This window comes from Brassica napus, chromosome C1, assembly GCF_020379485.1.
Source record: "Brassica napus cultivar Da-Ae chromosome C1, Da-Ae, whole genome shotgun sequence".
Lineage (NCBI taxonomy): Eukaryota > Viridiplantae > Streptophyta > Magnoliopsida > Brassicales > Brassicaceae > Brassica > Brassica napus.
Window position 1 is genome coordinate 6,014,896 of NC_063444.1, and position 138,987 is coordinate 6,153,882.

At 35.5% G+C, this 138,987-nt stretch overlaps 17 protein-coding genes and 6 long non-coding RNA genes across 34 annotated transcripts; 8 read left to right on the top strand and 15 right to left on the bottom strand.

Moving 5' to 3' along the window:
* Positions 1-5,503: 5,503 nt before the first annotated feature.
* LOC106375552 (glycine-rich cell wall structural protein 1) lies at positions 5,504-6,237 on the bottom strand. Its single transcript, XM_013815496.3, has one exon. The coding sequence runs from the start codon at positions 6,156-6,158 to the stop codon at positions 5,721-5,723; it is 438 nt and encodes a 145-aa protein (XP_013670950.1). The 5' UTR covers positions 6,159-6,237; the 3' UTR covers positions 5,504-5,720.
* A 997-nt stretch (positions 6,238-7,234) lies between these two features.
* Positions 7,235-10,194, top strand: LOC106374297. Of its 2 annotated transcripts, none has more exons than XR_007318361.1 (4): positions 7,235-9,010; positions 9,085-9,213; positions 9,302-9,400; positions 9,520-10,194. It is a non-coding gene; the product is annotated as an uncharacterized LOC106374297 (long non-coding RNA). The 2 variants fall into 2 exon arrangements; XR_007318360.1 differs by having other exon boundaries at positions 7,241-8,746.
* Positions 10,195-21,358: 11,164 nt separating this feature from the next.
* Positions 21,359-26,018, top strand: LOC106375554 (peroxisomal fatty acid beta-oxidation multifunctional protein AIM1). 2 transcript variants are annotated; one of them, XR_007318362.1, is made up of 19 exons: positions 21,359-21,615; positions 21,692-21,763; positions 21,900-21,962; positions 22,051-22,107; positions 22,207-22,274; positions 22,343-22,424; positions 22,544-22,599; positions 22,684-22,986; positions 23,072-23,158; positions 23,285-23,459; positions 23,671-23,792; positions 23,905-24,068; positions 24,150-24,404; positions 24,497-24,618; positions 24,685-24,806; positions 24,901-25,049; positions 25,251-25,389; positions 25,754-25,873; positions 25,909-26,018. XR_007318362.1 is itself a non-coding variant. In XM_013815499.3 (18 exons), exons 1-18 carry the CDS (start codon positions 21,519-21,521, stop codon positions 25,787-25,789), a joined length of 2,169 nt encoding a protein of 722 aa, XP_013670953.1. In that variant the 5' UTR covers positions 21,359-21,518; the 3' UTR covers positions 25,790-26,018. The 2 variants fall into 2 exon arrangements, 1 of the variants encoding a protein (XP_013670953.1); XM_013815499.3 differs by having other exon boundaries at positions 25,754-26,018.
* A 65-nt stretch (positions 26,019-26,083) lies between these two features.
* Positions 26,084-29,447, bottom strand: LOC106398334 (protein tesmin/TSO1-like CXC 5). The gene is made up of 8 exons (XM_048745412.1): positions 28,778-29,447; positions 28,398-28,505; positions 27,980-28,157; positions 27,531-27,890; positions 27,345-27,448; positions 27,166-27,260; positions 26,713-27,072; positions 26,084-26,623 (listed from the first exon to the last, which is right to left on the bottom strand). The coding sequence occupies exons 1-8, from the start codon at positions 29,080-29,082 to the stop codon at positions 26,397-26,399; spliced, it is 1,737 nt and encodes a 578-aa protein (XP_048601369.1). The 5' UTR covers positions 29,083-29,447; the 3' UTR covers positions 26,084-26,396.
* A 300-nt stretch (positions 29,448-29,747) lies between these two features.
* Positions 29,748-31,410, bottom strand: LOC106375556. The gene is made up of 3 exons (XM_013815501.3): positions 31,150-31,410; positions 30,530-30,833; positions 29,748-30,406 (listed from the first exon to the last, which is right to left on the bottom strand). Exons 1-3 carry the CDS (start codon positions 31,325-31,327, stop codon positions 29,905-29,907), a joined length of 984 nt encoding a protein of 327 aa, XP_013670955.1. The 5' UTR covers positions 31,328-31,410; the 3' UTR covers positions 29,748-29,904.
* Positions 31,411-31,633: 223 nt separating this feature from the next.
* Positions 31,634-33,712, bottom strand: LOC106375557 (cyclin-dependent kinase F-1). Of its 2 annotated transcripts, none has more exons than XM_013815503.3 (3): positions 33,147-33,712; positions 32,084-33,028; positions 31,634-31,930 (listed from the first exon to the last, which is right to left on the bottom strand). In XM_013815503.3, the coding sequence occupies exons 1-2, from the start codon at positions 33,651-33,653 to the stop codon at positions 32,102-32,104; spliced, it is 1,434 nt and encodes a 477-aa protein (XP_013670957.1). In that variant the 5' UTR covers positions 33,654-33,712; the 3' UTR covers positions 31,634-31,930; positions 32,084-32,101. The 2 variants fall into 2 exon arrangements, with proteins under 2 accessions (XP_013670957.1, XP_013670956.1); XM_013815502.3 differs by having other exon boundaries at positions 31,634-31,912; positions 33,147-33,711.
* Positions 33,713-34,339: 627 nt separating this feature from the next.
* On the bottom strand, positions 34,340-36,228 carry LOC106374298 (rac-like GTP-binding protein ARAC7). Its single transcript, XM_013814359.3, has 8 exons — positions 35,849-36,228; positions 35,577-35,664; positions 35,326-35,435; positions 35,182-35,245; positions 35,037-35,095; positions 34,897-34,962; positions 34,694-34,803; positions 34,340-34,586 (listed from the first exon to the last, which is right to left on the bottom strand). Exons 1-8 carry the CDS (start codon positions 35,945-35,947, stop codon positions 34,553-34,555), a joined length of 630 nt encoding a protein of 209 aa, XP_013669813.1. The 5' UTR covers positions 35,948-36,228; the 3' UTR covers positions 34,340-34,552.
* Positions 36,229-36,832: 604 nt separating this feature from the next.
* LOC106375558 (DNA topoisomerase 2) lies at positions 36,833-42,936 on the bottom strand. Its single transcript, XM_013815504.3, has 18 exons — positions 42,202-42,936; positions 41,801-42,093; positions 41,645-41,711; positions 41,288-41,558; positions 40,997-41,193; positions 40,711-40,920; positions 40,497-40,610; positions 40,307-40,414; positions 40,056-40,220; positions 39,632-39,973; positions 39,427-39,560; positions 38,983-39,331; positions 38,723-38,909; positions 38,597-38,646; positions 38,069-38,506; positions 37,813-37,978; positions 37,549-37,704; positions 36,833-37,461 (listed from the first exon to the last, which is right to left on the bottom strand). Exons 1-18 carry the CDS (start codon positions 42,766-42,768, stop codon positions 37,037-37,039), a joined length of 4,239 nt encoding a protein of 1,412 aa, XP_013670958.1. The 5' UTR covers positions 42,769-42,936; the 3' UTR covers positions 36,833-37,036.
* A 2,047-nt stretch (positions 42,937-44,983) lies between these two features.
* Positions 44,984-47,876, bottom strand: LOC106374299. The gene is made up of 2 exons (XR_001274894.3): positions 45,851-47,876; positions 44,984-45,355 (listed from the first exon to the last, which is right to left on the bottom strand). It is a non-coding gene; the product is annotated as an uncharacterized LOC106374299 (long non-coding RNA).
* Positions 47,877-48,070: 194 nt separating this feature from the next.
* Positions 48,071-50,875, bottom strand: LOC106375559 (bark storage protein A). The gene is made up of 5 exons (XM_013815505.3): positions 50,502-50,875; positions 50,061-50,128; positions 49,802-49,957; positions 49,091-49,324; positions 48,071-48,615 (listed from the first exon to the last, which is right to left on the bottom strand). The coding sequence occupies exons 1-5, from the start codon at positions 50,725-50,727 to the stop codon at positions 48,256-48,258; spliced, it is 1,044 nt and encodes a 347-aa protein (XP_013670959.1). The 5' UTR covers positions 50,728-50,875; the 3' UTR covers positions 48,071-48,255.
* A 7,548-nt stretch (positions 50,876-58,423) lies between these two features.
* Positions 58,424-61,772, top strand: LOC111201857. The gene is made up of 3 exons (XR_002654802.2): positions 58,424-59,519; positions 59,605-59,700; positions 59,807-61,772. It is a non-coding gene; the product is annotated as an uncharacterized LOC111201857 (long non-coding RNA).
* Positions 61,773-63,494: 1,722 nt separating this feature from the next.
* On the bottom strand, positions 63,495-64,517 carry LOC125580628. Its single transcript, XR_007318364.1, has 2 exons — positions 64,347-64,517; positions 63,495-64,251 (listed from the first exon to the last, which is right to left on the bottom strand). It is a non-coding gene; the product is annotated as an uncharacterized LOC125580628 (long non-coding RNA).
* Positions 64,518-64,761: 244 nt separating this feature from the next.
* Positions 64,762-67,187, top strand: LOC106375560 (AFP homolog 2). 4 transcript variants are annotated; one of them, XM_013815510.3, is made up of 4 exons: positions 64,762-64,955; positions 65,378-65,425; positions 65,563-66,486; positions 66,553-67,187. In XM_013815510.3, the coding sequence occupies exons 3-4, from the start codon at positions 65,628-65,630 to the stop codon at positions 66,942-66,944; spliced, it is 1,251 nt and encodes a 416-aa protein (XP_013670964.1). In that variant the 5' UTR covers positions 64,762-64,955; positions 65,378-65,425; positions 65,563-65,627; the 3' UTR covers positions 66,945-67,187. The 4 variants fall into 4 exon arrangements, with proteins under 4 accessions (XP_013670964.1, XP_013670962.1, XP_013670963.1 ...); XM_013815508.3 differs by having other exon boundaries at positions 64,769-64,955; positions 66,550-67,187; XM_013815509.3 differs by having other exon boundaries at positions 64,818-64,955; positions 65,065-65,425; positions 66,550-67,187.
* A 1,927-nt stretch (positions 67,188-69,114) lies between these two features.
* On the top strand, positions 69,115-70,693 carry LOC125580629 (E3 ubiquitin-protein ligase ATL42-like). Its single transcript, XM_048745417.1, has one exon. It carries the CDS (start codon positions 69,266-69,268, stop codon positions 70,517-70,519), a length of 1,254 nt encoding a protein of 417 aa, XP_048601374.1. The 5' UTR covers positions 69,115-69,265; the 3' UTR covers positions 70,520-70,693.
* A 1,225-nt stretch (positions 70,694-71,918) lies between these two features.
* Positions 71,919-75,469, bottom strand: LOC125575578 (casein kinase 1-like protein 3). Of its 2 annotated transcripts, none has more exons than XM_048745414.1 (13): positions 75,276-75,469; positions 75,155-75,195; positions 74,960-75,029; positions 74,621-74,769; positions 74,381-74,547; positions 74,219-74,280; positions 74,084-74,147; positions 73,909-73,993; positions 73,708-73,834; positions 73,538-73,614; positions 73,403-73,460; positions 73,178-73,302; positions 71,919-73,052 (listed from the first exon to the last, which is right to left on the bottom strand). In XM_048745414.1, exons 1-13 carry the CDS (start codon positions 75,349-75,351, stop codon positions 72,900-72,902), a joined length of 1,254 nt encoding a protein of 417 aa, XP_048601371.1. In that variant the 5' UTR covers positions 75,352-75,469; the 3' UTR covers positions 71,919-72,899. The 2 variants fall into 2 exon arrangements, with proteins under 2 accessions (XP_048601371.1, XP_048601373.1); XM_048745416.1 differs by having other exon boundaries at positions 74,956-75,029; positions 75,276-75,443.
* A 407-nt stretch (positions 75,470-75,876) lies between these two features.
* LOC106374301 (probable xyloglucan endotransglucosylase/hydrolase protein 26) lies at positions 75,877-77,581 on the bottom strand. The gene is made up of 4 exons (XM_013814361.3): positions 77,341-77,581; positions 77,148-77,248; positions 76,853-77,046; positions 75,877-76,431 (listed from the first exon to the last, which is right to left on the bottom strand). The coding sequence occupies exons 1-4, from the start codon at positions 77,510-77,512 to the stop codon at positions 76,020-76,022; spliced, it is 879 nt and encodes a 292-aa protein (XP_013669815.1). The 5' UTR covers positions 77,513-77,581; the 3' UTR covers positions 75,877-76,019.
* A 1,668-nt stretch (positions 77,582-79,249) lies between these two features.
* Positions 79,250-81,314, bottom strand: LOC125580630 (protein SPEAR3-like). The gene is made up of 5 exons (XM_048745418.1): positions 80,827-81,314; positions 80,413-80,487; positions 79,879-79,952; positions 79,666-79,741; positions 79,250-79,530 (listed from the first exon to the last, which is right to left on the bottom strand). The coding sequence occupies exons 1-5, from the start codon at positions 81,052-81,054 to the stop codon at positions 79,438-79,440; spliced, it is 546 nt and encodes a 181-aa protein (XP_048601375.1). The 5' UTR covers positions 81,055-81,314; the 3' UTR covers positions 79,250-79,437.
* Positions 81,315-102,038: 20,724 nt separating this feature from the next.
* On the bottom strand, positions 102,039-103,560 carry LOC106375562 (rRNA N6-adenosine-methyltransferase METTL5). Its single transcript, XM_013815512.3, has 8 exons — positions 103,439-103,560; positions 103,307-103,363; positions 103,024-103,121; positions 102,848-102,917; positions 102,722-102,770; positions 102,497-102,633; positions 102,349-102,408; positions 102,039-102,266 (listed from the first exon to the last, which is right to left on the bottom strand). Exons 1-8 carry the CDS (start codon positions 103,496-103,498, stop codon positions 102,171-102,173), a joined length of 627 nt encoding a protein of 208 aa, XP_013670966.2. The 5' UTR covers positions 103,499-103,560; the 3' UTR covers positions 102,039-102,170.
* A 25-nt stretch (positions 103,561-103,585) lies between these two features.
* Positions 103,586-105,238, top strand: LOC106375563 (zinc finger HIT domain-containing protein 3). Of its 2 annotated transcripts, none has more exons than XM_013815514.3 (8): positions 103,586-103,829; positions 103,923-103,954; positions 104,135-104,176; positions 104,311-104,385; positions 104,508-104,600; positions 104,711-104,799; positions 104,885-104,935; positions 105,026-105,238. In XM_013815514.3, the coding sequence occupies exons 1-8, from the start codon at positions 103,747-103,749 to the stop codon at positions 105,068-105,070; spliced, it is 510 nt and encodes a 169-aa protein (XP_013670968.1). In that variant the 5' UTR covers positions 103,586-103,746; the 3' UTR covers positions 105,071-105,238. The 2 variants fall into 2 exon arrangements, with proteins under 2 accessions (XP_013670968.1, XP_013670970.1); XM_013815516.3 differs by having other exon boundaries at positions 103,593-103,829; positions 104,314-104,385.
* Positions 105,084-108,076, bottom strand: LOC106372902 (transcription factor bHLH119-like). Of its 2 annotated transcripts, XM_048745420.1 has the most exons (8): positions 107,387-108,066; positions 106,546-107,314; positions 106,361-106,438; positions 106,195-106,260; positions 106,053-106,118; positions 105,539-105,841; positions 105,390-105,462; positions 105,084-105,302 (listed from the first exon to the last, which is right to left on the bottom strand). In XM_048745420.1, coding segments are annotated over exons 1-8 (1,362 nt in total). In that variant the 5' UTR covers positions 107,389-108,066; the 3' UTR covers positions 105,084-105,297. The 2 variants fall into 2 exon arrangements, with proteins under 2 accessions (XP_048601377.1, XP_048601376.1); XM_048745419.1 differs by lacking the exon at positions 105,084-105,302 and having other exon boundaries at positions 105,346-105,462; positions 107,387-108,076.
* A 3,869-nt stretch (positions 108,077-111,945) lies between these two features.
* Positions 111,946-116,002, bottom strand: LOC106372904 (transcription factor bHLH119-like). 2 transcript variants are annotated; one of them, XR_002655019.2, is made up of 9 exons: positions 115,681-116,002; positions 114,765-115,527; positions 114,600-114,665; positions 114,410-114,475; positions 114,271-114,336; positions 113,554-113,883; positions 113,381-113,459; positions 113,219-113,299; positions 111,946-112,810 (listed from the first exon to the last, which is right to left on the bottom strand). XR_002655019.2 is itself a non-coding variant. In XM_022694564.2 (8 exons), coding segments are annotated over exons 1-8 (1,377 nt in total). In that variant the 5' UTR covers positions 115,683-116,001; the 3' UTR covers positions 112,829-113,294. The 2 variants fall into 2 exon arrangements, 1 of the variants encoding a protein (XP_022550285.1); XM_022694564.2 differs by lacking the exon at positions 111,946-112,810 and having other exon boundaries at positions 112,829-113,299; positions 115,681-116,001.
* A 168-nt stretch (positions 116,003-116,170) lies between these two features.
* On the top strand, positions 116,171-117,901 carry LOC106374303. The gene is made up of 3 exons (XR_001274895.3): positions 116,171-116,863; positions 117,012-117,341; positions 117,553-117,901. It is a non-coding gene; the product is annotated as an uncharacterized LOC106374303 (long non-coding RNA).
* Positions 117,902-127,888: 9,987 nt separating this feature from the next.
* Positions 127,889-134,550, top strand: LOC125580631. 2 transcript variants are annotated; one of them, XR_007318366.1, is made up of 5 exons: positions 127,889-128,044; positions 128,233-128,671; positions 128,778-128,883; positions 134,064-134,175; positions 134,302-134,550. It is a non-coding gene; the product is annotated as an uncharacterized LOC125580631 (long non-coding RNA). The 2 variants fall into 2 exon arrangements; XR_007318365.1 differs by having other exon boundaries at positions 127,971-128,112.
* Positions 134,551-138,987: the final 4,437 nt, after the last annotated feature.

Below are 138,987 nucleotides of genomic sequence, written 5' to 3' on the forward strand. Positions count from 1 at the left end.
TCCAGACGTTGGAGGATCTGCTTCAAGTGCACAAACTGGTGAGGACCGTAAGCAAATGTGTAAGTGGTCAACAGCTGAAGACCTGGTCCTCATCAGTGCATGGTTGAACACCTCCAAGGATCCACTCGTTGGAAATGAGCAAAAGGCAGGAACCTTTTGGAAGAGGATTACGGCTTACTATAACGCAAGTCCCAAGGTGGTTGGTTTGGCTCCAAGAGAGCAGACCCACTGCAAGCAAAGGTGGGGGAAGATAAATGAAGGTGTCTGCAAGTTTGTGGGGTCATTTGAAACTGCAACAAAACAGAGGACCAATGGCCAGAATGAAGATGACGTTTTGAAGGCTGCACATGAGATATTCTTCAACGATTACAAGGTGAAGTTCTCATTGGAACATGCGTGGAGGGAGCTTAGGAATGATCAGAAATGGTGTGGGACTCAAGGAAGTAGTCAACATAGCTCAGGTTCGAAAAGAAAGAGGGTGGGGGAAGAACAATCTTTTCAGTCATCAGCATCTATGCCCAGTGTTAATGGGGAAGATGAAGCAATGGATAGGCCTATTGGTGTTAAGGATGCAAAGGCGAAGGCTAAAAGGCCAGTGGGAGAAGAAGTGAAGATTCCGGAAGGGTTTAAGGATATGTGGGAGATGAGGACCAAGGACTTAGCTTTCAAGGATAAGCTTAGAAACAAGAAGCTGCTTGACAGTTTGATTGCAAAAAAAAAGTCACTTACTGAATTAGAAGTGGCGCTTAAGAACAAACTGATAACTGAAATGTTGTCACTGTAATCTTCTTTGTCTTGATGTGTTATATAAGTAGTTGATGTGTAATATAAGTAGTTCATGTGTGTTATAAGTAGTATTTCTGATCAATGTTATCAATCTTGCGTTTCTGTTATCAGTCTTTGTGATCAATGTTCTAATGCGTTTCTGTTTTGTTTTTATTTTTATTTTTCAGGGGAACAAGTCACACACCACCAGCAATGGAAGCAAGAAAGCCGATTGTTTGTGGCCTCTCAGCGAGAGGTATGATACCACCACCTCTCCCACAAGAGAACACGGATGATGATGTTGCGGATGTCACACCAAGTGAAGTAGAAGTAGTGGAGATATCAGATGAAGAAGAATCTGATATGGTGGAGTTATCAAGCGAAGAATACAGGAGAAATATGGGCTATTTGATTAGGGTGGAGGAATCGGAAGATGACCTTGAACCTGAGTTCAGAAGGCTGCTGCAAAGGATGCATGAGGAAGAGAAGAAGCTGAGAGAGGAGAAGTTCAAAGCCATGAAGTCGGGAATCTAGCTAGAAGAAGGACAATCCTCTAAGGTTGATGGTAAGAAGAGGAAGAGAAAAAGCTGAGAGAGGAGGTCACGGACTGTGGTATTGTGTCACGGATCATGTGTGTTTGCGTTTTGTCTTTGTGTTCTAGTGTCACAAATGCTTATAGTCAGGTCACAAGACATGTATGTTTGTATGTTTTATCTTTGTGTTATTGTGTCACTGATGCTATGTCAGGTCACAAGACTTATGTAGACATGTTTAATAATTTGTCTTCTATGTTTGTATTATTGGTTTTCTTCTATAAATTAAGGTAAAATTTTCATTCTTGATCACACAACTCTTCATCTCTTCTTCCTCTCTCAACAAACACAACTCTTTATTCTGTTTGGATTCGAGAAACATTTGATCAAATAAAACATTAGATCAATTAAAACATTCCCCACAATTCTCTCCTCTATTCTCTTGTTCCAAACATTTAAAAAAAAATTGTTTTTCCTTTTCATATGGCATCTTCTTCTCAAAATTCGTTTGATGGATTGGATGATCAAAGTTTTGATGATGCATTTGATCAATATGTTGACCAAAAATTTGATCAATATTTGGATCAACAATTTGATCAAACTTTCGAGAATCTTACCATAAATTATGGTCATCAAGAAAAAGCAAAGAAATAAAGAAAAAAACGAGCTTATATCGAAAGAAATCGTGAAGAAGGGCATATTCATTTATGGAATGATTATTTCAGTGAAACTCCAACGTATCCCGCAAATATGTTCCGGCGACGATTTAGAATGAACATGTCGTTGTTCATGCATATTGTTGAACGAATCTCCAATGAAGTTGAATTCTTTCAACAAAAGACAGATGCTCTCGGAAGACTTAGTCTCTCTCCACTTCAGAAGTGTACAGCGGCCATTCGTGTCTTGGCATATGGGACTGCGGCTGATGCTGTTGACGAATACCTCTGACTCGGTGAAACTACTACATGGTCATGTGTGGAACATTTTATGGAAAGCATAATATATTTATTCGGCGAGGAGTACCTAAGAAGACCAACATCGGCTGATCTTCAACGTCTCCTTGATATTGGTGAGCATCGTGGATTCCCTGGGATGATAGGAAGCATCGATTGTATGCATTGGGAGTGGAAGAATTGTCCCACCTCTTGGAAATGTCAATATACACGTGGTTCGGGAAAACCCACAATCGTTTTAGAGGCGGTTGCATCGTATGATCTATGGATATGACATGCGGTTTTTGGACCTCCAGGTACCTTAAATGATATCAATGTTCTTGATCGATCACCTGTTTTTGATGACATAATAAAAGGTCAAGCTCCGCAAGTCACCTTCTCTGTCAATGGAAGAGAGTATCTTATGGCTTATTATCTCACCGACGGTATTTATCCGAAATGGGAAACTTTTATCCAATCAATTTCAATACCACAAGGGCCGAAAGCGGTTTATTTGCTCAACACCAAGAAGCTGTCCGAAAAGATGTCGAGCGTGCTTTTGGAGTCTTGCAAGCTCGCTTTGCCATTGTTAAAAATCCAGCATTTTTTTGGGATAAATGCAAAATTGGGAAGATAATTAGAGCATGTATCATACTCCATAACATGATAGTAGAAGACGAACGAGATGGATACACTCAATATGATGTTTCAGAGTTCCAACAAGGAAAAGACATGATGTGTCGAGTTTTAACCCGATTATCTAACTGCAAGTGCACAGTAAAGTACGCAGTAGTAATGCGGGATCGAATCCACAGGGACCGATGATCACACGTAGAGTTGCAGACAAGTTAATAGCTACAGCGAACGAATATATATTTTTGATGGTTTTTATTTAATTTTCTTTAGTGTCACAAAACATAAACAAGCTGTAAAAAGATGATTTAAACGATTTGAAAACTATTTTAAAGCAAACGTTGGGAATTCTCAGGGATTTCTTTTTAATCAAAATACAATTATTGGCAGACACAGGGATATATTAAGAACCGTCTAGAACTCAAACACGATATTAGAATTAACCTACTTCCGTAGCGCTAATTCTCTATGTTATAGAAATCTCCACACTAACTTCCGCTGAGTTTCAATTTCTAAACAAGCATTAAGAACAGGTTCAATATGTTCACAAAGCGCAATAACATCAACTTCTGAGGGTTAAGGACACTTTGCTCATCTAAAGCATTTTCGGAAGTTCAAACAATCACTTTCGGTGCATCAAACAATCTGATATCATGAACTAAGTGATCAATTCAGTTCAAGCAGTAAGAAATCCATTAGATGAAGAACCAAAACATAATCCCTTAGTCTACACACGTTTTATGAATCAAAACATCAAGAAATCCCCTATGAGAACCCTTAAACCCAACTAGATGACTACTCACACATAACTAAGTAAGAACAACACGATTTTGATGAAGAAAACATGATAAGATTGTATTAAAACATAGTAAAGGTTCAGAAGATCTTCTCCAAATGGTTTTGAGATGAACTCCTTTACAAATCTTCACAAATCACACAAAACAAGTTACAAAACTCTCAAATCTCTCTCAAGAACTTGTAAATCTCCTTCTTGGTCGTCTCCAATCTTTTCTGAGTCCCAAAAGTCCTCTCCTCCCGTCCATTATTGAAGGGAGTGGGTAAAAAGGAGTGAAAAGCTCATTGGTGCGTGTGGAGCCCGTAGAGCGTGAGATCGGTCGATCCTCAGTGGTAGGATCGGTCGATCTAGTGCATGAAACCGTAGCGACAAGTTCTGGTCGCTACGCATGTCGCTACAATTCACGGCTTTTCTTCTTAGCTCTGGATCGGTCGATCTATGTCCTGTGCGATCAACACTTCTCATTCGGTCCATTGTTCGGTCCATCTTGCTTCTGAATAAATCCCGAATGCGTTCTTTTCTTGCAAGCTATCTAGTAACCTGAATATTACACTTAAGAACACCAAAACGCATCAAATAGACCAAAACATTAATTAAAACCGACCATTTAATTGCTCCAAAACGAGTTTAAAACCGTTAAAAACACGGAATATCAAGACACCAGAAGTTCACATGTCGATCTCACATTCTCTACTGATATCCCTACAAATATCGGCAATATGATGGGTGTTCAAACTAGAATTCGTGATAAACACATGCATGAACAACTCAAAGCTGATTTGGTTGAACATGTATGGCGTAAATTCGGATGTGGTCAGGACAACAACTAAGCTCACATGTTTCTTTCAAATTATTCTCGTTTATTTTACTAATCTTAGTTTTAATGTTCTTTTTAATAATTAATGTCTAAAATGTTTTATTTTAATATGTTATATTTAATATATAAATTTTATCTTTAAAAATATTTTAGTTTAATATTTTTTTTTCTTAAGAACCCAAAAATAAGAACCCCATTGGATCTAACAAATTAAGTGTCTCTTAAGTACAACATCTTAACTATTATTAATTACTAAAAAATCATTAAGAACCCAAATTAACCTCTTAGGGTTAATGGTGCTCTAAAATCATTTTTTTGAATTATTTAAACCATTATAATCATAGTAAATGTATTTAGTTTGTTTAGAGAGCTGTAGCTAACTTCAGCTTCAAAAGAGGCTTCTGTTTCGGAACTACACATTTACTCTTCAGCTTATTGGTGGTTGTAACTAATTTGTTATCCTTTTTTTTGACATCATTTGTTATCCCTTATTGGAACTAAATCGGTAAATATGTGTATATATTTGTAATAATTGAAACACATGATTCATTCACGAATAGTTTGAGCTCCCACCATATAGATCCTACTGCAAAAACATCTCAAGCAATGCATTATACTGCATTCATAACATAGTAAGATACTCCACCGACGATATTCGAGTCTCTCAGACTCTTAATCTCTTGATTTTTAAACAGGTACATACAAACTCTTTTAGAAACTGTTAAATTGATTGAGATCCAGTTAGATTTAGTTCAAAACAAAAACAAAGTTTAACAATATTTGATGTCCATTGTTTTTTGGGGATTCAAATCTGTAGGCTCTTGGAAATATGTAAATAACTGCTAGCACTTTGACGCATAAGCTTAGTTTTGTAAACTTAATCTCGTTCATAATGAGAAATTGCACGGTGAGACAGAGATTTGTTTTCATTTGTTAACTTTTACAAACGAGATTAAGTTTGATATTCTAGCATGCTAATTGCAGTTATATGAATATCTTGGATCACAAGAAAGCAACACTGTTGTGCTACAACAAAAGCACTCTATTTATTGATAGCAAGGTTTCTCACAACATAACAAACAGCATGAAAAGTAAACATATATATAAACTATACAAAGACATAAACATAACATCCGGGGGAAAACTTACAACATGATAAAACTGATACAAATATTAATAATTGTGAACCCTTCAATCGATCTAATTTTGTTTACATAGAGAGAAGAAAAAAAACGCTTTTATCATCAAGGGTGAGTGAGACCACCGCAATCGCTTCCACCGCCAATTCCTCCCAAGCCACCAACTCCGCCTAGACCGCCTACACCGCCGAGTCCACCTACACCACCACCAAGACCTGAACCACCACCAATTCCACCTATTCCACCACCGAGACCTGAACCACCGCCGAGACCACCTACACCTCCTAAACCACCAATTCCTCCTCCTGCTCCGCCTACAGGCAAAACTCCGGCGACACCACCGACTCCACCGGCTCCGACACCACCAACACCACCAACTCCAGCAGCTCCACCGATCCCAGCAAACGCAACAAAGTTCTTCTGGTCGTCAAGGCCAGCTCCGACATTCTTGGCCGGGGACGGTCTTGGGGCCGGTCTTGTGGCAGTGACGGACTGAGCCACAGTGAGAGCAACGAGGAAAACGGCTAAACACTTTATTGCCATCTCTTGTTAATCTTTTTGTTACTTAACTTTATTGTGTGTTTTGTAAGTAGAGAGTATGTAGTGAAGAATGCATGATACATTGGGAGGTTTATATAGGAGAATGAACGGTTAAAACTAGGGCTATGGAATGACACATGGAGATAAGTTGTAAATGAATGTTGGACCATCTCATCTCTTATATGTTCGATGCAGATCCCTCCACGTACGTCTACAGTTACTTTCTACTACTCTATCTATACAATTTGTAATTAGGGTTATAAGTTATAACTTTTAATCGACAAACGGAGCAAATTTTTTTTTTTCAAGTGGAGCAGATATATATGGTACAAAGTTATTTAGAAAAAGTAACTAAGTTATAGAAATTCGTATTGGTTTTCCTTTGTTTCAAAATCTAGAGTTAGGTCATATATATGGGCACTACTAGGATTTTACCACCAGTATTTTTCCTAGCTCGCATTTGTTTATATTGATATACCAATGTACTTTTGCATCATTATGTACGCAGATTAGACTTGACATTAAAGTGTTTTAATCAATCTCATATAAACGGCCGTAGTTATAAGAAACTCTGGATTAAAAATGTAGATATACTCAATGAAATTTACATGCATACAAAAATGTAGATATAAAACGAAAATGTATATAAAAATAGTAGTTTATAATGTACTACATATATACAATACAAGTGAAATAAATGTGAGCATGCAGGGCATGTGGCTGCACCCAAGCCCAAAGTTAGTAGAGAGCATGTAAATGCATTGACCTTACAGTTGGAAGACAAAAAATATTAATATGGAAATTAACAACAACAAAAAATCCGTAAATACGCATTTCTCGAAAAGATTGATAAATTTAGTTAAACTAGTATATGAGAAGAAGCAATATATGACTAGTTAATTGAGTGAAAACGAAAACAAAGAAATAAACGAAACGAAACGAAACCCTTGGTTTTGTACATTTAGAGGGTTTGAAACGAAAACGTTAAAGAGTCTCATGTTTTAAGCACACACAGACTTGATACGATCCATTATCCATATGGTCAAAATCTTGTTGAAAGAGTGAGATATCTAAGTAATAACTCATAACTGAACTACAGGTAATCTACACACCCAAACAAGTGGAATATATAAATGGCCAGTGGAAAATAAATGATCACGAGATTTCGGTCAGTAGCAATAACTCTACAAGCCAACGCATAATATTAACAACGACAGCTTGAAGCCAGTAAAATAGTTGTTCCTTGGGCCTTACTTATATAGTTAACTTACTTCACCTCTATAATGTTCTTTTGTCCTCACATGATAAGAGCATGATTAATGGAGAGTTTTTACGGTGGAGATTTTTAGCAGAATATAATAAATCGTTTCTTAATTTTTAACTAAAAAAAGCTAAGAACCGGCTCTTAAATAAGAGATTTAAGACAATGATTAACCAGTCTCTTAATTGGGGTTCTTAGCTTTTCTTAGATTTTAAAATCTAAGAAAAGCTAAGAACCGTCTCTTAAATAAGAGATATAAGAACCGTCTCTTAACCAAAAAATGTAAAAAAAAATAAAAATAATAATAATAATATCAAATCATGAGTTAAGAACCCCGACTAAGAGACTGAGGTTAATCATATTTTTTAGTTAAAAGTTAGGAAACCGATTTTTATATTCCGCTAAGAATCTCGTTCTACTAACCCCTAGTAATCATGTTCTAAGAGTTTCATATACAATAGTTGCTTTCTTCTCTTGGGATTATATATCTTATATATATAAAGTAGACTTGTGCTCTACCCACAGCCTTCTACGTCACCAAAGACCATAGGGCAAAAACCGCCACATGGCATATATAGTTAAACGCTAATTTCACTTGCGTTGTTTTATTTGAGCTGTACCGTGTTTTCCAACTGAATAAAACGATGAGCTTTGTTTTGGTCTTTCTTAGGAAGCCCATATATTCTAGGGTTAGATGTATTATCACTACGTAAGCTAGAGAATAAGTCGCGTAGCTCTTCAATTCTCACGAGTCACGACCTCCGCCATTCATCTATGTAACAGCTACCATTAACGTAATTCTGATACTTTAAGCCATGCATTAATGTCTCTTGCACCACTTCTCCCACTCTCTCTCGAATTAAATCAGCCATGGCATCCTCCAAGTAACCAACTGAAGCTTCACCTATAAATGTCTTTGTTGCTTAAGATGAACAGACACACCTAAACGAAATCCCGAAGGTCTCTCTCTATTAAATGCCTTCTTTCTAACTCACGATTTCAAACCCATGAAACAACACTGGAACCATCGCCGCTCCAGCTTCGTGATTTGATGACTGGCCACTGTAGACATATTGTTGTTACGCGTGGAGAGATCTAAAACTTCCAAGTAACTAAGCTTCAGCCCACCTAAAACTTTCCCAGGAAAATATAGGGTCTTGGAAGAGAAGTGAAGAAATTTCAGGCCGATGCAAGAACCAAGTCTTGAGAAAGTAGATATATGACATGAATAGGGTTCTTCGATAGATCCAAGCTGGTGAATAGAAAAAAAAAGTAATTGAAACCAGAAACGGTGAGGAACAAGAGAGACAATGTCATACCATTAAATCAGGTACACATGTTTTTTGTTGGAGACCGATCTGGTGAGAGATTCTTGTCAGGAAGAATTTTTGGATCTTATAACTAATGAATTTCTCTGTACAAATACTGATATGGTGATGTGTTTATTATGTGTTGCTGATGTACTTTCTACTGAACCCATCGCAATGACAGTATCGGATAAGTGTTTTAATGGGAAGACTGTTTAGGTTAATACTCGTGTCAAGTAGACAAAGCCTAAACTCACCTATACAAAGCCTTTCCGACTATGACCGATGTATGATGTGCAGTAATATGCAATTTTTGATTGATTTTTTTTTCTTTGATGGAAGAATAATAACATGTTTCTAGGAAAAAAAACCTCAAAAAGACGCAAACGTGGAGAAGAAACCACAACTTTCTCTTGTCAAAGAAGAAGAATATGAAAACATCATTGGCTTCCATGGTGAAAACTTGGGTCCTAAACATCAGTAAGCTCGAGTAAGTTCTTAAACCGAAGCATAACCATGATCGTTAATCAAGTTCATTTTTTTATTTTCTTTTTGTGACATACTAATTTCAACTGCAGCTGGAGAAGAACACAACTTCCAGGTCAAAAGATTTTAGAGGAACATCCACAACACTTTGATAGACAGGATGCATATGAATATATGGTGAATTGCAAGAGGTAGATAACTGTTTTTTCTGGAAAAAAAAGTTCTCTCTCCAACGTGAGAGGACCATTTTTCACATGTCAATAACAGTTACATCAGCATGTAATCTGAAAATTTTGTGTATTTCCTCAAGGTTGCATCAGGTACAAAGAAGCAAGTGGCAAGCAAAAAAGTTATAACAATGGAGGACACCTCAAAGATGAATGGTGAATCTCAGGAAGCTACACAGCCTACACTAATCAACAAACCTTTAGTTTGTGTTGTTTCTTCAGGGGAGAAAAGACCTTTAACTGTCCCAAAGGGACCAAACTTCATGTACCTAAGAGCTGTTGTACAAATAGAGTGGCATTACTTGTCTAAAATCTCTGGTTTACTCCACACGGGAGTTTTGTAATTTGGTTTGATCTTTGAGAAGTAACAGAAGTGAGTTTTTTTTAGTGTGTATAAAAAACACATGCTCATCGTTAGTATTAGTGAGCTCAGAGGAGAACTTGTAGTGTTGAAAGCTAAGGAAAACTTGAGAGATTCTAAGTCTGACACTACAAGAAAACATAAGCTTAACGAGGGTGGTTTTCGTCGTGAGTTTGTCGTAAAATAGGCTTTACGAGGAATTAGCGAGGAAACACGTTTTCTCGTTACTCATCCGTCGTAACACATATTTCCTCGCCAATTCATCGTAACTTAGCGAGGAAAATATTTCGTCGTAAAGACGAATTACATCATTTCGTCGTAAAGACCACGTAAATATTCCACGTAAGGAGGTCGCTATATTTCCTCGTAAATCCCTCGAAACGTGTTCCTCGTAAACTACACGTAAATACCTCGAAAGTGTTTCCTCGCAAAATACACGTAACTACCACGAAAGTATTTCCTCGTAAAATACTCATTTATCTTTCCTCGTTATTTTCTCGTAAATGTTTCTTCGTAAAATACTCGTTTATTTTTTCTCGTCATTTCCTCACAAAGTTTCCACGTAAATAGGTCGTACATTAGCTACGAATTTACTTCATTTTTATTATTCTCCAGAATTTAAAAATATAATTAAAAAAAAAATTATTTAATTTATTAATAATATTATAATTTAAAATAAAAATCAAATCAATACAAAAATATTTTATATATAAATACGTTTTGAATTTATAATACAACAACCGGAAAAAAAGAACTTAGGGTCGTTCATTGCCTGGTAGAATTCATCACTCCTCCTCGCAACATCCGCCTCGTTATGTGTGTCGGATGACTCGCCTGGAATGGGATGTTGTTGTCGCATGTTCCTCAACATGGACTCCCATTCCGGATTTGTAGCCGCTATAACGTCCAAGAAGCCCTCGACTCCACCCATACGAGCTTTTGTCGCGGCCAACTCGTTACGCAGCTCAGTGACTTCATCATCCCGTCGCTGACCATAAGACGATGTCGCTCTCAAAACATCGTTGACGGAACCAATCCCCAACGTCTGTCCCTTTTATTTAGGGACAACCTTAAAAACAAAAAATAAATGTTGTTAGTAAAAATTTAAAGTTAAATTAAATGAATAATAAAAAATTAAACTTTTAGAAAATATACCTCCTCGTAAATCTTATCCACTTCAAGTGTGGATAAGGTGACGGGTAATCCGTCGGTAGACTGCTGGGTCAGCTGGGTCTGGCGGTCTTCAACCCGAGCAACCACGTCGTTGTGGATTTGCTCGGACTTGCCATCTACAAATACGCCCGCCTTGTTCTTGTGGGTCCTCTCGTAAAGTTCCATAAGAGACGGGAGATGTCCCGTCTCTTTCGCCTAAAAAAACATTTAAGAAAGTTAGAATAAAAATATATATATTAAAAAAATTATTTAATAAAATATTTAATTACCATTTCCAAACGGACACCGGCGTGGGGTTTTTGGCCCGTAGTGTGAAGCATCGGTCCGTTTCCGTGCTCATCGACCGTGTTACGGGAGTTAGAGCAAGACTGGGCGATTCTAATGGAATCAGGAAGACGCCAATAACGGATGAGGCCATCCCACACATCCGTGGTGAGCTCAGCGGGTTTGCCACGCTCATACCCCTTCACGATCCAGTCATCCTTCCAGTTGGAGACCGTGTCCAACAAGCGAACTTTCGCCTTCGCGTTAAACTTCTTCCTCACCCTCTCAGTGATCCCAAGGCCCAATTATATTTTTGCTGTTGGAAAAAATAAATTAACAATTAGTTTTTTAGAAAGTATATATATAAATCATGGAAAAATTAAAGTATATATAATTAATTAATAGAAACTTACAGCGTAAATTTTGAACCACGTCTTTCTGACGTAGTGAGGCGTCTTACTCCAGTTCGGATGTGCCATGGAGAAGTAACCTTTGATCGTGTCGGTTACGTCCGATGCAAGACATCCGTCAACCCCCCACCTGGAAAATACAAATTTAAAATATAAATTATTTTTTAATGTTATAAAAGAATTTTAAACAAATTAAAAAAAAATTAATGCAACATACCACAAAGTTCCGTCGGTCGGTCGGGGTCGATGACGGGTAAACCTTCTCTGCCTGGCAGACGGAGAATGTCCTCTACATTGTACTGCGAGTAAAGAGCACCTGGAGGCACCATCAAATCGGGATGAATATCGGCGGGCATCAGAGGTGCCATCGGAGGAGGCACAGGAGGAGGCATCGTCGGATGAGCCATCGTGGAAGGCACATGAGGAGTCAATGGTGCACTAGAAGAAGTAGACCCAGAGACTCTCTGAGTGTACTGAGTCTCGGGGACAGTCTCCTAACCCGAAGAACCGGGAGCTAAAGAAGACTGGTCTAAACGACTACCCGGCTCACCAAACATCTCTCTGTAATGAGCAGTAAGTCTGCCTTTTCGAACCTGGGAAAAAAAATTAATTTTTAAATTTAACATCAACATTATATTTCCTAACATTATCCACCTAATCAATACTAAATAACATAAAATTCGTAAACCTATCTAAATTCCCTATACTAACCACCTAATATATCCTAAACTAACCAAATTAGAGAGGAATTAGAGAGGCTTACTATTGCCACGAAATGGAGAGGAAGCGGAGAGGAAGTGGAGAGGAAGTAGAGAGGAAAGAAAGAGTGAGCGCTCGGGGTATATATAAGATTACATATCGTCGCAATTTCCTCGTAAGGTTACGACAAAATAGCGAGCAATTACAAAGGCCCGCGTTTTATTCTACGAGGAAATAGCGAGGAATTACAAAGGCCCGCGTTTTTATGTACGAGGTATTAACGAGCCGCGCTTTCCTATAAATATACCCACAACTCTCTTTCTCAAACCACACACAAACTCCCAAATCACACTCCTCAGCAAAATCCTATTCAAATTATAAATATTTGAAAAAAAAGGAAGAGAAGAAGATATTAGAATTCATGTGGGCGAGACTTACGTATTATAATTGCTGGAAGTCTTGCCACATGTGAATCTGGTAATTTTCTTCTTTTTCTTTTATTTCTAGTTTTTACACTACGAGGTATTTACGACGATTTCGTCCTACGTGGAATTAACGAGGCCCGTGTTCTTTATTTATTTTACGAGGTGTTTACGACGATTTCGTCGTACGTGGATTTAACGGGGGTCGCTTTCTTAAAAAAAATTTTCATCGTTATTTCCTCGTCTTCTTACGAGTCCTTTACGACGATTCTCTCTTACGTGGAATTAACGAGGCCTGAGTCGTAAGTTCGACGTCGCTTTACGAGGAATTAACGAGTGTTATGTTTAAATCCCTAAAATCCGAAACCCCAAACCCCATATTCTTTATTTTCTACTTCATATATTCCAAACCCCATCTTTATTTCCATTCCAAACCACAATTCTCACATTTGCTTATTCATAAAACAAACTCTCACATTACCGTATTCATAAAACACCCTACACAAAATCAAATACATCAATCGGATACATCGACATTCTCGTCATCACTAGAAACATCATCATTTTCATTAACTCGTCTTCAACAGCTTCGTCTGTGGCATCATCGGTAAGATCTTCATACTCGTGATTATGCGGATCAATGAGAAAGATGTCATCAATTTCTTGTTCAGGTTCCTCGACTTCATTTATCTGTTCTTCTTGCAATGGTGGTTCTTCTCCACTGATGATTCATCCTTGAGGTGTAACTTTGATCACTGCTAACCAATTTATACCTGAATCTCTCATCCGAGGGTATGGAAGGAAGCTAACTTGGTCTGCTTGTGAAGCTAAGATGAAAGGCTCGAATTTGTTGTACCTTCGTCCACCGTTGACATCAACTAACCTGAATTTGTTAGACCGAACACCTCTGTTGACGACGGGGTCGAACCATTCACATTTGAAGAGGACGCATTTCAGCTTCAGTATCCCTGGAAATTCGACTTCAATAATCTCCGTCAAGATCCCGTAGAAATCTGTTTCCCCTTTCACACATATTCCATAGTTACTGGTCGCCCGCTGTCTACCATACTCATATGTGTGAAAAGTATAGTCTCGTGTGAAATACATATGTGATGTGGGGACCTTTACAAGTGGAGATTGAATTATTTCGTGTAACCACTTAGGATAATTTGCATCGTTATCATAATCAACCTGCAAAAATAAAGAGAATGTTGAAATACAGATCATGTATGAAAAAAGAGTTTGAGTTAATACCTGATTCAGCAACCACTTAATGAATTGTTGATCTTTCCTTTTGTCTACGTGATGTGTTGTGATTTTGCATAGTTTTAGCTTTGTTATTTCATATATATTCATGCATTAACCTTACATTTATTTGCATTTAGAGTCTATTGCATGTACATTTGCATCTTGTAGGTGTTGGATGAATTGTTTGGAGTTTTGGAGCTGATTAAAGCACAAAAGGAGCTTCTTAGCGGCCAGGCGTAGCGGCAAAAGATGGTCGCTACAGAAGATAGAGCTGAGGCGTCTAAGTATCCTAGCGGCTACACGTAGCGGCATCATGAGGTCGCTATTCGTTCAGGACTTCAAGCGCCTTCTACAGCGGCCAGCCATAGCGACTTCATGAGGTCGCTACGAGTTCAAGAAGGCGAAAAAATCGTCTAAGTATCCTAGCGGCCACACGTAGCGGGCATGACAAGTCGCTACAGAGCGTAGTGACCTCTGGTAGCGACCTTTTCTGGTCACTACGGAGAAAAATATCTATGTTTTTGTGGGTTAACCCAGGTTTGTTGGGTTAACCCAGCTCGTTTTTAGACATCTATAAACACCTTTAAGACCTAATCTGAGGAAGAATCTCATTTTTCTCTCAAGAACATTGCCTCCTTTGTAAAAAAGCTTGAATCTTTATATCATAATCTAAGGAAGTTCTTCATATTATATCTTGTTTCTCTTTCTCATAAACATGATGAGCCTTGAATCCATCATGGGTTTGAGGTTTCTCATGGAGTTTAGAGAGTAGACTCTCCTTGGATTCATGGGTTAAGGTAGATTAGGGTGATTAAGTATAGATTTAGGGTGTTTTATTGTAGATCTTTCTTATTCCTTGCTTGTTGAGTGATCTTAATGACATTTTAGAGTTGGCCTCTCTAAAATTGAGCTCTAGACATTTCATACCCGAAAGGTGCTTGATGAAATGTCTGAACCAACTCTCCTAAGCTTTTAACACTCTTTACCAAAGAGATTTGTTGTTAAAGGTGTTAAGATGGCTAATAGACTTGATTTTAATGATTGCTTAGATAATATTCAACCAAAGAGATTTGATGTTTGAGTTATCGTAGTGAATGAACATCCATCTAGAGATAGAGTTTGTTTAGGATTGTGTCTAGGTCCAAGGTTGATAGATTGAGTGAATGTTGCCACCTTTAGATTGAACCTTGATCACTTTATATCAATTATCCTTACCATGGATCCATCCTTAGTATTTGATTGAATTCTTGCACTTATTTCTTGATTGGATTTGAGATCACCTTGTCTATATTTCTAGGATATTAGTTTGTTACAAATCATCTATCTTCTTGTTTGCTTAGATTAGGAAGGTTTGTGTATTCTTGGTGTTATAGATCATTAGTTCCCTGTGGATTCGATCCTAAAATGCTACAATGACATACCATTCGATTGTGGTATTGTTGGCACATTAGGTTAATTGGTGTGTGCTTAAACGCGTAATCACTACGTCACTTTTGGATATACCTGGAAATGTTTCTTCGACTTGAGAAACAAATAGGCAGTAAAATCACATTTTATAGGAATGAATCTCTCGCAATTATATAATTAATTATACTTATATGTGTTTCGAAGTGTCCATATATGTTACCTTTCAAAATAACGCATCAATGGATCCTCGCAATTGAGTAGAATATAGGTGTGTGCACTATGAGCGTCTTGTTCACTCGACCACCAAACCTCTTTAGACTTCCCACCGAGTAGCCCAATCTGGCTAAAGATGTCTGGAACACCAGCAACTGCATATGTTGGCGCAACACCACCACCATCATATCTTCTTGGAGCTCTTCTCCGGGTACGTACTTTTGACGCAAAGTAGTACGATGTGAAGTGAGAAACTTCTTCCGTCAAACTTCCAGCAATTATAGAACCTTCAACTTTGGCGAGGTTCTTTGCTTTTCCCTTCAAATATTTTATGGCTCGCTCATACTGATACATCCATCCGTAATGTACAGGTCCACGAAGCAATGCCTCATATGGGAGGTGGACAGCTAGATGCTCCATGAAGTCAAAAAATCCGGGAGGAAATATCTTCTCCAAGTTGCACAACAAGATGGGAATGTTCTCCTGAAGCTGTTCCACAACTTCTTCTTTAGGAGTGTGTGTGCTTAGATCCCTGAAAAATGCTCCAATGCCTTTTATATTCCAAAAACAATTAAACACATTGTTAGTCATATATTATTTTGCAAATTAGACCGTTATAAAATTATTATGATATAATACACTACGTACCTGCAAGTGCTTCATGTACGTTTGTTGGAAGTAACTCCGCAAATGTAAAGGGTAGTTGTCATTGCATAAAGACATGACAATCATGACTCTTCATCCCGGAGAACTTTTGACCATTTTCAACACATCTAGAGAGATTCGAAACATACTCATCGGGGAACTTCACTTCTGATGCCACCCAGTTGAACAACACCGACTTTTTTCTGAAGACAATCTGAATATCGGTACGGGAACTTGTCCATTGCTTTTAATATGTAACTCGCTTCTTGAGAAAATATCCGACATGTCCAACCTCGATTTTATGTTGTCTTTTGTCTTCCCTTGGACATTCAATATTGTATTCATGATGTTCTTAAAGAAATTCTTCTCTATATGCATCACATCGAGGTTGTGGCGCAGAAGAAGATCCTTCCAATATGGCAACTCCCAAAATATACCCTTCTTGTGTCAGTTGTGATGAACACCGTAAGAATCAGGCATATATTACGAGGGACATGCCAATTACCACCCCAACAAACCGTTTCGTTAGCTCCGTAGTAGTCGATTTGCGCTTCAATTTGTTCTCCAGTTAGATATGGAGGAGGAGTGTCTCTCACAACCCTTTTGTGCCTAAACAAATTCTTGTTTCTTCGGTAAGGATGGCAAATGGGAAGAAATCAACGGTGACAATCAAACCAACTTGTCTTCCTACCATTCTTCAGTTGAAACGCATCTGTCGTTCCATTACAATATGGACAAGCTAATCTCGCATGTGTAGTCCATCCAGACAACATCCCATAGGCAGGAAAATCACTTATGGTCCACAAAAGCATCGTTCGCATCGTAAAATTCGTCTTGGTTGAACAGTCATACGTCCTCACCCCTGTTGACCACAAATCCTTCAATTCTTTTATCAGTGGTTGTAGGAAAACATTCAGGGACCTTTTTGGATGGTTCGGACCAGGTATTAATATGGTCAAGAATAGCAACTCCCGTTGCATGCACATCTCCGGTGGCAGGTTGTATGGTGTAAGAAAGACTGACCACAATGAATATTGTCTCCCTGACATTCCGAACGGATTAAATCCATCTGTGCATAGTCCGAGATATACACATTCCGGCTATTGCTAGCGAAATCCGGATGTACTTTGTTGAAATGTTTCCAGGCTCTTGCATCTGATGGATGAGTCATCTCACCATCCGTCTGAGTATGCTCGGCATGCCATCTCATCTTTCCAGCAGTCTGCTCTGATTGATACAATCTTTTCAATCTGTCTGTAATTGGTAGGTACCACATCCTTTGGTACGGTACCCTATTACATCCCCGTCCTTGCGGCTTGAATCGTGGCTTCTTGCAGAATCGACAATTTATTGTTATCGATAATTTATTAATGATAATTTGGTGCTATTGTTATCGATAATTTATTAATGATATTTTACTTTGGGTTTATTTTAGATTTGAAGTTTAATTTTATTATTCACATTAGACATTTAAATATTTATGAATTTTAAAGTCTTGATTTAGTTAAATGTCATAACTCTTAATTTGTTACAAAAAAAAAATTAGATAGTCTAAATTATTTTTTAATATTTTGTATGTCAAATATAATATAATATAAAACTGAAGTTATGTATTTTTAAATATCCAAACTATTGTTTTATGTTTTATAAAACATTTATAAAATACTTAAATTTAGTTTCTATATATCTACTTACATACCTAATATATTATTATATAATAAAATTAATTCATTTTTTAACCCGTGGTTCACCTTGAACCGCAGTCGACCTGATGACTGATAATCCGGAACATCATCCAGTTCAGTGTCCGGATTGGTTTAAAAACATTGCTAATAACTAACTCTAGACACTAACCAACCCTATAAACCTAAGTTTTTTTACAAGAAAACGCTAAAAACATTAATGTTAAATCAATTCATTACAAATTTACGATCTCAAATATAAACAAATAAGAAACCACTAGGTATACTAATATCAACCTAAACAATCCGTGTGCCTTTCACTCTTCCATTTATCAACATTACAGACCACGGAAAACAGTTTTTTTTTAATAATAAATCTGGTACACAAAATTACCCGATGCATCAACAATGTACCCGGCCCAGCGCTTGCCGGAATGACTCAATCTGTGCATCAAAATATTAATAATATATATATATTTATATAAATGTAATTATATTTTTTATTTACATAATAGTTTGTAAAAAAATATTTAGTATAAATAATATCATAATTTTATAAAATGCTAAAATAAATTGGGTTGGTTTTCAACTTTCACAAATAAAAAGTATTATTTGTTAACTTAGAAAATAATATATCAAGAATATTCTTTTTCAAGAGAGAAAATGAAAAAATACATCGGAAACTAATCCATCTCTATTATGAAATTCCTCTATTTTAGAGAAAAAAATAGAGGAATACATTGGAGATGGTCTAAGGCATGACCGACGTAAATGATTGACGTTGAGATTCCAGCTTTTCTGATTCTTACTATTCTAATGTTTCAATATAATTTGAATATTTCCTTTGCTTTATAATATAATGGTTTAAAAGTATTTTTTGTTTCACTATATAAATTATTTTTATATTTCAATGTAACTTTATATTTATTGAATATTGTGTGGTCAATTAAATTATGTAAATAACTGTGTAATTGATTAAATTTATATATTAAATTAATGATGGTTTTCTAAAGTAATAACTTTTAAATATTACATATTTTAATTAAAACTGAAGGATATAAACCTCAGATAGAGTGTTCACGTAGGCGAAAATAATCGGCCAATGAGAAACTATATTTTTGCCACGTCACCTCCTCTATTTGTTTTTACAAAATGATCATTTAATTTTTTACTTAAACAATTATAATCGAAAATATTTTTTTAGTGAAATATATTATTTATATAATATAATTATATGTTTTATTTACATAATAGTTTGTAAAGAAATATATAGTGTAAATAATATCATAATTTTATAAAATACTAAATAAATTGGGCTGGTTTTCAACTTTCACAAATAAAAAATATTATTTGTAACCTTAGAAAAGAATATATCAAGAATATTCTTTTTATGAGAGAAAATAGAAAAATACATTGGAGACAAATCCATCTCTATTATGAAATTCCTCTATTTTAGAGAAAAAAATAGAAAAATACATTGGAGATGGTCTAAGGGATGGCCGACGTAAATGATCGACGTTGAGATTTCAGCTTTTCTGATTCTTACTATTCTAATGTTTCAATATAATTTGAATATTATATTTGTTTTATAATATAATGGTTTAAAAGTATTTTTTGTTTCACTATATAAATTATTTTTATATTTCAATGTAACTTTATATTTATTGGATACTGTGTGGCCAATTAAATTATGTAAATTACTGTGTAATTGATTAAATTTATATATTAAATGACAGTTTTCTAAAATAATAACTTTTAAATATTACAGATTTTAATTAAAACTGATTACATAAAGATGTATTTCCAGTAAGACATAAGGAAGACATAACGATGTATTTCCACTTATCACAAATATAGAATCAATTGACAACAACTTAATTATGTCTAGCGTAGGACAACAGAGAAGAGTTTTCATACTTTCAAATATTATAATATCTCACTATATTAGTGGCTAACTCAGTTTTTTCTAGCACAAATACTCACTTCATTCTTGGAGTTTAAGCTTTTCTATCTGATGATATTAGTAGTTTGATCCAAAAAAAAAAAATGGTCGAACTGTACATTGTAATAGGAGAAAGAAAACAAACAAAAATCAACCGAAGACTTTTAAGGTATATGAAATAAAAATTGGAAATAACAATTCTCTGCAATTAAAGAATAATGCAATAAAATTGTAGAAATACAAAATAAAACAAAAAATATACACAGAAAGAAAGATTTAGTAAAATAAAATCATAATATAATTTCCATAATTGAAAGTGCTCAGTTACACTAAAAAGTCTAAATTTACAACGTACACATTTTTATTTACATCTTTAAACCTATTATCTAATTAAAATGATTCTAAAAAAGTGTCAGCATGAAGAGCTAGAAAATATACGATAAAATATAATACATAACGTTAAAAATATATTATCACTGATCACTAAAAAATCATGTTAGTAGTAATAAAAATGAAATGACAACACATTTATTAAAACCATAGAACTTATTAAATATACAAACTACAAATTAAATATGCTCAACGCAAACACACATAAAAATGAGACATCATATTTGAATATATTTAAATAAATACTTTTAAATATATTATATTCTTGATAATTTTAAAATTACTTAAAAAGAAACTAAATTATTAAAAAATTTATATACAAATAAAACTAAAGTAATATTTTGTAACATCAAAATAATAAATTAATAAAAAATATATTATGTTAATAAAATATATTTTAGATTTTAATGACTTATAATTCATGTAATATTACAAAATTCAAAATTTGTTTATTACAATTAATATTTTACCATTAGATATATTAAAATAATATTCTAGATCGACATTCAATTGTCAGTTTTCAACTATTACACGTGAAAAAATATTATTAAGTACATTTTTTTTTTGGAAATGGGTTTTATATTTTAAGTAGGTTATTGGAGTACTTTTTCTTTTCGTGAATTTATTCGAGATGAGATTCCAATCTTTTAGACTAGGATAATTTATTTTCTATACATAATTATATATTTTTTACAGAACTCTAAAATCTCGGACTTGATTCTTCATATTTTATTAGTTAATTGTGTTACATATAATAGAAATACTTACTTCAAACTAAAAATATAAAAAACAAATCAGATTTAAAAATTAGTTATATATAATTTAATATACAAAAATTTACATATAAATAAAAATGATAAATGTGACAAATTTAAATATATTATCCTAGTGCGGAGAAATGGTATAGTGATAGTGATGTTCTAATAGCTTAATATTAGTGTTTAAATATATTGGCGGCAATTTTTTTTGTTTGGTTTAAACTTTTAAGAAAACTAAAGGTCCAATATTAGTTAGTTAGGTGAACAAGGGCCCAAATAAAACATCGATTCGGCCTTGTAAACTAGGAGATTTGGTTGCTGCTTATGACAAAAACGACGAAACAAACAAACAATGTTAGGAAAGACAATCCACTCACGTTACTAATCTAATGTACGCTTTGATCTTATCTCTTACAAATAAAAAGCACAGATCTTCATCTGATTTCGGGAGAAACTTTGTTAAAAGCTATGGCGAAGAAGATTGGAGTGACGATGGAAGTCGGAAACGATGGTGTTGCTGTGATCACCATTTCGAATCCTCCTGTTAACTCTCTGGCCAGCCCAAGTATTAAAAAGCTCCTTACTTTTGATCTCATTCACTGTGTTTCTTTGTTAGCTGATTTTTGTGGGATCTTTTTCAGTTATTTCTGGGTTGAAGGAGAAGTTTCAAGACGCGAATCAGAGGAGCGATATCAAGGCCATCGTCTTGACAGGTAGATTTCTTTTTTGTTCGAATCATGTATCGATCTTAGCGTTGGTAAAAATTGTGAATTGTGTAAGAAGAGTTTGAAAGTTCAATCCTTTTTTTGGTTTGGTTAAGGTCCTTGAATGTATTCTGGATCATTTCAGGCAACGGTGGAAGGTTCTCGGGTGGTTTCGACATCAATGTTTTCCAGCAAGTTCATAAGACTGGTAACAAAATGTTTCTTCTGTTGTTAAGTTTTTTTATAGTGAAAGCATATTGTGTCCTGTGTTGTTGACGATATTGTTTCTTGGGCAGGGGATATATCACTTATGCCTGAAGTATCCATTGATCTTGTGTGCAACCTTATGGAAGGTATCTAGCTTAGCCTTCTTTTTGTTTTGAAGGATCTCAATATGATAGCTTGCAATTGTTACACGATGTGATATTGATACTGTTTTCTTGTTATCAAAGACTCTAGGAAGCCGCTTGTTGCTGCAGTTGAAGGATTAGCTCTTGGTGGTGGTTTAGAACTGGCTATGGTAAGACTTTTCAAGTTTAAAGTATCTTTTTGTTGTTGTTGATTATTGTATCACTCGTAATTCTTTAGGCGTGTCATGCTCGAGTTGCTGCCCCGAAAGCTCAGCTAGGCTTACCAGAGCTGACACTTGGAGTTATTCCAGGTTTTGGAGGTATGGATTTGTTTGTTCAGCTTGACTCTTCTTTTAAAGCTGACAAAGACAGTTTTGTTTATCAATGGATACCTTTCAATAGTGTTTGGTGAATAACCAAGCTAATTGTGTCTATGAAGGAACACAACGTCTTCCAAGATTAGTAGGCCTTGCAAAAGCAACTGATATGATCCTGGTATAAATGGCATTTTTTGCAGTTACCAACAGTTTAATTACCAAAATCTGATTTGTTTGGCTGATAAGTTTGTTACTTTTGCAGCTTTCCAAGTCGATATCATCAGAGGAGGGGCAGAAGTTCGGTCTCGTTGATGCTCTGGTGCCGTCTGGAGAATTGTTGAGCACTTCCAGAAAGTGGGCTCTTGACATTGCACTTGGACGTAAACCCTTTTTACGTTCACTGCACAGGACCGACAAGATTGGTTCTTTATCTGAAGCTCGTGCTATACTGAAGGATACTAGACAGCTAGCCAAGAAGATAGCTCCGAATATGCCTCAGCACCATGCTTGCATTGATGTCATTGAAGAAGGAATCGTCCATGGAGGATATAGTGGCGTTCTCAAGGTGACATTGACACTGTCTTCTGGTTTCCTTAATTTGTTTAATAGCTTTTTGTTTTGTTAATAACTCTCCTTGATTCACTATGCAGGAAGCAGAAGTTTTCAAGCAGTTAGTAATGTCAGACACTGCAAAGGCTCTTGTTCATGTTTTCTTCGCACAGCGTGCAACATCAAAGGTGAGATTGGCCAAACCCTTTTAATCCTCCTAAAGCTATAGTTTCATTAGGATTAAACTGCACTGCGTTTGTTGCTCCTAGTACTTCTTGTTTCCACGCCTGAGCATATTTTAAAACACTTTTCAGGTGCCTAATGTAACTGACGTTGGATTGAAACCGAGACCGATGAAGAAAGTTGCAGTTATTGGTGGAGGTCTGATGGGTTCTGGCATCGCCACCGCTCTACTTCTAAGCAATACAAGAGTTGTGCTCAAAGAAATTAATCCAGATTACCTCCAGAAAGGACTAAAATCAGTTGAAGGTTCTTATCTTATCCAGAACATATCCAGTTATTATATAATAAAAGTATATATCTTGGTATTATAAGAAGTTAGAAAGGTGTATAAACACCTCAGTGAGTTGTTTTGAGCCAAAAGAAGCATACATAGCATATGATGGAGTAATAGACTATATGGTTATCACTGTTCCTGTTTACAGTAGATGCAATAAAGTTAATTTTTTTCTTGTGACAGCAAATCTCAAAAGCTTGGTATCTAGGGGAAAACTGACACAAGACAAAGCAGGAAAGGCCCTCTCGTTGCTCAAGGGGGTACTCGATTACTCAGAATTCAAAGATGTGGACATGGTTATAGAGGTATGCCTTACTCTTTATCTCCCTTCTCTTTGGTTTCAAGTATAATCAAATCTAGTTAGTGAATAAAATTTTCCTCTGACTATAAGGTGTTGCTTCTGGTGTCATTTTTCAGGCAGTGATTGAAAACATTCAGTTGAAACAAAAGATATTCAAAGAAATCGAAGAGGTCTGTCCACCACATTGCATCTTGGCGAGCAACACATCTACTATCGACCTCAACGTAATTGGAGAAAAAACTAACTCAAAAGATCGCATAGTTGGTGCACATTTCTTCAGGTGCATATTCAATGTCACAAAGATTTTTCTACTTTTTTGTATTTTTAATGTAACTAACAGAGGTTTATCTGTTTTATACAGCCCGGCACATATCATGACTCTTCTTGAGATTGTTCGTACAGAGAATACTTCTGCTCAGGTGATCCTGGATCTCATGTCGCTTGGAAAGGCCATAAAGAAAGTTCCAGTGGTGGTTGGAAACTGCATAGGCTTTGCAGTGAACAGGACATTCTTTCCGTATACACAAGGTGCTCATATGTTGGTCAATCTAGGTGTTGACTTGTTCAGAGTCGACAGGGTTATCACCTCTTTTGGCTTGCCACTGGGTCCTTTCCAGTAAATCTCTCCCTCCTTCCTTATTTCGTTACCTACCGCTTTTTGAATGTGTGTAGAGAGCTTTACTCTTTATGGGATGACTTACTTCTCAGGCTAGGTGATCTGGCTGGACATGGGATTGGAATGGCAGTTAAGGAGATATATGCCAAGGCCTATGGTGACCGCATGTTCAGATCTCCACTGACCGAGCTTCTGGTTAAGAGCGGGCGAAATGGTATGTCATTTGCTCTTGTCTTTGCAAATTTATCATCTGCCCACTTTTAATATTTTGCTGCTTCAGGCAAAATCAACGGGAGAGGATACTATATTTATGAGAAGGGAAGCAAACCAAAACCTGATTCATCAGTGCTTTCAGTTGTTGAGGAATCGAGGAAACTTACCAATATCATGCCCGGTGAGAAGGTATGAACAAAAATTATGTTTTACGAAATATAAGTAGTATTATTATTTGGTAGTTTTCAAAAGTTAATAAAGCCTCCTTGTCTTTCTTTTGCAGCCTATATCAGTAACTGATAAAGAGATTGTTGAGATGATCTTGTTCCCTGTGGTTAACGAGGCGTGCCGTGTCCTGGATGAAGGAGTTGTGATCCGAGCCTCAGACTTGGACGTTGCCTCTGTCCTTGGAATGAGTTTTCCTTCTTACCGGTAAGAATTTTAATGTAATTCAGAAAAGAAAAATTCTGCTCTGTTTGCACTTAAAGTTGAAGTATCCATCTTTATCATCTCGTTGAGTCTCTTTGGTCATTTGTTAACAAGTCAATAAGCAAGGTTTTTTCTTTGTTTTTGTCTGTCACTAAAAAGTTGGTGATGATCATTTCTCTTTTGTTTTTTGGTTCCTTGTTGCAGCGGAGGAATTATTTTCTGGGCAGACACGGTTGGACCTAAGTACATATATGAAAGGCTCAAGAGATTGTCCGAGACTTATGGAGGCTTTTTCAAACCTTCGAGGTATCTGGAGGAAAGGGCAATGAATGGAATGCGTCTGGTAAAGTCTCTCTCAACTTTCTTTTACATTTTATGATATCACAAGAGAACACAGTTCCCCAACTAAGTTGCCTATTAACAAATAGCTTGACAAGGTGAACATGGATTAAACCCCCCCAAGCAGAGTTATAGATATAATATCTTGAGACTAAGTTTAGCATTGACCCATGTAGATTTGTTTTTGTAATTTGGTTCGCTAAGGCTGCAAAGACGATCGTGTAGTATGGTTATAGCCTACTTATAGCTATGAAATAAATGTTTCCAAGCTTATGAATGCAGTACTAGTCCGGCTATCATCAGTTTATTCATTTTTTCCCCATTCTTTTTTCCCTGATTCATGATGGAACTCTGGTTTTTTACTGCAGAGTGAACCTAAGGCGTCATCGAGGTCTCGAATGTGAATGCACAAGAAGGGAGCTTAAAAGTAATCGTCAAATAAACGTTTGAAATAAGTTTATGGAGAGGTTGAAAGTGTTAATCACTAAATGAGAGAATAAATCAGTTTAGTGTTAATCACTAAATGAGAGAATAAATCAGTTTCTCTCTTTACTTCAAAGCAACGGTTACTAAGCTGTTTTGTTTTAAACACACACTTATTATGTTCTTAATAAAATGCTTGTAGCGACTCCATTCTCATGTATGTGTTCCAATGGTTAAATAATTTTCGTCAAACAGAATAATATATCATTTACATCTTTTGTAAAATTGGGGATTTTATTATATGTTACTCTCTAATGTTACATAAGTTGAAAAGAGAACATCATAACCAGACATGAGAAACAAAGGATGCCTCAGCAACTAAAACAATCAATGGAAAAAAAAGTTACAGAAAACTAACAAGTAATAATAATAAATAACTCGTGTAGTAAAGAAACAAAGCTCTCTCCAAAATCTGGAAGAGGCTTTTAAAGAGGAGACAAGAAAAACTATGGTAACATTACCTCGTAAAGTGAGGCAGGTGGTGAGGAAGCTTGTTGTTTATGTTCTCTCTGGTAAGTTATTTTTGTCCTAAGCAGAGTCTTTCTTCTCCGGCAAAGCTGGAGGTTTATGAGGATGCTGAGTGGTTGATGTATTTGTTGTGGTCGTTGGCTGCAATGGCTGTGGTTTGGTGAGTGTAGGTTGAGCAGTGGTTGGTGGCTGTGGTATTTGCTGAATCCCGTTCTCGGTTTTCACCGTTGCGCTTGCGGTTGGGGGTGGCTGTATATGTCTTCTTGCTAAATATGAACACTTTGATTCTGCAAACCAACAAACTTAACTAAACATTAGAGAAGAAACTTTCTCGCTGAGTTGTGTGTGAAGGACTAGAAACAAGTAACAACAGTACCTTTTATTTCTGCGTAAGAGATAAGTCGACTAAGGCAATCTCTGAACTTGGTTAACACCACCCTCTCCTTCTCTGCGTAAATCTCTGACTTCTCCTGTGAGTTTGTTCCGCAGCCACCAGGGTCCACTGAACCATTAGGTTCAGCTGCTGCTACCATGAAGATAGTGTCTTGCTCATCACACATCAAAGCCAGAGTTGCTGGAGATAGTGGCTTTCCTTTAGAGGCATCTGAATTGGAACCCTCTGGTTCAGACTTATCAGCTTGGTTTCCATCAGCTGCAACCATCTCAACATCTTTATTCCCTTGGGAGTTATCTTGAGCAGAAGAAGCTAAACAAGTTTCTGTTTCATTTCTTTTATCTAAGAACAAAAATAAAGGAAGGTCAATGAATAATACACAGAGAGAGAGAGGTGAAACGTCAGCAATAAAGAGTCTTTCACTCAAAGTTAAACCTGTTAATGTCTTTGCTGCTTCTCCAGCTACAGCCACCAACACAGAGCAAAGCGCTTTCACATCCTGAGGTTGGATTATATCTGCTAAGAGAGACCTTCAAAAAAATATACAGCATAAACTTCAGTTCTATGCAGCTCTTTGGATCAAATAGATAACTTGAGAACAGCAGAAATTTCACCTATATACAAACTTTGATGGAGCTGCCGATGAAGTGCCACCAGGCCTAGAAACAGTTGCTGGAGATGTACCTGAGGTTGGGCCACTACTTCTTCCATTATTTGCCTAAACACCAGTAACAAGATTGCACTTCATTAAGCAAGGGATATAAAAAACATATATAGACGAAATTGGGAACTTGCAAAACCTGTTGAAACTGGCCAAGTCGATGAGAAGATGAATCTTTGGTTGCTTGGTTGAAAGAGATATCATGACCTTTCCTTCTCTTAGGTGCTGGGGAAGGAGCAAAGCCAGAGGAGCCAACAGCTCCAGTAATGGCTGCGTTTGCCGCTTGTTGGAGATAAGCCATGTTGTTGGCATGTTCACCGTGAAACAGAGCTTGTCTCTCTTCACTTCCGTCAAAGTTTTTGCAATCCAAGCATCTGCAGTTCTCGGAGCAAAGAATGTTGGCTTGAAAGCACTCGCAATACTTCTTAAGGCATCCTGATTTCTTGCAGTGGCATCCTTTGTTATGTTTCCCTAACAACACAACTTCACCAATCTCCTCCTGCAAAAGACACATCAACAGTCTAAGCATCTCACAATGTAAGTGCTTTTATATTTATCAGTAACGTTGTTAATCCTCAAAGAACGTACCCTTTTATCCCTAACACCATGTGGACTGCTAGCAATTTTCGGCCTGAAAGCATTTGGATTCCGCTCCAGAGTTGCTTCAACAGCATCTCGTCTTGCAGGTTCGTTATCAACGTTGTTGAAACAATTGACACAGTTACAACCATCACAATATGTTCCGGACGCAAAGCATTCACAGTACCTGAAAAGGTACATGTAAGTTTATGGAAGCACAAAAGTTAAAGCCTAACCAGAATCTATAATTTGTAACTCAACAATTAACGGTAGATAAAAGGGAAAGATATGAACGAGTAAAAACAATTTAATCACACTAACATGTCTCCCCGAACTTGAAAAGAAGAGGTTACTCACACAGCTCACAAATAAACAACAAACATAACAAGTTTGTCAATCTCTAAAGATGAATGGGAAGAAGACATACAGTTTCAAGCAGCGGGAGTGTTTACAGTTACACTGCTTCTTCTTTTGAGGGGTTCCATCTCTACCTTCCACAATAGGCCTCGGTCTAGATATCGGAGATTCCGGCTTTCTGCCAAAAAAAAAAAAAGAAGAAAAGGTTGAAAATTTCGAAAATCATTGAAAGGTGAATAAGAGTGTACTAAGAAAGCTTTAATCATTGGATATGTTAAAGATTCCAAAGGTTGAAGATTTAAATCAAATTTCTGCAAATTCAATCACTAAAAGTTTGGATTTTTCACAAAAATCAAACTTCTGCAAATCCAATCGTATGAATTTTTCTTCACAAAATTTTCAAAAAATTCTAGAAGGAGGAAGCAAATAGCTCAATTAGATAAAACTTACGGATGCCTAATTGGCGCGTTAAGGATTGGTGACTGTGACGGCGGGTTAGTCACCGTCGGTCGTACCACCGGATGAAGCCGCGACGCCATCGTCGTAATCGGTGAAGAAGAAACGGAGGAAGTGACGATTGTCTTAACCGCCGTAGCAACGACAGTAGGAGACAGTGAATGTTCAGCGGAGCCACCAGTGAAGTCGAGTTGCCTCGCTGGCGTCTTCGCCGGGAAACCAGACTCATCAGTTACACCTTCCTTTTTTGGCGGGAATCCTCCTCCTCCTCCTCCTCCTCCGCCGCCTTCTTCACCCATCTCCAAAATTTTCGAATCTCCAAAGGAACCCAGAAAGTTTCCTTTTCTAAAATTGACACAGATCAGCTCAAAGTAACACGCGGAGAAAACCCAGATCCGTATCCCCCCACGACGGAGCGCGAAAAAAAGAATCAGAACCGATTCGCGGCGGCTGTTGGGACTTTGAATTTGATCCGCGTATAGAGAGGGAGAAAGTGATAAGCTTCGACAGAGAGAGAGATGGGGGAGAATTAGGGTTTTTAGCTCACGAAGACGATGACGACGAAGCAGAAGAAGGAAAAGCCCTCAAGGAAGGATACTTTCGGTTTTGTGTACTTCCTTCTTCTTCTTCTTCTTCCACACAGCATCTCTCCTCCCTCTTTCTAACATGTTTTGAAATTTCAATTTTTCTTAAATTATATTCGACGGTTAGATTTGCGCGGCGTTTTGATCGTACGGTTTGTGTTATATTCAGTGATCCAACGGTTTGAATTCATAAAAGCTTTATGTTTCGCCCTCTTTCCACCGTTCGATCGCCTCTGAATTAAAAAAAAACTATCTAAAAGACCTTTAAAATGTGCGTGTTTTAGATACCTACCAGTTGTGAACCGACACGTAGGCAGACTAGTCGTCACTCTTACCGTCGAGTTGTGGAAGTACGAAAAGAAGAGTAGTATTTTAATTTCTTTCCGGAACTTTTTTTTTTTTTTTTTTTTGCATAAAGAGCACAAAAATTCGCTAAACATTCAAAATTTAGCACAAAAGAATCTAAGGTGTAATTTTCAGGGGAATTTTTCGATTGTCTAAACGATGTTCCCCAAGACATACACTGTTCTGATATCACTAAGCGTTTCTCATCCTGTCTCTGTCGCCACCACGCTGATCGTCTCTCCCTCCTCTCTCTAAGTAACTATCACGGCGGTAATCTCTCATTGGCGGTGGTGGAGGGTTGTCTCTCATTGGCGGCGACCTGCTCCTCTCTCTTGAATGTCGTCCCCATCCGCCACCACGAGGTGGACTGAGAGGTGGTCGTCTCTCATAGTGAGGTTCCGGGACCCAGTCAGATGCTAATCTTCTGTTTGGAGGATACTCGAGGTTTGAGTAACGCAGACGGTCTCCTCCTTCTCTGTCTCTGTCTCTCCATGTGGGATGGTCAAGTCTTGGCGGCGGGTAGTCTCTAGGATAGCCACGTGGAGGAGACCTGTAGCCATTGAAGTCTCTTCTTGGGGAGAGATTCACGGGAGGAGGAAGAAGACGAGGCGGTGGAGGAGTATTGGCAGGTGCATAGCGACGCCTCTTGCACTTGAAACACACTTCTCGTCTGGCAAAGTTCAAGTTACTGCATCTGTATCCATAACAAAAACAAAAATAAACATACAAATGAAATCTATAAACTTCGGTAGATTAAAGATAAATAAACAAACAAATCAAGAGTTCTTATTCATAGCCAAGGAGTAAGGATACTTACAGTGGATCAAGACAGTACCAATCTCCATCTCTTGGTTGCACCTTTGGATGATTATTGTTTCTGCCAAAGCCATCGCTTTTAAAAGGGCGGCCATGAGTAGGTTCAGGCCCATCAAAGCGACGACCAACTCTAGCATGGGGTGGTGAATAGTCTCTGTATCTCCCAGATGATTCTCTTCTGCTGCTGAAATCTCGGCCACCACGAAGTGGAACTCCTGAATAATTCAGATCCGAGCCGTGTCGGTGGTGATCTTCAAATGGACGACGGGGTGGTGGTGAGCTAGAACTTGCACGAGTTCTATGCCCTACACACACACACAAAAAGAAGAAGCCAGGGTAAGCACAATAGAAAACAGTGAAGTGCTGACAAGGCCGTTGGTGGCTCAATACCAGTCTTTGACCGCCAAACATTAAGTGTTTACACCGAACAAACCATACGAGAGAAAAGGGAATTGTTGTTATTCATCTGAAGCAGTGTTAAGAAATCTCAAGAACACGTCAAGTGTAACTGAACTCTTAGCTATTACACAGCCAATAAAGAACTCGCAATTCATAAATCGAAACCATAACCGAGAAAGAGAACTGGACTGGGATGTAATTAACTGTGGAAGAGATACGAACCATTGTCACTCTTATGACGATCGGAGCGGGCAAATGAGGGACGGTCACGAGAGTCATCTCCGGCGACGGCGTGGCGGTCGCCCTCTCCGTCGTTGCTACCGGAAGGACGCACGACGAGACTGCTTATGTGAGGCGGGTGATGCTGCGGCGTCCGATCCTCTCTTACACTCGACCCCATTTTCTCTCCGATTCACAAGGCCTGCTGAAATCTCGATGTCCGTTTCCCCACCCCCCCAAGAAAAAACCCTAAGGGAGTGTAATAAGCTGTGTGGAAGGAAACTGTCGTTTATTTATCTTTTGGCCTCTCAGCTTTTGTCTAATTTCTAAAACAACCCCTTAAGTTTATTATTTAACATGATAGTCCAATAGACTGATAAGCGGATTCTTTACGTGTTATTTTCACATGATGAATACGCAGAAACTAGTTTTGGTACGACGACTGAACCTGTAACTAAGAGTTTGATCATGTAATTTGGTCAACAGATAAGCAAAAAAACTGGATGACAACGAGGATTCGTAGCCTTATTATATCACTCATTGAACCATCATGAAAACTTATGGTGAACAAGAAAAGAGGAAGTTATTAGTACAAAATGGATAAACAGATAATACAACGCTTTTATAGCACTTTAGAGAGCTCAATGCTGGATTGTAAATGTAACCGTTTTCTATTCCAGAGACAACACAATCTTGACACAGCAGACGGATTCAGGATGATCAAGATTCTCAATCATGGCGCCAAGGCAAGTGCAATCCAATCCATCTGAGATAACACACAAAACTGAGAATCAATGAAGAAACAGAGTTATGAGAGAAGAAAGCAGCAAACGATTCCAAAAGCAACTTCAAAATACTGCAACCATTAAAGTTAGCAAGTTTCTTAGCTAGGCCTAGTAGTATGAAGAAGAAAGAGGCAAAGCTTTTGACTGCGTACCTTATATGCCATTCAGGTTCAGGGGAACTCTATTGTAAATCCACTACTTGTAGGCTTCACATTCACAGGTCCAAAGCCATCTGAATCTGAATCCATTTCTCTGTAATCATTCCACTTCCTAGGAGAATCCTCCTCATCTGGTCCACTCATTGCCGGAGGCACATAGAGCTCTGAGACAGGTACCGGAAGAGGCTCTTCCTTAAAATATTTATCACTCAACATCTCCACAGCAGTAGCTCTCCTAGCTGGATCATAACAGATAAGCTTCTTGAGCAGCGCTATCACTTCCCCCGAATGGTTAGGAAGACATCCTTCTACACCAAGAGGAGACTCTACTTCAGCAAACGAGATCGACTTATAGTCAGGAAGATCAACACAGCCTGGCCAAACCTCTTCGTTTAAGTTCCCCAGCACGTTGGTCACTCTGCTGATCTGATCAATATCCGAAACTCCAGGGAACAAAGGCTCCAGAGACAAGAGCTCCGCAAACACGCAACCAAGCGACCACAGATCGATCTCCAACCCATACATTGTAGATCCGTAGAGAAGCTCCGGTGGTCTAAACCATCTGGTCCCCACGCAAGATGTCATCAAACCTTCTCCACCACCATCCAATCCCTCATCATAAGTAAAAGAGTTCGTCCCGAAATCATCATCCATTTCGCTAACAGTACACGTGGCAAGACAAGACGCTCCGTCTCCATCAGGCACGTTGGAGTCCTTATCAGTATCGTCTCTCAAAACTTGCTTAGCCTTGAGCTCTTCCACCTGCCGAAAGTACTCGTCTCTACTCAGTACTTCCTGTTCCTGGCCTTCTGACCCTTTCTGAGAGGAGTTCACATAATCAGGAATCACTTCTGGTGGTTCCCTGCTGGCTTCTCCTTCTCTCTCTTCCTGTTGGTTTTCATCTGTAGCGAGGTTATCAGACTCCATGAGTATCCTAGCCTGTAAACAAACCAAGCAGCCAAACACACACATTATTACAAACTTGATTCAAAGATCTAAACTTTACAATAAGGGTAAACTAAATTTGATTAAAAGATCGAAACTTTTTACAAATCACCTGACCAAAATCAGCAAGCTTGAGCACTCCATCATCACCAATCAACATATTCCCAGGCTTTAAATCTCTGTGAACGATCATATTCCGATGACAAGCATCGACGCCATTGAGAATCTGAACCATCCATCTCTTGATCTCCCCAACGGAGAATCCATCCCCTCCTCCTTCCCCTTTCTTCTTCCTCCTCTTGGCGTCTCGGATCACTGCGGCGAGATCAGACCTGAGGAACTCGAGGACGATCACTGCGTTCTCGTCCTCACGCCAGAAGTACTCGTGCATAAGGACGACGTTGGGAGATCCGTGGAGGATCGAGAGGGCGTCGATCTCCCGGAAGGCTGATTGGTAGTCGAAGATCTCCTTGAGAGCGACGGTGAGGCCGTCGGAGATGCGGCGAGCTCGGTACACGTCGGCGTAGGCTCCGGATCCGACTCGCTCGAAGATCTCGTACTTGGCGATTATCTCCGGCCGGGTGTGGATACTCCAGCTGCTCGCCGGCTGTTTATCCATTACGGCGTCGTTTTTGAACAGATCCTTCCCCCCCTTGTTTCCCGGTTTTTGACGATGATGATAACATATAACGCTAACGAATTTACCCAGAGTTGTAAATTACGAAAATACCCTCTGTAATTTTATTCCTTTGGTACTGATTTTTAACTAATTTACCATCTGCTTATGCTCTACTGTAATTACCTGTATTTATGAGCATTAGTTTATGGAGATAAAGCATGACATTTCAATTTTTGGATGGTAAAACCGTGGGGTTCGATTCGATGTTGGCTTAGTCCGGTTTGATGTCTACTCTTATTTGAGGGTGCTACAATCTATACATATATATATACATAAACATGGCCTTCAAATGATGCAAACATTGTTAACAACAACACAAGAATATTTGTTGGATGCTATCTGCTATGCTACTATGTGCTGCTTATAACATGCTTTTCATCTGTATTTGCTTAACTATGTCACCTGCTATGCTACTATGTGATTTAGTTAGATATATTAATGAGCATGTATAAGAACATTAGTTTATGGAGATGGACATTTCAATTTTTTGGATTGAGAAAGGAGTTGTGATTGGTTCGATATTGTTTTAGTCCGGTTTTAGTGTGCATCATTATTTTTGTGGTGTCATAGAGTAGTGTATCACCACAAATGATGACTCTACATGGCCTTCAAAATGATGCAAACAATGTTAACAACAACACATGAATATTACTGGAATCCAGCAAAGTCTACACAACAAAACATCAAGAGAGAGAGAGAAAAAGCAGAGAAAGGAACTTCACATACAAATTAAGAGAACCAACAATTCCCTTATCTTCCATAGTACCAATAAACCGACCAGAGAGAGAGAGAGAGAGAGACAATGTTGCTGGGACTTGTCACTTCACTTGTGTTATGTCCTAAGCTGTGGCGCAGCCTCCACAGACAATGCTCCTGCATATTTATAACTCTTGTTTGTAAGCTTTTTTTTTACTTTAACCTCTTCACATAGTGAAAATCATAAGAAGAAGATACAAAATAATTAAAAAAAAAGGGCTTACGCAAAGGAGCAACCGGATCTTCTGTGTTTCTTCTTATTCCCAGTGACCTCTTTCCTCCACGGTGGCTGGAGAACCACTTTGATCGCTGTGTCAAACACTGCTTTCACATTCTACAACAAAAGACCAAGGCAAAGTTCAACAAAAAAAAAGACTCTGATATTGTTTTTATTCACCAAAACATTCGCTTTCCGAGGAGAGCTTACCTGTTGAGTCTTGGAACTGCACTCGATGTAAGCAGCTGCACCGATTTGCTTCCTCAATTCCTCTCCCTGTCTCCACAAACAAAGTCCATAAGCTTGAGAAAACAAAAATCAATAAAGAGAGATTACGCAAATATACATACCTGAGTAGAGGTAATGACATTGGTATGATCAGCGAGGTATCCCTTATCATCACGAAGATCTTAAGGAACACCACAATGTAAAGGTATCAGCAAAGAAAAAAAAACTCAAAAACAAAAAATAAAATTTGCATACAAAATTACTTACCTAGCTTTGTACCAACAAGAACTATGGGAACATTTGGAGCAAACCTACGAAGTTCAGGCATCCACTGTCCAAAAACAAAACAATCAGATTCAACATTCACCAGAACTCACAATCAAACATCTATTTTCAATAAAAGACAAATACCTTCTTAAGTACATTCTCGTAACTGGCCTTGCTGATAAGAGAAAAGGCTAAGACGAAGATATCAGCTCCTCTGTAACTCAACGGCCTCAACCTACTGTAATCTTCTTGACCTAAACAACAACAGTTTCTGTGAGATTATTAAAGGGGAGAGAGACTTATGCAATGTCATCAACTTGAATTCTTTGGCTCAATGGATTTTTTTAGGATTAAAATTATGAAACTTTGTTGGTTTTTTGTTTTGTTTTTTTTACCAGCAGTGTCCCATAGCCCCAGATTCACGATCTGTCCATCCACGGAGACATTGGCACTGAAGTTGTCGAACACAGTCGGTATATAATCCTGAACAAAACATCAAGAATCATGAGGAGACGTGACGATATAAACCCACAAATACACTAGATCTCTACCTAAAGAGTTCAAAGCTTAAACCTTTGAGAGACCCAAATGAAATCTTTGAAACCCAGCAAGAAAAATTTAAAGCTTTACAATTGAAAATGAAAAAAAAAAGGAAAGGAACTCTCACAGTGGGAAACTTGTTGCTGGTGTAACAGATAAGCATACATGTCTTCCCGACAGCTCCGTCTCCGACAGTTACACATTTAATGAACTTTGAAGCACTCATTGTCTTACAAAGAACCAGAATTAAGACCCCAGAAGAAAATTAAAGAAGAAGAGTGCTGGAGAAGTGTGGAGATAAGCTTTACAAGAGTGTGTGAATTTCGATATGTTATTAGGGAGAAATGAATGTTTGTAGAGAGAGAGAAGAGGAGAGTTAAATGTGTCGGATTCTCAGGTTTCGTCCAAGTCAATAGTCTCTCTAAAAAGGGTCAAACTTTTATTGTCCCTCTCATTAAATTTCAAAAACTAAGCACAATTGAAAACTTATACTATTATATAAAAAAAAGAAAATGATTTGAAATTAGTCCTTCGGTTTCTATAACCTTTCTGTCAAAAAAGTTTGGTATTATTATCAACGGTTGAGTTGAAACACGTATCGACCGTTGCGAGATACGACACAGTTTCGACCTTTTGTCCTCTTGTTGGTATACAGCTAAGTGTGTCTGTTTTTTTTTTCTCTTGGGAGTTTCACGTTTCTTCTCATGCACGAGTTTCTCTTGAGCCCTTCCATGGATTTTTCTTTTATATTTTAATCCTAACTCTTTTATTATTTATTTCTTTTATACAAGTGGAGTTTCAACTTTTTGTAAACCTCAGAATACTTCTTTTGTTCCCCCAACATTCAAATTCGAATATTCCTCATATGTATGTGGGCCAATTTTGAATGGAATCGTTGGGTTATACTTAGAAGTAGATTCATCAGGTTTAGTTATGTTGGTGGTCATGACTCATGTCCATAGATCAAAACAACAAGCCCATTCATTTACATGTTGCTTGATTATGTTTTTCTTCATAATCTACTATAGTTAAATTTGATGCATAGGATGATGAAGTTCTCAAAATATAGTTAATGGTCATTATGCTTTGCAATCTTTGGTGATAGCAGCGGTTAACACATAACCAATATTTTGTTTTTCCATTTCGTTCGGGACAAGCAACTCCAATGTTGAACACAATTTTTGACAATAGTTTAGAGAGCACAACACGAGCTACGGCATTGTCAAATAAAAGCATACACGAGAAACTAAAGTTATAGCATTTGCAAACAAGTTTTGGAAAATAGCAAAAGAACCGAGTTGGTTTCCTCTTCACTCTACTCATCATCATCCTCGACGTCTTCAATATCATCAAACTCAGAATCATTCCCAGACTCACTCTCTGAATCACTCAGCACATACTTCATCTGCTTCCTGTTAGCTCTTTTTGGCCTCGATGAGGTTCCAACCGCCACAGTCTCGGTACTCTCCTCCTCTCCTTCCTTGTTAGCCAACCTCCCCAACACCGAACTACTCTTCTTGTTGAACGGGGAAGATCTCATCTTCCTCACTTTCTTCTCCGGTGACACAGTAACAACCTCCGCAGCTGGCTGCTTCTTGCTCGCCGCTGGTCCACGCTTCCTCGGAGCTGCCGGTGGTTTCACGGCTTTACTCGCAGCCGCTGGTTTCCTTCCTCCTTTTGCTGGTGCAGCAACCTCAACCACCACGTCGTCTTCATCGTCATCCAAAGAGATTGCCGCTTCTGTTGATAAACCAGCATAAAAAACGTATTTAACTTCATGATCATTCAATTGTGGTCTGTTTCTCAAAAATGTTATTATGAACTTACTGCTTGGATTCTCAGAGGTGGAGCCGAAATTGTATTGAGCAAGCCTTTGTGCTAGATCCATCATCTCATCATCATCAGCCTTTACATCGGCAGCAGGCGCCTTCTTTTTGGCTCCTTGTCTACCTTTCGGCTTGGCCACTTCCACTACGCTGTCACCTTCACCAATCAATAAAAAGGTTTCCAAATATATACGTCAATCAGATCCATACAAGAAAATGTTTCCAAATACTATGATGATTCACTGAGTTTTAGTACAGGACATACCTATCTCCATTGCAGAACTGGAAGCCGCCTTTGTTGTTTTCTTTGGTGCCTGTTTCCTTGGCGCTGCTGTTTTACCACCCTTTAGTGGTACTCCAGCCTTGTTCCTGAGCTTCTGTTGTGCTTTCTCTATCTCTTTTTCGGCTTCAACATCTTTCTGATCAAGTTTCTGAAAAAAAAATGGAATAAAATATTGCATAAACGACTAAGTGGCAATTTTGTAAAAGCAAATATAGGGTTTAGGGTTGTGAATGCTTACATCAAGTTCTGCATCAAGAGACTCTAGGTCTCTGAACCAGAGAGATCTTGGTGTGGCCTTCTTCATCTCTTCGACTGCTTTCTCCATTTTATCTCTCTCCCCACATAACTCCTGCACTTTCTCTAGAGTCAACGTAGCTATAGCTAGTGACAACAGGTAGTCATACTCTGAACCAGATATAAACGTTGAGCGTGAACCAGGAACGGCCAAGGTTTCTTCAGATTCTTCTTCAGCTGAATCCGTTGCTCCAGCAACCGCGGCTTCAACAGGCTTGGCCTTCTTGGGGAATGGTGTGAACCCTTTCTGTCTCAACTCCTGGACAAGATCAGACTTCTTCCTGTTGTTCACTATGATTTCTCCACTGACAACTCCATGAATAAACTTCACTTTGTTCTCTAGTTTCAAGAGCTCAAGTTCCAGATTCTCCAGGATAACTCTCTGCATACATAACAGACAGTTAACGTGTTAAGCCACTACCTCAATTGCTGAAAACCTTTAAAGACTGATCGAATTATAAGATGTACAAACCTTTCTCTTCTCATAATATTGGAGCCTGAGTTGGAAGAACTCTTCAAGGACTGCAAGGTTGTATTAAACGTTAGTGTCTCTTATGAAGACCAAAAACAGACTGAACAATTTGGATCTGATTCTTACTTTGTTCTGGAGTCGCGTATTTCTTAATCAAATTGTTTTCATCAAATAGATGCATATTTGTTGTAGCGATTGTCGTGGTAAGTTTGAGCATCTTCAAAATGCCCTCTTGCCGAGCCATCATCATGTTCTCCTCGCTAAGATGAAGCTCAAAATCCACAGACCTATCATCATTGTACGCCTTAACGCTCTGCAGAAATAAGAAGAATGAGTAAATAAGAAGCATCTAAGAATATGATCGTTTTCTGATCTTAGGCTTTTACCTGAAAATAGGGGGTGTTATTATTTGTCTTCAAAGCCTCCAGGAACTGCTTATAATCTTCGCTCCACCTTCTGATTGGTAGCTCCGTAACACGGATAGTTGTTTCGCCAATCTCCTCATATACACCAGTGATAGTGTAGGTAGACCCGCCTTCCTTGGACGCAGTTTTCTCAATTGTTCCTTTAAAATTCCTATACCAAGGATCCATAGCCACCATACTTTCACCATTAAGTAGCCGCCTTATGTTGGCAACAATATCTCTTGGGTTGTAGTTAGGTATGAATGTACTCCACCCGGTTCCAATTCCTTCACAACCATTGACAAGCACAGTTGGAATGATGGGCATGTACCTAACAAGGAATAACATATCAAGTTAGTCTCTGCAAAAAAAAAAAACGTGTGTACTGAAGAGAGTAAGGAGGACTTTGTCATCCCAACGAATTACCAAGTTGGCTCTATCTTCTGCCCATCTTCATTCAAGTAATTAAGGAGGACATCATCATCCTTGGGAAACAACACCCTTGTTGCTGAAGAGAGCTTAGTGAAAATGTATCTTGGGCTTGCTGCATCTTTTCCACCCTACCACAATCAATGTACAAGATGAGTATGGACATCGAGATAAAAAGAACAGTTTCAATGTCTATACTTACCATGTTCCGTGTGCCATATTGACCAATTGGTTGAAGCAGGTTTATGTTGTTGCTGCCAACATAATCCTGCGCCATGCCAATGATCGTACTGGCAAGACTCTGCTCGCCGTGATGATATGCCGAGTGCTCAGATACATAACCAGAGAACTGGGCAACCTTGGCCTCCTTTGTGAAATTCCTTTTAAACGAACAAAAAAGTATCTTTCTCTGGCCTGGTTTGAGCCCATCCACCATGGAAGGAATTGACCTTTGAAGATCCGCCATGGAGAATAAGATAAGTTCTTTGTTTACGAAATCACTGAAGGAAATTTTCTGTTGCTTCTGATCAAGATGAGTGCCAGGCTGAAAAAATAAACCGACATCAGAACATGCAGAAATAATGAGCAAAGAACAAATATTTAAGGTACTTAATTGTCCTGCATACCTCAAAATGTGAAAGCCAGTTCTTTCGAGCTTCAATTTTTTTTTTACTAAATGCAAGTTCAATCGCTTCTCCATCTTGTTCATCCTCCCAAACAAAATCCTTTTGGTGAACATCAAGGTTTCCAAAGTACTCTTTGCCCTCCTTAGACGTACTTGTTCCCAACCCCTAGAAAAACACAGTGACAGTTCATAAACAAAGAACATGAGACGTTTACAAGAGTACTAACTTAATAGTTATAACAGAACGCAAACCTTGTAGTATTTAATAGTCCAACCGGTTGCATTACCACTCAGACTTTCTTTCCAGCTTTCATACTCAGGCATGGAGTAAAATGACAGAACTTCATTCTTGCGCGTTGCCTGAGTACAATGTATTAATTTGCAGTTGTTAAAATTCATTCCCAAGCACTAAGATATTATACAAGGAAGAATTTATATTTACCTTCACAATGGGGGTGATAAACTCAACTAGGAACGATGGAACCTTCAGTAATGTTGGCCAAAAAGAGTGGATGAAGTTGATTAAGAGACCCTTTATATGGGAACCATCGTGATCCTGAACAAGGTGGACAGAGAAAAGTTCGTTAAATGAGCATATAAAGAGACGCACACATATATGTAGCATATGCGCTGAATGCAGAGACAGATAAGAATACCTGATCTGTCATGATCATCATATGCCCATATCTCAGTGAGTTAACGTTTTCATACACCATATTTTGCTTAAGTCCAAGGATCTTCTTGATATTCTCAATTTCCTTATTGTTAGTGATCTGAGTGGTGGTGGCTTCCCTGACATTCAACAACTTTCCTCGGAGAGGGAACACTCCGTAATAGTCACGTCCCACAACAGCCATCCCCGCCATCTAAACATAATGAGTGTTAGGTGTCTGTTGGGGTAAAACAATATAAGTAGCTGACAAGAGATCAAAAACCACTTACCGCTAAAGCCTTAGCTGAGTCTCCTTCGGTCAGAATCAACGTACAGCGTTGGGATTCCTTTCCCCCAGCTTTGTTAGCGTCCTCCAACTTCTCAACCTGAACCCTGTCAGTCTTAGTTCCATCGCTTTTCTTAAGATCTTTACTCTGCTTAAAAGTTGCCCATGAAAGCAGATTTTCCACTACTCCAGATTTAGCCACTGGACATAAAATGAAACAGAAGCAAATTTTAAGCACTCTTCAAGAAACCGAATACATTAGTGACCCAACAAGAAAAAAAGAAGCACAACAAACCTTTCTTCAAAATATCTTCTGAAAGCTCGCATTTAGACCCGAAACTGCTCTGACGAAGGGTCAATGTTTCTTTGGTTTGCGAATCAAAAGCAGGATTGTCAATCAAGGAGTTGACAAACACCCACAGATGGCTCTTAACATTGTGAGCCTTGACGTTAGCGGTTTTGTTCTTCTTGTTCACAATACCAACAATGTAGTTCGTGATCTGACTGGTCACATAGTCCACATGCGTCCCACCCTTGATCGTAGCAATAGAGTTCACAAAACTGACCTGAAAGAACACAAGAAAACATTGTTAAAACTTCTACTCAGTCTTCGCGAGATGAGAGTGAGGGTAGTATCCAGCCAAATCCATACCTGTTGAAACTGTCCTTCACTAATGCTCACACAAACCTCCCATCTGTCATTAACTTTCTCGACCATCCTAATGACAACACAAAAACCAAATGACAAAATTCAATTCCGAGACACAATCTCCCAATCACTTGCATAGTACAAAGAAAGAACACAAACCTTGGGAGAGGCTCAGTCGTTGACTTGTTGGCTGCAGTCAGGTACAGATCAACATAATCAGTGAACGATTTGATTGGAATCCGTTTACCATTCAGCTCCACCTTCACAGTCTTTCCCAAACACCCAGCAATATCAAAGACCCTTTTACTCATCAAAGCAACCACATCGTCTTCTAAATGAGTCATCCCGAACTTCCCCAAGTCGGGTTTGAACGAGACTTTGGTCCAGTTATCGCTCTTGTTGCACTTGGTTATAACCGGTTCAGACTTCTTCCCCATGTTGTTCTCAAACACCTACACATCACCACAAAATGTTAATCTAAAATGTATCAATCGATCACAGAATCATAAACCTAAATCAAGCAATGTCAAATCACATATGCAAATGAATCAGAATCGTACCTGCTTGTACTGCTTCTGCCTTTTGCCATCGGCTGTTTCGATCGTGAACTCCGTGGAGAAGATGTTCGTAAGCTTCGCTCCGTAACCGTTTCTCCCACCAGTAGTCTTCTTCTCGTTATCATTGTAGTTACTGCTAGTCAACAGATGACCAAAGATCATCTCGGGAACATACACGCCTTCCTCCTGATGGATCTCGACGGGGACTCCATCTCCACTGTTACAGACGCTGATCAGATTCCGCTCGACGTCGATCACCACTTTGACGGAATCCATCTTCGGATCTCGCTGCTTGTTGTCAGCCGCGTTCACCAGAATCTCGTCGAAGATCTTGTACAGGCCAGGGACGTAGGTGACGGGGCGATTGACCATCTCCTCGTTCTCGTACACCCAGAGAGTTTGCGTGTGCTTCTCGATGGATCCGATGTAGGTATCGGGACGGAGCAAGATGTGCTCGAGCTGAGATTTCTTCTGGTACATCTCCTCGATCGTCTTCCCGCCGCGAGAAGCCGCCTTCGCCTTCGCGACATTGACGTTGTTGCTGGATTGCAGGGGGAGTTTGGTAGCCATGGGGTGGGGTGAGGGGGGGATCGCGAGTTTCTGAGAGGGAAACTGTGTAGATCTGGAGGAATCGAGTGAGGATTGAAGAAGTCTTACGAGATTGGGCTCAGAGTTAGGGTTTTTTTCTGGAGAGCAGAGAGTGAAGTGAGAAGACGACCGATGGAAATATAGGAGAGTGTGAGATGATAAATAAATATTAGATGAAAGAGAGAGAGAGACAACGGTTGGGCAGATCAGAATTCGAAATTTGAATTTGCGATGGGAGCGGGATAATTAGGGTTTTTCAAAAAGTATTCAACATCGTACGATGAAATCTGACGGCTGCAGAAGATTTCGAGATGAAAGAACCAAAAAAAAAAAAAAGGTAAAAAGATATTTTATGATAATTATTAATAGGGCCCAATTAAAGCCCATTGTTTTCAGAATACAACCATGACTCAGTTTAGCCCATATTGTGAAACAAAGCTAATATGTGTCATATATGGCCTTATTATGAGTCATATATTAGCTTAATATGTGTTATATTAACTTATATTTATACTAGAGAAAATTGGCTGGATATATATGAAATGGGTCAAAATAAATACCCTAAACAGTAAAAAATAAAATCGTTGTAGCTAATTGTGTTCAAACGGACGAGTTTACGCTTTGTCAGTGCATACGTTGCATTGAAAGGATTAAAATAATGTTTTCCATAGATTTTATAGGATATGCTAGGTGACCGTATATTATAGGTCTGCACATGGGGGAAATTATAGCCACATATTTTTTTTTTTGTTAAAGATATTACCGATGTAAAAATAGCAGGGGTTAAGTCAAATCAAAGGGAAGATAACAAATTAACAAGAAACAATAATCAAATATCAAACTTATCATATACTGCTCTGAATAAATGAATCATGGTTTTTGGAGTGTGTATAGGTATATGGATCAAATTTTAGGGAAACGACAAATCCCCTATATATTATTTGTGAATCACTAGGATGATTCTTAAAATTATTTAAAAAATATGTTGGTCTATCTAATTATATAATAAGTTTTTTATTAAACTAACCATAAATTCATTATTAATGTCATTTATTATTTCCTTAAATAAAGATTACGGAATTGTCTAATGTGGCTAAAGGATATATGACAATTAATGATTTTGAATAATAAAGATTTGATAAAAAAAATAATGTATCTTCTATCAAATTTGTTTAATTTTAAACTATTAAAATAATTTAAAAAAATCACAATAACCATATTATAAAAATTTAAATTTTTCTGTATATGTTATATTTTGAATTTTAAAAAACGACTATCAATTACTAAAACTGTTAAAAGTCTCACATTCAAATTTTTGTGATCCATGGCTTAAAATTTTTATTATGACAAAATACAAATGATTAAAAAATCATATAAATAAAAGTCTAATTTAATTAATCATTAATATATAAAATATATATATGTATATATATCATTCTAAATTAAACTATAAACCATATTGAATAAATAAATATTTTAATTTCAAAATTTACTTTGAATAAATTTTTTTGATAAAAGTTTTGAACTAACATTGATAAATTTTTTTAAATTATAAATTACTAAAATTATTAATCTCACAATAAAAATTTTGTTATCGGTAATTTAAAGTTTTTGCTATTAAAGATACACATGATCAAAAAAACATATGAGTAGAAAACATCATTTAATAGACATTAATATTAAAAATATATTATATATGTTAATATCATTTAAATTTAATTACATATCTTATCAAATTTTTAAAAAAATTATTTGGATTAATAAAATTGATTTTTACGTTCGCACCAATTTAATTATATATGTAATAGTTACTGACTTTTAGTTATTCAACATATATTTACTACTTCATAGTATAATATGTAAGAACATATAATACATAAAATCATTTATATATATAATGTTTATTCCGCGCAAGGCGCAGATCTTAATCTAGTGGTTAAATATTTGTAATGTTTCTTGATGTAAGTATCATTGAATAGTACCAGTAACATTCTATATGTTATCAAACATTACTCGGTAACATTATATATATCATCTAACATTATAGAGTTAGTCATATATTCATGTTATTATATGTTAAGTTATATATTAGACGCATTGCTTATTTTTTATCCCCTATACATGTGATTCACTTATAAAACATAATCGCTAATACATATCTTCGCGACTAATATAACGCTTACTAGACACCACAAAATGTTAACCATAAAATATATCATTTGTCACAATTGCTATAAAACAAGTTAGCATCTAAGATGATACAGTTACATTACAAATTAAAGTAATCATTTAACAAAGATTAATGTCACACTACTCAAATGGTTAGCGATTTATCAATTTTGTGATTCACAAGGCTACCAACAAGGTTATCCATCTAGTTAGGGTTGGGTGCATAAGATAATTCATCATCGGCTTGATCAGCAATGTCGTCTCTTTCCTTCTTCTCTTTGACTTTTTGTTTTCTTTTGTTTCTCCTCAATCATCATTTGAGTCAATCTCTTTGACTTGCTGGTTCAAGAGATGCGCGAGGAATCAAACGATGTCTAACAACATAGGCTTGTCGTTGTGACTGCAAAACACAATGTATAACATTGAGAGTTAACGGTAACACATTATGTTAGTTGAAACTAATATGTATTTCTTATCGAAGTTAGAGATCGTATGTACCATCTAACAAACTATGTACCAGCTAACCTCATTAAATTAATATATGTTAGGCTCTAATTTAAAAATTATCACTGTCCATAGTAGGTGACATTCTCTACTAAGTTACTAGATTATCTGCTAAATCAAATAATTGCTAAAATATTAGTAAACGATACAAAAAATACTAACATCAGAAGCAGATATGTCAGTTCTACACCCAAATTAAGGCTTAAAAAATCAAAAATCAATTTTTTTGTTAAAACAAAAAGTAAATCATTCTTCCATGTTTTCAGGTTGTGGTCAGGTGAGAACAACATAATCTAGAGCAAGTTCTTTAGATAAAATTGCTTTTTTAGATTCAAAGACAAATAGATCAAACTCATATATTGAAAAATCAAAGAAAAAAAAGAGTTGGTACCATATGAAGTTCTTGATATTCTTGCATAAAGCTATGGGGCCTAAATGTGATTTTCGGATCCTCAAAATGATTACAGTTGGAGGGAATATTCTCCATGATCTCGATTCATGAGATACACCAGATGTGTATTTCCAAAATCACAAAAAAAAAAAGTGAGGAAAAAAAGCAAACAGGTGAAAGGAAAACTTCTGAGAAAAGAAATGAGAAGAAAGAGAGAGAGAAAGGCTATGGATTTTGATGAGATAACGTATCTTAGCTAAGATAACATAGATGTATAGGTTGGTAGGGGCAGTGTTGGGTTATTGAAAAATCAATAGTGTTATGAATAGGGAACGGGTAGTTACTTAGATTCCGAATGGTAAAAGGAGTTCAAACAGTGCAGATCAAACGAATCATGCAAATCAAGCCGAAGAAGTACAGATCAAACGGATCATGCAGGAGAGATGCAAATCAAGCAGATCATGCAGGAGAGATGCATATCAAACGGATCATGCAGGAGAAATACAGATAAAATGGATCATGCAGGAGAGATGCAGATCAAGCAGATCACGCAGGTAAATCAAATAACTATTATAATTTTGAATGATAAAAATAGTTCAAATAAAACAAATTATTGTTTAAATACATAAAATTATAATAAAATATATCAAAATACATAAATATTGAAATATAATACATACACAACAATAAATCTTGCACTGAAACCATGTTACCACAGTTTTGAAATCAATATATAAATAAAATAATTTTAACTAACCTACATATTTAAATTATATTACTATATTTTGCATAATAGACATTATAATTAAACACATCTTGTAAATATAATAATAGATATTTAACTAACCCACATAATCAATTTTCTTGAAAAACCCTCTTTGCTAATTTATATTCATATATATATTAAATTAGAAGTTAAATAAATCAATTATACCTAAATCAGATAAACGAGAGTATTTTTTTAAATTACGAATTTATTTAACTATAAATATAGAAATTTTTAAATAAAGTGTGTGATTAGTTAACATAACCAACATGAAGCCTCTTCTAAAATATTTTTAGAATTAATTTATTTTAGAGAAAATTATCTATTGGTTAAATGAAAAGTAGAACAACTGAACATCATCAAAAATGGGATGGGTCAAATTGCCTGTAGATATCCTGCTTTTATGCAGAAAAGGACAAAAAAAAAGCAGTTCTTCTGCGTAATATTTTTACAACTAAAAAAAACATGAATGGCGATATAAAAGCAGTTCTCTTGCCCAAGTGGATGAACTGTCTTTGTCTCACTCTTCCATTCAAACACTTAATTCAAGATTTTTGCAGGTATATGCCACCTAATTCTCTTTATACTACTTATTGAGATTCCAGAAATTCTCTACAATAGTCTTTTTTAAGTTTTTGTCACAAAAATATCATTCAATGAAGAAAATGACCAAAATAAATTTTATTAAAAGATAAAAATATATTTTACCGTAGGGTTAACTATTCTGGACTTAGAGTTTAGAGTTAAGGGGTAACGTTTTGGGGTAACGTTTTGGGGATATGTTTCAAATTTTTAAAAATAAAAAAGAGTTATTTTGGTCATTTTCTTTTTTGAATGCTTTTTGTGACAAAAACTTAAAAAGGTTTATTTGAGAAAATTGCTCTATTGATTTTAGACTTTAAAAAACTAAATTTTAAAATAAAATAAGAGAAATTTCCTAGGATAGTCTTTTTAGTTTATTTTCACAAAAATAACATTCAAAGAAGAAAATGACTAAAATAAATTTTATTAAAGTTAATTGATTGAGTTTTTGGGATAGAGTTTCAAATTTAAAAAAATAAAAAATAAATGTTAAAAATTTCAAAATAAAAAGTAAGCTGTTTTGGTCATTTTTTTAGGAATATTTTTGTGACAAAAAATTAAAAATGACTATTTGAGAGAATTTCCTAGGATAGCCCTCTTTAATTCATATAGTTTCTATATTTTGTTATAATATTACATATAGCCCTTTTTTTTCACATATTATTTTATTTTATACAAAATATTACATATTATTTTATTTTTTTTTTATTTTTTTTTTTTTTTACATATTATTTTATTTTATACAAATTTTATAGACTTCTCGATAAAACTTATTTCAGTATGGCCAATGCATGCAGTATTCAGTTTTGTTTTTGATTTTTTTTAACGCCTTGTAAATATACGAAACAATCTTATTATGCAATCAAAACTCATTCTAAACAACTCAAAATAAATAAAATAAAAGTGTATGAATGTGTTTGAGCAAATGAGCAAAACACAGTTTTATTTTGGAATACAAACATAGCTATTATTATTGAAAAAGACAGATACATCATACATCTTTTTTGTTGGTGGAAATGTTAATATTACATCATACATCTTGTTTTTACACTTATTATTATGAATGAGTCTTGCTTTTGTGTGTAGGTAACAAACCAACGAACTTCACAAGCACATCGACGGAGTTTTGCGCGGCTAAGCTGCCAAACAAGTCAGCCTCGTTGGAAACGTCGGAGCCGCCCCCGGCGAGATCGGATAGGGCACGGATAACGACGAAAGGGAGGGCTTGCTGGTGGCAGATTAGAGCAACGGCGGCGCTTTCCATGTCGATCGCGGTGGCGTTGAATTTGGAGCGTAGGAAAGTCCGGTAAGCGGCGTTGTCGACGAAGACACTTGCACTCACCCCACGGTCAACGATGGTTACCTTCGGTGGTCGAGGGAGACACGTGGTATTCACGCATTGTGGTAGTCTCATGTCCTGTTGTTTGTTTGAATATATCATTTCAGTTCACGTAACGTAGACAAAATAATTTCATACAATGAATTATATAATAGTCGAGCTTACGTCATTTTTATATTGATGTAAATTTGACAAATCTTTGACCAAGAGAAAAAGAACATATGTACATTTAATGACTAATATGTACATTTTCAAATTTAGTAATTTATGCTCATATGACTAATATGTACATTTTCAAATTTATTAATTTATGCTCGTGTAGTACTACTACTAACGTTCAGTGGACGACATTGATATATTTATTTTCCGAATTATATAGTTGGATAGTGAATGGTTTTACAGGGTGTCCATGAAATGTTGAAATTTAAATTTGTAGTCAATGATATCTAATCTAGGTAACGTGTGGTACATGTTTGCCGAGAATGCAACTTGATTATAAAATCAGTTAATGAGTATTAACGAAACGAATCTAAATATGTGAGTTTAGTCAAACCTTGAGTTGGCGTGAAAGATCCAAGTAGGACTTGTCAACGGGAACCCAAAAGACGTGTTCCCGGACTTCCGGAGTTCCGGTGACCGGAAAGATTTCTTCCGGTTGGTACCAAACTCGATTGAGCAAATTGTCGCTTTGGTTATTGTACTTAGAAAACTGGAGATAACCAATGTCCCGAGTATAGTCTCCACCAGCTTCCAAAGCTAGCTCGTCGTCAATCCCATCTCCATACCTCTGTATATTTAGATACCACGTAAAATATATACGTAATATATTCTCAACATTGCATCATCAATATGAAATCGTTATTGATAGTTGCAAAGTAGAATATTCTTATTGATATATGATAACAGATTCTGAACATGTGCAAATGATACTAATTAATGCGTACAGAGAATCCAACCCATGATAAACTATAGTAAAAACTTTTCATATACGTCTCTTAGCATCCACGACCACAAGTTTCAATATTTAATATTTATGAAACCATATAAACTAAAGGCCACGGCAATATATATTGAGACCTGGTCCAATAGATTTTCTAGTCTTTCCAACAAAATAGCTGGATGTAGCTAGGTACATTTATTCTGATTAGCACGTAGGTGTGAATATATGATATATGAGATCCAACATGTCAAAATAACTATGAGCTATCCTTCTTAACATTTTATCCCAAAAAAACAATGAACTATCTTTTTGATACAACTCTACCTGCCAATTCCAAAGACCAGAGTGTGCCCAAAACTTAGGAATAGTGACGTCACCAATATCAAGGCTAACATCTGCGTTTCCAGCGATTCCATAATGCAAAACTCCTTTCAGCCTAAACAGGCTCACTAGTAATTGTGTTGCTACTCCTGCATTTACCTGTTCATATATGTATATTATTTAAAGAATATTACATACAAAAAATAATAATATTATTTTATATATGTATAGATGGGCATAAGTATTTGATAAATGAGCGAACCATTCCTAATCCCGTCATTACGATCACCACCCGTTGGTTTGATATATTTCCAAATCGAAATCTTCTACCTGCGTAATTTATAAAAAACAGATCAATATCGACATATATATATATATATATATATATATATATATATATATATATAGACATTCACACGAAAAGCTCTCTTAATTAATAGTGAAAAAACATAATGACACCCTATTTAAAAGTTTTGACGAAAAACTTCATTATGATTAATGACATTTACAATTTAGCAAAAAATAAAAGTTTTGACTAAAGGTAATAAAAACAACTTAAGCTATACGTACGCATGCTAATAAACAGTTCAAAAACATATTATATAATCTTTTGTGGAATATAATCGATGACATATACAAGAAGGAGATTGACTTTATGAATTGATTCAATGAACCTAAAGTTAGATTATAGAAACATTGTTACCCGCAAAATCGATGAAGGGTAAAGAGGGATAAGGAACATAGGCTCGAGAAGCGAGAAGAGGATTAAGCTCAAAGTTGTTTGGAGCTACAATCCCCAAATAAGGGCCTCTTTTATTCATCATCTTTATGTTGCTCAAAATTTTTGGAGATATTTCACCATTTGCTTCTTCAATAATATTTCCAATCGACAAAATAACCACAAGAAGACCAATCAAAAAGCATCCCATAATTTCTTCTCTCTCTCACCCTTTATTGTATGCTTATCGATCGTGAGTCTCATATCTCCCCTTAGGTACCTTTTATACGTACATGCAAATGTACTAGACGAATAGTCTAATACACACGTTAAGAAAGTGGACATTATATATGCTCAACTATTATGTGTGGCCCTAAAGTATCAAGGTTTAATCTTTGCTACTTTGATTTCATCTTTAAATTATTAACTTTATTTTACAACAAATTAAATATAATGGCATGAGTTGTAATCATAAGTATCAGCAATGCTTAGATACCATATAAGCCTCTTAAAAATAATTAATACATTAATATCTATTTATACATAAATCTGTGAATGACACATGCACAATGGATTTCTCAAAAACCATTTTTTTCAAACAATAGTCTCCTACACTTTTTTCTTCATTTTCAATTGTTTTATATATTTTTATGGTGAGAGACTATTATTGAAAATGCCCTTTAAAAGTATAAGATGATTTGTGGAAAAGTTCCCCTAATATTATTTTCCATATGGTGGAAAATTTCCCCTAATATTGAAAGACAAGTAATGATTATCCATATGACATCGGCGTCTTTGGTAGGTAAGACCATGATTATCGCATAAGCGATCCAAAGGTTTATTTTTTTTCTTAAAAAAAAAAATTAAAAATAAGACAATCGCAGACCGCCACGTATCGGTGGGATCCGCAAACAGTGCCAAAACTCCCCAATTACCGATCTTTATCTGGTGATTTCTGAAAGTGGTTTTTAAAACTTTTGTGGGATCCACGCGTCAGTGGAACCCACATTTTGTCAAATGGTTGATTTATTCAAAACCCTTTTTTTCTCTTTTTAACACTCCACATCATCTTTTCTTTTTTCCACCTAATTATTCAAGACCCACTTTATTTTTAACATCTACAATAGTTTTGTTTAATAAAATTCAACACCCTACCCCACCATTTTTTTAAATCATCTTATTATTCTTTACAATTTAATAGTTACATAAATAATAATTTTGAGTATAATTAACATAAATAATTAAAATGACATATTTAAAAAAAAAATACAGTTATATTTTTAACTATTTTTAAAAATACAATATTTTTTATTAAACAAATAAACTTATGAAAATTCAAATACACACGATGTAATACAACAAATAAAAACACACAACTTAATTTGGGTGTGTTTGAAGGTTGATTTTGAAAATGATAGTTGTTGGGATTTGGATAGTTGAAAGGAAAATTTGACAAAATTTGAGTGTTAAATGGATTATTATTGTGATCCATTTGCAAAAGAAAAAGAGTTTAAACACAACTTTTTTTTAATTGAATGCTAATACAAAAATTATAGTGAAAATTGACGTTTTTTTTATGTATCCAAATGAAGTGAGACTAGTCTCTTTTTATAGATCATAAAAAATCATGAATTTTCATATAATTTTTTTTATATATAAAAAACGATTACTATAAAATAATTGAGTTTTAATAATTGGAGGAGATAAGAATCTCAAAAGAATTTAATCAACTAATGAAAATATAGGAGCTGATTTAAAGAAGATAAATGTTTTTTTTTTTATGTGGAATGGTTGCGTGAATCTCACTTGCTCAACTTTCTCTCCATTCACTTGTCGCCACGTGTCTCTGTGTCCCACTTTTTTAAAATTCAACTGGTTGAATTTATTCAACTGAATGTAATCCACCTAACAATTTTGTTTCATTCAACTAGCCTATTGCAAGCATTAAACTGTTGAATCTAAAATTCAACTAGCCCATTGCAAGTAGTCTAAGGACCTTGAGATGTTGATGCTCTAAGAGCATAAATATCACCGATCTTTAAAAGAATTCTTGCACTGTTCGCGTCAGTGGACTCCACAAAAAAAAAAAAACGGTTACTAAAGTTGCAAAATAAGAACCGCTTTTAGAGTTGTCTTTGCCCTGTTCACGGGTGCCACTGACATGTAGCGGTCCGCGATTGATTCGTTTTTAATTTTTTTTTTAAATCAAACAAAATAAAAAAAAATAAAAAAAAATTAATTAAGAACCCCAAATGGGATTTTAGCGTTAATCATGCTCTAAGTGAGGCTTCACTGTTACTCTCAAGACTTTAGCTTTCTATATTATTGACATGGATGAAGAACTTGTTACTTGGTTGCTTCCTTTTACGTTCCACTCATTTGGCTCTTTGAATTTTCTTGGGAACCAAATCTTGATGGAAACCAGTCTCAAACTGGTTTCTATAAACATACACAACGATATGAGCTAAGGTTTACTAGGTGTCTCTATCAGCCCCATTATGCTGGAGCCATTGACACATTCCGGCAACTCTCTTTGCAATCTTCAGACGTGTGTTTTCAAAGATTTACTTCGAAAATAGGCATCTTTGCGCAGACCAAATTTCCAGACTAAAAGGTAAATTTTGTAGCAAAATACTCAAAGATCCTTCTCTTGTCTAATACAATTTGTCTTCAATGCTGATAAGATTGGATGTGTTTGTTATCTTTTAATTTTATCAAGTGAGCAATATATTGCGGTGGACATATTGCCTTAATGATGCCTATGTTATCTTATCTACAAATTGAAGCTTTCCCATGATGAATCATATGTCAACTAAATGCTTGCGAACTGAAACATTATGATCATAATCACATAAATCTGATAGGTTAATGAACAAAAAAACCTCTTGAGAAATTAGCAAGTACTATGTTTTGTCTCAACAATAGAGGGATGTTTGTTTCTTCATATGATTATGATTGCTCTGGTGATAGTATGGATGTAATATATAGTTGTTAGATCCTCTATTGAAAAGAAGAATCATCACGTGTCGACCGAAATAAGGCTAAAAACTATAGGGAGCTACGATACGATGTCTGAATTAAGGTAGGTTTTACAAATTCAAATAAATTCAGTTAGTTGTCGATTATTATTATTATTATTATTTTTTTTTATAATCCAGAGGTTCCCCACTTACGTGGATCATTCCCCTGGGTCCGGTTAGGCAGCGGTCCACTTCACCCGGAAGGGCTTTACCTGGGCTGGGGACAAGGTCCAACACCCAGTACCGCATTTGGTGACAGAATGGGCAGTTCGCCTCCGCCTGACGTCGAACCCGTGAACATAACAATTGGTCCACAGGATCATTACCAAGTGAGCTACCTCATCCCGTCATTTTTTTTTTTTTTATCTTTTACCGTGTACAATTTTCTTTTCCTTTGCTTAGTACTAGTATTATACCCGTACTGCATACGGGAAAAGAAGATCATTAATTTGTTATGTTAAAATAGTATGTTTTTAAAACAATTAAAATAGTATGTTTTGTAACAAAATTTATTGATGGATTCATGCAAATATCCAAATGTATTGCAAATTTGTAGACAGCATATATACTTGAGTTCAGTTAGAATGATAATAACATTCTTCTTTTTTTGACTGACTAATTTGTTAAGAACATTTTATCTGGTTTATTTGTTTTTAAAGAAAATATATTTAAATTATACTGGTTGCAAGGTTTTTTTAGCTCTGGTTATGTTTCTCCTACAACAGTTCTCATGATAATTATGATTAAATATTAAAAACTATCTTATGTGTTGTAAAACATGCTTTATAGATACACAACCGTCTACATTAATCATATTTTGGAAATTCATTTCCGCTCCCACCCCGAGACTGCAAATATTTAACCAGATTCTAATTTTATTAGAGCAGACTGAGTGTTAAATAGCAATTTTCAATTTTAAAATATGTTCATTGGACCATTTGGTAAATAAAACAAAAATATATATTTGCTATTCAAGCAGCCTTTCAGCATAAACTACGAAAAGATGATAGTATAAGTGTTATCATCATGACTTTTTTTTTTACCAGAAAACATATAAATATCAATCTGGAAGCAGGGGCAAAGTTAGAGTAATTTTCTAATGGGTGCAAAATCTCATAACTGACAAAAGGGGGTCATACCTTGGTCGTAGATTTTTGGGTTTGAAAAGAAAAACAATCTTCAGTTTTCCAGAAAAAAAAACATTGCATGTCACCGATCGAGGTTTGACGGAGGTAGAAAAAAGTCATATTAGAAGTAGAGGAAAGAGTGAGATCCAAAGAGATTAAGATAGAACAAAAAAAAAAAGAACTAATAACTTATCTTTTAGTCAAAGCGTTGCATGCCTACATCAAGCATGTGTATTACTGAATCAGAAAAGAGATTTAACTTTTTAAAGCACAGCAGAGAAAGAGAATATAAATAATGGAATCAAGGTTAGTTATCTGGAAACTGTTGGATCGTGGATGTGTGAAACCGGGAAAGAAAACCGCAGGAAAGTGGAGTGAAAATACATTTTTGATTTTCGTTAATGTGCAACGTATATCCTTTTGCTTTTTATTTATTTTTTGTTTTCTTATTTAAATTATTTTTATTTCTTAAATGACGTGGCAAAACTTAATTGGTAGAGTGACTTGTCCTTTGGTATACAGACGATATCTTGTCGTTTTTCACCAACTTTTACATAATATTTATTTTTCCTTTTTAATTGACCAAAAATTGCTTCTGAATCTTGTTTATAAACTTAACATTTTATATTAATTTAGAAACGAACAATTTTTCTATGATAATGTGTTAGTGGATTATATTTGCCCCCAAAAAGGCCTATCAGAAGCAAAGAGAAAGTAGTCACTATTTGATACATGCATACTTTTCTAAAGGGTATGCAGTTCGTCCAAAATAAAGAATTACCCTTAGAACAAAACATACTGGCCATACCACCAAAGTTGTAAACTACGATAAAAAGAAGAGAAATGAGCAGAAAAATAATTTAAATCAAGCCTTTGGTTTTAAAAAGTAGAAAATGCGTAAAAACCAATCATTTTTTTTTGTTTAATTGTTATTTGAGATTTTTAGAAAAAATGAACTAATACACCTCATATATTCAAAACATTGGTAAAATGAGAAAAATGAATACTATTGACTTATTTTATTTGTTTTGACTCTCAGCTTATTTTTTTATGTTGAATAATAAATAAATTATCTCACACCGCTATTTTTTGTTCTTCAGAAAAAAGCTTTTGACTAAATGTTTTATCAAATTTTATGATACATAAGTGGCATATATAGCTGATTAAAGGAGATGATATTAGGGTCCAAATTACCTCTGGAAAAGTGGTATATCAACTCCTAAAACATTGAATTGTGAAGAAGGTGAAACTAGGAATAAAAACATGGATCCACTGAGATAGTCAAATGACAAAGGAAAACAGATCTCAGAACATAAAAGCAGATTCAAAGAGACAAGATCCAAATCCTGTGTTGGTTTGTTTTATCTGATCAAAAATTGTTTTATGCGACTTAGTTACATTATCGAAAAACTGTAGGTGGCATGTTTATGTTTGAAATGCATAGCCAAAAGATGTTGAAGCTTCAGTTTATGGAGTGAGGATGATATATGAAAATGCTAGCATATTTATATGAACCAAGAGTCCTTCAACAATATGAAACCAAGATTTAATTGTACTACAAAATTTAGATTATTTGTTTGATCTTGTCAGCCTTTTATGACCGTTGATCTATCTGAATAGTAAGTAGTAGTAGCAACATCAATATGTTCTTATGTTTTATCTCAGTTTGATTGAGCCAAGTAACAAACAAATAGATGCTTTTTATGCTTGACTTCGTTTTGTCACACTTGTTAGTTATGAAAATCCGCTTCTACCAAAAACTATAATTATATAGTGTGAGTTTGTTTTTATGTTCACATTCATTACCAAACCAGATAAATACGATTTTCAAAAGGATTTACATAGTAAATAGAGGTCACAACATGTCCAAACTACAAACCATTAAATACTACTAGACTAGTTAATACATGTTCATTCAATAGACATTTTCTGAAAACTACTTGTGATGTAAATGCTCAGGAACTCTTAACACCTATTATTGAAATCAAACTCCTCCTACATATTGAAATCAACACAACTGATTCATTAAATCAATGGAAATGATAAAAGCTGATGCACAAAAAGAACACATGCTTTTTAACAATAAAAAAATACGAGAAAAGAGATTGTAACTCACAAATTGCAAAGACGGTAACCTCATTGATTGCAAATGTTGGGAAAGAAAATCGAGGGAGTAGACGTACTGACTATTTGTAGTTCGCATGAGAATTTCTTCATAATTATTCGCCAATAACTCCTGATATCACTCCTCTTCTGGCGCTCAGCTTGTTCATGCTGGTCAGACTCAGCCGGTTCCAGCTCAGACAACTTCGTCGGTTATCCCTCAGACTCAGCCTCAGACTCCCATTACGGCGACTTCTTCGCCAATAGCTCTCGATATCACTGCTCTTCTGGACGCTCAGCCTGTTCATGCTGATCAGACTCAGCCGGTTCCAGCTCAGACAACTTCGCCGGTTATCGCCAAATCTCGCTTTCAGGTGTGTATCTTATATATCATATTTCTCTTTCAAACTATAAGTTGTTGATTTCTTAGTATCATTTGCAGATTGAGATAGAGAGGTCACTAGAGAGTTCTTGTAATGGTAATCTACGGGAAAAAGTGATTGCTTTTTGGGAGAAGTTCTTATTGTTTCTCTGCATGGTGTGTTTAGCGTTTGATATGCTGTTTATGCTCACTCCTGTGGTGGATGGTAGAAGATTTTGTCTAACCACCGACATACACCTCTTCTTGGCCTTCTGTGTCATCGAGAAATTTTTGGATATTTTTTATATGCTGCCTTTGTTCATAGTGTTAATCCCTTCGGGTGGACTGTTCGGTGCTCTACAGCCTACATACATCCAATGTTTTCTTTCGAGATACCCACATCCATCACAAACTTCAAAGTCTTTGCAATGGTGTATTTGAAGCAGTAATATTTTTTCCATAAAATTTCTCTTCTCATTCTCTCTATCAACAAAGTCCACTAGAAATTGAGCTGAGAAGTATGTGTACCACCCAACGAAGTCCAATTTCATAAAAAAAAAGTTTTGAGCTTATGATAGATTCCAAGATTGGTCTTAAAATTCTCTTACACATTATAAATCTCTTCAAGTATGATGAATGTGAACTACAATAACAATACACATGTATCAAACTATTTGAATTACACAATGTACCAAACTATATGAATTACTCGATATATCAAACTAATATTTGTTCAATTTTTCTTCTTTCACCTGAAAGAAAAGACAATCACGTATAAGCAACATGCTAACAGAAAAATTAGGAAAACATAACTTTTTATTAACTTTATGAATGTAGAAGAAAGAAAGGGGATGACAAATGTTGTTCCAAAAAGTAAAGAAGAAACATAGCAATACCATATATGTTCTAGTTTTGTAATTCTCATTTCACTTTATCACAAATATCTACGGCAAAAAAGAACAAACAATTCATCTAAATCAAAATTGATTTGAAAAGCAAAAAATGATTTATTTGTTCTTTGAACTAGATGGACTAATATATATGATTACTCAACACATTGGTAACATGAGAGAACCGGATATGTTTGATTCCATAAATTTTGTTTATTTTCTCTCAGCTTACTTTCTTGTCAATGAATTAAAAATAAAGTATTGTATACCATTTTTTTCTTTCCTTTTTCTAAAAAAAGTTTTAGAATGAATGTTTAACATATTTTTGATACACTATATAACAAAAAGTGCTATGATATTTTATATTTTATATTTTGTATAATATATACTAATATACCTATATATCCATACACAATACACATATTTATTCTTTATTTACTTCTTTTGTTTATTTTTCCTTTGTTATCTTTTATCTTATTGTATTTTATTTGGATCTTTTCACGACCATTTATTCAAGATTGTTATCCTATTGGATATAGCTGTTTTGCACATAACAAATATCATAAAACGAATACAAATTTATCAAAATAAAAATGTTTTTTAATGCATAGACATGTTTTCTATACTAAACACAATATCGATCCATTATATTTATGTCCTAGTATATAAAGGATGTTGAATTTTTAGGCCTACGTTATTGTTGGACATTAAAGAAATCGCCCATATTACAAGTTCACATTCAGGCACTCTGCATGTAGCCATGTACATCTATCTATCTATCTATCTGCATGTACATCTATCTATCTATCTATCCAGGTGGGGCAAATCTGGACACATGTCATCTATACTAATAAAGACTGAAGTTTCGTGTGCTTTAATGGGCTCTAAAAAGTTGAACAAGTTATTAAGCCCATTTTTCTCTAAACCTAGCAATCTCCTTCTAGCCGTATCTAGCCGTATGTGACCTTTCGCAACCTCTCTTCAGCTTAGTTCGCCGTCACTGCTCCTTCCGTTTTGAAGACTATGGCACATCCCCTTCCCAATAACTACATCAGTAATAATCGAACAACACAGTTACAATTTCAAGATGCCCCTCTCTTCATCCTCTCCTGCTTCGCTATATATATACGGAGCTCACCCCTTACACGAAGTCCCGATTATCACTCCTAATCCCACAAAAACCACATCAGTTATTTCTCAAAAAGGCTCCAAATCTATCGTCGCCAACCTTCCAACTGTTTTCTCCTGATACGTTGTCGCTGGTGTATGTCTGAGGGGAAGATGCTTTTAAACTGTATTTTTTCATCTGCTCATATCTTTTATTTGATCAGATATCAGCTATGATCTTTATCTGTGATGAATCCATATTTTAATATTAAATTCATTGGTATGTGTTATATGTTTTGTATCAAGATCATGTTTCAAACATAATTTTTGGTTTGCAGGAATGTGCTAATTAATTAGGAGCAGATCTTCTACCAAAGATGCATGGTTATGAAGAAGTAAGAATTGTTTAGTGATTTTGTTCGAATTTGCTACATGATTAATAAACATGATTTTCTGTTTCTATTGCACAACCTTGACAAGGTATGGTGGATCAGACAATGAGTATGAGGATGAAAATTAACTCCAAAGGAAGACTGGAGTATCTTGAATTGCGCCAGAAGGCAACGAGTCCATCAGGTAAAAATTGGGCAAAAGATGTGTTAATGCTCAATTCAAGTTTCATATATCAAACGTTAAAGAATGTTGATTTCATTTCTGCTGACATCTCTTTGTTTGGTTACAGGTTGCTTCCATCATTGAACTCATAAGATCTAACGATGCCTACAATGTAAATTGTAATGCCGAGTTTAAGCAGACCTTTGAAGAGGTTTGGTGTATAACTGACATCTGTATTTCTTATGATTTCTATGTTTCTTTATTTCGACAATGATCTATAAGATTGAGCGTTTTTTATCCGCTTACGTGTAGCTTATCTATGTTATCTCAAACTATTTACGGTGATCTTTGAATGATAAGTCTCCATCATTATCGTTTTGTGGTATGTTTATTTCAGTTGAACTTTTATTCAAAAAATTTGACTACTTTTTGTTCTCGACCTCATCTTTATAATTTCGTAATACAATTTTATACTTTTATAATTTCAAGATCAAAACTTCAGCACAGATTTCTGAACGGAGAACAATATTCTTTGACCAAGAAGAGTGATATTCGTCGGTGGACTCCAGCAGGCCAACCGGTTGTGTGAATATGTAACGATGATGAAATTCATGGAAGAAAGTTGGCAAAAGAAAATTAATACTTTGCAATCCAGTATGTCCACTACAAAGAGATGACTAAAGGCCGAGGATTCAGATAGAAACTTGGATGCATCTGAGAAGGCTAGCGATGTCCACTGATTTCTCTAGAATTGGTGTGACTACAGGAGGACCCTTGGGAGAACTAGAAGTCTGGTTGTGGGATTAAGTGGGATAAAGCCGGTTAGCAAAAATATTCAGTAAAGAGATCAAGTGTGTGTTGATGAAACTGAAATCTGGTAAAGTGGAGTTACACTTGAATCTATAAAGGAATCTTAGGATGCTGAAAAAGATGTTTGAGACATGGAAAAAGTATTATATGGAGGAAGACCGAGGGAAACAAAACGATACGTAGCAAATTTGGGAGTGAAGAAACTGGTGGTTCAGTGGAGAAGATGAAGACGAAGTGGTGGGAGAAGTTAAGGAGTACCAGATACATACCTGTTTTTTCCTCGAGATGCAAATCTTTTTTTAACACGTTTTGTGTCATTTGAGGTTTTGGTTTTGTTACTGATAAAGGTGAAATGGCTCCATCGTACTAAAAAGGAGTCACGTTTCAGTAAACTTTTTAATATTAAACATATATCTATAATGTCACAGGATCCAAAATCATGTGGGTGTGAATTGTTTTTGTTATCTCGAAAAACCAATGAATTTTGACATCAGATTTTTAAAGACTTTGTATCATAATAATAAAGATTTACAACAAAAAAATATCATCTCATAGTTGTAAACCGTTATTGTTAATTTGGTTACGAAAATTGCAAAACTCTTCGAAACATATTTATATGAAACTTTTGCTCAAACTAAATGTTCAATTATACACATACGACATTAGTTAAGATTTTAAATATGTAAAAGATGTATCAAAATAATTTATATAAATGGTTTCCCAATATTAAAAATGGGAAAACAAAAGACTCTAATTAGCCAAAATGAAGGAGTACTAAATACATATGAAAAACTAAGGGGTTGATTGGTAGCGAATGTAGGTTTAATTTTTTCTTCTTTAAAATTGAAGTTGTTGATTTTACAACTATAGTTTTAGATTTTATTGATGTAGAATTATTTTAAAGATTTAAGTCACTAAATATAAAGTTGTAGAAAAATTGATTTTTAGAGCCAAAATATGTCATTTTTAAGATTTTGGGTTGTAGCTTTAATTGTTTTTAATAAAATTTGATTCTTTTGATTTTATTGATGTAGAACACTGACAACTATCACCAATCACCTCATAAACCACGGTCATACCTTTCAAATTTTAAATAGAAAAAAATTATAAATATTATTTCTCTTGACAAAACAGATAAACTCCCAAATTTTTATAATTAATTTTTATTAAAAATTACTTATAAATATACATGCATAGATAACTAAACAAAGTTCAACAAATGCTAAAATAATTTACGAAACATAATTAGTAAAACACTAAAAATAAAAAAAAAATTATTAATTGGAAATCTAATATAAATGGGGAAAAATATATATATTAATTATTATTTATGACATTATTGAAACTATTTATATATTACTTTAAAATATATCTTTTTATGATTTTATCACATTATATTATATTTTAAATATAATTGATTTAGCTTCGATGTGGATTAATTTATTATCGTGATTAAATTAATTATTGTAATAATATTGAAATTATACTCTTATAAATAATAAAAAAAATTATTCTTACTTTATATTTTTCTTAACTATATCAAAGTGAAATAGAAATAAAAAGAAAAAAATATAAATCATTACATTTTTCTTAACTGTTTAATTTAATAATTTTGTGTTCTCTAACAAAAAAATGTTAGTGGATTTTTCAACTTAGACCAACAAAATTTAATAAAATTTACAATTTGATTTTAGAAAAAAACATATTATATTTATTAATAAAATTTAAAGTAAATTTGAAAAAAAATATAAAATACTTTTTTCGATTAATGAAATTTAAATATTTTTTTGATCAATAAAATAAAAATACATTTTAATATAAAATCATTTCAATGTAAACTTACCCGTCCGCAGGTCGGACCAACGACTAGTATAACATATATATATTCATAATCACACGTAACATATTTACGACTATGGAAAATGATATGTTTGTTAGCCTCGTTTATTTATACCACAGATTAAAAAATAGATTAAATTTATATTTTCTTGAAAAAACAGATTGTTTGAAGTAAATGGTATAACATAGATCCATACTATAAAGTGAATATGAGCCGTTCAGATTGAGATAATGCTCAATAAATATCACAGAACTAACATTTGGATTTAAAAAAAAAAACTTAAAAGCTGAATAAAATTTCATAGAGAAAATCAAATCATTAAAATAAGAAAATAATAATATGTCGTCAATTGCATTGAACTCATATTGTGTTGTTGCTTCACAATTATTCAATGTCATTTACTGCCTTAAATATAAATGAAAGAAAATTATAATTAGACAACGGGAAAATGGTCATTTAATTCTCCAAGTATCTGAAATTGGTAGATAAATTCTCCAACTATCACATATGCAAAATAATTCCCCAAATCTGCATTGACCTTGCAAAATTGAACTCTTGAAAAATCCACATCGAACAATTAACGGGAAACGTTAGTCTAATTTTGTAGCCTTCTTTTAATCGTTTTCTTCTTCCCTTTTCTTCTAATCTGAAAACCAATGAACCCTAAATTGATTCTCAGGATGATTGTAGAGGTGATTTCCCATGAATCCTTCCAAGAAAAGCAAGAATTCAAATTATTTGAGCATGAAGAACGAAAAACATTGCTCAGAAACGGATTTTTCTATGGAGAAGATGATGCAAAACTTCATTTTTATGTGTTTCTGGTCAAACTATTTATAATTTATCTAAAAGCTCACAGCTTTCTTTTAAATTAGTTAACAATTAAGCATTTGCTTTTGTGGGTTCGCACAAATCTGATCAAAGCAAGGCCTGAAATGTTCATCAAGGGAGATGTGTATGTCTGATTCTCTTCTTTCATTGGCTCAATTTTATTTGAAGGTTAGTAAATGTTGTTAACATGGAAAATTGATTCTTGTGCAAGAGATATGGTGTTCTTGTGTTAGTGAATGACTGTGATTGAGAGCTAAGTGGTCAGCTCTAGACCACAATTGAAGAGAAAGATGTTATCGTTTTCATCTCGACCTTGCACGGTGGATAAAGTAGATCATCATCAAACCTTTATATATTGATGTTCTTCACTATTGATGTTATCTCTGCAACTACAGACCCTAATGTGTTTGTATACTTGAAGAATGATTGTAGATTATCTTGTTAAGAAGACTACAAACCTGATAAATGTGTCAATCTCTGTAATTGTACATAGAGCTAATACAATATTTGTTCTCCTGGAGATCAGAAAAAAAAAATTGATATAAGAAAAACACCTCATGACACTAGTTGGTTTGAGTTTGGCGAGGAAAACAATTCATTATCATTTGTTTACATATTCCTTATATTAGAACATTTGAAAATATCTACTTTTTTGGTGATCTTTGACTCACTTTACTCAGTCGGTAGCCCACGAGCCTTTTGTTACGCACTTGAGCAGCAGTGAGTTTAATCACCTATGCTAAAACATAGACTTAAGTAACCAGCGTAAACACCATTGCAGTTACAGAGTCATGTCCAAAGTTAACACTCGGTATAATAACTTCAGGTGACACTTGTTGCACAAACTCATTCAGCTTCTCTAATGATCTCGTTTGAAACTGTGTATCGCAGTATCAGTTAGATAAATTTTCAGTCGTTTGAAACTTGAAAGCATCCACAAGGGTACAATGTGAATGTGGCTCTCCTCTTCCTTCCCTGTGAACCACTGCATATCGTCCTTAGAAAAACCCAAGCATTCAAGGAGTTTTAATTTTGAAGGATTGATGTAGATCTTCTGACGTAGTGCAACCTCCAGAACAACATCTCCTTTTCTTTCAACAGAGATTAGAGAAAAGAATTCAGATTCATCAATAAGTTTGTGTCAACATGATATATGGATTCAGAAAGAGAAGGGAGAACATTTTACTTATGGTGTATCTTCTCTCCAATAGTCTTTTGAATCAATTTAGGGTTTATGTTGCTTGATTTGGGGAAGAAGAAGACATAAAAGCCAAACAAGACGATCACAAGAAAGCCACGAAATTAAACTTAACGTTTTCTCCTTAAATGTCCAACGTGGACTTTTAAGAGTTTAATTTGGTAAAGTCAATATAGATTTGAGGAATTATCTTTCACACATGATAGTTAAGAAGTTTATCTGTTAATTTCGAATACTTGGGGAATTAAATGATCATTTTCCCATTAGACAACATGCCATTGTGCCGAAAGTTGTTTTTGTACAGTTTGGGCCTTTTGACCCTTTGTTTATCTTGTTGTTGGGCTATGCCTGTTGGGCCTGGGTCTTTTTATAAAATATCAGTGAAAAAAAAAGACAACATGCCATTGTTTATGCTTAATGAGTATCGAGTGTGTGAAAAAACAAACAAATTGAATAAATAAGATTTAGGAAATAAAAGAACACACGAGATTCACATGAGAAAAAAAAACGAAAGTAGTCATAGCCTGAGTCCCCAATCGCTGCAAGGAGCTACGTTCTAGGTTTTTTCTTCTCTGATCATCTCCTTCCCAGCTTCAGGTTACTTCTCTGCCTCGATTTCGATTTCGATTTCGATTTCAATTTCAAGCAATAGCTTTTGTTTATCTATTTCCCGATTTCTTTGTGATCGGAATCTCTATGGTTTCAGCTGATTTGACGCTCCTGCTGCGTAGATAGGGGTCTCGATTTCATCTAGATACGAATGTTTCGATGATTTGGAACTGGAGTGATTTATTTTGATTTAAAGATGAGTGAAGCCCTTTCGTTATCTGATGGATCTGCTGCATATTGTGTTTGTTATGAATCTTTGTTGCTTCGGGAGTGTGTGTCTTGTTTTGTTTTGTTTCCGTGAACAGATGGAGAAAAGCTTCTCCTTTTGCTTCGTTTCCTTTTTTAGTTTAGATCTTCAAAAGGGGAAACTTGTAGAAAATAACTCCTTTTGTTTCTTGTTACTACTACAGGGCGGTTCTACTTGCTTGCACTGTTCTTTCAATGGTTTCGTTCCTAAGGTAACAATTTGTAAAGACTGTGGCTTTAGTTACTCATGTGTTGCCGCTAATCAAATAGATTTGATATATCTAAAGACTACAGAAAGTTTAGCCTTTTTTTGTGTGATAATGAGTCTTTTTTGTGGTATGCTTCTCAGATGACAGTCAAGGCTGCTGAGGATATTCTAAACATCTGTTAAGCTGTTCGGAGTTACTTCAAAAAATGGATGATGATAATGGGCTAGAGCTCAGCTTGGGTCTCTCTTGTGGAGGATCAGCTAAGGGTAACGCTGGAAGCTCCTCGGAGAAGCACATAGTACAAGGAGGAGATAGGAGTGCTAAAGTGATTGATGACTTCAAGAACTTCCTTCATCCAACTTCTCAGAGACCACCTGAGCCGAGTTCTGGTTCTCAGAGAAGCGATTCTGGTCAACAACGACCTCCACAGAATTTCTTCAATGACCTCTCCAAAGCTCCTACAGCTGACGCTGAAGCTTCCACGAAACCTTTGTGGGTGGAGGATGATACAACACGACAAGAAGCAGGAAACAAAAGAAAGTTTGGGTTCCCTGGGATGAACGATGAAAAGAAGAAAGAGAAAGACTTGTCAGCTGATCCGCATGAGAAGAAGACAAAAGCATCCCATGTTTCAAACGCTACTGATGAAGGATCAACAGCTGAAAACGAAGATGTAGCAGAATCTGTAGTAGGTGGTGGTGGTTCTTCCTCCAACCTCGCTAAGGAGGTGGCTCGTCCTACCGCTGATGCAAACGTTGTGGACAACTTAGCCGGTCAAAGGAAGAACAGCCATGTTGGGTCAGGTGCTGAAGAGTTTACTACAGTCCGCAACATGAGTTACACCAAACCGTTCACTGGTTTATCTTACTCTTTTCCAGCAAAAGAGTCTGGACAACATGCAGCAGGTACAAGTCTAACACAGCCTACTGCTAATGCTGGGAATAATCTCCCTCTTATGTTCGGATACTCACCGGTTCAGCTTCCTATGCTGGATAAGGATGGTTCAGGCGGCATTGTTGCCCTTTCTCAGTCTCCATTCGCCGGAAGAGTCCCATCAAACTCGGGTAAGCAAACATGTCATAAAGTCCTTTACTTGCAAAGATAACAACTTCTTTTTGTCTCTCAAGAAGCTACCGCGAAATGTGAGGGAAAACAGCCTGTTGCAGAAGAAGGCTCATCAGAGGATGCATCAGAACAACCACCAGGAGACAGCAACAACAACAACATCAGTAATGCTTTCTCTTTTGACTTCTCTGCCATAAAACCTGGAATGGCAGCAGATGTGAAGTTTGGAGGATCTGGTGCACGTCCTAACCTGCCCTGGGTCTCAAGCACTGGCTCAGGCCCACACGGTCGAACAATCTCGGGTGTTACATACCGGTACAATGCAAACCAGATCAAAATCGTATGTGCTTGTCACGGCTCACACATGTCGCCGGAGGAGTTTGTCAGGCATGCAAGCGAGGAGTATGTTAGCCCGGAGTCATCTGTAGGAATGACTGCTGCCTCGGCTCATACCTGAAAGTCGCCGGAGAAGTCAAAAGTGTCTTATATCTTTGTAAACAAATGGAAGAAGAGGGGTTTCTTTTCGGAAGATATACTCTAAGGCCAAAGTTTTATTGGAGCTTTCCACTATGTTACTGTAATCTCTCTGTTTCTTTTGTTCCTCATTTCAGCTTTCATCACTTTTGTGTATTACCATTTAGTTTTGTAAGATTCTTCTCTTTGTTTTTGGGTTCAAATAAATATTCTGAGAATTTACTTTTGTTAGTCTGTTGATTTAGATTAACACACAATAGCACATGATCTTAGAGCAGCCAACTAATTAAGCAAATGGGCCTAATGATTGATATGTAAGCTCATATCTTATAACAAAAGATTCTTTAAGACAGCTTAAAAACTACAAAAACAAATTAAATTTTAGCTAGCAAAGTGATTTAGTTATATTAAATATCAAATTTCATATCAATATATCATTGTGCAGATGCTTGAATCGTGAAACCGACATATAGGTTAGTTTATTCATTTCAAATCTAAGATTATTATTAGGGAATTGGTTTGTGCAATAATTTTAAGAGTAAATAGTAATGCATGGAAGCCTATCATCACTCAATCATGAAAAACGCAAAATTTGACTTTTCTTTTCCCTACCGGAATTCTGTGCAACTGGTCCTTGTTGACTTACACTTCCGGCGACTGCAGAAAAAAAAAACATTTTAATATTTATTTTGAGCTCATCACCATTTAGGGCATGGCTGGTTTTCCCCATAACATCCGCAAACGGAGTTTTTGTGGTTAGTAGCGGTTGACAGCGTTTCGAAACAATCATACAAATCGTTACAAATCGCTTCAAACCGCTCTGAATCTCTTAAAATCAAAAGCTGGTTCCAGCTAGCGTTTGTGGTTGCGGACGGTTGCGCGATGATAATTTTTTTTGTAAACATATAAATACATAAATAAAAATATTCAATAAAAATTTAAAATTGGAATTATAAAAATACTAAAATATATCTATTATATTTTAATTACTATTATAAAATTTTAAAATAAAAATATTTTCTATAATTTTAAAAAATTTAAAACTATAACTTTCTAAATATAATTTTCATATTTATTATAATATTATGATTTTTGATATTTTATAATTAAATAAAATGTAAATATTGTCAATTTATTATTTAACTGATACTGTATTTGGTAGTTAACCAGTCATAAGTATCCCGCAAACGCACTAATTTCTAACCGCAGAACCAGTCGTACAAATCTCTTAAAACCGTTAGAAACCGCTGCGTTTGAATCCGTCAGACCCTTACTATCTCAACAACTATCATTTTTTAAAATTATAATTAATAAGAATATAACATTTTTATTGGTTATACTTATATGTTAGTGGCCTTTCATATATGAATATTTTAATAAACATTGTCGAGAATAATTTTAGGGTATTTGGCTTTTATTATTAGTTAACTAAAACAAGAATGTTAGATATAATATATCTATAGTTCTTTGTTCAACCACATACCTTTCCATTTTGAGGTTTTATAAACGAAAATATCAAATTATAAAACCATAATTGAAAAAAAACATGAGCAAGGACTGCCCTACGTGTTTCAGATCAACCAAACCAAAAACAACTTATCAAAATCTAATATTTCAATTAATTTTACTCTAATTTGAAAAACAATAGCTGATCAGAATATAAAACTGTTTATTTTTTTTCTGAAAATGATCTATTTTCTCATTGAACATATTGTATACCAACAAATCCATTAATTGAATGTTATATCCTTATTTTTGAAGTTTAAAACTTCTTAAACTTTTTTTCCAAAATCAACAATATATTGAACTGAATTGAGAAGAAAATCGGTTTAATTGTATAGTTAAACTATTTTCTAGAACCATGCACCAAAAATCAATCATAGAACCAAATGTGATGCAAGTTGTAAATCTATATATAGATGTACAAACAAGTTTCGATTAGTCCATCGTCCTAAATATGATAAAAATGAGGTCAGAGAATAACAGCCCACCAAAAGGTGATTTGTTTATGTTCGCAAAAAAAAAAGGTGATTTGTTTTCTAGTTAATGGAGAGAATAGCAATAGTAGAAGAGACAAGGAGAAAGCAATAGCATACAAAATGTTGTCACGAAGATGACGACGACGTGATTATATTAATTTATGTCTTTTTTTTTTTTTTTTTGACAACTTATATTAATTTATGTCTACATGGAAAATAAAAATTAATTCTCCTCTGCAATAAAACTATTTAAGACACAAGAAAAAGACTTTCCAAGAAAATCAAGAAAAACAAAAAAATTCTCTGTAAAACTATTCTTCTTCCGATGTATCAAATCTTCATCTTCTTTGTAACAATCTTCCACAGTTATTACTATGTATCTGCTCAGCCTCCTGCTCCTCCGTTCAGAAACGGCGACCTAGTCACAAACTTCGAGCCGAGTTTAGCCGTCGTCACCGGCGTTCTCGCCATCATGTTCACACTCACTTTCGTCCTCCTCGTCTACGCTAAGTGCTGCCACATCGATCTCCGGTCAGGTACCGGCGACGGAAGACGGCAAGATCGCCGGCTCCGACAAGGAATATTCTTTAACCGGTCTACCAACTCCTCGGACCGATTCTCCGGTTTAGACAAAACCGCGATAGAGTCACTTCCTCTGTTTAGATTCTCTGCTTTGAAAGGATCAAAACAAGGGCTTGAGTGTTCTGTCTGTCTATCTAAATTCGAAAGCGTCGAGATTCTTAGATTGTTGCCTAAATGTCGTCACGCTTTCCACGTGGGATGCATCGATCAGTGGCTTGAGCAGCACGCAACTTGTCCTCTCTGCAGAGCGAGAGTCTCAGTGGAAGATGAGTCCTCTGTCCATGGAAACAGCTTCCGGTTCTTGAATCAGTCTGAGGTACGGGAAGACTCGAGCTTGGAGCTTTACATCGAGAGAGAAGAAGAAGAAGAAGAGAGGAGACAGAGAGAGGAACTTGGTGGGTCGTCGAGGTTCAGCATCGGAGGGAGTTTCAGGAAGATTCTTAAATTAGGTCATAAAGATAAACCGTTACTTGATCAACACGGAGAAGATAAGGTGATGCATAAGTTCAATCATAGGATCCTTGTGTCTGATGTTGTGTTCAAGAATCGTTGGAGCAACGTGAGCTCATCTGATTTGATGTTTTTGAATTCGGAGATGGTTAGTTCGATTTCCAGTGAGAGATTCTCGTCGATGGATAGAGTGAAGAGAGGTGATGAAGAGGATCGAAGAGGTAACTTGCAAGTCAAGGAAGATAATAGAATGTTGGAGAACAAGTTGTCGGAAAACAGAGATCTTGGTTCTAAATCAAGAAACGTTATGATCGAGCCGGGAAGAAGATCGATTTCTGACATCACTGCGGTTCCTAGACTGAGTATTGTGGTCCATGGAGATTGTAGCGGTTCAAACGCAGCGTCTGCGTTAGAAAACGGTGGAAACGAGACGGAGGAGAGAAGACGGCGTTTGTGGCTGCCCATCGCTAGAAAAACCGCTCAGTGGTTTGCCAATAGAGAAAAAAGACATCAAATTAACACAACACACCAACACTTTGATGTTTAGTTTCTTTGCAATTTTTTTTTACCTTTTACAAATATTTAATTTTGATCTATGTTCTCTTTACAAAATTCTTACACATGTTAGATCAAAAAGAAGATGATTTGCGTAAATAAATTTGAGATATGTATATATATGACTGTTTTTTTTTGGTAAAAATATATATGATTTTTTTGACAATACATATTAGTGTATTGAATTATTACTGGGTTTTATTCTGGTATTATTTTATTTTTTTAATAATTGTTTTCAATAAATAGAACATGTCAGCTTACCTGGTTACAGAAGCAACCACGCTCATTTGAAATTTATTAAATTTATTAATATGACTGCATTATTAATTCTTTTGTCAACGACTGCATCATATCAATATAAATACACACATGTAATATTTGCTTAAGCGTCTATAGATTTAAAAAAAAACAAAGTATTAGTTATACCAATTTGGTTCGGCTCTTGATAATTGTGTTCTCTTGTTTGGACTAACATTACTAACTCAAGTGTTTGATTACAAAACACATAATAGTAGGTAAACTAAACTGCTAATAATGTAGACTTATAGCTTCATACGAACACTGCATTTGCAAATTTAATCATCAATAAATATCTCATTTTAATAAAATAGAATGTTAGAAACAATGAATCTAGGTTATAAGCAACATATTAGTTTGTCACTTTCTCAACAATCCCAATAATATGAACTAATCCCATTTTATAGCATTTTCCTTCAGAGTATTTTAAACTCTTTTCCAATTGCAAACTATAATATCATATCACCAATCAGTATATAATATATGATATTTATTTATCATGATTTGATGTAGGAATCTGACTCCTCGGATCTTGTCTTTTATGTATATATCTGCCACTAAACTTAAAATAGACGTATATTTTCGTCATGCACATTGCACGTAAATATGCTATCTAAAGTCTCTATAGTTTAATGGAAAACCTTTTCTTTTACTTGAACATTATTATACCTTGTAACGAGGGACACGAGGATAGGACCTGGGATGCCTTGAGTGCAGGCTGTGCAGCACCATAGGCGGGCACCTTTTTAATACTGTATGTTGTAATATTTCATCTAAAATCTTATAAGATAATAGGGTATACATAACTTATTTGCGTGTAAATAGATCTCATTTCTACATTTGAGAATCATGAAAAATATATATGTTCCAAGTGGTTCTGCAATGTGTTAAATATATATATATATATATATATAGATATTATTTTCAATTAATATACTCACAAAGTTGGTTATGACTTATAGTACAAAACAAAATGTGGAGTTCATTAACAACACGAAACCCATTTGTCCACAATATTGAAGTAGTCTTTTGTGATGATTGACATAAATTCTCATTTTAATTGCCCTTTATTGGGATAGCTGACAACAACAAAATAAGTAATTCTTTTCAGATTTGAGAAAATTTCAACTACATATGTAAACAATTCAAAGAACATAAATATAATAAGAAATGTGCACAAAAAAAAATATAGAGATATATAAGAAATAGGTAAATGAGGCCAAAGATTGTTGTTATATAGAAAGCAAGTCACTGCATCATAATATCATGTGGTGGTTCAACTTTATGACGATAGTGAATAGGTCCTCTCTTACGCCTTGAGATTTTGTTTCCGTTGAAGCTGCAGATAACACACCTACACCTATATCTTGGATGATAGTGATGATGATAATTATGATGATGAAGATGATGACGCAAGTGATGATGGTTTTCCTAAAGAGCGCAAACAAACCGAGCTGTCTGATACCGCAGAAACACAGGCCGACACCAATAGACTGGCTTCATGAGCTCACTAACATTTGTTCTTTTCCAGATTAAACTGCTCCACTCTTGGCAAAATCATTGATATCAGAAAGCTGGCTAAATGATGTTGAAGTCCCCTGCCACAAGCAAGCTCTTGACTCAAAAGCCTTTTTAGGACATGTACAAACTCTTTGCTCAAGGCCTGGCTCTTGAAGTTTCTGCAAACAAAATGATGATCAAGTAGCAAAACGCAAATTACGCCACAAATCAAGTGAACTATGAACATGTATATGAAACCAGAGTACACAGATGAGAATGGAACACAAGAATCAAATTACAATCAAATTACAAGTCCGGTTTGCAAGATATATTATATAAAGGTGTGAAGTCAGTAAGCTGTTCATGGAAAGATAAAAGACTTTCATGCCTTGTGTGTAACAGTAGGCTTTGGTCATGTAGAATCTGCAACCTCGCCTAGAGATTCCACTGCAGAAATCACAGTTTTAAAGCTCTCACTTAGTCACTAACTCCTTCATTTCTCCCAAAGGCTATATATAATCTTTGCTCAGCAGTTCAGAAGAAAGAAAAACTACACTTTGCTTTTTGCTTTGGCGTCATTTCCCTCGAGACATGAATGATGAAGCCCAGCCACCGGTTCTCTTCCCACCCCCATTCCCAGAACTTGAGGTTTCAGGAGGGAACACTGTCTTTACGTCATTTCTTTTAGAAGTACTTGCAGGAGATGCTGAAGTGGATGGCATTTGCATCTGCAATGGACAAGGAGTTTTCAGTTAAGTAACGGTCAAGGACAAAGGCACTTTGAATAAAAATAAAACAGGATAGAGTTTTTGTCAGAGAAGAACCATCAACAAGGGGGGTGGGAGGTATGTACCTTATTGTGGAGGGAGTGATCAAAACCTGGACTCCTATTATTATTCATCCGGGGGGTTGGACCAATAGTATTAGAGGATCTAACGCGCTCAGAGGACTCAGCTTCATGTGAGATATTAGTTCCTCCTGCAAGACAGAGAGTTAGCATCAACTCAACAGAGATATTGGAATCATTATTATTAACCAGCAAGTGACTAAATCAAAATTGTTAACTAGAGCTGCTAACCTTGATGATTGCTTGTGTCCATTGGCATTGCACGACCATTGCTAGACCCAGGAATTGCCTGCAGTATACAAAACATTTATCACTAAGTAATCTTCTTTATGAATGAGACAAAAATATGCATACATTCAAGGATACCTGAGACTGATTTCTAGCTTTCTGTGCTTGTTGATACTTTATAATAGTCCAATCAAATATATAGTCGAATTCATATCCTGCAAAGAAGAAAACACTTTTAAACTGAGCAAGGTAGGTAACTGATGCTGGTGAAAATTATAGAGATATGCCTTTTTTTTTTTTATAAATACCTTCCCGGGAGAATAGATCACGAAAAAGCCGCTTCAAGAACCCGTAATCAGGGCGCTGATCAAATGTCAGTGTGTGGCAATAATGAAAATATGAAGCAAACTCCACAGCGTGATCTTTGCATAGAACCTGCAAAAGGATTGTGGTATGAATATCCAGCCGAAAGAGTATCAATTGTGACGCACAGTAGAGAGAAGTTAGACCTCAATAGGAGTTGATGTCTTCTTCTCACATATTTTCTCATATTTTTGCTTCTTGTCAACAGCTTTAAGACCCTGCCATGGAAGACTAAAAAGAGAGGTTCATGAAACTAGAAACACAAACTTCGAGAAATACAATGCTAGAGAGTTTCTTTCAAGTCAGAAAAGTCCAACACACCTGCCTCTTAGGAAATAAAGAAGCACATATCCAAGAGATTCTAGATCATCACGTCGACTTTGCTCTGTGAAACAAATTAAAGTATATGAGCGTAAAGTCATAGACATAAAGAGAACATGTGGAAGCATTCCTTACCAATCCCAAGATGTGTATTGCAACTTGCATACCTTGCAGTTCCTGTTAAATTCTTGTTTTCCCTGAGAAAAAAAAAACGAATAACTTGTATAATGTGACTAGTAATTAACAATAAGCCAAAAAAATACTACAATGAACAATGGCAAAAAAAAAAAAAAATACTTGTAAGGGATGTGTCGGTTGGTGTTGGCATCACGGTATCTTTTAGCAAGTCCAAAGTCAATTAGATAAACCTGATTCGCTTTCCTCCCTAGGCCCATGAGGAAGTTATCAGGTTTGATATCTCTATGCAGATATCCTTTGGAGTGTACATACTCTATTCTTGTTAGCTGTAACAGTCGTATGATAAATAAATTGGAATCACACTAGAATAAATGTAAGCAGCCAAAACACATGGCATACCATTTGATCAGCTAACAGCAAGACCGTCTTTGGTGAGAACTTCCTCCCACAATAAACGAAAAGATCTTCGAGACTTGGCCCTAGCAAATCCATCACTAAAGCATTCTCTGTTCCGTCCACTCCAAACCATCTTATACGCGGAATCCCACCTGCAGAGCACAAAGAACCAGCTTCAGTCAGTTTCAGTGATCACAGGGACGAAAACTAATATTACGTATTGTGGTTTCGGGCCTCAACTTCTACATGTTATTAGTTTCGGCCCAAACCTCCTGGTATTAAAAAAATAATAATAATAACAACCAAACTCCAAGAAAAAGATAGAAATGAGAGCATACATACTTCCTCCTTCAAGAACTCTGTATAGCTTAGCTTCATATAGAAGTTGAGGATGCTTTGTTTTACTGTTCTCCTACACAAAAAAAAAAAAAAACAAATCCAAGATGATCGAATTAAAAGACTATTTAATTCCAATTCCGACAACGTCAATTCAGACAGAAGAGATCCAAATCAAAATATCAAGTAGCTTAAACTTACGATTTTAACAGCTACGATCTCGTAAGTATCGACGTGTGTAGCTGCGGAGAAAAGCAAACAAGAAAGGTCAAATAGGAATCAAATTTGAAACCAAAAGAGTATAGATGAGGAAGACACAGACCGAGGAAAATCTCTCCGAAGGAACCGCTGCCGATCTTGCGTCCGAGCTTGAACTTGCCGCCGATGATACGTTCCATGGAAGCTCCGATTACAACCGAATCTGGTGGGAGATCAATAGATAAGAAGAGTTAGGGCTTTGTTTGAATAGACGTGACACGAGTGGATTTGTGTTTGGATGATGTGGACAGATACATTATTGCCAGACTTGTCTTTTTGGTCAACGCAAAGGTAATATTTACATTTATAGTATACATATATTTAAGTATTTAAGTTTAATTTTTTTTTTAACTTACACGAAAATATATAAAAATGGGTAAACTAAAAAAAGTTATATACATTTTATAAAATAAAAATGATGTAGATACTATTCTTAATTCAACATTATTATAAATGTTACAAATATTTAGTATAATTTATAATTATTTGTAAACTATATATAAAAAGGTCCCTAATTATAAGATTTCTATGTAATATAATATGTTAATAAAAAACTATTTGACATACAAGACTTTTTTTTCCTTGGATACTCTCTTACATTGGATAAAATTGTATTAGATTTTGACTCTAATTAGGGGTTTTCATCTTTATATTGGAGTTTTAAGTGAAAAGAGCAAACTTATCCTTGTTTATTATATAAATGGAAAATTATAAATGAATCAACACACAAGACGAATTCCACACAAAGAAACATATTACGATTGAAATTCAGAAAAGGGGAAAATATATTAGAAAAAAAAAACTTTGATTAGAATTGTCTCTTGGAGCATTCCGGAGGCATGACACCTTTAAACCTGTTAGTGTCCTTGCAGTAATCATAGATCATGAAGCCAGATCGTATCTTTTGCATCCTGTCTAGCTGCGTTCGAGTTAGCTGGTTAAATGACGGTGAAGTCCACCAATTAGACTTAATGGTTGGGTCTGCGCATTGCTTGATGCTAACCGGTCCTTGCCACAAGCAAGCTCTTGCCTTGTACCTACGACCCTCGGCGACAAATGGTGCTTGTGTCCAGTTTGTCTTCACTCGACCTCCTTGTGTTGCCCAATCGTCTGCGCTCCATAGACTCGCAAACACTTTCATACCTTGCTTGTTTGGGTATGCTATTCCTTCTTTCTCGTAGTTCCTAAAAACTCTGATTGGAGTTCCATCCACGAACCACCTATATATAACATATGTTACATAACGTAAATTAAATATAAACAACGATCATACAATTCATACGTGATGAATCTCCGGTCTTCATGACCTCCTATAAAGTTTTAATTTGTGGTAGTAGTACACTGTACCTATGATGTCTGACATGTATATGTTGTATAGAACTATAATACATAAGTTCATTTACATTTAGGTATCTATGTAAGACTATAAAACAAAATTATCAAGAAGTGGGTACTTTTTTTTTTTTTTTTAAAGAAGTGGGTACTTAAATGTTTACATGCATCAAGTAAGAAAATATCTGCTCTTTACTTTTCTAATCTTAGTTATGCTTTTTATGAAGTATTTTACTGATAAAAAAAAGTTCTTAGCTTCATCTGGAGTGCTTTAAAACTTAAGACACGACCCCAAGTCCTATTACTTACACAACTTCAGATGGGTTCCAATGAATGGTATAATTGTGGAAACCATTGGTCGGGTTAAACCATGGTTTGAATTGTTGCTCGCGATCTCCTTTCCCTTTAGCAAATATGTTGGTGTGGATCGTGTACGGCTCGCCAGTGGAATTCCCTAGGAACTCAAAGTCTATCTCGTCGTGTGCAGTTCCCGTGGACGACATCTAATAAAAAAAAAGTATTCATCATTACTCTCATTAAAAAAAAATATTAACCAACTTTTCACGAATAATTTCGTGATATCGATTTTAAGGCGAAAGTTTACGTAATAAGCTGCAACGGTTCCAGCAGAGTTCCCTGGCACAAGTTTGATAAGCATTTCTACAGTTCCGAACAAGTGAGCCACCTTTGAGCGAATAGCAGATCCTTGAAAATAAACAAAAAGAAAATTAGTTTTCACGCATTTATATATCAGACTCTCACATAATATACGTTGATGATATTATATTACAATATACCTGCAGATTTGTCGAGGACAAGTCGAAGGTTGCCGTTGGTCGTTCCAATATGATGTTTACCCCATGTAACAATAAAATTCTTGTCGAAGTTTGCCTCCACGAAGGTACGATCTAGAATCGCTAACGCGGTCACCAGAACGAAGATCAGCGTTTGCACTCGGAGACCGGCCATTCTTACGAATTTTGAGTGTTGTATGAAACACGTTATAAATTGGTATTCTATTTGATCACCATTTGGCTGTGAGGAAGGCTTTATTTATATATAACTTCTAAAAATTCGAATTTCTGATGTTTGTCCAAAAAGAATATTAGTTTCGACGTGCAGAGAATGAAGTATGTATACATTAATTGAACAACATGACAATTAAAAAACATTTTCATGTATATAAGGAAATGACTATGCTAAAAGGGTACATTGAACTAGTTTTTTCTTAAATTTTGTAATGACCACTATGTGGATTTTGATAAATTTAAAATTGATAACAAAAAAAAGAATAACATGGACAGTGTCCCACGCGGTTGTGACAGAAGCCGAGGAATAAACGTGCGTAAGACTACACTAATGGGGTCGATGACCTTGTCACCAGCTTCTCACTTCTCTTATTCCAATCTCCATATTATTTTTATTCCTAATCAGAGTTTTACAAAAATAATTTTGTAGGCATATCATGTATATTTTTATTCCTAATCAGAATTAGGTAAAATATGATTTTTTGTTCTGTAACTACTATTATTTTAATAACCAGGTTTGATCAGTTTTGGTACCGCTAACATTGCACTTTAGATAATTGTGTTGTTTATGTCGTTGGTTATGTTTACTTCTTTCGAGTATCGGACCCGTATATGGCCCTTCTGGACAGGCTAAGCATTGTCGATCGTTCCAGCTGATCAGACTGGCCTAAGCAGGCTGGGTCCATTGAGTTGGCCATCTTACAATCTTGTTCTTTTTGAACATAGCAGAGATTGGACACTAAAATAAGGTGTCTTCTCTTTTCAAAAGCAATATTATTTCGGCCACGGTAAGCTTTAATATTGTAGGCAACGATTCTTCATTCTGATTATTCACATTCATAAAGGACTAAATATTTAAGACATAACTATAACGTGTTTTAAGTTTTTGTGATTAAAAATAATCAAATCTAGCTAGTGATCAATCAAGAATAACTTTCGGTGGGGTTGATTAGTATTGGAATATTCGTTTATATTATATTCACAATAAATCTCGATCAATGGTAAATAGACAAATATTGTACGAGAAAAAGTTTGATAATGAGTAAAAGAGAATGTTGATCGCGTTTTTGCTAGTCTTGTTCAGAAATGATCATGATTGTATATTCAAAACTTTTAGTTTCATTTTCATTTCTTGTCATTATTGTTCAGTGCCACCAGTCCCTATCATTCCAAATAATTTTACGCTTCTATTTTTATTTTACCACAATAAACCGAAGAAGCCAACCAATTACATAACAATTAATTTAAATAATAATCAGAAAAGAAAGCATTCAACACCATTTTTATGACGTTGTACCATTTGTTGGCTCTTCTTACAACATCTAATCATATAAAAGTATGACTAACATTTAAATTGATCCGAACATACTTTTGTCTGGATTTTGTTTACATAATTACGGTATGTAAGTGTGCTCACCATCCTCTTTTGTTTTTGATGACAAGCTCACCATCTTCTTCCCTTACGTAATTTGTAATTTGAAGAATGTGCTAATTACACAAGAAAAAAACAGGTATACAGTTTTTAACTTTTTATTCTTGTATTATACGAACATATAAATACGATTTACTTAGCCGTTTCCATCCTGCAGATTAATCACTCGTACCTTGCTCATGATCTTCTGTCTTCTTATTAATAATTCCATCTACTGCATTTGCATGGCTTAGCAATATACGGAGATGACTTTATAACTGCTTTGATTTGTATTTCAAACTTATGTTGATTTACAAACATACTCTTTAGAAAACATAACATCATGGTATCAAAATCAAATGATGACCTAAGTTACATATTATTTCTTTCTAAGTTGCTTTGAGTGTATAACAAATCCATGGCCTCATTGAAAATAACATAAGTTCATACATTACTCAAAGTGACAATCTCAACTCTAAATCTGGCTCAGTTGCGTCACTTGTTTCGAAGTTCATCTGGATACCCGATCCCAATTTATTTCTCTGGTCCTATATCATTACGGAAAATCATTCAGAGATCCATATATTATTAAGCCCTAATTTTAAGACGATGAACGCAGATGATCATATCAAATTAAGTTGCATTAAATATCTTGACACAATATATATATAGTACGTACTAACCTCATGTAAAAAGTGTCTGGTTATGTTAGGTTCAACAAAATGTTGGCTCTCCAGGATGCCGTAGTTGGGGTTCCAACTGTACACATGTAAAAACCATTAGCCTTTATTTATATATCACATACATCTATTATGTATATGTGTGTAAAAACACCATGACATATAATTAAATATTATACATGTATTTATGAGCTAGTTATAACAATGTGTACACACCTTGTTGCTATGTGAGGCTGAGCATCTCTGTATCTTATGGGTGTTCTCTCGTATTGATCATTACTTGCATTCATCTACAAGATCGCAAATAGAATAATGAAAAAGTGCTTTAATAAAACATTGTTACATATTATTATTTACCTCGAATTTAGTTAAATAGATTTTATTTATTTGTTTTCAGTTCATGACTACAGTTCATAAAAATAATTAGAATTCGGTATGAAACTTGTTAAAATTCCTTTTATTTTGATAGTTAGAAAACATGATAATCTTCTTCTTTTTTTTGTAACTGTTTTTTAAAAACATGATAATCACAATTAAAGATTTTGCGTATTAGAAGATCAGATGTTTGAAAAGAAAATGATTTCGAATTCAATTAAGAATCTGACTGAAATTTCTTATAATCTAAAAGATATGCATTTAGGAACACCATGTGATGTGTACATTAGTTTGTGAAATCAATTAATGATATTATACTTAGTACCGTACATATATACATGCAACGCTGAAAGTAATATATATATATATATTTACCATTATGTTTGGATGAAGGCCATAATGAGTTGATGATGGTATAGATGAATATTCTGCGTGAATCCTCACATCCTCCTGAATTAGTCAATAAGATGAAACAAACGAATGAAAAATGTATCTAAAACTATATAATTCATCTCGATTTAAATATACAAAAATACTTTCTTGTAACTGAAAATTAAAATATATAAGCTTTTTGCGATAAATGATCATGATGTGATGCTATAAATGCAAATATGGTTTCTTTCTAAACCTTTGCTTCAAAATCTGTAAAACACACAACAGATAAAGCAGATATACGTTCTTCGATTAATTAGCTATCATGGTTAATAGACTCAATAGTCAATAACAAAGTTAATTTTGATATTTTTTAAAAGTTAGATTAATGAATCTATATATATGTGGAGTTTTTACCTGATCATTATTAGTTGAGGGATGATAAGAAGGATAAGTATTGAAACTGTTGCAGTTTAATTCGCTGTGTAATCTAATCTTCTCTAACTGCGCCACCCCGAGACCTCTCTGTGGCTGCTTAGGCTTGTCAGAACCATTCTTGTTCTTCCCTCTCTTTGCCGGAGAAGATGTTGGTGAGGAAGACGAAGATCCACCCATTTTTGGTCTCCCAAAGAAACTACTACCCATTTCTTGATTTATACACCGAAGCAACTTATAATCAATACCTAGAGAGAGACAAGATTGGTAGAGAGAGAGAGAGAGACCCAACAATATGTGTGTGTGTACCTGTGGGTTGGTTTGGTTAGCTTTGAGCTGAGGAATCAAAGAGATGTCCAATGGTGATCTCTTCTTTATAAGATTTTTATTTTATCTTTTAAGATAGAAAAAACAACTTTTATGGTTTGTTTTAAAGATCAGTAACTATTGCATCGCTGGATCAGATTGTGTCCAGATTTCATTAGATACGTCCCATACACACATACATACATTACATAGATTTTATGCCTTATTTGATTTCACAATTAATTCTGACAAAAATATATCATTTAATAAATAACAATGATTGTGCGATATTTTAATCATGATTTATCATATTTTCCTATTTAAATCGTTGCTGAATGACTTCAAACACAAAAGACTACAAACATTAAAAAATAATATATATGTTATAAATCATATTGTGGATGTCCATAACCGGCACGGTTCATAACCGGCCCAATCCTAGAGAGAGAGAAAGTCGACCGTGAGGAGAGAGAGAGAGAGAGAATCGATATCTTGCTTTTTTTATTAGATTATGATTTGTACTCTTTTCATATTTGTATTTTTTTTTTTAATTTTTCCATTATTCTATGACGGTGTAATTCCCTATATATAAAGGGCTCCTTATGTTTATGAATAATACATAAACATAGATTCTATTCTCTAGTTTCACAACACGTTATCAGCACGATAGAATCTAAATTCCTAAGCTAAAACAAACCGCATAAAACCCTAACCCTAATCGGCGAACATCCTTACCGGCGAACCATCCTAATCCCGATCGCAAAACCTTACATCTCAATCCTTGTTTGCAATCTGTTCCCGATCAGCTTCAGCTTAAGGCGTTCCTGATCCTAGCTCAGACGATCTCGGCTTGTTCAACCTCAGCTCGCAAATAAGACGATCTCAGACAGCTCGCGGAAAGCTCGCGACCCGATCAGCACGTTGGACAGCTCGCGTTCCCGATCTCAGCAATCAGACAGCTCGCGACAACATCAGCTCGCGTTTCGATCAGTTCCAGCTCGCGATTCATCTCTTTGGTGGTCCATTCAACCGTACTTGAGGTTAAGGTAATTCAAAACCTTAAAGAGAACCCATAATCGAATTTGATTGTTTGATAAGAATCGAAACCATAAAAACTACAAACCCTAATAGTATGATCTAATGTTGAAATCAAAACCATAGGGTAATAGATCAAAACCCCAATGAGTAAATCGAAGCTCATAATAACAAGTTCGATACCCCAAACCCTAATCGAGATTGATTGTTTGATCAATTAAAATCGAAACCTTAATGATTTTGAATCTCAAAACCCCAATGATCTAAGATCAAAATCGAAACCCTAATATCCATGATCCTAGCCGCATACATGCTTATTGCATGAATGCATGAAATCAATTTTATTTAAAACCCTAATACTAAAACACATTCGATTTTATAAACTCTAATTCGAAATCAAATTGATTGATTGAATGAATTAAAATCGAAACCCTAATCTAATGCTTTGAATCAAAATTGATTATTTGAATGATTATATGTTTGGATATAGTATGCTAGCCTTGATTAATTAAAACCGTATTGAATTTGATCACATAGAAATTGATTGCTAGGATTGATAATCTCATTCTTAAATTTGGTTGTTTGAATTGATAAAACCGATTGAATGATTTTCAAATTGAAGTCGTATTGATTGTTTGATCAAAACCCTAATGTCTTGAAATTAAAATCGAATACTATCGTGTTTGATTGATTAAAACTGAATGCTTGAATTGAAATAGTAATCGCTTGCTAGGTTAAATGATTTATGCATTCTTGTCTTGATAATGATCCTGCTAGTATTGATAGTTTTCATACATTCTCGAATGAACCCTAATTGTTGCATTGCTCGAATGTTTGATTGCAATTACACATTGAACTCTTAGAAAACCATTTGCTAAGATTGAAAATGAATAACCATTGTATTGATTGCATTGAAACCGTTTGCTAAGATTGTAGCCGTGCGGCTTGTTTGCATCATGCATGCATAATAGTACGAACTGATTGCATATAGAATCTGAATGCTAAGATTGAACATGTATGCATCATATATGAATGACCTATTTGCATCATACCTAGAATCCGGATTCCTTGAGCATATTGATTCCATTCGCTTGAACACTTTTAAATCTAAATTAGGAAACATATGATTTCAGATGTCGAAAATCAACAACTTTGATTTTGCTGCCTTAAGTCTCTCTGGAGATAATTACTTGCAATGAGCACATGATGCTAAGATCATCTTAAAATCCAAGGGACTCGGTGAATGTATCACCGAGGGCAATAATGCAAGTGAGAGAGATAGATACAGTGCGAAATTAATTATACGCCATCATCTTATTGAGAGTCTCAAAGATTAGTATTTGACTATTTAGAATCCTCTAGACCTTTGGACAGAGTTGAAAACGAGATATGATCACCAGAGAACGGTGTTATTACCAAAGGCTATGTATGATTGGAGGAATCTCAGAATCCAGGACTTCAAGTCTGTGGACGAGTATAACTCGGCCCTGTTTAAAATAGTTTCAAAATTGAAACTGTGTGGTGAGGATATAACGGATAAGGATATGCTTGAGAAAATATTTTCCACCTTCCACACAAGCAATGTGTTGTTACAACAGCAGTACCGTGAGAAGGGCTTCACAACTTATGCTAATATGATCTTTTGTCTCTTGCTCGCTGAGCAGAACAATGAACAGTTGATGAGAAATAGTGAATTGAGACCTCCTGGAACAAACCCATTACCTGAGGCACATGCAACCGTAGAGGCTAAGAAAGAGTCGAACCATGTCCAGAGTGATAGCCAACACAACCGTGGTCGTGGAAAATGGCATGGACGTGGTGGTCGAGACCGAAACTCGTTTGGTCGAGGCCAAGGCAACTCATATGGCCGTGGCTCCTATGGAGGCCGTGGACATGGCCGAGGCCATGGTACATCTTTCAAGCCACAAAACTCGACCAAATCCGTGTGCCATAGATGTGGTATGGATAATCATTGGGCTAAGACATGTAGGACTTCCAAACATCTCGTTGACCTCTACCAAGAGAGTTTGAAAGGGAAGAATCCTGAAGCTCATATGACTTATCAAGATGGTGAAGATGATTTCAATCATGAACGAGACGATCTTATGGATTATGAAACTTCAGATTGTTTAAAAGAATGAAGTTGAATTCGACATCTATATTTTCGTGTTCTTTGCTTTATGTTTTCTATGTTTTGATTACTTTGAACTTATTTTATTAATGAATGAAAGTTTTTATATGAAGTCTCCAAAGTATCATTCCGGGTATAGCCAGTCTCATAGAGGGCTACGGCTAGGCTAACATCATGTTGCCTAAGGGTACGCATCTAGTGATATCTGATGCATTGTATTCACCCAGCTCTAAGAGAAGCCTATTGAGCTTTAAAGACATTCGAATGAATGACTTTCATATTGAGACTAAGGGCGAAGGAAACAAAGAGTTCCTTCATATCATAGAGATCGGCCAAGGCTATAAGAAAGTCCTAGAGTCTATACATGCGCTCTCTACTGGCCTTTTACTATGCTAAGGTCGGAATGATAGAGACCAATGCTGGTGAGTTCACGTCCCAAGCGTTTAATGATTATTGTATGTCCATGGGGGTAAGTGTGGAACACTCTGTGGCACATGTACATATACAGAACGGCTTGGCCGAATCATTCATAAAACGAATTCAGCTAATAGCTAGACCATTGCTTATGAGGTCTAAGCTTCCGGCCACAGCTTGGGGACACACGGTCTTGCACGCGGCCGAACTTATTCGTATCAGACCGTCTAGTGAACATAAATATTCCCCATTACAATTGCTTACGGGTCATGAGCCAGACATATCCCATTTTAAGACATTTGGCTGTGCCGTCTATGTACCAATTGTTCCACCACAGAGAACAAAGATGGGACCTCAAAGGAGGATGGAGATATATGTTGGATATGATTCCCCCACGATTATAAAATACCTTGAACCAACTACGGGTGATTTATTTAAGGTCAGGTATGCGGATTGTCACCTTGATGAATCCGAACATCCAACATTAGGGGGAGATAGCAATAAGCTGGTAAAAAAAAGCTTACATGGAATCAAACATCATTATCTTGGCAAGATCCCCGGACTCAGGAATGTGATTTAGAAGTCCAAAAGATTATACATTTACAAAAGCTAGCTAATCAATTGCCAGATTCCTTTGCTGACCCAAAAAGAGTGACTAAGTCATATATACCAGCTGCTAATGCACCAATCAGAATTGATGTTCAAGAGGGACACAATCAAGTTGCTACAGAGTCTAGACAACGTTTGAAATGTGGTAGACCAATAGGTTCCAAAGATAAGAACCCTCGGAAAACTAAGAAAGGTGCAGAGAATGAAACCGAGGTTGTTGAAACCCTAGACACGACCGCAACTGTTCCTAAATCTCGGGACTTAACCGCGGCCGATCCCAAAACCCTAATAGCGATCGCGGCCGATCATGATTGCTTAGATGCGGCCGGCCCTGATGTATCTAATACTGATTCTTGGGACGCTAAGATTCAAGGTACTGAAGGTCCTGATAATAATGAGATCTCAATAAACTATGTCTTGTCTGGGATACAATGGAACAGAAAGAACGTCGACATTGATGATATATTTGCATACAAGGTAGCACTTGAACTTATGGATTTGAATGAGGATCATGAACCCACGTCTATTTATGAGTGCACTCAACGATCAGATTGGATCAAACGAAAAGAAGCTATAAACGTGGAGTTAAACTCTTTAAAGAAGAGAGATGTCTTTGGACCAATAGTCTGGACACCATATGATGTTAAACCAGTCGGCTATAAGTGGGTCTTTGTGAGGAAAAGAAATGAACACGGCAAGGTAGGTGAGATATAAAGCACGACTTGTTGCACAAGGATTCTCACAGAGACCAGGAATCGATTATGAGGAGACATACTCCCCTGTGGTGGATGCTACTACTTTTAGATTCCTGATAAGTCTGGCTATAAGAGAGAAATTAGACTTGCGGTTAATGGATGTTGTAACTGCATACTTATATGGGCCACTGGATAATGAGATTTATATGAAAGTACTAGAGGGTATAGAGTTAAAAAACAAATCGAGTACTCGAGAACAACACTGTATAAAGTTGAATAAGTCACTTTATGGATTGAAACAATCTGGCCGAATGTGGTACAATATGTTAAGTGAGTACCTAGAGAGAGAAGGATACAAGAATGATCCGATCAGCCCTTGTATCTTTATAAAGAAATTCGGCCAGGGCTTTGTGATTATAGCAGTGTATGTTGATGACTTAAATATCCTAGGAACCTCTGGAGAGATTTCCCAAACAGTTGAATATCTTAAGAAAGAATTCGAGATGAAAGATCTTGAAAAAAAATAAAGTTTTGTTTGGGATTACATCTTGAGTACATAAGAGATGGAATCCTTGTGCATCAAATGGCATATACTGAAAAGAACTCAAGAGATTCAACATGGCCGAGTCTCACCCATTATCTAGCCCCATGGTCGTGGGGTCCCTCGGCCTGGACACTGATCAATTCCATCCTAAGATTGACGATAAAGATGTCCTTGGTCCCGAAGTGCCATATCTCAGTGCCATAGGAGCTTTGATGTATCTGGCTAGTCACACGACCATATATATGTTTTGTCGTGAATCTATTGTCTAGATTAAGCTCTTGTCCAACCCAAAGGCACTGGAACGGGATTAAACATGTTCTTCGTTACCTGCAAGGCACGAAAGACTTGGGTTTATTTTATACTAACCAAAACAAAGAAGGTTTAGTTCATTTTGCTGATGCAGGTTATCTTTCGGATCCACACAATGCTCGATCACAGACAGACTATGTTTTCACACATGGTGGAATGGCCATATCATGGCGTTCCATGAAGCAAACGATCGCGACCACATCTTCAAACCATTCAGAGATCTTGGTTGTTCATGAGGCCAACCGCGAGTTGTTCAGAACAGGGGGAGTAATACGTGTTGTACTCTTTTTCCTTCACCATGGTTTTGTCCCACTGGGTTTTCCTGGTAAGGTTTTGATGAGGCAACATCTAAAGTGTATTACAATCCCTGTATGATTATGGCATCCAAGGGGGAGTGTTATAAATCATATTGTGAATGTACATAACCGGTCCGGTTCATAACCGGCTCAATACTAAAGAGAGAGAGAGAGAGTCGACCGTGAGGAGAGAGAGAGAGATAATCGGCATCTTGCATTTTCTTTATTATATTATGATTTGTACTATTTCCATATTTGTATTTCATTTGTTTAGTCTTTCCATTATTCTATGACAGTGTAATTCCCTATATATAAAGGGCTACTTATGTTTATGAATAATACATAAACATAAATTATATTCTCTAATTTCACAACAATATATATATAGGATCTTAATTATTACAATATTATTCACTAGCTAACAGGTTATTTCAGTATTTTCATGTACCCTATTCACTAGCTAACGGGTTATTTCAGTATTTTAGTAAATGAGGGGTTTTAATAAAAACCAGTAAACCACATAATAATAGGTTTGTATATACAATATCAGTATTATATAATAGCAAAAAATATTATAACTTGGGCTTAATTTTCTTTTAAAATTAATTATACAATGCTAAAAATTCTTTTAATTAAAGTAAAAATATTTCATTTTTACTATAGTATTTTTACCTTGTCGTCATGATATATATATATATCGATATTACTTTATTAAAATAGAAATTGTAAAGCTTTGATGGATATGTTAAATGATTAGAGAATGAAATCACAATTTTGAAATCTTAATTATCGGTTTATACTAGAGATGTACAATTAAAACCAACAATTACCTGGCAAATAGATCTAAAATCTAAAATAGATAGAAAAAAATCCTATTGTACATTTTAGATATATTCATATAAATCTTAATCGAACAAAACATCTATACACATACACCAATTAAAAACATTTTATGCGTAAGAAACTATTTCTGATTAACTATTTCTGATTACAGTACTACGTACAATCCAAAACTCAATTCGCAATATAATTATATTGTAAATTCTGAAACTGGACCAGAAACGGATTTTTACTAAGACACCCATAGCTTAAGGCTTGAGCATTTGTGTAATATTTTGTTTACTTTTTTCATGCCGCATCATAACTTTCTCAAAGTATAGTTGTTTTATTATTATTCTGGTGTTGCATATATAATCATTAATCTTGTATTATAAATAAGTGTGCTGGCTGTAAATAAAAAGAAAAAAAATTGCTGGGATAGCGATGATTATACAATAGCTTTGAGATTTTTGTTTAACTTTTATGAGATGCAATGTAGATAAACACTTCCATAAGGGACTTGCTTAAAAAGCTGAAAAAGGAAAGCAATCGAACAATATATTATAACGTAAAACGACTTAGATATAATTAATTGCATATTATAGTTTGATCAAAAGTCATATTCATATTGCAGATTCAGTAAATACTTTATCGATGCCCTCCTTGCATTGAGAATAGCCTCAGCAAGATTAAATGATTTTTTCAATCCATTTACCTCTAAAGATCGATAAATTTTTAAATTTTCCTAATTTAAGTATGTTCTCCTAAGTCATTTGAGATAATAATAACTGACAGTTGGAATAGTATCAACCAACAAAAAATATTACTAAAGGGGTGTATTGAATCTGAAATTCGAAATAATTTGATTTTTAATGAGTTTGTATATGATTGCATGAAAATTAAAGAATTTGGTGTGATTTTTTTTAAAACACTCTAGAATCTCATATAAAACAGTGAGATTTGAATTTTTATTTTTATAACTAAAGAATTCTCTTCAAACACTCAAGAAACAATTAAAATACTCTAAAATCTCTAACTTAAATTTTGTTCAATACCAGTAGATTTCAGAGTGTTTTATGAAATGACAAACTCAATAACATTGAATTTTAAAGTGTTTTTTAAATCTATGTTTTAATAGCAGTGGATTTGTCATTTTAATACAAATCACTTGAAACTTTTTGCTCAATACACTCCCCCTCCTAAATAGTCTAAGAGTTCACTCCAATAAGTTTAATTATATTTTACTTTCTAAAGACTTTGTCACAATATGTATACTTAACTAACCATTGTTTATAAGTAGCTTATAAGAACTTTCTTTAGTTCGGGTTGTGGTTGCTTTATACGCGAGGACGAGTTTTCGGCACTAGTACTATTAGACTAAGGATGCTCTACAAATATAAAACAATCGCCGTCGATTAATTATATTAGCTACAATACAATTATCAATTTATCATACTATATTATCTGCCAAAAGAATACCAATTATAAATTGGAATATATAAGTATGTCGTGAATCATGTGATCCCCCGAACATCTCTCCTAGCCTAGTAACTCGATAAATAACAATTAAGTAGCAAAGGGTCACATTTTTTTAAAGACAATGAACTAACAGGTGTGTGCCACTTGGTAGGTCAGATGGTGACGAGTTAATATTCTTTCTTAGTAATGACGCCACTTTCATTTTAATCAATAAGTAAACTTAATTTTTGAGTTATACTATGTTTAATACATCAATAGTGTTAGTGCAAAGATGACACCACAATTGAGTAATGCAGAAAATAAATCAAGAAACAAAATAGATACAAACAACCAATTATTGTTTTATTAGAAATCGCATAAACAATCTATTACAAGACTTACTTATCAGCTTAATTTACACAGCTTGTTAACACTCTAACAGCTGCTACTGAAAGATTCCTAATCTACCCAAACTTGTCTTTTTATCGTCAGTACTTCAGCAACTGCTTCAGTACGACCCAAGAACACTCCTAAGAGATTTTCACCATTCCTCTATAATAATAGCCAGTGTCTTATGGAATACACACAACTCAATAGCTCTTTTATAGTGATCTCCACGTTCCTGAAACCCTAGTTTCCAAAGAACATGAATATGGACAACTTTCATATCAATAAGTACCCTTTTCTTTTTTTTAAATACACTTATTCCTCGAGGCATAAACTTGATCCACAAATTTATCACTTGTCTTTTTTCCACTGTATAAACTTGCTCCTCAAGTTTATCCCACGCCAGCTCAGCATCTTGCGTCCACATGGTCTCTACCACTCCGCATGCCTTCTGGTTCACTCTCTGACACACACTGCCTCAGCAACTACTTCAACGACTACGTCAAGACATAAACCATCAGTTTATCCTTCTTCATCTCAGCATATCTTGCATCCACATGGTAACCCACCACTCCGCATGCCTTATGTAGCAACGACTAATGCATCCAGCATCAGTGACTTCGTCGTCTAGTTAGTCACGGAAGACTATTGACATCTACAAGCTCTACTTGCATCTTCAATCTCCCATTTTTAGCTTTGTGTGCTGATCAAACACAATATCCTTCTGGTTCAACAACCACTTTTTCCCACCTGGAAACTTCCACACTCGATATGGTATTCTCCCCCACGAGAGTTGCACTATCTTCATCTTCTACAATAGATATATTTTCTCTCCCATGAGATAAGCACCATCTACATCAGGGCGTCCATCACCATGCTCTTCTTCCCCACGAGATATGCACTCCTTGGACCAGAACGTCACCACTTCTCCCCCTGCTTGATTGCATACTAAACTAAAATAAAGATGCTTAGATGTCAAGCCTTCCATCACAGACACACCTGTCTGCTCCTCCACGCATACTGCATCAGACTCTGACGCATCCGCTGAACAACTTCTCAAACTACCTCTCGAACCACTTCTTGTCTTGGCTCTTTAGGCTTGGGATTCTTCCCCTCTGCTGTCAATATGGTAGGCTCCTCCCACCCAGTCTTCACAGCTATCCACGCATCATCATTGATTCCTCGAACCAATAGCTTCATGCGCACCTTCCACTGACCATACCAGCCATCCTTCAACATGATTGTCTTCTGCATAGAACAATCGTGTCCATCTTCACCTTCAGGATCACATCAATAACTTAGGTGACCTACTCTGATACCACTTGTTAGTGCAAAGATGACACCACAATTGAGTAATGCAGAAAATAAATCAAGAGACAAAATAGATACAAGCAACCAACTATTGCTTTATTAGAAATCGCCTAAACAATTTATTACAAGACTTGCTTATCAGCTTTACATAGCCTGTTAACACCCTAACAGTTGCTGCTGAAAGATTTCTAATCTACCCAAACTTGTCTCTCTGTCGTCAATACTTCATCAACTGCTTCAGAACGACCCAAGAACACTCCTAAGGGATTTTCACCCTTCCTCTATAATAATAGTCAGTGTCTTATGGAATACACACAACTCCATAGCTCTTTTATAGTGATTTTCACGTTCCTGAAACCCTAGTCTCCAAGGAACATGAATATGGACAACTTCCATATTAATAAGTACACTTTCATTTTCTTAAAATGCACTTATTACTCAAGGCATAAACTTGCTCCACAAGTTTATCTCTTGCATTTTCTCCACTGTATAAACTTGCTCCTCAAGTTTATCCCACGCCAGCTCAGCATCTTGCGTTCACATGGTCTCTACCACTTCGCATGCCTCCTGGTTCACTCTCTGACACACACTGCCTCAGCAACTAGTTCAACGACTACGTCAAGACATAAACCCTCAGTTTATCCTTTTCCATCTCAGCATATCTTGCATCCACATGGTAATCCACCACTCCGCATGCCTTATGTAGTAACGATTAATGCATTCAGTATCAGTGACTTCGTCGTCTAGTTAGTCACGGAAGACTATTGACATCTACGAGCACCACTTGTATATTCGAATAGGTTTTGAGTGGTAATCATATTTTATCTAAAACGAATTATCGAGAGAAACCGTCCTCGGCCTCGATCAACCGGCGGACAGAGAGCTCTCGAGTTTACTACGCTTTAATTTGATCAAATTTGCTTCTAGAAAATCAAAAACTCAGACGCCTATGAAGCTGCCCTAATGCACAAGAGATACAAGTATCAAATCCTATATATGCATATTTAAATTTTGATGGTGTGAAGCTATTACAACACTAGTAAAACCCACTAGATTATATATCCTGATAGCATAATACAATAATTTACATAGCATAGTGGAACGAATGTATACACCATAACTAGTTTATAATCTACGAAATAATATCTACCGTAGATTTCCTGCACATACATTTTCCTGCTACATTATTACACTGTCCATATCCTTCTTTCTATCTTTTTTAAATGGTGTCATATTATTTTCTGAAATACTTTTTTTTTATAAAATAGGGACCAGGATCAAATCTTGTTGATCCTCTTCTTACGTTGACAGCAAATCAAACATAAAGTTTCATGTTGCAAAATAATCCTATTATTTATATTTATCTTAATCATATTTTTCATTTTGGTTTGGTGTTTTTTGAGATGTAAATATCAATGTAATCGAGTTTTAGTTCTAGAGATGTTTTTTCTTATATACAGGATAAAGATGATGGTAAATTTCATTAAGATAAGGTAAAAGATTTGTAGTTGCAAGCTTTTTTCCTTTACATCTAAAGCTGACAATAAACAAGGCAATCAAGGTCTCAAAGTTAACTAGTACTAACATGCTAAGCAAGCAAAAGATTAAACAACTAAAACGAATCAAGCAAAAGAGGAGCAACAAACAGTTAAGAAATAAGATAAAAAAGCTAGAATAGTCGGGACTAACCATAAATAAGCATGAACAAGGATTAAAAAGATAAAGAGTAAATTTGAAGCAGAATTCCGGAGTTTTCTGTTTAAAATATTTACTCTCTGTCGTAGTATGTCTCGAGCAGGGGACAACATCACATATGAATTATGGACGCAGGGGCCTAAACATAATTATCGTTTGTAACAAATAATTATTATCCACTGCTTAGATGTTTCTACTATATATGCACAGTTACTTATTAGCTAAATATATCTAATAAGGTGTATCCAATTAATTTGGCTTCAGCGATGGAGATCAAATTAATTCATTAAACAAAGAGATTGGTCACATAAAAACACATGCATAACGTAACAAAACCAACTGGATGTTCAAATTTCAACAACTATATCAAATACACAAATAAAATATTATGAAGATTTCCGTGCATGCGATGTAGTTTTATTTTGGAAATTTTTATGTATCCTGATTTTAGTTATGATTTTGCGATGTAATGCGGACGTGCATACAATTCTACGTTAGAGATTGGAGTTCTGTTGATCTCCACCAATGTCTTGTCCTTTTTATTGAATTTTAAAGTTGAGCTCATACATTATTAAAAATTGGTGCACTGAACTTGTAATTTGTTGAATGAAAGTAAACAATAGCTTAAAATAAATAGATTAAATAATGATGAGGTTGGTTGTTGCATTTTTACCAAATTAAATTTGATTCAGATTAGTAATTCATCGATCATATTTGGTTTTGTTTGCAAGAACACACAGAACACAGAAGTGAAGGTTCCAATACCATATCATGTAGATATATTGGACAGTTCAAAATTTGTTGACTTATTGCTCTAGATCAGGCATCATATGGTATATATGTAACATAATAAAAAAAGTCCCAAGTGTCGACAGTTAAAAATGTATACAATACAAATCCTACGTATTTAACTTGCCGAGGTAAAAATGTTAAAATATAAAATGCTAAATTATACTTCCTTCGTTCTCAAATATAAGATATTTTTTTATGTTTTAATATATAAAATATTTAAAGTAATTTTTTACTTTATTAAAATATGTGTATATAGCTAATCATATTTAATAGTCTATTTTTGTGATTAGTTGAATTGTTTAAAATTTATAATTTTAATTATATTTTTTAGATAAAAAGTTTTTTTTTAATATATTTGTTTTTACGTAAAACATCTTATATATTTTTAGAAAAGGAGAAAGTAGTTAATTAATATATATAAACTTAGAAAAACAATAAAGTAAAGAAAATAAAAGCGAAGTGTTTGACAAAAAAAAGAGAGCATCTCACCGCATGCAAGGGCTTCAGGATTCAGGAAGCTGATATCTCAATTTCCATTTTCCAAGGTCCATCGTCTCTCTCTAATTGTCTACCAATCTCACTTGGGATTTTTTTTATATATAGTATATATTCTTGGGGAAATTTTACTTATACACTTTTCTTGATACTACTTTTCACTTATACCACCACTCAAAGGACATTTTCATAAATACCACATTCATTAATGTGTAAATGACTAAACTAACCCTACCTTATCTTCAATCTATCGTCTCCTTCTTCTCTACCGTCATGATCCTTCTTCTCTCTCCGTCGGATCCACCGTCCTTCTTTTCGAGATCCATCGTCTCTCTCCCCGTTGAGATCCTTCTTCTCTCTTCGTTGAGATCTGTCGTCATCTCCGTCGAGATCCGTCGTCGTCTCCGTTGAGTTCCATCGTCACTCTCTCTCACGTATCTGGTGATAAGCAATTACGAGAATCACGATTCAAAACCTCAAAGATGTTGGCTCCTCTCCACAATTCACACTGGTATGTTTCTAATTTGTGTTTTTTTTTGTTCGATTCAAGTAATATTTTGGATTTGTTCTTTCTGTTATAAAAAAAAATCAACGAAGGTTGGTTTATAACTGGTCGATCTAAGAGAAAGAGTTTCGATAGTGAACATTGAGTTTTCAAAAAATTATAAACTTTTATAAATCTGGGTTCAAGTAATTTTAGGATTTTCTTTCCTCTGTTATTCAAAAAACAAATAAGATTGATTTAGACTTGTCATTTGAATAGTTCTGGTTAGGAGAAATATTTTTGAATAGTGAACATTGTATTTTAAAGAATTAGAACCTCTTATAAATCTGGGTTTTAAGATATTATTGATAGTACAACTCAATGCTTTACAAGGTTTTATAAAGAATCTTTAGACCATGATTAAAAGTTAACATCATCTTTTTATTTCGTCTTGCAGTTAGATAACAATGAATTTTGCACATCTTTGAGATTGCGTCCGAGGATTGATGAAGCTAGAACAGAACCACTAGACAATCTAAAAGTGATTATCCAATCGGTGTCCTGGTCAATAATGTGAAGCATTTTATAAAAGATTATAAATGTAGTTTTATAAGGGTTTATAAATTAGAAGTTTGTAGAGACTTATAAAACGTTGTTTATTCTTTATTACTTCTTATGGTTAATACAATGCTTGGATTTCCTGATGAATACAAACATTTGGTGACCCCAACACATCCTGATCTTGATGACATGAATTTTAACAGTGTTGTACAATTAGTTCAACAAGGATATAAAATGAAGAAAATTTAATGGGAACAAGGATTTGTAGATTTACTTTTTGCAACATATGATATAGGAAAATAACACATGAAAGAAGATAAAAATGAAGAAAAAAGAAAGCTGAAAAGCAAATAAGAGTTTGTAAATCATTTATAAAACGGTTTGTAAAGTTTATAAGCTATTTATAAAGGTTTATAAATTATTTGTAAGAGTATCTAAACCATTTATAAAGGTTTATAGAACAATTAATAATGTCTATAAACCATTTATAACTGTTTATAAAAACATAATGAAATTTTATAAACAATTTATAAGGGGTATGTATACAATTTATATGGTTTATAGGTTTAGGAATCAATTAGAAAGTCTCTTAAATAATTTATAAGAGTCTCTAATAATTAATGAAGACTTATAAAAATCATTTATAAGAGTTTGTAAAATAATTTATAAGGGTTTATAAGGATATATAAATAATTAATAAGAGTTTATAGATCATTTATAAAAATTTATTTTTTATTTTTATGAATTTTATAAACCTATTATAAAGGCTGATAAAACAGTTTATAAAGTATATAAACTATTTATAAATGTTTATTACAAAAATTATAAAAGTTTATAAATAATTCATAAGGGGAATGTATATAATTTATAAGGTTTATATAGGTATATACATGTTTATAAATCAATTGGAGGTCTTTAAATCAATTATAAGAGTCTATAACCATTTAGAAAGGCTTATAAAACAATTTATAAAGTATATAAACTATATATAAATGTTTATTACAAAAATTATAAATGTTTATAAATAATTTATAAGGGGTATGTATATAATTATAAGGTTTATATATGTATATACATGTTTAGAAATCAATTGGAAGTCTTTAAATCAATTATAAGAGTCTATAACCATTTAGAAAGGCTTATTAAACAATCTATAAGAGTTAATAAAATAATTTTAAAGGGTTTATAAAGGTATGTAAATTATTTTCAAGGTTTATATAGGTATATACATGTTAAGAAATCAACCGGAGGTCTTTAAATCAATTATAAGAGTCTATAATCATTTAGAGAGTTTTATTAAACAAGGTGTTATAAAAGAAGTTATTAAACAAGAGTTCATCGTATATATCTATAGAACAACATATAAACGTGTGAACATGAGAAGTCTTGTGTTGTGTTATCCTATATTCTTTGTAAGACTGTTACCAAAATACATGAATATTATGCTTGGATAAGGTATCTTTACACGATTAAAAGTTAACATTATCTTTTTATTTCGTTAGGCAGTTAGATAGCAATGAATTTTGCACATCTTCGTGATTCATCTGAGGATTTATGAAGCTGGAACAGATCCACTAGACAATCCAAAAGTGATTATCCAATCGGTGTCTTGGTCAATAATGTGAAGCATTTTATAAAAGATTATAAATGTAGTTTTATATGGGTTTATAAATTTGTAAATTAGAGATTTGGGAAACTTATAAAACTTGTTTATTTTTTGTTACATCTTTTGGTTAATACAATGTCTGGATTCTCTAAGGAATACAAACATTTGGTGACCCCAACGCATTCAGATCTTAATGACATAGATTTTGACAGTGTTGTAGAATTAGTTCAACAAGGATATAAAAAGAAGAAAAGTTAATGGGAACAAAATTTGTGGATTTACTTTTTGCAGTATATGATATAGAGCAATAACACATGAAAGAAGATAAAAATGAAGAAAAAAGAAATTTAAAGGGCAAATAAGAGTTTATAAATCATTTACAAAAGTTTATAAAACATTTTTGTAAGTTTATAAGCGATTTATAAATGTCTCTAAGATCTATGGTTCACTTTCTCAGATCAACCAATGGGGGTAGATCTATGATTATTGATGAATGTAAATAATTTATAAATTTATAAACTATTTATAAAAGCAATTTATTAACTATTTATAAAAGCTTATAAAAATGTTATGAAAGCATATATTCAATTTATAAGGGGTGTTATAAGAGTTGTATAGGTTTATAAATCAATTAAAAGAGTCTATAACCATTTAGAAAGCTTTATAAAATAACTTATAATGGTTTGTATAATAGTTTATAAGGGTTTATAAAGGTATATAGATAATTTATAAGAGTTTATAAAAATAATTTATAAAATTGATACACCATTATAAAATAATTTATAAGGATATGTAAAATTATTTGTAGGAGTCTATAAACCATTTATTAAGACATATAAGATTTGTAAGTTCGACAAAGGAGGTTTCTTCGTTCGTGGAGCTGAAGCGGTGGGGTCTGAAGCGGTGGAGCATTGTTCGTTGTCCGCATGTGCCTCAGAATCTGCCACGTATCATCATCTCTTTATAAAACATGCACGTGTTCTTTATTTTTATGAATTTAATCTTGTGTATCAAAGTGTTGGGCTTTAAGACGAAAGACATGTGCCCATAATTTCAGCCCATGAGGCTTAAATGAAAAGAATGTTGACAAAAAAAAGATTTGTAAGGGTTTATAAAAGATTTTAATGGGTTTTGAAGAGTTTGTATAGGGTTTACAAAAAAATATAAAGGTTTTATAAGACTTTATCAAAAGATTTATAAATAGTTTAGAGAGTCTTTTTAAGCTGTTAGAGAAATATCTATTCAGCCAAAAAACATATCAGAAGAATCAGGTTAGTGGTATTTTGAAGTGTTACAACTTTTTATTTCATGAAATCAGGTGTAGAGTTTATGACAAAGCGTTGTAAGTATATTAAGAAATGAAGCATTGTTAAAAGATAGTTGCTTGTTACTAGTACTTAATCTGAAGGATGAATGTTTCTTGAGACATTAAGAAACATACATTCAGAAAGAAGTCGTTATAGTCTTCTTTGAGTGTGAATTCAGCTGAATCAAACCGCCGAGCAAGAGGAGTAGAAGGCATCATCATCACAGAGCCATGGCGGATTGGGGAGCACCAAGTTGATGAGCTCTTCAAGCAATCAGCAGACTTGAGATATTTTATTTTGTTTTACAAGAATGTATAAATTGATTCATATAGGTTTATAAATAGATTTGTAATACTTTATAAAATATCTACTGCAGTCTATAAGTTAATTATAAATATTTATAAACTAATTTATAAAGCTTTGTAAATCATTTGAATCTAGTTCCAATAGAGTTTGTACTTGCAAAACTCAGTTTTTGTTAGTTGTTACTAACATGATCTGAGAATATCAAGGCTTCTCCATATTTCATTCTTCTATAAAAGAAACGATTGGAACCACACTCATTTACATGTCGAACTAATCTCTTCAACTATGCAACTCGTAAGAGAATATACAATTGGTTTAGTATAAGAGATATCTGAAGAAAATGAGAGAGAAGGATGTATAAAGAAGCCAACTCTGCAATTTTTATAAAGAGTTATAAATATTTAATTCTTTGATCATACAAACCACATTCTTGTTCAGAGTTCCTCTTGCTTCTTCAAACAGCTCACCAACCTCGTCGATCTTTAAAATCTGAGCGCAAGCCAATCACATGTTATTCATACGCATCATCACTCACTTCCAAAAACAAGATTCAAAAATAATATGCTTTGGTAACTCAACAAACTCATGCTCCATCTCCACTGCTTCTATAGATATTATACACAAACAACACATAAAAAATGAATCTCATATAGTACCAAACATAACATTACACTACCAAAACACCAACCTTCCACCTCATATACTGCACATACTAAACCTTGCTAGTCAAACTACAAATGGTATCATTGTATTACCTCAAGAAAGTGAGGTACTTGATATGTATATCATCACACATATTCTCTACAGCATCCTTTAAATCCAAAAGCTCATACCACACCTTTGTAATTTCCTACAACATTAACATATCAACCAAGAGAAGAAGAAATCATGGAATAATCTTAATCTTAAATTATTAATTTCTCATGATTTAAATATATGTTAAGTTCTATGTATTTTGATTGCTAACAGATCAACAGTAAGATTCCAAAGGACCCAATTTATAAGGTCTTATAAATTTGAGATTTGAAAACTTCATGAGAAAAACTTCAAAACTTCGTCTTCTTTCCTAGAAATTGATCGAATTTGATATACCAACCTACAATTACAGAAAGAGACGAAAATCACCATATATTATCCTCTTACCTTTGTTAGCGTTTCTTAGGTGTTGGGAGAGAAATCGTCTTGTTCGTTTGAGCTTGTAAATTATGTTAGCTTCGTGGAGAACTCGTCATTGGCGTGAGATCCATCATCTAGGGATTGGAATTGGAAAGGATGAGTTCACCTGAGCAGGCGAAGACATGAGCTGAGGCGAATCGAAGATGTCAATATACGGCGGCGGACTCGTAAGAAGAGGCGTTTGATCACCAAAGGCTTAAGCTGCTCGACACGTTACGAGCTGTCGGAACCATCAGATCTTCACCAGACGAGCATGACGATGCAGCCGATGGGAACAGCTATGGAGGTGGATATAACAATGGCGGATTGACGATTCTCGATGAGCATCGAGCTCAATTCGGCGGTGACGGACTCATAAGCGGAGGCGTTGGCCAGGTTGGATACGATGATGGGTTTTCCATTTCTTTTGATTAGTTAGGGTACAATAGTTTTTTACCTATTAAAATTTTAATGGTAAAATTGAAAAGTGTAAAGTTGAAAAGTGGTATTAAGAAAGTGGTATTAGTGGCAATTCCCCTATATTCTTTCCGTTTCATAATAAAAATGTCATTTAAAAATATTTTGCGGAGATTAAGAAAGTGATAAAATATATTAATATATTATTATTTAATATGTAATTATTTAAATAAAATTAATTTAAATAAATATATATTGGTTAGTTAAAATGATAAAAAAAACTGTGTATTAAAATTGTATTGAAAATGTAGGACGATACTTTTTAAAACAAGAAAAAAAGTTAGAATAATGTTTTTTTTTAAATAGAGGGAGTATACTATGCTTGTACTGTACATATACTTATATAGAAGTAGATACACGATAGTTTAACAATTACGTTGATTCGTTTAAATCCAAACCATGCATTTAAATGATCACAAGTCGACCATACACTTGTGAGAAAGCTCTATATCTATGTCAAGATTGATAACTGGTGACACCCCAATAAATAAATCATGTTTTTAATAAGAATAAATCATTTATCTTTCCTATAGATCCCAATGTTATACAGTATCCTTACAAGTATTCGTTAAGTCGTCATATAGCTAAGTATGGATATGTTGGTTTTGTAGCTAAAACGACATCCCTATATAGTTTCCCTGTGTGATTTATCCTTGGATATAGGCTTATATGCATACGATGATTTTTTTAAAGGTTATTCCAAACTATTTTTTGTTAATATTATGCCTAGATTATTAGAGGAATATCCGTCTACGAATTTTAATATCTCATTTATGGAATGATTCATTCGCGTATAAGTATAACTGTTGATGTCTTGATGGTTTTTATTGAGCAGTCGAACTGAAAAGGTTTCTTCCGTCCGATAACTCAACTAGATATACATTCAGTACATGTTGGAGCTTCGTTTTACGCAGCAGCTGTTGTTAGGTTATGTACATGTTCGTGTATGTGTGTGTAATGCATACACTTATTAAACCACTTCAAGAAAATATTCATCATATATATAGGTCGATGTTGTTGATTGTTTCAAACAAAATGTACATTTTGACTAATGCGACATCCATCTAGAGTTATTTTGTTCGTCCCACGTGGGAGAAGATATGATTCAATCATGAGAATCGTTGATGTCTGGATCTTTATTAGCTCTGAGCGAGTAAATTAAGGTTCTATGAAGCTTCCTCCACCATTGGATCTTTAATAGCTTTCCAGCTTTTTCTGAATGATTGATTACTTTTAAGCTTTAACTATGTGTTAGATAGTACAGATTTGATCCGTTGGTTGATTATGTATTAAACAATTAAGTTGGCATCCATGTTGTTCCTGCCATTACATCAATATCTTACTAGTTTTTTTTTTTTTGTTTTTAATTACAAAGTATTGGACTTTGTAATTGAGAATTCGATGAGTGCCTCCACTTTTCTTGAGTTAGCTTGTTGAATGTAAATGTAATTGTCCGACCGTCACGACTAATATGGACCATCCACGTCCGTTTTTTCGGCCTGTGGGTCCATTCCGTTCTAATGGCCGGTGTGTAAATTTTCCAAGACTCGAAATCATTGTTTACTGACCTTCCAATCACCACATGACTTTTTTCCGTGCTTTGGTCTCACTCGCACGGTATCGCGAATCACTTCTGATAGGTCACTCATCTTTTCACTACTCCAATCCAAACACGTTTAACTTTGGAGTTCTAAACGGATGTGTAACGGAAAAAGTAAGTCAACTTTGATGACATAAATAGCCAAATCAATTATGTTAAGCCTTTCCATATATCACAATTCGGGATATTACAACCCATAAGTTGCGGAGACTATAGTGGTCGAGCCACCAGGCATAACATTTTCAGAAGCAACCAGTTAAACAATGTTATTAAAGTTGTTGATGATTGTCATCTTAGTCATAGAGGTTGATGGATCAATTTTATGTATGTTGGTGCAGCGTTTCTTTAGACAAACACACTTGTTTATGTCAGGGAACATTCTTGTAAGTTGTAAATGTGAGGTTACCTAATAAAGTCTTATCAGCAAACAGAGTATCTCAGCAAACATTTATAAAACTTGAGTTCATATCATGAATCATTCCACATATTGTCACACTCTTAACTCAAAGCTAAAGATTGCAAGATCGTAGCGGTCTAGTTCTGTCTAGGCTCAAAACGCCAGAGATCAACCGCGATATCGACTTCTTTTCGCTTGTGGAACTTGTAGAGTTTCGGCAAGTCATACCGGAGCTGCAAAGGGAAACAACATGAGTAAGTTAGAATGTTCATCAGAGTTTCATATGATGTTTTCAAAATCTTTATGGCCCCCAACCTCACATATAACTTCAGCACTCTTGGCATTAAAATCACGCAACGCTGCCCTTTTAATGTGCTGCAATAATCAAAATGTTGTCACAAACTATAATATCTACGCAAACTAGATAGTTAAGGAAGAAGAAGAAAGGCTTCATCCAGCTTACTTCTCTGGTAGATGTCTTATGCAGAGAGTAAACAGCTTGAGAGGCGACCTTCATTGCCGCGGAGAGAAACTCCATGTCAGCTCCTTTCTTTCGTGTCCCAAAGGGAGGATTCATCACGACAGTATCCACAATCTGGCCTATCAATAAGCAAATATGGATTCATTTCCACCAGATATCTTTCTTTTATTTGTCTAAAGAAAGTAAAATTGAAAAAGGAGGTTTCACCTTTTAACTCTAACTTTGTAATGTCACACTGAACGAAATCTATCTCCACCTGCCACACTAACAGACTACAGCAAACAATATTGCTACAACCAAAAAGAAGGCTTATTCACATGAAGAAGAGTATACCTCAAGTTCATCTGCATTTAGTGATGCTGTTTCAAGAGATTGAGGATCTATATCGAATCCAATCACACAGCTGTTTGAAGCAATACATAGAACAATACACAGAATGAATATAACTTAAAGTAGTGATGAGATAAAGATTGGAGCAAAGATGAAGATTTTTTTTTTTTTAAACTCACGCTGCATCTAGAAGAGAAGCAGCAGCACTTAAAGTACCACATCCACAGCCAAAATCCGCAACAACTTTACCAGTTATGTCTCCATATGAATTCTCTGCCTAAACAAGACACACATTGATTCAACCAACACACACTTCCTAAAAAAATAAAGAAACAAAGCCAAGCCAAACAGCAGCTTAAGACACACATCCACTCATTGAAATCATTACTAGCCAGTTATGAAGCACCAAATCCACAGAAAGCATGAAAGTAATCGCATAATAACAAAAGAAAGAGACTTTACAGTGAAAAGCATGCGAGAGGCAATGTGAGGACCAGTTGGGTACTGCTCCAATTCCACCTGCAAGACAAAAGAAAAAAAAAAAAAACTCAACTTTCAATCAAAGGTAATAAAAGACATAAACTTTATGCATACTTTAGGATTAGAGAACTGTTGAAGATCACCCAATAAGCCTTCTAATTGCTTCAGCTTCATCTTCTCCGGCGCTTCTCAGCTACCAATGACTCGGAGAAATAAAAATAAATAAGAAAAGGCAAAAAAAAAAAAAAAAACATAATATGGGCCAATAAATAAACTTTAGGCCCATTAGGCTCTCTCTCTCTCTCTCTCTCTCTCTCTCTCTCTCTTTCAAGGTTACACATTGGGACGCCTCTTTGAATTTTGAAAGGTTTTCTCTATACCCTGAATCGCGTCGCTTGCTGAGATAACAGACAGACAGAGAGATGTGTCCTCGAGCTGCTCCGACATGCGAAATATGCGAGAAAGTTGTATCCAAGTACAAGTGTCCCTCTTGTCTTGTTCCTTAGTAAGAAGTCTTTCTTCTTCTTCTTCTCTTTCATCTAGCTGTCCTCATTCTTTTTGCATTGTCATTGATATTACTTCCTTGTGTGTCCTGCAGCTGTTCCTTGGTTTGTTTCAAGAAGCACAAAGGCAAGTTATTTTTTAACTCTCACCTAAAAAGTGTTTTGTCTTTTGTAATTGTGAATTGGATTAGTGTCTCTTAGCTTGTCTATTGTACCCCCAAAGAGAAAGAATCTTTTTTGTCTCATTGACGTTGTAGCTTGAGTTACTTCAGGGGTTACTGACTATGTAGTCTGACTTATGATGCAGAGACTCCATGTGCTAAACCTTCTGCTGCCGAGGAGAAGCCAGGTTAGTCATTGTGTTTGTCTCTTGGTTTGCATATCTATGATTGGTCCATTCGATTAGTAGCATAGTATATTTCTTTTAATTTTCATTGCTTTTGTCAGTTGTTTCGTGGTTTGATTCATGAACTTGTTTTGTAGCAGCTTCTCCAGCAAAGGAAGTCTCGGTAGTGGAAACAAAACATGTCGTAGTAAAGACAGAGCACAAGGCTAGTGGTATGCCTCTTCCAACTTAAGTCTGCGTTTCGAAACCTCTAAATTAGCCAGAGATGCTAGCTAGCGTCAGATAATAAACATTTGAACTTTGGGTTGAGTCACATTACCTGTGTGTTTTGTAGCTTCATCTGCAGCAAAGGAAGTTCCGGTGGCGAGACCAATAACTGTGGAGGAAGAAAAGTATGTTGTAGAGAAGACACAGCTCGAGGCTATCGGTAATGTTCTCCCAACTCAGTCTAAGTAGTATAGAATAATTTAACGAATTTTAAATGAATGAATGAATCTGTGTCTTCATCCATTGCTTAATTTAGAAACTTTTTTGCAGCTTCTTCTAGTGAAATCAGAGAAGCTCTAAAGGATGAAGCCCTTCAGAAACTCATCTCCACTATCGATAGTTCCTCCAACCCTCTGCAGGTAAGCTCATCTACACCGTCATGTTTCATTGGAGATTAAATCTTTGTTTACTGGTATTGACGAAACTGTTTTATGGATGTATCAGGAACTGGATGAAGCAATGGGAGTAGAAGCTTTCCGCGTGCTCACAGAAAAGGTACACTCTTATCTTGATTTCAAGAACTTGCAAAGAGTAAATGACCTGGCAAAAGAGCATCTGCTAAGTTTCTCACCTTGTTAATTTCAGATTCTATCAAACATTTCCAAGAGTAGTGACAAGCAACGATCCTAGTCGCAGCATCCAAACAAAAGTTCTAGTAGCACTCTAGATTATTGTTTTCGTTACAAAAGTTGTAGTTGCAGGAGAGAAATATTCATTGGCCTAAAGAAAAAAAAAACAACGCAAACGCAGACATCTCTTCGCCGACTTATCTAACCGACTATATTATTTTACGTATTATCCCTCTGGTTGCATCTTCAACTTTGTGCATTTGCTTGGAGAGCTGATTCCTTTTTCTTTTAACCTGCAACAAAGCGATTGAGATGTATCTGTCAAAATAGTGAACATTAACTCATCTCGCAAGAAACGCCTCTGGCCCTTCCCCGCTTACCTATTGGTTTGTTATCCTGATCTTCAGGTTCCTTGCTACTACTCGCCTGGCTGAAACTCACCAGTGATTGATTCTATAAAAAAAAGAACATTTGAAGACAGGATCCTGTGAGTATCAAATTGTGACAATGGATAATGGTAAAAAGTTACCTGCAACTGAGTAGGAGGAGGAGGTTGTTGCATTTGTTGGAGACCTACAAACTGGCTATAAGGATTCATGTAACCCGGAAACTGAGACTGGTTCGGGTCAAAGGCTTGAACGTTTGGAAAAGGATATCTTGGTGGTGGATACGGTGGACCTAGACCTTCCATATGAGCCTGCCTAGGTAAAGCCATGCCAGGGAAAGGTATAAATGGAGGCCGGTCCATGCCCATTGCCGAGGGGGCAATGAAACGTTGCATATTTGGAGCATACATCATAGTCATCATACAGCCGCCTCCTGTAGACATCATCTGCATTTCGGTATTCAGGGATTAGTTGAAATCAAAATGAAACTTTTTATAACCCTTCCACGTATAGGGAACCAAAATCCATGGTGGCTGGAAACGCTTGTTGATTAACAAAAAAAGAAACTATAAAACCCTAAACCTTTTATTTTTCTGCATGAGTTCCATTACCAAGAAAAAGAAACACGAGTCTGTTTTTTTTTTTTCGAGGACATGCCTGTATTTGCAGCTGTAGCGACTTGACGTACTCGATAGCATCTTCCAGCGTTGAAGCTTTATCAGTCTGTTCAAAAGTAGAAGCAGAACACGAGATCTCAATCAGAATCATCAACCTTACCTTGAGTAAGTATAAAACTAACCTTGTTGCAGCGAGGAATGAGTTCTTGGAGAGCTTTCATCTTCTCGTTGATCTTTTCTCTCCGTCTCTGTTACATTAAAAATATATATATATATATATATGTGAGATGAAACATAAGAGCCATGACACTGTTGCTTGAAACTCAAGAAAGGATAACGTGGAAGAACCCTTTCGGAGATGTTATGCATTTCCGCAGCGCGTGACCTCTTCCTAGAAGTTGAACCACGAGCTTCTTCGCCAGTTTCCTGTAACGCCACCAAACCACAAACACAGTTGACTTATCAAAACCATGAGACTTGCTAAACTGCGCCCGTCCAAGTGACTAACATGCGCTTCCAAGCTTTGACTTTACCTCGGTATCGTCAACGGCTTCTTCTCTCTCTTTTCGCTTCCTCTCATCCGCAGTCGCTGGTTGCATCTGAAACGGCTCTGTTTCCGTCTTTGAGACCCTCGAAGAAGACGGTCCGGCGATCTCGCAAACCGTCTCAACCACCTTCCGACTAAGACTGGGGACTGCAAAAGTCTGCGCCACTCCGCCAGTGAACGTCGCTGGTGTCAGACAGGACTCGGGTGCAGAATAAGTCGGAGTCGCGCTTGATCCCACCTGCGTTGAATCTTTAACCCACTGTGCAGCGGCTGCTTCGACTCGACCGCCTGTATGTACGTTCCCTCTTACCCTCGACAAGTTGAAGAAGCTCTCCGCCCTTCTCCCGGCGATGACCTGACCCATCGGTCTCTCCGCTGCCGTCGGAGTGAACATAATAACACTAGCTGGCGGTGGCGGTGGTAGTGGTTGAGGTGTGAGAGAGACGGAGCCCTGGGGGTGAGTAAATGGGGTTGAGACGAGGCCGGAGTAGAAAAGATGATAGTTTAACTCATCTTCGCCTGGACGAGGATGATGGTTAAGCCAAGACGCCATTTCTTCTCCGCGGATGAAAATATTCTGATCAGACGGTTGACTGTGGAGAGGCGGAGGAAGCGGAAGGGGAGCACTTTCTTCTCCACCTCCGCCACTTCCGCTGCCTCGGAGAATGGGAGGAGGAACGGAACGTCTCTGTGTGTGGCTGCTTTCAACAACATGGCCGCTCTTCCATAAGAGCTCCACGATATCATCTTCACCCCTAACAATAAACGACAACTTACATTAAAAGGAAAAACCAAGAAAAGAAGAGACAACAAAAACAAGAACTTACATGATGGATTGGTCTAGGGTTTAGGGTATTGAGATTCAAGGAGGAGGAAGAAGAAGTAGAAGTAGAAGTAAGAGATGACGAATCATCGTCAAATCCTAAGTCGGTAACAGAGTTGATTCATATCTTTCGACACCAAATATCAATATATCATATTGGAACTTTGTGAAGTTGAATCACACCATATATATATATATATATATATATATTGTTAAAAGAGTTTGACATGAAAAACATTTTTGTAGTAGCTGTTTCTCTTCTGGTTTAGCCATAAAGCTCCAAGAAACTACTCAGAAAACGAAAAAAATCACCTGTTGAAAGAAGGATATTTTTGTTTATATATTTTGGAACATTGTGTGTGTTTGGGTAATGACCCTTTGAATTTCATTTTTGCCTCTACTCTTTTCTTTCGCTTCTTTCTCTTATTTTGTCTGAATGTTCGCTCCGAATTTTGTGCTTTACATAAATAATAAGCTCCCTATCTTCTCTGCCCCCCAAAAGTGAGCGTCTCTGTGCAACAAAGTTTGCGATATTTACATGACCTCATCACTTTCCAAGTGGGTTTTTTTCTCTCTCACTGAGGCATAAAATAATACTCCCTTCGTTTCCGAAAATAAAATTTTATAAAATTTATTTTTGTTCCACAAACTGAGATTTTTTTATATTTTTAAGGTACTTTTGTATACTTTTAAAAAACATTAATTATGAATATTTGAATTGATTAAATTTTATTGGTGGATAGTTATTGGAAATTGTATTAAAAAGTAAATTGTAGATTAAATTGTAAATATTTATTATATTTTTAATAAACGTGAAAACTCTAAAAAATCTTACTTTCGAAAACAGATGGAGTAGTTTTTACATATGAAAACAACATGCTAGTGGTATTTTTCTAAAACCATTTTAGATTACCACAACATCCCTGAGAAGTCTGGCTGTATATTCTCTCAAAAATGAGTTTCTTGTATCAACTGTAGTAAATATCTTACGAAAACTAGTAGTGAGTCATGATATTCTTTGGTTTAGGTTTTGCCAACATATGTTGTAGTATTGTATGTGTTCTTAGGGTTAGATTTTGGAATGCATAAATGTTTTTTTGAAAACTTTAAAATTTACCTAAGTGTGTTTATTTTTGTGTATAGTAAACACTATTTAAGTATAACTACGACTTTATAACGTGGTTAGTTAGTTAATTTAGTCAATTTAATTTAGGGGTTAAATTTAGGGTCTGGGACGACTTACTAGTAAGTCGTCTGATGTACAATATTCAACAGACGACTTACTAGTAAGTCGTCAAAACTGGACCAAACCTTTAATTTTTCAATGTACTTTTAAACCTAACCGGATTATTTACCGGACATATATAAGGTGTTTTTTTTATTCACTGTTTCGCGAAATTCAGAAAACCCTAACGCCGTTTCTCTCAAAGGCGATTTCGAAGGCGATTTCCGTCGATTCTCTCTAATCCATCGTTCTCACCACCGGTTATCTCTCCGCCGTTATCACCATCGTTCTCACCACCGTTCTCACAGCCGCTTCCTCTATATAAAATCTGAGAGGAAACCCTAGCACGCATTCTCTCAGAGGCGTCTCGTTGAACTCCGCCGCCGGTAAGTTATATCTCTTACTGTCGAGTGATTGATTGAGGAAAAGATGAACATAAAACGTTGTCTCTATCAATTTATACACTCGTTCTTTTTTTCACGTCTATTTTTGCAGATATATAACCGCTATGTCGAAGGCGATTATATCTTCTCCGAATTTTCAGGTTTGCTTTAAAATGTTCTACTGGAAGTCTTGGAAGACTTATAATTAAGTCGTCTGCAAAGTCTTCCAGGTGGAAGTCTTTCAGCTGGAAAACTTGCCAGACAACTTAATTATAAGTCTTTGATTGTTTTGAGATGGTTGTCTTTGATTGTTTTGCAGGAAAAAAAATGGATATACCAGAACTCCCCCGTAGGATACATACATTAGGGGAAGAGCCCCCCCCGCAGTGCATAGCAATTCGTATCATACTTGTTGGACGTTACATACTGCTTTAAAGAAAGCTCTTTATGATGACGAATATGAAGAGCTGAAGGAGTCGAAGTTGGGAGTTTTCATCAAGTTCCAAGAGCTGAGATTTGATTGGGCTTCAAGGCTGGTTCACTACATGCTCGGTTTCCAGCTGGACATAAAGAAGAAGTATGAGCTATGAAGTCTCGTTGGTCCAGAACCTGTGAGGTTTTCACTGTTAGAGTTTGAAAACCTCACTGGTCTAAAATGCGAGTACATCGAGGACCTTGAGAGACCTCACTGTGTCGTTTCAAAGGAGTTGACTTCTTTCTGGGAGATGTTGGGAGTTCATGTCGAAGCTGGGCCATCTACTCAGGAGATAATATCATCATTTGAGAGATGCGAAGGGTGGTCTCGGGATGATCGCAAGCAGCTCGCGTACCTTGCCATCTTCACTGGATACATTGAAGGGAGAAATATTACACGGGTTAGTCTGGCAAGGCTAGTGATAGAGCTAGAACGGTTTGAGAATTATCCATGGGGGAGAGTCGCGTTTAAGGTGCTGATGGACTCTGTGAAGGGCAGAGATATTTCGGGTTGTTACACTATTAATGGGTTTGCGCAAGCTCTCCAAGTCTGTGTGTACACAGCTCTGCCGGAATTGGGTGCTAATTATGGTAATCCTCTCCCAAACAATCCGTCTCCACCGATACTGGCTTATAAGGGTCGCAAAGGACGCATACAGTTTAAAGAGGCTATCCTCAGTCAGGTAGTTACTGCAATCTGGACTACTTCGGAGAAAACTTATAATTAAGTCGTCTGATAAGTCTTCCAACTGGACGACTTAGTAGAAGACTTATAATTAAGTCTTCTGGAAAGTTTTCCAGCTGAATGACTTAGTAGAAGACTTATAATTAAGTCTTCTGGGAAGACTATCCAGACTACTTAATTATAAATCTTCTACTAAGTCTTCCAGCTGGAAGACTTTCCAGACGACTTAATTATAAGTCGTCTACTAAGTCGTCCAGCTAGAAGACTTTCCAGACGACTTAATTATAAGTCGTCTGCGAAGTCTTTTCTTTCCATCTTTCTTAATCCGTCAAATATCTAAGTTCATATCTTCTATTTACTGCAAACTAGGGTGATCAACTTTGTTCAGAAGGACATTGGTGAATTGTTTCCAAAATGGGAGTTTGATGTTGAGGACACGCCCGCGGAGAACATAATTAAACTCATGTTTGTAAAGAAATCGTGGAAGTGGACCATGGATTGCTGGGAAGTCACCGGTACTTGGGTCAATACAAAGCCGGCGGTTGTGAGTCCAGCGAAGAAAAAGGCAGTGAAGGAAGACAGTCTAAGACCTCGGAAAAAAGCTCGTAAAGAGGCTAGTGAAGAGGCAGCTGCAGTGGCTAGTGAAGAGGCAGCTGCAGAGGCTAGTGAAGAGGTTCATATGACTATTGGTGGGTTGACCAAAGAGGATATTAAAATCATGTTCAAGGACATAGTTGATGCCATGAGGGAAGGGTTTGGGACGAGCCTTAAGGAGATCAAGTATCTGTCGAAAAGGGTGGAAGCTGTGGAGAAGAAGGTTGATATCACCACAAAACAGAAAGGGACATCAGCTCAAAACACTACCCCTCCACCTAAACCGACGCTCGAACCCGGGGTTAGTAATGAATTCTCTCCCAACAAGAAATTGACTAGACAAAGTCTTAAGAATAAGAACTGAAAAGTTATATATTGCAGAGTGAAAGTGTTAATGGGACGAACGCGGGAAGGAAGAGCTTGCCGGAGGATAAAGGTCCAGATGTGCCCGCAGATGCTAGTTCCTCGAAAGATAAAGCTCCAGAACCGAGCCTTGTTCTATTGGACAAAAATCAATCCACTGTTTCAGATTTACAGAAGGAGGATGCTAGATATCTGGAAAAGAAGGATGCTGCTTTGGCATTTTGCCGTGCAAAGAGTGATCAAACAAGGAAACTTGCTGCCTCACAGCAATCTCCTTATACGGCAAACAACACAGCCAAATTGATCATTCCAAACAAAAAGCTTTATCCAGGCTATAATCCTTTTGCACCAATTGACAAGAAGAAATTGAAGGAGCTCGCTGATTGGTTGAAAACTTGTCCGTAAATGTTTGCTTTTCCCATAATAGCTTGCTTTAGTCTACAAAAACTGATTACTTTTCAACATTTTGTGTTTGCAGTCATTATAAAATACCTCTCGATAAAAAACCACGGACAAGTAGAACTTGGTGGTATCAAATCCTCCGGACCTCCTTAGAGTGGCTGGAGGACTGTGTAAGTTTTCTGCTATGATTTAGATGACTTACTGATAAGTTTTTTTTGTAGACGACTTACCAATAAGTCGTCTGGTAAATCGTCTACGTAGAAAACTGACCAGACGACTTACGTAGACGATTTACCAGTAAGTCGTCAGAAAATATCAGACGACTTACTGGTAAGTCGTCTACGTAGAAGACTTACCAGACGACTTATCGATAACCTCATCACTTTCCAAGTAGCGTCTTTTGTCTCTCTCTTTTGATGGGTCCACATTGAGACATTAGATAATAGTATTTACAAATGAGAACAACATGCTAGTGGTATTTTTCTAAAACTATTTTAGATTACCACAACATCCCAGAGAAGAATCTGGAGGATGACCGATAGAGAATCTGGCGGTATATTCTCCCAAAAAAATGATTTTCTTGTATCAACTGTAGTAAATATTTTACAGAAACTAGTTTTCCAAATATCCAAAGAATCAGCCATAAAACCTTATGTGTAACAACGGGACACCTCCTTTGGGATATTCTCAAAAAGTATATCAACATTGAAAAATGAAGAAAATGTAAAAGTGCCAAAGGAGAATAAACAAGAAGAAGATAACTTATAAAATATTCAAGAAATACCATAAAACACTTATCATCTTCTAGTTGATCAGTTATTTTTCAGCATTAAAATTAAATCATATTGTAAAGTTATATTAAAATGTTATCATATATTTTTCTAAAGTCCCATTTTCAAATATTATCTTAACAAGGTTGTTCTTACAAACTAGAATGGTTGCTGTCAGAATATTTTGCTTATATATACAAAACTCTAAACTAATAAATAATATTTAAAATTTTAATTCATAAATATTATATAATATATATAAATCTCAAAATTCCCTTTTTAAAGATATCAAGTATTTAATTTGGGTAAAATCATTTGAAAAAGACGTCATCCAAATATCTTAGTAAAGACATATATCCATTGTGGATATATTTTTTTTAAATGCTATTACAAACTATGAGAAATATTACCGATGATTTCACATTTAACAAATCTACATGTCTTATGAAGATTCAGGTCTGATTCTTCTCTGATAAGTCTTCTCTCCATTAATTCGCATAATTCCGGCATGCCGTGCGAAGCACATGATTACCTGCAATATAGAAAAAAACATATTTAGTATCACAATACATATATATGGTACATGAGTATGCAATATCCATAGATGATAACACATCCTTAGCTCATTCAGTACAACAACCTTAGCTTTATATTCAACTTGTGAGTTTCAGATCCTATCGAGCATATCCAAGAGTAATGACAAGCAATGATAGTAGTCGCAGCATCCAAACATAAGTTCCAGAAGTACTCTTGATTATTGTTTTCTTACAACGGGTTATCATTAGTTGCAGGAGAGAAATCTTCATTGTGTTTATAGAAAAACATGATCATTTTAGTGAACACATATATATCTTCTCATAGTCACCTTACCTGTCTATATTACCCTCAAGATTCCATGCACTGACATTTACAGAAACAGAAAAAGAGGGCCTACTTTAACCTTGACTAAATTTTACATGCTATCTCTCTGTTTATATCTTCAACTTTGTGGATTTGCTTGGAGAACCGATCCTTTATTAACCTGCAACAACACGATGGAAATCATGAGCATTAACTCATCTCGCTAGAAATGCCTCTGGGCCTCTGGCCATTCCCTACCAACCTGTTGGTTTGTTGTCCTGATCTTCAGGTTCCTTGCTACTACTAGCCTGGCTGAAACTCATCTGTGATGTTGTTTGATTCTATATAAAAAACATTTTAAAAACACCTTCTTGTGAGCGTCAACCATTTGTAGGAACAGAGGAATAAGCACAATGAACAATGGGAAAGTATTACCTGCAATGGAGGAGGAGGTTGATGCATTGATTGGAGGCCAACAAAATGGCTATAAGGATTCAAGTAACCCGGAAACTGAGACTGGTTTGGCACTGGGTCAGGCTGCTGACTTGGTAAATTGACTCTGGATGGGTCAAATGCTTGAATGTTTGGAAAAGGATATCTCGGTGCTGGATATAATGGACCTGGACCTGGCATATGAGCCGGCGTAGGAAAAGCTGTGCCAGGTAAAGGTATAAATGGAGGCCGGTTCATGCCCATTGCTGAGGGGGGCATGAAACGTTGCATGTTTGGATTATACATCATACCGCCGCCTCCCATTGACATCATCTGCATTTTGATTCATGGGATTAGTTGAAATCGTTGGTCATGATCCTTCTTCATATATAACGCTGTAAACGTGTGAGAGCAAATTCATGACTTGCAAGAAACAGGACATAATAAAAAAGCGATCAACTATCAAGTTCTCAAGTCCATCCATCTAGACAAAGTACCATTGTTTCCAAGTAGAGACATTATTAGATATTGCACATCTCTTCCCATGAAACTTTAATAACCCTTCCACGGAGATGAATCTTCTGCAGACAGTTAAGAACCAAAATCCATCGACGCAGTTGATTAACATTTAAAAAAAAAACGCTAAAACCCTAAACCCTTTTACTATTCTGCATGAGATCTATGACCAATAAAAAATAGTTCTGTTCTTTTAGGACATACCTGTATTTGCATCTGTAGTGACTTCACGTACTCAATAGCATCCTCCAGCATTGAAGCTTTATCAGTCTGTTCAAAGTAGAAGCAGAACAAAATCTCAATCAGAATCATCAACCTTACCTTGAGTAAGAAAGATATATACCTTGTTGCAGCGAGGAATGAGTTCTTGGAGAGCTTTCATCTTCTCGTTGATCTTTTCTCTCCTTCTCTGTTACAAAAAAGGAAAAAAAGAATGCTACATGAAACAGAAGAGCATGTTAGTTTCAAAAAAAAAAAAAAAAAACAGGAGAGCTTGTTGCTTGAAACTTAAGAAAAGAAAAGTGTGAAAGAACCCTTTCGGAGATGTTATGCGTTTCCGCAGCTCGTGACCTCTTCCTAGATGTCGAACCACCAGTTTCCTGTACGCCAAATACAGTTTACTTAATAAAACCTTTGAGACTTGCTAAACTGCACCCGTCCAAGGGACTAACATGCGCACTCGGTGCTCTCTGACTCACCTCAGCAGGTTCTTCTCTCTCCTTTCTCTTCCTCTCGTCGGCAGCTTCCGTCTCCGTGGCTGGTTGTATCTGAAACGTCTCTGTTTCGGTCTTTGATGAGACCACTGACGAAGATGGTCCGGCGATGGCGCAAACCGTCTCAACCGCTCTGGGAACTGCAAAAGTCTGCGCGACTCCGCTAGTGACCGTCGCTGGTGTCAGACAGGACTCCGGTGCTGAAGACGACGGTGTCGCGCTTGATCCCACCTGCGTCAAATCTCTAACTACCACCGGAACCCACGGTGCAGCTGCTACTTCGACTCCACCGCTCGTCTGTATGTTCCCTCTTAGCCTCGAGAAGTTCTCAGCCCTTCTCTCGGCGATGACCTGACCCATCGGTCTCTCCGCCGCCGTTGGAGTGTAAATAGCACTGGCTGGTGGTGGTGCGAGAGAGACGGAGCCCTGCGGCTGAGTAAATGGGGTGGCGACTAGGCCGGAGTAGAAAAGTTGGGAGCGGAGGAACTCATCTTCTTCCCCGAGAGGATGATGGTGAAGCCAAGACGCCATTTCGTCTTCGCGTATGAAAAGACTCTGATCAGACGGTTGACTGTGGAGAGGTGGCGGAAGCAGAAGATGAAGTGGAGCACTTTCTTCTGCACTGCCGCCGCCACTTCCGCTGCCTCGTAAAACAGGAGGAGGAGGAGGAACAGAGGGTCTCTGTGCTTGGCTGCTTCGAACAAGATGACCGCTCTTCCATAAGAGCTCCACGATATCATCTTCACCCCTAACAAAAACCACAACTTACATTAAGAGGGGTAAGAAGAGATACGGTTAAAGAAAAAATAGAGAAGAAGAGATAATAAAAACAATAACTTACTTTTACCACAAAAAAAAACAAGAACTTACTTTTTACCACAAAGAAAAAACAAAAACTTACATAACGAACTGTTCTTGGGGTAGACAGGTTCAAGGAGGAGGAAGAAGAAGTAGAAGTAGTAGGATGTGAAGAAGAATCATCGTCAAATCCCAAGTCTGGAACATAGTTGATTCATATCTTTGAGATATATATAGACACCAAATCTTTTAGAGTACTCATATTGGAACTTTGTGAAGTTATATGACTTGTATCTATGTACCACCATATATATATAGTATTTTAAATATTGTAGTAAGAGAGTTCGACAAAATAAACTTTTTTCTTGTAGCTGTTTCTCTTCTGGTTTAAGCCATAAAGCTCCAAGAAACCACCCAGAGCGCACCCAAAACAACACCCTGCGGAAAACCTCCAATATTTTTTTCAAATTGATTATCTTTTTGGAAGATAGTGTGTTTTATCCTTATAAAATGAATCTCATAGAGTTTCTCAAACATATATTATATTTTGGATATATTTTATTTTTGTGCAATTCTTTCAAAAAAAACATTAAAAAAAAAAGATAGTGTGTTTTGGCCTTTTGGGTCAGATCCTTTGAATTTATTTTTCCTTTTTTTTTGGACAGCGAAATTTATTTTCCCTTCTACTGCGTTCTTTCGGTTCTTTCTCTTAGTTTATCTGAATGTTCACTTCGAATTTTGTCTTGCACAAATAATCAGCTCTCTATCTCCTCTGCCCCGAAAGTGAGTGTGTTTGTGTGCGTGCTACAAAGTTTACTATATCTACATGACGTCATCACTTTCCAAGTGGGGACTTTTGTCTCTCTCCTTTGATGGGTCCACATTGGTACGTAAATATATAATAGTATTTTACGTATAAGAACAAGCAAGCTAGTGGTATTTTCATAAAATTATAAAGAGAAATTGCACTGCATATACAAGCATAACCGCTTAATTTGCAGATGTGGAAAAGTATTTTTTTCATCGACACGCACTTGATTTTATGACCATTCTGCCCCTAGATTCGTGTAACGCTACCTACAGCCTATTCAATTTCGAAACCTCCTTCCTCACGCGTCACCAAAATCGATACAACACTCATCTCTCTCCTCGTTTACTTCACCGCTCATTTTTTTGGGAATTCTTCGTCTTCTCCGTAGAAAATTATTTTCGCAGGTTTCTAATACCAATCTCCGATCACCGCAAACCTAATTCCGAGTCGCGATTACTTATCACATCCTTTGACGGTAAGTCAATTATTCTGCACATCTAATCGTTTCTCTCCGAAGTTTCTTCAAGTAAAACTCTTCGTATATCTTTTTAAGATATCTAAACTCTTTCATTTTCATCATATGCAATTTGGTAGATCTGATTAAATATTTCGATCCCGTGCAGATTTCATGTTCCCCACGGGAGATCAAATGGCACACACCTTTTCCATCTCGGTTCTTTGCCATTGGAGATGAACCCGATGGTTTGAGAGTCACTTTCTACCACCTACCACAAGCCTGGATGCATAAAGCATATATTAGAGACACTCGAGGAAGACGAACTCGAAGTCCTAAAGGCGTCGTCTTTTGGCAAATTCATAGAGCTGGCAGACCAGTCTCCATATTCCGGTCGTCTTGGACGTTTCACGAAGTCGAGACAGCTTAAAGTAAACAAGAAATACGAGGCAATGGTATTAAACCAGCACACGCAAGGACGCTGGACGCAGCTGAAAATGTAAGTATTCAATTGATATATCTATTTCTAGTAATAACTGATCATTTGATGTGTCTATTAACCGGCTAACAAACTCAAAAACATGAACTTTTCTAGATTATCCGGCTAACGCACACAGAAAACATGAATTTTTCTAGATTATCCGGCTAACACACATATAAACATGAATTTTATTAGATATCCGGCTAACAAGATAAAATATTTTCATTAGTTGTAGGTCCATGTTACGTCTATTATTCCTCAGGACCTGAAAGCACTGACCGTGGAAAGGGCAAGGTCTGTCCTTCAAAACCCCAATCATGCTCATTCTGGGATCACATCCATCTTGTTCATGCAAGCACACACTGATGCTGGTATATCAATCATGTAGTGAAGTCTGTATTTTTCTTAGTTTGCAAATTTTGAAGTTCTTGAAGTTATACTGATATAACTTCAAAATTATTCGTTTATACGAAATTCATATAAGTGTCTAAAACCAAAAATATGCAGCCATGTGTTTACGTTGCATCGATTTGACAACCTAATCTATATTTTAGTCATAATAACCAGCTACCTATTCACTTGTACGGTTACCACACTCATTATCCCGCTAACTCCGTAATTATCCTGACTTGTATATATTGAAGACGTTCGTACATATATAAAAATATCCGTCTATGATTTAGCTTATCAAGATATCCATTTTGATTGTACTGCTAACTGTCATGTTATCCGTCTTTGTGTGTTAAGTGTCATGTTATCTGTCTATGAGTGTTAATGCATCTGCTTTGTTCATTCCCCGTCCACGATGAAAACTGGTAAGATAGCACTATTGGTGTCCGTTCTCCCACCACATATCTCATCCTCACTATGCTCATCAAAGACTCGAACGTTTCATTGTCTCGGATCATAGCTTCGAAACCAAAGTCCGTGGGGTCCGGGTGGAAATTCCAAGCGCCGTCTTCCTCCTTGTTCCACTCACCCACCACAATCCCACAAGCTCCCCATCTGAAAAATAAAAAATTCTATAAGTAAAGGGAGCAAACAAACATTAATACCGCATGCAAGACAAAATCAATGAGATCTTTGTTCCTGGTTCAATAAAAAGAATGTCAGAACAGCTCAGTTAATTTTTTTTTCTGACACGCAATCACCATTAATACATAAACATTCTTCGCTATAAATGGAAACCCACATAAATGCTCAGCACGACTCACCTGAAGCTAATGATGAACCCGGAAGACTCAGAGTTTATGAGAGTTATTAAAGACGATGCAGAAGAAAATAGATTGTTTACTGTGTGTTTCACTCTCTCCCGAACACCTCTTATAGAACACGATCTATATGCTATATATTGGCGATATAATTTGTATATGTGTATATAACCGTGCAATATCAAACTCAGAGATTAAACGGCTAACCAACATTATAGCTACGCTACGCGCCGAGATCGAGGAGCTTCGCCTTTCCGAAGCTCGAACAAATAATCTTGACGTCGACCAACATATATTACATGTGTAATACTGGGCGGAAAGGTTTATGTTTCCTAAGCACTCGTAATGGTCAGTTTATTTGGCTATTTTTAGATAGGAGGCTAAGCAAATACAAACAGCCATGTGTATATATAGATTTTCTAATGATTACATGCACGTGATGATTGCACTACGTAAAGAGAAGAGCTATAGGGTCACCGATGTCTTTTCTCACTCGCAGGAACTGGGCCTTGCGCCTGGGCCGACTGTTTTTCCATTTGCGCAAATTTCCTAATCTTTCTATATTTATGGTGCAAATCGCTCAATTATAAAAGAACAATACTTAGATGCACCCCCGTGGTGAATGATTAAATTCACCACACTCTTCGTAACTAATCAAAGTGTCTTGTAAGAATAGTTGAAAAAAGCAATAACTTTTTTAAAAAAATAGCTGAAAAAACAACACCGACATTAATTAACGCCGTCTAAAAACCTAAACTCTAAAACCATAAATCCTAAATATGAAACACTAAACCATAAATCTCAATCCTAAAATCTAAACCCTAAATCTTAAAGTTTAAACCCAAACTCTAAGCAATAAACCTTAAATCCTAAAATCTAAACCCTAAACCCACAATTCTAAACCCTAAACCCTAAAATCTAAACCCTAAATCCTAAACCCTAAACTCAAATCCTAAACTCTAAACTCAAAATTTCAAATCCTAAACCCTAAACTCTAAATCATAAACCCTAAACCCAAACCTTTAAATCATAAACCCTAAACCCAAATCTTTAAACCATAAACCCATCTGCTAGTTAATAAGATTAAGGTTTACGGTTTAGAGGTTTTGAGGTTTGGGTTTAGGGTTTATGATTTATGGTTTGAGTTTAAGATTTAAAGTTTTAGGTTTATGATTTAGGGTTTGGTTTTAAGATTTAAAGTTTTGGGTTTAGGGTTTAGGATTTAGGGTTTAGATTTAAGGATTTAGGGTTTAGGATTTAGAGTTTTGGGTTCAGGCTTTAGGGTTTAGATTTAGGGTTTAGGGTTTATTGCGTAGAGTTTGGGTTTAGGGTTTAAAATTTAGGGTTTAGATTTTAGGATTGGGGTTTATGGTTTTGTGTTTTGGATTTAGGGTTTATGGTTTTAGAGTTTAGGTTTTTAGAATTTAGAATTTTGCAGATGACGCTAATTAATGTCGGTATTGTTTTTTTTCTAGCTATTTATTTTTTTTATTTTTATTGCCTTTTTAAACTATTCTTACAAGGCATTTTGGTTGGATATGAAGAGTGTGGTGAATTTAATCATTCACCACAGGAGTGAACCTAAGTATCGTTCATTATAAAACCATTTGAGATACCACAACATCCCAGAGAAGAATCTGGAGGATGACCGATAGAGAATTTGGAGGTACATTCTCTCAAAAATGAGTTTCTTTTATCAATCGTAGTAAATATCTTACAGATACAAGTTCGCCAAATATCCAAAGAATCAGCCATAAGACCATCTATATTTTAGTTGTTAACCCCACTCTTTAATTGGGATTCTTACTTTTGGATAAGAGACGGTTCTTAGATTTTTTTAGATAAAATCTAAGAAAAGCTAAGAACCGTCTCTTAAATAAGAGATATAAGAGCATGATTGATACACTAAAAATTAATCTTTGCTACTGTCAAGTTAACAGTGGTAATTGTAATATTTGAGATTCAATCCAGAGGACCAGTTTACTCTTTACTCTTATGGGTTCAATGTTAAGCTGAGAAACAAGTGGGGTTTTGAGAATTAATTGTGACACGAGTAACAAGAATGCCTAGGTGATTCAAATTCGATCTAAGTGAAGCTGGCTTAGGGTCATTAATCGGATGTTAATTGCAGGACTGAACAACTATTCAAGTGCGATGAAATGCAGTCTAGAACTCAGATCACTCGGCTAGAACAATCCACTATCGTGATCTTGTTCCTTTTGCGTGTCGGTCTTGAGTCCTAAGCTCTCGCTTGGAACAAGACACAATAGCAAGCCTTAGATGCGAGATCTGATTAGTTCACTTAATACCCTAATATCTACTCTCGCTGATTAGGGATACAAAGCTCATTCAATGTATATCAATTTATCTCCTAAACGGTTAGCTAGGGGATTAAATCAAAGATCAAACATTAAGTGATCAGTTCAATGCTGGCAGTAAGAACAATATGAATGAAGAACAGTTAAGATCACTTATTTGTGTTCAGTTCATGCGGCTAACACCCTACAACCCTAAGCAAGCTAAGCCTACTACTCAATCATAAAGCAGGATGACACAGACATGGTTTCTGAATAATACTGCATATAAAATAAAGTAGAAAGACAAGGGTTCAGGATGATCTTCTCGTGAGGATGAAGCCTTCTCCCTTACAAGTTGCTTAATCCAAAGAAAATAGTTATAGGTCTCTTGCTAAAACTAATGTAAGAAAAAGAAATGATAGCATGGCCTTTTTATATGGAGGCGCTGGTGGTAAAGAGATAAGAGAGAGTGAAATCTAGGGCAAACTTCCGGAATAGGAAGTTTCCTTAATGATCGGGAACAGTCAGATGCTTGTTCTCTTCGGGAACAACCTTCGGGTTGTTCTAGATGGCTGTTCAGCATCGAATCCTTCAAAACGACATCTGACTTCCTAAATCTCTCTTCTTTTCTCTTTCACCTGCTCCAAACCTGGAATGATATCAATTAAACACGAATTAGGACTGAGAATTAACTCAAAGCACACGTATAATGGTATTAAAAACACCATATATCAATGATTAACCCGAGCTCTTAATTTGGGGTTCTTAACTCATGATTTGACATTTTTTTTTGTTTTTTTTACACTTTTCGGCTAAGAACCGGCTCTTATATCTCTTATTTAAGAGCCGGTTCTTAGCTTTTCTTAGTTAAAAGCTAGGAAACAGTTCTTAACCGAAGCTAAGAATCCCACCCTAAGAACCCGGGTTAATCATGATCTAAGAGCTGTTCTCTTAGCCGAAAGTGTAAAAAAAAATAAAAAAATGTCAAATCATGAGTTAAGAACCCAGGGTAAGAGACCAGGGTTAATCATGCCCTTAGAGCATGTTAAGTTTTAGTCGTCTTAGAGCATGTCAAAAGGCCACTCTCAACGGTAAAGTTTCTAACACGTGTTCTCAGCAAATTCCTTATATATTAAAAGAGAAGCATTGCCATTTAATGTTTTCACACTATATTGTACACCTGACAGTCTTATAATAATTGAAAATATGGAAACTGACATGTCGCCTTAATAGAACTCATCACAATAATTTTTCCTATTTTATTTACAGTTAAACACAAGGAAGTTGTATCCTTTAGCTCATACCGAAAGATATGATGCAAAGTTCATACCAAGTCGCAGATCATTTGACTAAAAATGGAACTAATTTTTTTCATCGCACTTTATAACTTCATTATGGTAAATGAGACATCTCAATCTCGACAAAAGATACGAAAAAGAGAGAAAATGAATCTTAAAAAGGACTAAAACATATAAAAAATATCAACATATATAAAGAGCTCAAAAGAGAATGCTTTATCCAGAATAAAACAGAGGCCATCACACCTCAAGAGAGCCTTCTACGTTGAAAGGCTTCGAGGAGTCTTAGCCTGGTGCAACATTTACAGCTGCTTTTTCTTGGATTAATTGGTTCAACCACGACGGATCAGCACACACTGTATAAGACTAATAACGTGATCTGGTGGAAGTCTCTGTAGTGGTGGTGCAGCATGGGCGTTCTAGAGATGGGTGTTCGAGGGGCATTTTTAGAGATGGAGTGTTCCGAAGCACTCAACTGTCCAGAAAACACTTAGAAGGTCTGCCTCTAAAGCATATGATAAACCCAATGGTACCCTTTAGAAATCTGGATGGCCATGAACAACATGTTGTTCCATAAGATCGCGTACTAGCTATGGTACTCCACATTTCACATTAGCGTTTATACAAGACGAGCTACCATGAATTTAACGAAAGAGTGACATGGTTTTTGCCATCCTACGAGCGATGACATGACATGCAAGAGTTTATCTGCTGTTCCCCATTTTATTCTATTGAATTTGCTTCCATCCAGGCTTCAGCATCTCTCCTTCGCAGCAACCGCAAATAAAACTTGCTGCGTGGAGGTTGAAACTAAAGGCAACTAATAAATCAGGTTCTCGACAACTATGTCAGTGGAAGATTTCGTTGATGTTATAGCTCAGATCCTACGTGCATTATTTTGTTGATGTTATACAAAACTTAGCTTATATCAGCTAAGAAATCAAGTTCTCGACAGAGGGCCCAACTTTTGTTTGTGTCATAGCTTATGATCTTACGTGCAAGATTTTGTTAATTTTATACATTTTGGAGTTCGTTATGTGAGGTTGCTTATTCATGCACCCAAGATTTTATCGTAGATGAAATTTGTATTATTATGGTCAAGCATATTAAACCGAATTACAAAATCGATTTTTGTAATACCGAAGGGAACCGCTACGTGTGCGTTTAGACAATATTTTGCTACATTGATGGCAAAGGCGATTAATGATAGTAGATTTGCATATATTTCACATCTTTGGTTTATGGCAGTTTATGGCAATATATATATCGAAGTGCGATGAGCAAAGTACAAATATATGACATTTAATTCAAATTTACTGGAGATACATCGTGACTTTAATAAATTTTATTAAACCTATATAAGACTCACTTCTCCCATTCTCAGTATCCATTAAAAATCAAATTGATTTACTTTATAAATTATATTAGATTTAGGGAATACAAATTTAAATAAAATAAAATAACTATTTAATATAAATTCTATAAAAACTACTATTAATAAAATTATATTTTTAAACTCAAGAAAAACAAATTTATATGAGTATAAATATACATTTTATATGATGTCTAACATATATGAAAATTCAAACAACACAAATAATAGTCGATTATCTTATATAAAATACATAATCTTAAAATGCCACCAATATTGTTTGTACAAACAACACAAATAATATTAGATGTCCTTTTTCTCCAACTATTATTTAGATTTGATTTTATTTTTCATTAGTTTAGAAATTGTAAAATGAAACCATTGGTTCGACATTGAAACAATCTAAAATTAACATGAAACCAAACAAATAATAATATTTTTGGGTTTATCACCAAAAAAAACAAAAAAAACTTCACTCATTTTACCGAACAAAACAAAATAAATATAGATTTAGAGTTGTACTTATATTTTAGGAGACTAAAAACCAAAAAAACAACGTAAAACTGAACTGATATCCAGATTAAACAGAGCTAATGTCTTCTTATCTTAAAAAAAAAATTAATAATTTCACTCTGCGTCAAGCGCGGGTTAAAATAGTATTATTCTAGTACAACTTTTTTATTCAGCTAAAATATATTTTCTTTTAAATATCCAAATCAAAGTTAAGTTGACATGTGTCAATAAAAGTATCATTTGAAGTTCTAAAATCTCTTTATTTCAGAATTTAACAAAACAAAATAAATATAGATTTAGAATGGTACTTATATTTTAGGAGACTAAAAACCGAGAAACAACGAAAAAACTGAACCGATATCCAGATTAAACAGAACTAATGTCTTCTTATCTTAAAAAATGAAATTAATAATAACTCTGCGTAAAGTGCAGGTTAAGTATTATTCTAATACAACTTTTTTATTAAGCTAAAATATATTTTCTTTTAAATAACCAATTAAAGTTAAGTTGACATGTGTCAATAAAAGTATCATAAGAAGTTCTAAAAGCTCTTTATTTCAGAATTTTTCTCATTGTCTCTCTTCTATTTTCTTCATTTTTTAATTGTTTAGATATTTAACTTGATCCTCCCATTGCACTTGCTCTGCCAGCTATATATGTAAATGAGATTCTTAAATTAAAAGAAAATAAAAAAAATTAACAAAACAGGAGAGACACAAGTCTGTGTCTCAATAAGATGTTTACAGAAATTTTTCTGATATTCACTTGCCACATGTAATGTTTTAACTAGTTATTTTTTGAAATATAATAAACTTTAATCAAAAGAATAAAATATATTAGAATATTGATTAAAATTTGATCAGAATATTTTTTAGATATTTTAGGCGAGAGGGCTTTGATGGACTGATGGGGTAAGGAATATCAGACCTACCCTCTCACCCCTTCATTTAGATTTAGAGACGCTCATTTGGTTAATGGAATGTATGAGAAATTTATAGTTGTTTCATGTTACATTTGCAACAGATTGTTCTCAATTGGTGAAAGTCGTTTTGGAACCAGAAGAATGGTTGGTATTTGCAAATTATTTGGAAGACATCAAGATCTTCAAAGGAAGTTTCAACCATTCAAAGATCATTCATATACCCAGAACGCATAATACAAAGACGGACAGTTTTGCACGCAGTGCCAAGAAACAACCATCATTTGTCGTTTATATAGATGCAGAATTGTCAGCTTGGTTTACAGAATTTTGATGAATCTGTTTATGTTGATGACAAAAAAAAATGTTTTAGCATTGAGGTTGCTCTTATAGCACCTCTAATAGAAATTTTTCAAAGAGTATCTCGACATTTTAAATATATATATATCTTATTATATAAAGCTTGGTTCTTCAAAGTTGCTAATTAACGCGATTGTGACACGTGACAATTATATATTTAAGATTGTGACATGTGTTAAATTATCTTCTAATTAAATATATATATATATATATAAATAAATAATAACAAAATAAACGCTTTATAAAAAAAGTAACTATAAATATTATTTAAAATAATTTTCCTTTTTTAAAAATATTAAGCAAATAATTATATGAGAGTGATTTTCCTTTTAATATATCGGCATGTGTTAAAATCTCTCATGATTAAATAATATATATATGCTAAGATAATAAAAACGAAAATTTAAAATTATTTTATAGCAAGAATTAATTTCAAAAGTTATTTAACAGTAGATGTTTCAATAAAATTTTGATAGTATTTTTTTACTAAATTTTTTTCTTTTTAAAAATTCTAAACAAAAAGTATTTGTAAAATAATTTATTTAATACTAATTTTCCTTTTCTAAATCCTAAAGAAATGATCACTATAAAAATATTTGATAGTAATTGTCCTTTTCTAAAATTGTAAACATAGGAATATTGTAAAAGAGTGTTTAATAGTAATTTTCCTTTCTTCAAATCCTAAACAAAAAAAATTAGTAGAATAACTATTTCAGTATTTTTATGAATAATCAACTTTCCTAATTAAATATTTAATTTTCTGTTTAAAAATCATAAACCAAAAGGAACTACAATTATTCACATCTATATTTCGGATTAAGATCTCTCATATTTTGTCACTAAACATAATAAGAGTAGAAGAAAAATAGTACGAGAGTTTTTCTGCATGTTCTTTCATATCTTTGTGTGTTCTTTTTTTTGTCACAAAATAACTAGGTTTCCCAATTTTCACATGTTTTTTTCTTCTTAAACTGATGTTGATTTTTTTTTGTCATAATTGTCATACTGCTATACGTTAGTTATTGCCACAATTATACTTTGGCGTTTGTACATATAGCTAAATAGATTTATGCAGTTATGTTGTTGTACAAAAGTTAATGTGACTATTATGCTTATATGTGTTTGTTCTTATCGACAAAATAAATTGGTTTTACTGTTGTAGTTAAGTTAATGTCAGTGTCAATTTATTTATTAATAATCAACTTTTCTATCTAGGTGAATTTTTCTGCATGTCCTTTCACATCTAAACTGATGTTCACATAATTTACCTTCCGAGATAAGACAACAAATTGCTCTTGAAAAACAATGCAGCTCCTTCTGAATGCATTACAACATCTATATATCAAGATTTCCAAATTCACTTTTAAAGACAAGAATTATCTCATCGAAAAAGAAATGTTTACTCCAAAGAATAAGGAATGAAACGGTTGGTAAAGTGAATAACTATATGTTAATTTGCTTAGACGGTGAGCAAAATAAATATTTGAGTTCTGATAATATTGGTAACGACAAAGAAGAAATTACAAATTAGTATATTCTATATTCCACAGATTTTTAAATACGTTCAAATTTTCCGGGATTCCAAATCACAAACTTGATCTCAAAATAGATGTTCCAGTCATGTTATTAAGGAATTTAAATCAATGAAAGAAATTTGCAATGGAACAATTTTACTAATAACCAGCCTAGACAACGTGATTACTAAATCAGAAATCCTAACCGAGATCAATAATCAACAGAGTCTTATTGGTAAAATAAGTCTCACACCAACCAACAGATGCAAGATGGTCTCTCATGGACAATTGTACGCTTCACTATCAAAGAGTCACTACAGCTGCATGACTTTAGAATTCTTAAAGTAGACACAAAACATATCGACAATAGTGTTCTACAAAATATTGTATATCAAGACATTTTCAATAATATATGATATATATATATATATATATATATATAAAGGTCATAGTCACACTATTGATGCTAAGGTAGGGCAGAACAAAAAAAAATTGATGTTTATCAAGCAATATATTTGATATTTAGCTGAATATCAATCATACATATTGATTGGTTTCGTCTGACATCAATTTTGATTTTTTTTTTGAATTTTCTTGCACAATATAAATAATATAGATAGTTTACAACAATTCTATATTTTTCAATTAACTGCAATATTAAAAATAATTTAAAATGAATTATTTATAGGAAAAAAATTATATACTATTTTAAAATACCATGATTATTGAAGTAAAAATACTAATCAAAGTTTATGTAGGAAAATTAATTATTATACTAAAATAAGTCTTACACCAATATATACTGAAAATTTCAAGAACTAATGTGAAAAATATTTTCATTCTTTTTATGTTTTTCGTAAAATTAAAACATCAAATAAAATCCGTGCAAAGCATGGGTCCATATCTAGTATATATATATATATATATGTATATATAAAATATTGTTTTCTCACTTCTGGGCGTGACACGTAAGATGCCACGTCAATAAATCGGCTTCCACCTTTCCCGCAAACTAAAACGCAACACTTCATTAATTGGAAATCGGCTGGGCTTTTTAATTGTTATGTGTTGTTTAATGTTATTGGGCTTTATTTCAGATGGTTTGTCTGGTTCATAAGCCCGTGCGTGTAACCCTAATCTGATAGCGCGAGACATGTGTGTTCTTCTCTCCTCTGCGTTCGACGGTGACAGTAACGCCTGAGCTTTCTTCACAATTTCTGAAACGGTGTGCGTGAATGTAAGTTAATATTAACTCATTCAGTGCATCTCTTCTTCTTCAAGACAATGAATCTGCAACTATAAATAGTTGAGTTTGTATCGTATAATTCATCATTTCATGCTTCACTTTCCATTGTTATTGCCCTCTTTGTTTTGGATTTGAGCTCTCCGGCTTTAACGAATCTATGGACGTGTTTCTGCGAGCAGGTTGGAGTGAAAGCTCATGGGCTAGCGAAGAAGATTGGTTTCTTCCCGGCAGTTAGGGAGGAGACGGTGACTGTTTTAAGACCACCGTAGTGGGATCGAGCTAGGAGAGAGTGGAGTCAGGGAGTTTGAGATGGTGGTTGAGAAGGATCTGGTGGTTGAGGGAGAGATTAGGAGAGAGGCCATGTTTGTGGAGGTTGGGAAGAGGAATGGCTAGACAGAATATGGTGTTACATTATCCCGGTGTAGCTGAGCAGTCGTGTCTTATCCTTTGGTCTCCACATACCGGCGAAAGAAATCTGGAGACGTTAAGAAAGTGTGTTGAGTCCAAACGTCGTCTATAACACCACCATTAACAACAACTTCCCAGTCCTCTCATGATCTCTCATTCAATGCCTCTCCCATATACTTGGATAGAGTGAAACTGCAAGTATAAACATATGTAAGTCTCAGTCCCCTGCAAATCATCACTTCAATCCTTTTACTCTCAAGTTCAGTACGATAATGGCAAATTTGCAACGTCTGGTTTCGGATTTGAATGCTGGTAGGTATGAGGAGACCATTGTGACAAAGCTTCTGCATTTTTGAGAAGCACATAATGTGAATAAGGGTGGTGATCTCATGGCTGTTTATATTGCTTTGGTGGATGAGAAGGTATATTTTTCTTAACTTATGCTCTTATATTTTACAGAGAAGACCAGTTTCTATTAACTCGACGCTCCGTTTCTATTAGGTTCTCAGAGAAGACCAGTTTTGTTGAGATTGGCTGAAAGCATTAACCCTATCCCTGTTGAATAATGCCTATTTGTTCTCAAACCACAAAACATAAAACGTTGGAAAAGAAGAGTAATAAGTCAAGGTAACTGTTGTTTTGGTGTGAAAAAGTCTTTGTGTTGCAGTTGAAGTATAAGTCAAAAGTGTGTAGAGTACTCCTAAGTCTAAGTTAATAATGAGGCTATATGGAGAAAGATCGAGAGTGTTCTGTTCTCTGTATAAATATGTAATGGCCATTGTTGTATAAAGGAAGCAAGTAAGAAATCAGTTCTCTACTTCATCTTTCTCTATCTACTACCACCTCTCACTCATACGTTCTACACACAAACATTCATCTGTTTTCTTTTCTTTGAACAAGACCAAAAACAGAACAAGAGAAGCATGAAGAGAACCTGCAATTTTCTGCAGTTTGCAACATGGTATCAGAGCTCCTGCTGATCCCTGGAGCCTTGCTGAAGAAGACTGAAGAAGCTTGAACAAGTCTGAACAAGAAAAGAACAAGACAGAACCAGAAAATCAAAAGAACAAGAAGGAAAGAAGAACAAGAAGGAGAAAAACACATGGCGTCAAACCTGCAACCTTCACAACTTGTGGCTGTCTTTGAAGGAAATAACTATGAATTCTGGGCAGCTAGGATGAAGACAACTCTGATGAACAGAGAACTCTGGGAAATAGTTGAAGAGGGACTTCCTGAACCACCATCTAGATCACCGGAGACGTCTGGAGCTGACTATGCAAAAGAGCTTGGAGACTGGCGATCCCGTAAGACGAAAGACACAGCAGCTCTACAACTCATTCAACTTGCTGTAGCTGATGTTGTCTTTGACAAAATTCTTTCTGCAACCTCAGCCAAGCAAGCATGGGAGCTACTTGAACATTCCTATCAAGGTAATGAAAAAGTTAAGATGGTTAGACTACAAGCCTTGAGAAGAGATTTTGAGAATCTGAAAATGAAGGAAGGAGAAAAGGTCAAGCCTTACTCTGAGAGAATCCAGGCTGTAGCTAATCAAATGAGAGCTCTAGGTGAAGGAAGATCAAACTTTGATTTGGTCGTTAAAATTCTTGCTTCTATGCCTAAGAGCTATGCTCCATTGTCATCACTGATGGAAGAAACTAAAGATCTCAAGACAGTAACTTTTGCTGAGTTGGTGGGTTCTTTGGAAGCTCATGAGAAGAAGTTCTTCCCTGAAGATGAAGAAAATGGTGAAGGTGCATTCCATGCACGTTTTAGAAGCTTGAAAGTCAGAGACCATGGCAAGACAAGCTCATGGAAGACAAGTTATAAAGGAAAAGGAAAGAAGTGGTGTGGCTTCTGCAAGAAAGATAACCACAATGAAGATGTCTGCTATCTAAAGAATGGAAGAAAGAAGCCAGACTTCAACAAAAACAAAGGTAGAAGTGAATGCTACAACTGTGGAAAACCTGGTCACTTTTCAAGAGAATGTAGAAGCAAGAGACCAGAACAAGCACAAGTGTCCCATCAACAAGAAGAAGCAGAAGATAATCACTTGTTCACCGCAAGACAGGATGATCAAGAGTCATTTGAAGAGAACTTATGGCTCATCGATAGTGGGTGCACTAATCACATGACTCCAAACGAAAAGATGTTTTCCAGAATCAACACAAACATCAAAGTTCCAATAAGAGTTGGTAATGGAGCTGTGTTGATGACAAAAGGAAAAGGAGACGTTGAAGTCATGACAAAGAAAGGCAAGAGAATCATCCGAGATGTTTTTCTTGTGCCAACGCTTGCAAAGAATCTGTTAAGTGTCCCTCAAATGATTGAAAATGGATATCAAGTCACCTTTAAGAAAAGATGTTGCATCATACATGATGGTGCTGGAAGAAAGGTAGCCGAAGTGGAGATGGTAAACAAGAGCTTTCCCATCAAGTGGTCCTCGAGCCCTGAAACAGCAATGGTGGCAAAAAATGAAGCTGCAGAATTATGGCATCAAAGGCTTGGGCACACTGGTTACTCAAATCTGAAGATCTTGCAGTCAATGGATATGGTTCTGAATCTTCCCAAGTTCGTGGTGGAGAAGGAAGGATGCGAGAACTGTATTCTAAGCAAACATAGTCGTGATTCATTCCCAAAAGAATCAGAGACAAGAGCAACAAAGAAACTTGAGTTGATTCACAGTGATGTGTGTGGACCAATGCAGAATTTATCAATCATTGGGAGCCGATATTTCCTCACATTCATTGATGATGCAACAAGGATGGTCTGGGTTTATTTCTTGAAGTCAAAATCAGAAGTCTTTCAAACCTTCAAGAAGTTCAAAAACCTTGTCGAAAATCAAGCTAGCTGCAAGATAAAGAAGATTAGATCAGACAGAGGATCTGAATATCTCTCTGGAGAATTCACAAAGTTTTTGGAGGATCATGGCATCGAAAGACAGTTAACAGCAGCATATTCTCCACAACAAAATGGTGTCTCGGAAAGAAGAAACAGAAGTCTAGTGGAGATGGCAAGGGCGATGATCAAAGCTAAAGACTTACCAATGAAGTTCTGGGCAGAAGCTGTCCATACAGCAGCTTACATTCAGAACAGAATTCCAACCAAAGCACTTGAGAACAAGACGCCGCTTGAAGCTTGGAATGGAACAAAGCCATCAATGAATCATTTAAAGGTGTTTGGTTGTGTATGCTATGTACACATACCAGATGAAAAGAGAAAGAAGTGGGATGACAAGTCCAAGAAAGCAATCTTTGTTGGCTACAGCTCTCAAACTAAAGGCTACCGAGTCTATTTACTGGAGGAAGAAAAAATAGACGTTTCAAGAGATGTGATATTTGATGAAGGAAGCAAATGGGACTGGAAGCAAAAAGAAGTGAACAAAAAATCTGTTGTATCTCTGGAACCAGATTGTAGACAAGAAGATCTAAGGGTTGGTGATTCAAGTTCTAGCGATGATGAATCAAGAGGAAGAAGAATCATTCAGCCGGTGCCCTTTAATCTGGATCCTGACAGTCCAGAAAGCAGTTCAAGCCAGCCAAATAGAAGAACCAGATCAATGAATGATATCTTACGAACTGCTCCACACGTTGATGTTGAATCTGCTGAAGTATGTGAAGGATGTTACTTGAGTTTTGAAGAACCAGCAACATTCGAAGAAGCTGTAAAGCATACTGAGTGGAGACATGCTATGGAAGAAGAAATACACATGATCGAAAAGAACCAGACATGGCAGTTGGTTAAAAGACCTGCAGACAAAAATGTGGTGGAAGTGAAGTGGATATTCAGGCTCAAAACAAACGCAAAAGGAGATGTTGTGAAGCACAAAGCAAGGTTAGTGGCCAAGGGGTTTACTCAGCAGCATGGAATTGATTATTTGGAGACTTTTGCCCCAGTTTCAAGACTTGAAACTATCAGACTACTCCTTGCTGTTGCTGCTCAAAGAAAATGGGAGTTATTTCAACTTGATGTCAAGTCTGCTTTTCTAAATGGAAAGCTAGAAGAAGAGATATATGCGGAGCAACCACCTGGGTTTGAAGAAGAAGGAAAGGAAGACTATGTTCTTCGTCTACACAAAGCTCTTTATGGTTTAAAACAGGCGCCTAGAGCATGGTACAGCAGAATTGATGAGTTTTTCTTGCGAGAAAACTTCAAGAGAAGTGACAATGATCATGCCTTATACACAAAAGAAGCTCATGGGAAGATTTTGGTGGTGTGCATCTATGTGGATGATCTTATTGTCACTGGAGACGACAAGAAAATGGTGAATGATTTCAAGATGGCAATGAAGAATGAATTTGAGATGTCTGATCTAGGACTGTTGAACTATTTCTTGGGAATGGAGATTGTGCAGAGTGAAGAAGGAATTTTTCTATCCCAAGAGTGCTATGCAAAGAAGCTGCTGGAGAAGTTCAACATGAAAGAATGCAAGATCATGAGAACACCATTGGCACCTCAAAGCAAGATTCAAGATGAAGAAGAAGAACCTGCCGATTCTAAAACTTATAGGAGCCTTGTGGGAGGTCTGCTGTATCTAACAGCTACTCGACCTGATCTGATGTTCTCTGCATCTTATTTGTCTAGGTATCTGAAGGAACCTAAAGCCAAGCATTTCAAGGAGGCAAAGAGAGTTCTCAGATACATCAAAGGGACAGCTGATATAGGATTGATGTTTTCTGCAGTCAAGGAGCCAAAGCTTCTTGGATATTCAGATAGTGATTGGGGAGGATGCAAAGAAGATCTAAAATCAACAACTGGATATTGCTTTAGCATTGGGTCTGCAATATTCTCATGGAAAACCAGCAAGCAAGACACTATCGCTCAATCCACCGCTGAGGCAGAATACATGGCTTTGTGTGCAGCAACAAATCAAGCAATATGGCTAAGGCGTTTGCTTGAAGATTTGAAGTTCAACACTCAAGAGGGAGTTCCTATCTACTGTGACAGTCAATCAGCCATTGCAATTGGGAAGAATCCAGTCCAGCATAGAAGAACCAAGCACATTCAAATCAAGTATCACTTTGTTAGAGAATCTGTGAAAAATGGAGACATCAAGCTGGAATATTGCAAGAGTGAAGAGCAGCTGGCTGATACACTCACCAAGGCATTGGGAGGACAGCCTTTTGAAAGGTTTCGTGTTCAACTTGGTTTGAGGAACAAAAATGCAAGAGGGAGTGTTGAATAATGCCTATTTGTTCTCAAACCACAAAACATAAAACGTTGGAAAAGAAGAGTAATAAGTCAAGGTAACTGTTGTTTTGGTGTGAAAAAGTCTTTGTGTTGCAGTTGAAGTATAAGTCAAAAGTGTGTAGAGTACTCCTAAGTCTAAGTTAATAATGAGGCTATATGGAGAAAGATCGAGAGTGTTCTGTTCTCTGTATAAATATGTAATGGCCATTGTTGTATAAAGGAAGCAAGTAAGAAATCAGTTCTCTACTTCATCTTTCTCTATCTACTACCACCTCTCACTCATACGTTCTACACACAAACATTCATCTGTTTTCTTTTCTTTGAACAAGACCAAAAACAGAACAAGAGAAGCATGAAGAGAACCTGCAATTTTCTGCAGTTTGCAACAATCCCTACGTTGAATCTTTCTTTGTAGTTACAACATGCATGTCAACTCTAGGACAAGAGAAACAAGAGCACATGTCACTCCTTCTTGGCAGGTTCTTTGAATCATTGCCACTTCTTAAGATTTCTCACGCACACATCAGGTAGGTACATCATATTTAAGTATTTCCATCTCGTTTAAAACAGGGATATTTGTCTTCAAGCTTTTAGTTATCCCGTACGACAATGACATGGAGTTATAGCTTTACAATAAATGATGATGACACCAGGTGGCAGGTGGAAGAAGGCATAAAGCCAACTACAGCTCTGTGAACGGTGAAGAACTTGAAATGTTATCTGTGTTTCTCTTTTTTTTTTTGTTTTTTTTTGGGAAAGGGCATTAGTATCTGTGTTTCGCCTTTGGTGTTTATGTCTTACGACTCTTATCTAATGACAAGTGTACGTAATCTTAATTGCTCTGTTGACATATACATTCGTCTGAATTCATTCATTCTTATATATTGTTACGAGTTCATTTACAACTATTATTTTACTATACCTATTTGATAGTTTTACAAATATGTAAAAATGTGTTTATATGTTACAATGATACCGAAAGCAAAGGCTTCTTTTTTTCAGTAGGCACGGCACTGAGTACACATGCTACTGCTAGGTTCATCAATTGATTCCCTAGCGATCGTTATTTTTGGCCATCATCATATTTTTAATAGTTTTCATAAAAAAAATACCGTCATTTCCTTTTTTGAATTCCACTTATGCTACAAATGACTTCTTTCATGTGGGATATTTTACTTTGGAACTTTTTATAGGAAATCATCACGTTTAATTATCCTATCATTTAAAATGTAATCTTTTATTTGGACTATTCTTTAGAAATTTCATTCAGTGTATTTACATTAATAGATACCAAAACACACAAATTCTAATTGCAATCACGAACCCCAAGGTAAATATGAACCTTAGCCCAAATACGTCTGATTCTTTCTTTGATTATTTGTAATTTGATTTTGGCAAACCCTAATTTCAATTTCTGGGTTGTTTACATAAACAGAAGAAAATGATATCTCAGTTCTCAGAAAAATAAACACAAGAAGTCATCAAGTAATCAACAACAAAAAGGTACACTCTCATACTTTCAAGTTTTTTCCCCGATCAAAACCTGTTATCTCATATACATCAGATATCCACAGCTCTTACATAGAGAATTAGCAAGATTTGTATCAGGTTTGCGTAAGATGAGAACAAATCCTAGAGAGATGCAGCCACAAGAGTAGTCAAAAACGATATGGATGTATTCTCCAAAGCCTCTTACTTTTTGATTAAACGGCTTGAAATAGCTGAAGATGCAGCCAGAGGTCTGGTGAACCCTAATATAAAATAATTCTTGAAGACTTAGTATGCATAATTCCATCTACATACATCTAAATGATGGAATAAAATGAATCGTTGGAGCTTGTGTTGGGTCTCGGCACATTCCTGATAGTCTCTTCTTCATACGCCAATGATCTCAACTTCAGATTTTTTATCATAAGAAATGGACTCATGCTGGTTAAGTAACAGAAGAATAATGTGAATATATATGTGCAGCTTCTTATCTGTGGTAGTGTATATGGGACTCATTATATTTAAAGCGGTGGAGGAATAGACAAACTTCAGCCCCTTACGAATTCAAAATAAAAGGTTGCAACCAAAGAAGAACCTGTTTAAAGCAGTCTTCAAAATCCTGCACCACCTTCATCTTCCCATGGAACACCTTCTCCAAAACCATCCAAGGGAAAGAGAAAAATAAATGATCGCAACTCTAAAAAACCTAGCAGCTCTGTTCAAAAGAAAGTGAAGGCTGAAAAATACAAACATGTGCTTCTGTTTTTTAGGTTCTAGAGTAATTACTTATGTTGTTAATGTATTTGATTTCGAGCATAGTTTTATTTGTCTCTAAAACTCTATTCTAATTTTTTTATTAAAAACCTAATGATTATGATATCTGAACCCAACTTTGGATAATCAATTTTTTTACGGATCTTGAAGAACAAAAATGTTTTTTGTCAGAGAATGTTGGTTTACAAAACTGGACTTTACTGAACTAATTCTATTCTCTTAGAGAAAATATTACATCTTTTGTTTTAAGTCTTGTCTTAAACCAAGAGACAAAGTCCTCTGTAATGACTTGCTTTTTATCTAACAACGTGTATTTGTCTTCAAGCACAGGTCCAGCAGCAACCATGAGGTTGCACAACATAAACATTCTAAAACCTAAAAAACAGAAGCAAGTATTTACAAATACATGTTTGGTTGCTAATGACTTTTATAGCAGATGGTGGGTTGTTTTATTTGTGTCACCTTTATTTTATTTTATTTCTGTATGAAAGTTGTGTTACCTTTAACTCATTCTTTATTTATAGTATGAAGAACAAAGAAACAAATAAATACATAACTAAAAAAGTTTAATTTAAAGAAATTAATATCTAAGTTAAATTGAATAGAATTTATCGTAAATATCTCATAATATAAGGGTTTTAGTAATTGTTCATGTTTTATTAAAACAAATATCACTAATAATTTGAAACAATAAATTAAATTACTGCATTCAAACTACAAAATTGTTGTATTTGAAAATATTAAATTAAACTATTAAACGATCATCAATATGGTAAATTTTAAAACTATATACCACTAATCATGTAAATCAAATATTTATAAACAGAAAATAAAAATAACTACCCGCACGGTTGTGCGGGTCAAGATCTAGTAAGTTCTTACAATTTCTGCTACTTGTTAGGATCAAATAATATAACATTCTTCGTGATACTACTGAAACATAAAGTAATACAATAAATCAAGAATAATATATCAAATATATTATTTTATTGATCAAGAAAACAAAAATATAACATATTTATTCACAAATCAGTGAGAATAAGGATAGGAGAAAAGTATGAGCCGGAGGACAGAATCATGAAAATAGAAAAAATGCGTTATACTCTAAATAGAAAGATTGACTTCATGGATGAATTATCCTCAACACTACTTAAAACTTAGGGTGCAACTGGTTATTCCTAATAGGAATGTTAGGAATAAAATGAATGATTTTTTATGGAATAAGAAAAATTGGAATGATGTTAAAAATGAAATAAAAACTGAAATTATAAATGGAATAAAGATTCCACACATTCCATTCATTCACGGAGGTTTAGAATCATGAATAAAAGGAATGACTTTTACAAAAGAATTATTTTTTTGTTCCATTCCAAAAATGGAATAAGTGGAATTGATTTTGGAAAACATTCATAATAATTGGTAACTAATTCATGGAATCCCATGGAATGATCCATTCCAAATGATTTTATTCCAAAAAATGTCATTCCAGTTGCAGCCTTAATATAATTTAGAAACTTTAAATTATTTGATATTTGACAATGACGATATAAACACACAAATTTTCTAAATATCAAATAATTAATATTTTGAAGTTATATTAAGTTGTAAGTATTACTAAAAAAATATTAATTTAGGATGTATAAATTAATTTTATAATAAATTAATGTATTAAAATTGATAAATTAGTTTTAAAGGCTTATATCAATATAAAAATTTATAAATGATAATAAAGTTTTTAAACTATTTAATGACTTTTAGTGATAAAACCCCTCAACTATTTTTGAATCGTAAAAAAACCCCTCAACTAATTTTTCAACATTATAAACCCTCAAGTTATAAACCGTTAACGTATGTCACCCTCCGTCACGGTTTTTTAGACGGAGGGTATGATGCGCCCTAAATTAGGGAAGGATCATTCAATCGGACTTAAGGGATATGAACTCGCCAAAAGGGAGAACTGATGGATTGAATGGTGACACAATGGGTTGCGGATGGCCCAATGATACTACCAGACTTCAGTTGGTGCTTGATATGACTCACAAGTCCACCAAAAAAAGGATTTCTAAACGTTGCCTGATATGACGCACAGGTCCAACGAATTAGAGGCTGTTTACTCGGAGATAACCTCACCAAGAAACAAAGAAGTGTTCTACAAAGAACAAATAGATAAACTCAAATAAAAGAGGAAAAATCTTATCTTATTTCGTGGTTTTTAGGCCCTATATATAGGATTACAAGTTGTAGAAATCCAAAGAAGAATGTGCTAAAAACAAGACATAGAAACTAGAAATTAAGACTTTGACTAAAGACCAAAATTAATGATTTTTGTTGAATTCTTTTTCCCATGCACGACCAAGACTTCTTTGCTGACTCCCTCTTGGCATTCTTGATGAGAATGGGCTTGAAATGGACTGAGGAAAGGTCTGGTCGAATTTGGTGTAAAACCGACCCAAATTGAATTTGTTATGAATTTTTCTTTGGGCTGAAAAAGGCTCATTTCACCCAGCAACTAAACCAGCTCCATCTTTAGTGTCACTTAGCTTATTCAGCTCCAAGCTAGTATCACTTAGCTCACTCAGCTCATCCAGCTCATCTACTATCACTTCAGCTGGTTTCAGCTCAAGCATACTCTCTTCAGCTGGTTCCAGCTCGTCCTCAGTCTCATCAGCTGGTTTTAGATCAGTATCCTCACCATTAATCCATCCTGGTTTTTCCTTTGTTGAAGAATCATCTGGCTCAGCCATAGTCGCATCATCCTGGCCCGGGTCTATGATCCGAGGCGCATCATTCCCTCCCTCTTGAAAAGGATTTGACCTCAAATCCATTTTACCTGTATCAAAAGGAAATGAATCAGACAAAAAGAATTTAAAAATCATGTAAAATTTAGTGAATGAAAATTTTGGAAAGAAACTTCCTTGGAGTTTTGAAGTTGGTTTCCTCGAGTACATGCATCTCCAAGTCTTAAACTGATAAGCACGATCTCTGCTTCTGTTCCTGACACCTCTTGGAGACTGATCCTGTTTATCCTGGACACTCAAAACAAACATTAAAATACCAGGATCATATGTACAAGACAA

Bases quoted from the DNA above. Each gene is read 5' to 3' on its own strand.
- LOC106375557 (XM_013815503.3), bottom strand. From the start codon at position 33,653: ATGGATAAACAGCCGGCGAGCAGCTGGAGTATCCACACCCGGCCGGAG. The intron at 33,029-33,146 runs GTGATTTGTAAA...GTTTGTTTACAG, and splicing joins AGCTTGCTGATTTTGGTCAG to GCTAGGATACTCATGGAGTC.
- LOC106375556 (XM_013815501.3), bottom strand. From the start codon at position 31,327: ATGGGGTCGAGTGTAAGAGAGGATCGGACGCCGCAGCATCACCCGCCT. The intron at 30,834-31,149 runs GTTCGTATCTCT...GTGTGTGTGTAG, and splicing joins TCGTCATAAGAGTGACAATG to GGCATAGAACTCGTGCAAGT. The intron at 30,407-30,529 runs GTAAGTATCCTT...TTATGGATACAG, and splicing joins TGGTACTGTCTTGATCCACT to ATGCAGTAACTTGAACTTTG.
- LOC106375560 (XM_013815508.3), top strand. From the start codon at position 65,628: ATGGATGATGATAATGGGCTAGAGCTCAGCTTGGGTCTCTCTTGTGGA. The intron at 66,487-66,549 runs GTAAGCAAACAT...TTGTCTCTCAAG, and splicing joins AAGAGTCCCATCAAACTCGG to AAGCTACCGCGAAATGTGAG.
- LOC106398334 (XM_048745412.1), bottom strand. From the start codon at position 29,082: ATGGGTGAAGAAGGCGGCGGAGGAGGAGGAGGAGGAGGAGGATTCCCG. The intron at 27,073-27,165 runs GTTTAACTTTGA...TTTTGTTCTTAG, and splicing joins AGCAGCAAAGACATTAACAG to ATAAAAGAAATGAAACAGAA. The intron at 26,624-26,712 runs GTACTGTTGTTA...GTTGGTTTGCAG, and splicing joins CTCTTACGCAGAAATAAAAG to AATCAAAGTGTTCATATTTA.
- LOC125580629 (XM_048745417.1), top strand. From the start codon at position 69,266: ATGTATCAAATCTTCATCTTCTTTGTAACAATCTTCCACAGTTATTAC.
- LOC106372904 (XM_022694564.2), bottom strand. The intron at 114,476-114,599 runs GTTCTTTCACAC...TTTTTGTAACAG, and splicing joins CGCATAACATCTCCGAAAGG to AGAAGGAGAGAAAAGATCAA. The intron at 114,337-114,409 runs GTATATATCTTT...TACTTTGAACAG, and splicing joins TCATTCCTCGCTGCAACAAG to ACTGATAAAGCTTCAATGCT.
- LOC106372902 (XM_048745419.1), bottom strand. The intron at 106,119-106,194 runs GTTAGTTTTATA...ACTTTTGAACAG, and splicing joins TCATTCCTCGCTGCAACAAG to ACTGATAAAGCTTCAACGCT. The intron at 105,463-105,538 runs GTAACTTTTTAC...TTTTTTTTATAG, and splicing joins CTCCTCCTACTCAGTTGCAG to AATCAATCACTGGTGAGTTT.
- LOC106375559 (XM_013815505.3), bottom strand. From the start codon at position 50,727: ATGGGATGCTTTTTGATTGGTCTTCTTGTGGTTATTTTGTCGATTGGA. The intron at 49,958-50,060 runs GTTCGCTCATTT...ATATATGAACAG, and splicing joins TAATGACGGGATTAGGAATG to GTAAATGCAGGAGTAGCAAC. The intron at 48,616-49,090 runs GTTTGACTAAAC...AACAAACAACAG, and splicing joins ATCTTTCACGCCAACTCAAG to GACATGAGACTACCACAATG.
- LOC106375563 (XM_013815514.3), top strand. From the start codon at position 103,747: ATGTGTCCTCGAGCTGCTCCGACATGCGAAATATGCGAGAAAGTTGTA. The intron at 104,601-104,710 runs GTAATGTTCTCC...ACTTTTTTGCAG, and splicing joins GACACAGCTCGAGGCTATCG to CTTCTTCTAGTGAAATCAGA. The intron at 104,800-104,884 runs GTAAGCTCATCT...TGGATGTATCAG, and splicing joins GTTCCTCCAACCCTCTGCAG to GAACTGGATGAAGCAATGGG.
- LOC125575578 (XM_048745414.1), bottom strand. From the start codon at position 75,351: ATGGAACGTATCATCGGCGGCAAGTTCAAGCTCGGACGCAAGATCGGC. The intron at 74,281-74,380 runs GTATTTTTTTTT...TTTTTTTCTCAG, and splicing joins AACCGACACATCCCTTACAA to GGAAAACAAGAATTTAACAG. The intron at 74,148-74,218 runs GTAAGGAATGCT...TTTGTTTCACAG, and splicing joins CAATACACATCTTGGGATTG to AGCAAAGTCGACGTGATGAT.
- LOC125580630 (XM_048745418.1), bottom strand. From the start codon at position 81,054: ATGGGTAGTAGTTTCTTTGGGAGACCAAAAATGGGTGGATCTTCGTCT. The intron at 80,488-80,826 runs GTAAAAACTCCA...TGACTAATTCAG, and splicing joins CCTCAACTAATAATGATCAG to GAGGATGTGAGGATTCACGC. The intron at 79,953-80,412 runs GTAAATATATAT...GCGATCTTGTAG, and splicing joins GCCTTCATCCAAACATAATG to ATGAATGCAAGTAATGATCA.
- LOC106374298 (XM_013814359.3), bottom strand. From the start codon at position 35,947: ATGAGTGCTTCAAAGTTCATTAAATGTGTAACTGTCGGAGACGGAGCT. The intron at 35,246-35,325 runs GTATTTGTCTTT...GTTTTTGGACAG, and splicing joins ACGAGAATGTACTTAAGAAG to TGGATGCCTGAACTTCGTAG. The intron at 35,096-35,181 runs GTAAGTAATTTT...GTGTTCCTTAAG, and splicing joins TCTTGTTGGTACAAAGCTAG to ATCTTCGTGATGATAAGGGA.
- LOC106375554 (XM_013815499.3), top strand. From the start codon at position 21,519: ATGGCGAAGAAGATTGGAGTGACGATGGAAGTCGGAAACGATGGTGTT. The intron at 23,460-23,670 runs GTTCTTATCTTA...TTCTTGTGACAG, and splicing joins AGGACTAAAATCAGTTGAAG to CAAATCTCAAAAGCTTGGTA. The intron at 24,619-24,684 runs GTATGTCATTTG...TTGCTGCTTCAG, and splicing joins GGTTAAGAGCGGGCGAAATG to GCAAAATCAACGGGAGAGGA.
- LOC106374301 (XM_013814361.3), bottom strand. From the start codon at position 77,512: ATGGCCGGTCTCCGAGTGCAAACGCTGATCTTCGTTCTGGTGACCGCG. The intron at 77,249-77,340 runs GTATATTGTAAT...TTTATTTTCAAG, and splicing joins TGTCCTCGACAAATCTGCAG to GATCTGCTATTCGCTCAAAG. The intron at 76,432-76,852 runs GTAAGTAATAGG...TGTTATATATAG, and splicing joins TGGAACCCATCTGAAGTTGT to GTGGTTCGTGGATGGAACTC.
- LOC106375562 (XM_013815512.3), bottom strand. From the start codon at position 103,498: ATGAAGCTGAAGCAATTAGAAGGCTTATTGGGTGATCTTCAACAGTTC. The intron at 103,364-103,438 runs GTATGCATAAAG...TTTGTCTTGCAG, and splicing joins AACAGTTCTCTAATCCTAAA to GTGGAATTGGAGCAGTACCC. The intron at 102,409-102,496 runs GTAAGCTGGATG...TGATTATTGCAG, and splicing joins ATAAGACATCTACCAGAGAA to CACATTAAAAGGGCAGCGTT.
- LOC106375552 (XM_013815496.3), bottom strand. From the start codon at position 6,158: ATGGCAATAAAGTGTTTAGCCGTTTTCCTCGTTGCTCTCACTGTGGCT.
- LOC106375558 (XM_013815504.3), bottom strand. From the start codon at position 42,768: ATGGCTACCAAACTCCCCCTGCAATCCAGCAACAACGTCAATGTCGCG. The intron at 41,559-41,644 runs GTATGGATTTGG...GTGTTCTTTCAG, and splicing joins GTGAAGGACAGTTTCAACAG to GTCAGTTTTGTGAACTCTAT. The intron at 39,974-40,055 runs GTATGCAGGACA...TTATTTTTTCAG, and splicing joins ACTGGCTTTCACATTTTGAG to CCTGGCACTCATCTTGATCA.